Source organism: Cetorhinus maximus, chromosome 3, assembly GCF_964194155.1.
Source record: "Cetorhinus maximus chromosome 3, sCetMax3.hap1.1, whole genome shotgun sequence".
In the NCBI taxonomy this organism is placed as follows: domain Eukaryota; kingdom Metazoa; phylum Chordata; class Chondrichthyes; order Lamniformes; family Cetorhinidae; genus Cetorhinus; species Cetorhinus maximus.
Genome location: NC_135881.1, coordinates 195,919,540 through 196,042,164, shown reverse-complemented (window position 1 = coordinate 196,042,164; position 122,625 = coordinate 195,919,540). Strand labels below are relative to the sequence as shown.

The 122,625-nt window shown below is 44.0% G+C and overlaps 2 protein-coding genes across 4 annotated transcripts in view; one reads left to right on the top strand and one right to left on the bottom strand.

Moving 5' to 3' along the window:
• Positions 1–1,063: 1,063 nt before the first annotated feature.
• Positions 1,064–97,414, top strand: slc22a23b (solute carrier family 22 member 23b). 3 transcript variants are annotated; one of them, XM_078539545.1, is made up of 9 exons: positions 1,064–1,907; positions 17,857–17,960; positions 18,367–18,521; positions 53,436–53,604; positions 57,084–57,211; positions 58,065–58,167; positions 62,546–62,772; positions 80,285–80,408; positions 95,835–97,414. In XM_078539545.1, exons 1-9 carry the CDS (start codon positions 1,476–1,478, stop codon positions 96,187–96,189), a joined length of 1,797 nt encoding a protein of 598 aa, XP_078395671.1. In that variant the 5' UTR covers positions 1,064–1,475; the 3' UTR covers positions 96,190–97,414. The 3 variants fall into 3 exon arrangements, with proteins under 3 accessions (XP_078395671.1, XP_078395672.1, XP_078395673.1); XM_078539546.1 differs by lacking the exon at positions 95,835–97,414 and adding an exon at positions 86,922–87,039; XM_078539547.1 differs by lacking the exon at positions 80,285–80,408.
• Positions 97,415–110,829: 13,415 nt separating this feature from the next.
• psmg4 (proteasome (prosome, macropain) assembly chaperone 4) overlaps positions 110,830–122,625 on the bottom strand; it is an 11,841-nt gene continuing 45 nt past the window's right edge. Inside the window, exons 1-3 of the mRNA XM_078539544.1 lie at positions 121,939–122,625; positions 112,589–112,664; positions 110,830–111,031 (exon numbers count right to left, since the gene is read on the bottom strand). The exon at positions 121,939–122,625 is cut by the window's right edge and continues 45 nt beyond it. Coding sequence (XP_078395670.1) covers positions 110,910–111,031; positions 112,589–112,664; positions 121,939–122,121 — 381 coding nt within the window. The 5' untranslated portion in view covers positions 122,122–122,625 and the 3' untranslated portion in view covers positions 110,830–110,909. The remainder of the gene's footprint in view (positions 111,032–112,588; positions 112,665–121,938) is intronic.

Here is a 122,625-nt window from a genome sequence, read left to right as displayed (position 1 = left end):
GCCTACGGAGTCGGTCTTGAGGGAGAACATATCACAGAGAAACAATAAGAACTATAAAAGTTCAAAACTTCTAACCAGACATACTAACCCTCTCGAGTGATTGGGGGCCTCCCAGAGTTGAGGATTGATCCCCAGAAATAGATCCAAAAATAGTTGGCAATCCTATTAAAATGTGTAGCTAGTAAACACTAGTCTTTAGATGGGTCATTTCGGTTCGTTAATTTGTTTTTTTTTGCTTTAGAAAAGAGTAAAACACTGGATATAAAAGATCAACACTCCCCAGGGATATCTATCTGGGTTCAGTGCCTTAAGCAGCTGTCTGTCAATAGTGGGAGGAAACTAAGTAAACCCTAAATTGGGCATCAAACACTCCACCAGTTGCACTTTGCACCAAATCTGTTATTTTAGCCTTAATCCAAAACAGCCTCCTCTTGCAAGTCATCAACGTTTTAAAAATACTTTTAAGTGAGATATCATTATCATACTTAAGGGTTCCGAGGAACATTATTCTGGGATGTCAAATTACTGCCGAGCCTAATCCCCAGTTGGGCTGTTAAAGCAAAAGATCGGTTTGATTTTCGGTTGCACAAGGCAAATTGCACATTTTTATTCAGGAAGCAGCCAAGAAGCAAGTGGGGGAGGTGGGAGGGAGTGGGAATGGTGGGATGCTTTACAGGAAAGCGGCCGCAGTTTAAAACCTCGGTGACAGTGCGGCTTTAAGGCTGGTTTCGGTGTGAATTACACTGGCAGGTATCAGCTGAGGCAGACTCTTCCCCCCACCACCGCCCCTCCTGATTGAGAACATCATCTGGGTTCATTGGGGAGGGGGAAATCGTCAAAGGAAAAAAAGACAAACAGAAAGCGCACAGATAGGGGGGTTTAATTCTGAAGTGGTCTTCCTGATTCTCCTGGGATGATAAGGGAGAGGGGGAGAGAGAGCAGGTGTGGTTACCTGTCGTTCGCTGTGTGAAGCATCATAAAAAGGGGGAAGAGGAGGAGCTGAAGGATCTTCCGGGAAAGGCGGCTTCAATCCTCTCTCTCTCTCTCTGCTCTGCCCTCCTGTCATTTGGAAGGACGGAGCTGGTGTAGTCAGCGTGTTGCTGACTGACTCTCACTCACTCACTCACACTCCCTCCCTCTCTATGTGTGTGTGTGTGTGTTTTAGCGCCTGGATCATCCCCCAACCCAAACCCACTGGGAAATCTCTTGCTTTTTTTTAAATTATAAAAAAAAAACCCCAAATGATTAAACAGATGTATTTGCAACTGGAACTAAGGAGGAGAACACACCAGCCTTTATTTTAATCTGCACAGGGGGTTCTGTTTGTCCCCCTCTCTCCTCTGCACTGGAATAATTTGAACCTATTGGAAATTCCACTAGCCTCGCAAAAAGGAATTTATTGATTTAGGTTTAAAAAAAGGGGGTGGGATTTTTTAAAGAATAATAATTTTTTTTTTAAAAAAAGTGTTAAATCAATGGCTGTGGAAAGGGATGAGCAGCAACCAGCCGCCGAGTGTAGAGCGCCGGAGCCCCGCTGCAGGGATTTGGACGGGACGGTGTTGCCTCTCCTGGGAGGTCTGGGCAGCTACCAGAAGAAAATCCTCCTCCTGACCTGGGTGCCCGCCGTCCTGATCGGCCTGAGCCGCAGCTCCGACTGCTTCTTCACCGCCGAGCCCCAGGTCCTGTGCCGGGGGATCAACAGCAGCCGCCTGGCGCCGGCAGCGGCACCGGCAGCGGCGGCGGAGCATGTCGCCCACGCCCAGGTGGCCGCCAACCGGAGCGCCGCGGCTCCGCAGGGGGCCAGGGACCGCGGCGCCCAGGGCATCAACACCACCCACCAGGAGTGCCAGTGCAAGGAGCGGGACTACAGGATCCACGCCGCCCTCACTCAGAACATAGTCACCAAGGTAAGAAGATTGGGGGGGGATATGGATGTGGTGGTGGGGGGGGGATATGGATGTGGTGGTGGGGGGGGGATATGGATGTGGTGGGGGGGGGGATATGGATGTGGTGGGAGGGGGGGGGGATATGGATGTGGTGGGGGGGGGGGATATGGATGTGGTGGGGGGGGGATATGGATGTGGTGGGGGGGGGATATGGATGTGGTGGGGGGGGGGATATGGATGTGGTGGGGGGGGGATATGGATGTGGTGGGAGGGGGGGGGGGATATGGATGTGGTGGGGGGGGGATATGGATGTGGGGGGGGGATATGGATGTGGTGGGGGGGGGGATATGGATGTGGGGGGGGGATATGGATGTGGTGGGGGGGGGATATGGATGTGGGGGGGGATATGGATGTGGTGGGGGGGGATATGGATGTGGTGGGGGGGGGGATATGGATGTGGTGGGGGGGGGGGATATGGATGTGGTGGGGGGGGGGATATGGATGTGGTGGGGGGGGATATGGATGTGGTGGGGGGGGTGGGATATGGATGTGGTGGGGGGGGGGGATATGGATGTGGTGGGGGGCGGGATATGGATGTGGTGGGGGGGGGGATATGGATGTGGTGGGGGGGGGATATGGATGTGGTGGGGGGGGGATATGGATGTGGTGGGGGGCGGGATATGGATGTGGTGGGGGGCGGGATATGGATGTGGTGGGGGGGGGATATGGATGTGGTGGGGGGGGGATATGGATGTGGTGGGGGGGGGATATGGATGTGGTGGGGGGGGTGGGATATGGATGTGGTGGGGGGGGTGGGATATGGATGTGGTGGGGGGGGGATATAGATGGGGGGGTGGGATATGGATTGGGTGGGGGGGGATATTGATTGGGTGGGGGGGATATGGATGGATGGATGGATGGATGGATGGATTGGCGGGGGGGGGGGGGGGGGGGGCTACGGGTACAATTCACTAACCTCCCATCCTCATAACACCTGCAAAACATGTGAAAAAGCAAGTTGTTGTTGGGGGGGGGGGGTACAATTCACCAACCTCCCATCCCCATAACACCTGCAAAACGTGTGAAATAGCAAGTTGTTGTTGGGGGGGGGGATGGGGGGGGTACAATTCACCAACTTCCCATCCCCATAACACCTGCAAAACGTGTGAAATAGCAAGTAGTAGTTGTTGTTGGGGTGGGGGTGGGTGTTGGGGGGTGGTATATTTTGCTGGCTGTACTCAGTTTTGCACAATGCTCGGTTGACCTTTCCTGCGTGCCCGCTTTGACTGTGGGATTAAAAATTAATCTTATCCAAAACAGTTTGCTTCAACAACAGGACGTGAACATTAAATCCGCTTGCAATTCCTCTGGGGTAATTTTTAAAGCAGGCTCAGAGAGTGACCAGCCACTTGGCAGATTGATCAGCCAACCCCATGAAAGCAGGTGCAATCTGCTTTCTCTGCCCTCGAGGTAACTTAAGGTGGTTTTACAGTTGTCTGATTTTTTTAAATGATCATTTTCTGTCCCTCTTTCTCCCCCAGCCCACCAATTTTCTTGTTATTTGGTGCAGGGACTGGGTCATGTCAAGATGCAGTGCCACAAGGTGGTGGAATCTATGTGACTTTTTTAACAAGTATCCATTTCCCCAATCTCTTAGGTTGGACATTGAGGGATAGGTAGGGTGATAGGCCACTTATCCCATGTGGGGTGCTTAAGCTTTACACTACACGACAATGCAGTGCAACTGAAGCCAAACCAAATCAGATTTTGGGCGTGGGACCACCTTGAGGGGTCATCTTCGGCTGGGCTTTCAGGGTACAATTTTAACAACTACAAAATGTGTTTCAAAAGACATTTCGGACAGTTCGCTGGAACCCTTTTTATTTGTGGTAAAGAGCTGGCTGTTTTAGCAGCTTTTGACTAAACGTATTGGAATGATGATTTACGTTTTTCATGGTAGGTGGGACTTGATATGTTTTGTTATTCTCGGCTGATTTACTCATCACCTGTTCCAATTTCAACAACCAATGGGCACTGCAAGATATAAACTGCATAAATGACCACAAAAGGATCCTGATTTAGGCTTTATGCTGACCTTCCTTTAGATTAGCTGGAACTCATGTTAGATTGAGGGGGCAGTTGTTCTGGTTTCTGTCCTGTTTACACTGGGGTCCAGTGTCGCCCTTACTAATCCATCCAAAATAGACCAGTTCGGAAGGAGTTGTCTCTCCGCTGGGGTAGGTACCAGGCCCATTATACATGCATGGACAGTATGACTTGTAGACAAGTTCTTTGTCACAGGGCACCCTTTACTGCTAAACCTGATCTGGACCCCATCCAAAAAGCTGCAGCAGGTGTTGGTGTTGATCAGGAACAGAAATGCTGATTTGCCTCCCCTCGGCCAGGACACTGAGGCCAATTAGAACAGCCATACTAACCTGACGTGGCTGGGGATTGAACGTGGAATTTTACCCACCTGCATTAACTATTCACTTGACAAACTCAGCCAGTGGGGGAAACGGCACCATTTCTGTGTATGTTTGCATAGAAGACTACTACTTATCCTTCCCCCTTCCATTTGAGAGTAGTGCAGAGTTTGCAGTTTAATTTGATCCTGCTCAAAAAGCTATTGCAGCTCTGGAATGACACCTATTGTAAAGCAACATGAAGGGCCCATCTGCCTGGAAGTAATCCACATTATGTCTATCCTACTGTCCTATCCAATAAGCAAAACATTTCCCATATTCACACACTGCCCAACCCTCTTATTTTGGGAGGGGAAAGAAACCAGAGAAGAGAAGGTAACTTAGTGGTAGTGACCTTCTGTTACCCTAGTTATTCCCACATTCTGTAAAGACAATGTACAGATCACAATCCAGGTATCAAGATTGGGTGAGAAATTGTCAGAGTTAAAAAATGGAGAGAGAGAAACAGAGTTAACGTTTTGAGTCTGTATGACCCTTCTTCAGAGCCACTTATCCCTGTTGGGGTGCTTTGAAGGCTCTGAAGAAGGGTCATACAGACTCGAAACGTTAACCCTGTTTCTCTTTCCACGGATGCTGCTTGACCTGCTGAGTTTTTGCAGCATTTTCTGTTTTTGTTTCAGATTTCCAGCATCCACAGTATTTTGCTTTTATCAGAATTAAAAAATGTTTCTCTTGGTTGTGGTTTAGAATCGGTGCGTTTAGATAAAGCACTTGTCTTTTCCGAACGTCCCTGATTTAGGTAGTTTTTTTTTTCAAGAAAATGTTCTTGGATGTGTATGACAGCAGTAAGGCAGTATTTAGTGCTCATCCTTAGTTACCTAGAGCACATTTGAGTCCACCACATGTTCTGTGACCAGAGTCACATCTCAGCCAGAGTGAGGAAGGGCAGTCCTTTCCCTAAAAGGACATTAGGAGCCAGTTGGGTTTTGTCACAATTATGTTTATGGTTATTTTTAAGTTTATTTGCCATGTTTAACTTTATTTCATATTTTAATGTTGCCTTCTATTTGATTTCCATTCTAACCAAGTTTCTGTTTTCCTTCCTAACCCTGCTACCTGGGAGGGGGTCAAAGTTTAATATTTGATTGGAAAACAAACATTTCACCTGAAATATTTCCTTGCCTCTAATCTGTCAGCCCATGTTCTGATATTTGTTTGAATCCTATGGAATAATAGATTAGATAATTTGAATCTCGTTTTAAAGGAAGAAGAAAATGTCTGAAGTATACTGCCACAGAGTAAATAGAGAAGAGAGCAACGTATAGTGTCCAGGTCTCCCCTTCCCTGGACATCCAGAATAACATGGAGATCTGAAACCCTGCCAAAAGGCTGGTATAACCACAACTAAAAGCTCAGATAAAAGCAAAATACTGCGGATGCTGTAAATCTGAAGCAAAAACAAAAAATGCTGGAAATATATACTGTTTAAGGGGGGGTGGAATAGATGAAGCTGGATAGAAGGCCAGCGATAGGCGGAGGCAAAGGAGAGATTGCAAAAGATGTCACAAACAAAAGGCCAAAGGGCGTTAATGGTAGTGGTGCTGGCTAAAGGAGGCGCTAATGGCGACATTAAGAGTAGAAAGCAGAGTGAGCAAGTGGCAGATGGAGCAAGTGGCAGATGGCCCTAGTGGGGGGTTGGGTGGGGGGAGGGGAGGGTGGTAGGAAAAAAAGATTGAAAATGGGCTAAAAGCTGGGGATAAAACAATGAATGAAAACAGAAATAAATTTATTTTAAAATGAAAATAAGTGGAAAAATAAACAAATAAAAATTTGAGAAATAAAAATGAATATTGAAAAGAGAGGATCAAGAAGGGGTGAGGATGGAGGAGGGAGTTCGTGGTCTGATATCGGGAAGGATGACCATTGCTTTGAATAGGCTTTATCTCTATTCCCACGTGGATCTTTGCTCTAAAGTCAGTGACGTCAGGTTAATCTGGTGCACTAACGTGAACTGTAGGATGGTTCTGTTAGAGCTGGGATTTTTCGAGCTGTTCAATGTCCTGTCGTATCAGACTACCCACAAAGGAGCAACGCTCCTCATGGTTGGGTATTCTGCATCACAGGTTGCGTAGCCCAGGGCTACCAGTTGCCCAATGGAGCAATAACTCAAAACCAGGGAATTCACGTAATATTGCTATATTGCTTCCCCCTCAAAAGATGCAAGACAGCGCTTCTGGGATCTGAATGTTATGGAATGAAAGCTACTATATTGTATATTCATCCTCTTAAGTAATATGTTCCAATGCAGTGCATGTTCATGAAAGATTCGGGAAGTGGTCTGCAAATGGTTAATTTACCCTCTTGAAAGTTTAGTCCAGTTAAAGCAGACAGTCCAACAAGCTGTTATTCTTTGTATTTCTGTGAAAGCCCCCCCCTTTGTGGGAATAATGTAACATAAGCTTTTGTTATGGGGTTTCTTACTTCTGACATGTTCAGAATGAGAAAGAGCTGCAGCAGACTGGGTCCAATTGTTTTTTTTTCCCCCTTGATTGTTTTTATTTTCCCTTGACGGTAGGGTTGCTCAGAGCAATGATGTTACTTCCTGAAATGCAGACTAATATTTTCCTTCTAAATAAAATACAACATTAGAGACCAATTGCAGCAGCTGATTAAAAGCAACTTTAAAAGTGTTACAATTCACAGTGGAGCTATCAATGTTGTCGACTGCTCCATTACTGTCCTTAAATTGCATTTTAAACAGGCAGTCCCAGTTGCAGTGAGTGTTTAGCTAATGAATTTAACTAATTTAACTAGTTCCTAATTTAGAAATATTACACATCCTCAAAGAGAATCCATTTCTATCTCTGTTATCTCCTTTTAAAGTTGGAGAAAGAATAGCTGTTACCACCACTGCTGTTTTACATTTTGTTTTTATGCATTCATGTGATGTGGTGAGCATTTATTGTCAGCATTTATTATCCATCCCTAATTGCCCTTGAGAAGGTGATAGTGAGCTGCCTTCTTGAACCTTGATCTATATAAGCCTTTTAAGGTGAAAAAAATCCTATTTTTTGTCAATAGTTCGATCAGAAGTCACAAATCCTGGAAATAAGCTCTTTTTTGAAAATGTGACAATTCTGTTAACCGAGTAGAATCATTTACACGTTGCTTCTGTACAAATAATTAAACAACATTCAGCTTTCTTGTTGTTGACCAAAGTTGTTGACCTTTCCATCTAGAATTTGTGTTAAAATAGGTAGATACATTTTTAACAGAACTTTGCTTGCTGGGGGGTTTAGACAAGTAATGTGTGTGCCGAGGTCAAGGGATGCCGGAGAATTTTGCTGGATCTTGAGGCTGAGATGTTGCATGTTGGACAAGAGAATTAGATATTTATCTGAAAGGGATAAGTTTGCCAGGCAATGAGGAAAGAGCAGAAGAGCAGGACTAATCGGAGGTGGCCCTTTGAAAGAGCTGACACAGGCACAATGGGTCAAGTGGCCCCCTTTTGGCTCCACGATTCTACGATAATACAAGATGCAGTCATGCATGGAGTCTAAGTGCTACTGGGTCAGACCTAAAGCTAAGCAGCCAGGGCTACTGTATGTAGGGGATCAAAAACAATGTGCTGAAACTACAAAGCAGACCTGTCAGCGTCTGTAAAGAAAAACAGTGAGTTTATCTTCTGGGTAGAAACCTTTTGTTAGAACCACAGCGAAATATGTCATGGAAGGGGGGGACCCTTCATGTTGCATTTCCTTGAAGTACGTCAAGTTGAAAGGGAGTTGCTAAGGTATGGTTTGGCTCCCTGATGGATTCTATTTATGGTTCAATATTCAGATAGATTCGGATAGCCAATACACTGTTCCTCAACCCACCTACTACATTTCAATTAAGATTTTCTAGTCACTAAAGCAAATGTGACTTAACTGTTTTCTGTACGCTTTCCCATAGATTCATGCCTTCAATCTTCTATTCTAATTCCTGGAGTGGGAGGACAGCTTCTATTTTAACTCTAGCTATTCGAAAAACTCTCTGAAATTAAGACAGAAATGTTCTAATTATGGAAATGGGGGCAGCCCATTTGCTTCTGAAGCAATGTCATAGGGAGATTACAGGCACTGGATCCCATATCCAGAAAGATTGTATGCCGGATTTGGGGATTTCATGGATTTTGGGTCTTATGCCTAGCATACACTTACAATGCTTAAAACAAAGTATGAAAAGGAAAGACTAAAAAGATTTTATTCAAATTGCTACCCAGGGCACCAGCTTCGAACGTAGCTGTTTTTGGATCCTTGCGAAGTTTGGGATGCTGGATAAGGGGTCCGGGACCTGTACTAGAATCCATTATTAAGTAGGATACTTAGAAAATCACAATGGGATCAGGCAGAGTCAGCGTGGTTTTGTGAAAGGGAAATTACGTTTAATTTAACAAGCAAGGTATAAAGGGGAACCTGTACATCTGGTGTACTTGTATGGGAATTTGGTAAGCTGTTACATCAAAGGTTATTTCACAAGATAAAAGGTCACATGGGGCAGAATTTTACGACAGGGGGTTTTACGTTCCCACTGAAGTCAATGGGGTTTAGAATGTCTCGCCGCATTTTACGGCCCCTTCCCCACCAAAACAGGGCCGTAAAATTCTGCCCATGGTGTAGGGAATAACACATTAGCATGGATAAAGGTTAGTTAACAGGGAGCAGAGAGTAGGGATGAATGGGTCATTTTTGGGTTGGCGAGCTGTGACGAGTAGAGTGCCACAGGGATCAGGTCTGGGGCCTCGACTATTTACAATCCACATCAATGACTTTGATGAAGGGACCAAATGTAAGTTGGCTAAATTTGCCTATGACACCAAGGTAGGTAGGAAATAAGTTGTCAAGAGGGGATAGAGAGTCTGCAAAGGGATATAGACAGGTTAAGTGAGTGGGGAAAAAAATGACAGATGGAGTATAATGTGGAAGAATGTGAACTATGGCAGGAAGTATTAAAAAGCAGGATCCTATTCAAATGGAGAGAGAGATTGCAGAACTTAGTGGTACAGAGGGACCTGGGTGTCCTGGTACATGAATCACAAAAAGTTAGTATGCAGGTACAGCAAGTGACTAGGAAAGCAAATGGAATGTGGCATTTATTGTAAGGGGAAATGGAATATAAAGTAGTGAAGTTTTACTACGGCTGTACAGAGTATTGGTGAAACCACATCTGGAGTAGTGTGTGCAGTTTTGAACTCCTTATTTGAAGAAGGATATAATTGCATTAGAAGCAGTACAGAGAAGGTTTGCTTGACTCATTTCCTGGGACGAAGGGCTTATCTTATGAAGAAAGATTGAATAGGTTGGGCCTTTACCCATTAGCGTTTAGAAGAATGAAAAGTGATCTTATTGAGCATATCCTGAGGGAACTTGATAGGGTGAATACCAGGAGGATGTTTCCACTTGTGGGGGAGACTAGAACTAGAGACCATAGTTTAAGAATAATGAGTCTCCCTTTTAAGAGGGAGGTGAGAAACTTTTTCTCTCTGAGGGTCCTTAGTCTGTGGAATTCTCTTCCCCAGAAAGCAGTGGAAGCTGGGCCATTGAATTTATTCAAGGCTGGGTTAGATAGATTTTTGATAGACAAGGGAGTCCAGGGTTATGGGGTGCAGACAGGAAAGTGGAGTTGATACCACAGTCAGATCAACCATGATCTTTTCGAGCCTGCTCTGCCATTCGATGGACCGAATGGCCTACTCATGCTCCTAAGCTCTACCTTCTAAGGCCACATGTCTATGAGATCATGACCAGATCATCTGATATTTAATGATGTTGTTTGAGGGATACATATTGGCTGGAACCACTTCTCATTAGGCAGAACTCACCTGTTACAGACTTAATATTAATATTAAAGGTCTAGTTCCATGTGAAACACTTTGATAATTGGCAGCTTTTGATTTTCTTCTCAATGTTTAAAGCTTCCTCCACACCCCCCCACCCTGCCCTAGTCACGTACCACCTGCAATAAACAGAGAATGGAACCAGCTACTCAAAATGTTATGCAGTACAGAGGAAGTGTCTTTCACTTGAGGCATTAAACAGAGGCCTTGTTTACTCTCATGAGCAGATGTTAAAAATCCTCCGACGTTATTTGAAGAAGAGCAGGTGAGTTCTCCATAAAGGGAGATGTCCTGGCCAATAGGTATCCCTCAAACAACATGGCTAATATTCGGATGATCCGGTTGTGTTCTTATTATTGGTTGTGTGACCTTGGTGTGTGCAAACTGGCTGCACCCCCCCTCTCCACCCCACCAATTCGTTAGATTAGAACATAGATCCAAATAAAAGTACTTTGTTGGCTATAAAGCACTTTGTGACGCACTGAGATCAGGAAAGTTGCCAAGTAAATCCAAATTCTTTCTTGTTCTTGTTTTTTTTTCTCCCTTTTCTTCCTCGTTCTCTTTCTCGTGCTACCTCACCTGCTCCCTCTTTCTCACTGAGACCAGGGAGTGGTGAGCTGGAGCTTGGAAGCTGTGTGGCGCTAATCACCACGGTGAATTGATGGGCCAACACCCTGCCACCACAGCACCCAAGTTTTAACTATTTTTTGTTTTAGCTGGTTGAGTAGCTGGCTCTGTGAGCAGGCGGCTTGGTATGTTCCAGTGAAGCTGCTGCATGATGGTGACGTGGCTCCTGTCGATACTGGTTTTTTTTTTAACACTGCAAAGGAGTAGCTGCAGAGAGCTGAAGGCCAGGAAACATGAGGCCTCTGTCCCCGTTCCTGCCTTTTGACACCTGTAAAGGATGTAAGCCCTTTATCCTGAGAGATTGTTAGAGTTTTGCAGGAGTACGAAAGTAAAATATTTAATCCGTCATAATGCCTTAATGATAAATGTGCACTTCCACAAGTTTCATAGCCATCAAAGCTCAGATCTGGTTACTTGGTGGGAAAAAGTACTGACTTGGAAACTTTTCTTCAGCAACGCGCCTTCTAGTAATTAAACAACTTCGAAACGATTGCGGGATAAGAGGGTAAATGTTTCAAATTCTCCTCAGCGGTGAGGTGTCTGGCCTGTTGTCGAGGCAAATTGGAAAACTACAGCCTTGCAGCCGGCACTCAGATTGGGCCAAGTCTCTTGCCTAAATTGTGAGCTCATAAAATGCACCTTAAGCGTCTGTTGGTGGTAAAATTAATTGGGAAAATTAATGTAACCTCACTGTGCTCTCAAGACAATAAGGGGGGCTGGTGTAACACTGAGCGTTAGTTTCCAGGTTCAATTCCCAGTCAGTGCTTTGTGTGTTGATCTTAACTGGTGTGCTGCCATCATCCTCAGTGTCCCTGGGGCTGCCCTGGGAAAATTTCAGTCAGGGTTTCTGCGCAGTAACTTCCACTAGATAGGTGTGCACACAGGGATGTTGCGTGAAGATAGGATCAGGCTCAACTGTGATGCTTTTTTATGGTCAAATTGTCCCCAAGCGCTAGCTGTTGAAACACACGCATTGGAACGTTGCAAAAATAAAGGAGGGGGGAAAAGCAACAATCAGCCCCTGTTCATCACCCCCGTGATGGGCTAGAGGCTTGATGGGGCGTAAATGTGGAGCACATGCCCACTGCCCTGTAGACAGCGGTGGATACCGAAGCATCTGCCCATCACACTGTGGAGGGGGCAGAGTGCTCTCTCTATTTAAATCGGGTCTCACAGACCAGTTGCAAACCCAATTTCAACATTGCTCAGCGGTTTCCAAAAAGTTGGAAAGCCCAACAGCGAGGGGGGCAGGCGAGAGCTACTGGAATGCACAAAATCAGTACCTTTCCCGGCACTCCTGGGGAGCATGTGGCCTCTCGCTCTCTCCCTCCAGCAGCGATTTCTTCACCTTTTTCTCTCCCCGCCTCCCAGCTGTGGTCGATCTCTCTCTTTCCCCCAACCCTCGAGCCCCTTCCCCGGTTGCTGCGGACGAAGGGTCCCGGGCAATGGTTTCCTGATGCTGGATTTTCCTCTCAGCTGCCAGGCGGGGGATAGGAACAAGAAAACGACAACGAAGTCCCTGACATTAAGTTTGAAAAGAATCTTCGCATCCCCCACCTTCTGCCACTCCGGCTGACAAGTTATTCTAGACAAAAACAAAAATAACTGGGAAAAACTCAGCAGGTCTGACAGCATCTGCGGAGAGGAACACAGTTCGAGTCCCTATGACTCTTCATCAGACCTTATTCGGGACATCTGTTAACCTTTGGCATGAAGAAGTTCATTCAGTTATCTCTTCTATGTTTATACCTACGACCTCTAACCCTACCATCTTGTCTAATTTTTAATTAATGTTCAGGATTTTGGCTATCAAAGGTAGTTTATATACCTCGATGAGGTCCCTCCATTTGGTGCCTCAATTATTCTCTGTGGCTCTACAGTCTAGATTGATTCCATGCCTTGCCCACCCGATGTTGATTGCTGCTCACAGTGGTTACTGGCCAAGGGATATTAGGCCTGCGTTGCGTGACTTCCTATCCTTCTAATTTAAATGGAAAGTGCCTGCAATTTGCAGACAAGCCCTGCACCCAATGCTATTTGACAGTGGGAGTGCCTGACGGCAGAAACAGTCCTATGCAGAATGGATACTTGGCTGAGATACCAGTGGGACCATATCCAAGCTAAGCAGGTTGTTTTTAATTCTTTCACTGGGTGTGGGCCTCACTAGCTCGGCCAGCATTTATTGTCATCCCTGATTGCCCTCGAGAAGGTGATTACAAGATCCCTTGTTCCCAACTTGCAGTCTGCACTTACGGGGAGCATGGTTTGGAGATGGGTTACAATATTGAAATGAAGAATGAGAGTTTCTATTTATATAACACTTTTAATGTCCCAAAGTACTTTATGATCAATGGATTACTTTTGAAACGTAGTCCCTGTTATACAGGCAAATGTACTGTAACTAATTTGTGCACAGCAAAGTCCACAGACAGTAAATGACCGAGGGATCCGGGTCAGAGGACACTAGTTTAAAAAGTATTTCAAGCAAATGTCTGGTGGCTCATTATGCTAAGTGAAGGAATAGGTTGGACCAGAAGACACAGAGTTAAGGGTTTGGATAACATATACAAGGGGGGAATGAGGAAGAACGTTTTCACGCAGTGAATGGGAATGACCTGGAACTCGCTGCCTCTGAGAAAAATGGAAGCCGAGATGGTCAATGATTTCAAAAGGGAATTGGATAGGTACTTCAGAGAAATAAACTTGCAGGGCTGCGGATAGAGTGGGGGAATGGGATTGATTGCATTGCTCCACAGAGAGCTGGTATGGACCAGATGGGCTGAATGGCCTCTTTCAGTGCTGTATTGACTCTATGGGCTGGTAGTAAGGCGGGGGAAGGTGTCAGGGGAAAGCCCAATGTTTTCCTGCCACCATGGTGTATTACCAGCAGTGGGAGGCATGGGTGGCCAATTGAGCTGATTAAGGGCCCAATGAAGGGTCACTTCTGGATAATCTATTTTAATGGGATTGATAGAAGGAGCAACGTTGAGCAAGAAAAGCCCCTTGGTCTTTTAAAAATAAATTGAGATCTTCAGTGTCCACCTGAGCAGGCAAAGGGACGCTCAGTTTAACATCCCTGCTGAATGACAGTGCAGTGCTCCCTCAGTACCACAGTGAAATGTTAGCCTTGATTATATGCTGCAGACCTGGAGTGGGGCTTGAACTGATGACCTTCTGATTCGGAGGCAAGTGCTACCACCAAGCCAAGGCTGACGTTGTTGCTCAGATTGTTCAAAGCCTGGCCCCTCGAGAGTTTCCGCTTGGATGCGACATTGCAGAACTTCATCTTAGGAGTCAACGTCTTGAAGAGAAAGAGGGTGCGGGGACATGTTTAAATGTTGAGGCGGTAATGTGAAACGGAAGGCAGATAATCCTATGTGGATCAGCCGTTAATGGGTCTCTTGCCATTCTGCCCAGTGCTTGGTGCGAACATGGAAACCAGGGACTGAATCTTTGACTCTCTGGATGGTGTTTAGTGGAGGAGCTAATTTACTGTCTGAATCTTCAAGTCTGTGTGAGAAGACACTAATTATACTATAAATTCAAGCAAATGCCTGATGGTTGATCATGGTAAATGAGGAAATAAGATGTCAAGAAATGGGTTATTTTAAGTTATTCAGATGGTTACTTTTCAATGCACTGACTGGACTTGCTATGTACAGCTGGAAAGCACTTTTACAATTTGCTCTTAAAATATGATTGACTTAAAATAAAGAATTAGGAATGCGAAACTAAATGCCAAGTTATTCCTGAGAAACTGTCCAACTCTAAATAGCCCTGTTAAAAATATCTAATTTGCCACCATCTCCGAGCTAGTTTGGTGCTGCATTAAGCTTCTCTGAAATCCAGCAAGTTGGTACTTCACCATAACTCTGTTCTACTTGTGATCCCTGAACAGCCGATTCTGATAAAGGCTCCAACATCACGAAGAGGATCTGAGAGGAGACCAGCTGCTTCAGCAAGGAGACTGACATAAATTCGGTGCCACTCAAAACTGCGCTCGTTCACAATCTGACAGAAATGGAGCCCCCCTGGGGATCCAGGTTACACATCGGGCTTCTTTCAGGTCAGGCTTAAAAGTGTGTGTCTCTGTGCATGGTCCAGGCCCCAAATCTCAGGGGTGCTCAGTAAATTGTGACGTATTTTAGAACTGCGGCACCACAGGAGTTGCTGAAGGCCAGCCTAACCACATCGCCGTGTCTGCAGCAGAAGGGGAAGAGCTGCTGCAGTTGTACCTCAGCGTTTTATAACACATTATGGAACCCGCACACAATGCCAGCCTGGAGGCCTCATGATGTAGCACCTTTTACCCTGTGAGAAAATTTGTCACCTGTTCCTACCCAAGCTCCAGCAAACATCAGTATGATTTTGGGAGCCTTCTGTACTTGGTACAGTTCTCTCTGACTACATGCTGATTTGATATAGCTAGACTAATTTTTTTAAATGATTTAGATCAATGTCCTTGTATACCCCCCCGCTGAGTACAGAACACTTTTAGTTGGCGTTCATTGTTTCCCTAAGTGAATTTGCATTTGACCAGTTTGTCAGGAAGCTTTTGATACTGTGAAATATTGTGCCAGCATAATCTAATTGTAAAAGCCTTCTGTGTAGAAATTTAATCTCGCCTTCACTTTATAAAGCTTAAAAGAAGAGAGGGCCATGAATCTGGATTGTGGTCGTACGGCATATTCCTACTTTGTATCTTGGGTGGGGAACACCTCGTGTTGGTATGATCATAAATGTCATCACGCTGCTGGGAGCATTTGCCAATGCTTTAATTTAGTTTTCAGTAGGAGCAAGGTCTCCTTTTATTTTAACCCTTTGTGCCGTAGAATCATAACTGTTTTTCTGTTGGTCCTGTGCTGCTTAATCCTGTAAGTGCAGAGCTCAACACAGCTACAACATACAGGATTTTTTTTAAAGTCAGAGGTCAGGGAGACCCTTATTTTTCTTTTGGTGCCTTTCTACCCAGCACCAGCCTTTTTGGGAGCAGTGAATGTGCAGCTCCAACAACAGCATTGGTAACAAGCTGACGTAACATCATGATGCAAAATCATATCGTCACACAAACCATTCCTTTTTCATGATGATGCTGTGATTTTATAGCACAATATCAATGTTCAGCATGTGCGTAGCCTCAAATACATAGAACCCGCAGGCACTGCACAGTTCAGTCTGTTTAAAGAAGGTTGGCAGGGTATTGAGTAAACGTAGGAGAATGGAGTGGTTTGTTCTCCTCTGTCCTCTCCCAAGACCTGGGCTATAGGATAAAAGAAGTTTTGAAATATGTTGTTCCAAGTTCTTCCTGCCTGTAAACACCTTTTTAGTAATCTTTTTAATTTTTGTACCTCCAGTGTAACCTGCATTTTTCAGGGTCAGAGTGAGACATCAGTGAGGTTTATAATACGGTATTCAAAGTTCCCGAAACCTTTCGTCTTGCACTCATCAGGACAAACACAAGAACGCCAAATTTCAAACAATTACAACAATTTACACTGCAGGAGAAAAGGGCGCTGATTGGTTGGCAAGTTGACTTTGATTGGCTGAGGCATTGCCATGGAGAAAGCAGTGGGGAACTAAAGGGTCCCCAAGTTCCCAGGTAATTCAAAAAAAGGGCGCAAGGCTTGAACATATTCCTTTTGTCTGCACGGAATTGGCCCCTGCATATGAAGTTATGTCACTTCTTGCAAGTGTAAATGAAACGTTTAATGAGCACTTACAAAACCCAAAATAAATATCTACTGTTAGATGTGTTTCTGTGATTGGGCAGCACTTGCTGAACAATCCTGAGTGCACTCAGCTACACCAACAACCCATTTAAGATAACCAGTCAAGCTCGTAATGTAGATCATTTACGCTCGCTAGAAGTGATGTACACTCGTACGCAGGGACCAGTTCTCTGCAAACAAAAAGAATATGTTCAAGCCTTGCATCTTTTCTTTTGAATTAGCCAGGAGCTTGGGAAGTCTATAGTTCACTACTGTTTTCTCCATGGCAACACCTCTGCCAATCAGCACCCTTTTCTCCTGCGGTATAAATTGTTGTGATATTTGAAATTTGGTTTTCTTGTGTTTGCTCTGATGAGTGCAAGAGGAAATGCTTCAGCAACATGTCTCTTTTTTTTTTCAGCAATGTTCAAATTTTGTACTACCAAGCAACTATTAGTATTCAAAAGAGTTGCACCTTGACATAGTTGTCTGAGAAGATCTGGACTTTAAAGATGTATTCTGTGTTGAAGTAATTATGCTGGTAGTATATTTTACCTGACATTTGTGTTAATACAGTCCTTTTGTACATTTTTGGGGGATTATCAACTATCAACATGTACTTATGATAAGTAGATGCATGCAGAGCAGTGAGCTACACTTGTTATCCAATGAGTGGATAAATCATGAATGAGCATGTCAAGTGAGTTGTATTTAGAACAAGTACAAAACACCAAGCTATTCATTGTGTACTCTCATTGTATCATAACAATGAACATCCGTGCACCTAATTTTCACTTCTTTAAAGATGTGCTGTGTTGCTGGCTCTAGAGTCAGAGTTCATTATTCTGAATGTTTGTTTCTTTCCTCTCATCAGGCTGATTTGTTATCAGTAATATTTATAATACATGCAGTGTCTACCCAAAAAAACGTTACTAATTCAGGGTAAAGATGACTAAATTACTACCCTTTAGAGGAATGGGGGGGGAGGGACAGGAATTTTGCAATATTAGAAAATTGAGACCATGTAAACCAGGGTGGGAAAAGTCCCGTGTCACAATCCAGCTCTAAAAATTGTTTTTGGGAGGTATTGGGAAAGGTAGAGTCACAAGGGAAAGTGACTTATATGTAGTACGTCACAGTGGGTGAGTGGCAGGGTGTGGAGGGAAAGCTGCACTTACCTTATTTCCAGCATTGTACATTAAAAGGCCCCAATTAGCTCAAACAAACTGCAGGAAAAATGTATTACCAATCAGCACGATTATTTTGACACTGGAATTGTGCTTGCTATCAACAATGTTCTAAGTGTGTTACTATTTCTTCACCCTCTCCAGTGGAACCTGGTTTGCAAGTCTGCATGGAAAGTCCATATTGCCAAGTTTTCATTACTGGTTGGATTGATTATTGGGTATTTGGTAACAGGAAGCTTAGCAGATTGGTAAGTTCAACATTTTCTATTTTTTTCTTTTTGCACATGCTTGTGTGGCTGAATGTCAATTATATTTGGGCAATTCCACATTTAAGAGTGGGGTAAGAGGGCGAATTCCTCATTTAAACGGGGGTCTTGTACCCGAGTGAGATTTATTTTCCCTCGTGTAGGTGGTTGCGTACACTTCTTGATAGATGAAAACCTTGAGGCTTGTGCATTCAGTGAGCAAGTGTCCAAATATTTGGGGAAGACCCAACTGGAGATTGATCCAGTTTCTGTCTGTGGGTGAAGCTGCCTTAAAATTAAAAGTTAGCGTTGGGTTTTATTTGACTGTTTATAAAATAGAAGAGCGTCTTAATAATATTGCTGTTGAGAGCCTGTCTTCTAATGATCTAATTCCCATTTAATTCTTTAGGATTGGCCGACAGCTGGTGCTGGTGCTCTCGGTCATGTTCATGTTGGTCTTTGGATTGACAGTGGCGCTTTCAGTGAATGTGACAATGTTCAGCACATTAAGGTTTTTTGAGGGATTCTGCCTGGCAGGAATATTTCTCACACTCTATGTAACACGTGAGTAGCATTTAATAAAGCGGCTATGTTAGACGTGCAAAATTCTTGGCAGCCTCAATCAGAAGCCTTCAGTGTAAATACTTACCCACTCCTTATTCTCTCTTGCCCTCCTGCCCCCCCGATGTAATTGACCGCAATGTTAAATTGATTTGCTATTTTAACCCGCAAACCAAGTGGCAGAGATGTGATGGCTTCTCTCGCCAGGCCAAACCTGCTGGGAGCAGATGCCAGGGCCAGAAGAGGTCCAGTATGCTACATTTTCAATTATTTTTTTTACTTTCCTTGTGGGCCAGGAAGAGACTCCTCTGACCATTTGTCGCTCCTCGTGCACTTATCTTATGGCAGCCTCTTGCCACCTAATTTTAACAGCAGGGGTTTAGTTTGGGAAGTTGGCAAATGGCGTGTTAATGAGACCTGGCTGTTTAAAATCGGTGGAGCCTCGCTGCCTCCATCCCTGGACTTGCAGGTGGCTCACCTTTTTGAGATGTTCCTGTCCATGAGTTGAAATCAAGCCTCTTGCTGATCTTCAGGAAACTAACCTCCTGTGGTTACGTTCCTTCTTTTATCATATGCCTGAATTTTTCGAACACCTTATCAAACACTTTCTTAAAATCCATACAGACCACATCTGGATTCACTTTGCAGTTCTTCTGTCTATCTGATTGGTCACTTCACCACAGGAAAAACTCCACTAAATTAGTTAAACATGACTTACCTTTTAACAAATGAATTCCGGCTGTCTTTGATTTAACCCACACATCTCTAAATGCTTACAAGTTTGATCTTAAGCGATGAGCAATGAGTTTTCTCACGGATGATGTTAGGTCAATAGGTCTGTAGTTACTTAGTTATCTTTCTCTCCCTCAAATGTATGCCACACTCTCTGCTCAGCAGCCCCACAGCACAATTTGCACGTTTAAGGAATATTGAATAATTGTGGCTACAACTTCCAGTTCCTCTTTGACTTCTTTCAAGACCTTAAGGTGCATGCTATCAGACTCCAGTGACTAATTCACAGCCACTCCAGAACAATTTTCCACATCCTCATCAAGTACAGTGTTGCCCATGAGAAATTGCTCACTCGCTCCTAGCAACACAGTTTCAGCCACATACCACTAATTTCAATAGAAGATGCCTTGCGTGCACTCGCACAATATAAGTAAATATACTTTGTGTGTATATTTACGTAACAAATGTTTTCCCCAATTCACTAACCATTGAATAAAGGACAATTTGTACACCCTGCTTTTCATTTTACCAAGTTATCTACAAACCCACAAAGGTTAAAGTGCACATACGTATAGCTTCTGGCTGAGTACTGAGATAACATGCCCAAAAACAATATGTTTTACTGGTTTATTTTATTTGCCAATCATAATTGCAATTTATTACACCCGGATTCCCAATTAGCTACGTATGTGGTATCCTATTGCTCAATGTTGATCTAATACACACGCATTCTTGCATCCATTATTATTAGTAAAAATGTATGCAAAATATTTATTCAACATTTCCACCATTTCCTCCTTTCATTCCTGAGATATTCTAAACTTTCTTTAACTATTTATTTACTTATAAAAACATTATCATTTTTTTTTTTTGAAACCTCTCCTAAATCTCCCTTGTCACCTCCCTACTGCACTTTCTATGTTCCTGATCTTTTGGTATTGTTAGCTCAGGGTTTATTATATGAGCACTTTTTAAGTTTCAGTTTCGTCATAATCCCTCATGGTTCAACGGGGTGTGAAAAGATCGAATTGGCACTGTTTGAAGGAGAGCCAGGAGTTGTGGTATCCTAGCCAACATTCCTCTCTCTCTTTCTTTCTCTCTCAACAATACTTGTCTTTCACCTTGTGCAAGTTTGTGGGATCTTGTGCAAATTGACCGCCCCGCTTGCCAACGTAGCAATGACTGCACATCGAAAATGAATTCCTTGGATGTGAAGGCGCCTAGCGTTGTGCTGAGAGATGTGATTATTTGTGGAATAAATTCAAGTTCCCTAATGTACAGAACATGCACACAATAGGCTGGATTTTGCACTCAAAATGCAGCACTCAGCCTGTCCCCCCGCCCCTGACCTGTCTCAGATTTTATGGGGGTCAGTGGAGACGTCGGGCCTTTAGGCCTATTGAAGCCCGTAGTGGCCATTTTCTGGCCACTTAAGGGTCTCCATTCTACCATCACTACTATTAGCCTATCTGTGGAATTCTTTACCGCAGAGGGCTGTAGAGGCTGGGTCGTTAAGTATATTCAAGGCTGAGATAGACAGATTTTTAATCAGTAAGGGAATCAAGGGTTATGGGGAAAAGGCCGGGAAGTGGAGTTGAGGATTATCAGATCAGCCATGATCTCATTGAATGGCGGAGCAGATTCAATGGGCCGAATGGCCTACTTCTGCTCCCTCGTCTTATGGTCTCATTTTTCTGCAGTGGGGAAGACCCACGTTAAGAGGGTAGCCCGGCAGCTTTAGCTGCGTAGGGTGGGGGAGGACCTCTTTATTTTTGGGGGGGTCTCCCTGTGCCCTTCAGAGTCAACCTCCTCCTCAAGATCATCATACCCTCCCCCCCCCACCCCCACCCCCTCAACCAACCCCCAACCCTTCCCCCGGCCCATCAAACACAGTCCCCCTCACCTATCACCCCTCTTGCCGGGGCCTACCAGCTTGGCTTGGATACCCTCTAAGGCAGGACTCCCTCCCGATGTAGGGGTGGAAGACTCACAAGCCAATTGAGCTGCTCCCAGCATTACTGCTGGCTGCGCTGCAGCCAGTAATTGTGTGTGGGCTCCCCCTTGGCTTTTTAAGCTGGTTTGGGGGAGTCAGGGATCACAATTCCATGTATATCCTTTAAACTGCTCTAGTACGAAACTTAAACCTGTTGTTAATGGGACCCAGTCGCTTTTCTTAAAAGGCAAACAAATTTATTAACGAAATGGTTACTGATTTATACAATGTTAAACATGAAGTATAATGTGTACATAAATACGACTAGGCATCGGTACAGCTAGACCTCGAGTTGAATATAATAAAATGCATGTACTTTATTTATCTGTAATTCCTGCTCGTTAACAGTGGCCATGTCACCGGTCCATGTCCAATATCATGGTGAGGAGGGGAATGGTTTATTTTATGCTACCTGAAGACCTGCCTGTTTGGGTTAGGGGAAAGGCCTAATCTTAACAGACCTAGATGTAGAGTCAAGCCTTGTGGTGCAGGGCAGGGCCAAGTCTGCAAAGAGCAAATAGGAGGCAAAATAAACCCGGTAGTGGTGCCCCCAGACTTGCTTTTCAAAACACTGAAAGCTGTAGGAAGATGGGAGCGTTGAAGGAAATAAGGAGTTCCACAGTTTCAAGATTTGAAAGACTGCCTATTTCCACCTCAGTAACATCGCCTGAGGCTGCTCCTGTTTCAGCTCATCTCATTGGTGCGTCTGTCCCCTCTGGACCCGACTATTTAAAAGACTGAATTGGAACATTTGGCTTTATCATGGGTGTATATTCTTCTTTCCTGTACAACGGACCTTTCGCTCTACAATATTTTAGAATGACTTTGTTTTTTTAGAAAGCCATCACCGTCTCCCAACATAAAGTGGCTCTTCCATTACCAGTGGAAATTGCTTTGGGCCTGACAGTCCACAGGATTGCCACCAGTCTGCTGCCTTGACCAGCAAAAAAACCCCCAGACTGTTCTGAATTTGGGATTCTCTGGGGACCCCACCAAAGCTTTGACAGAAGGTTAGTGTTAGTCCCACAAAATGTGAGGGCCCTTTAACTGGCTGCTGCTACATGGTGGAATGGAAAATTATGCGACCGTATAAATCAGCTGAGCGTGCCCTGAAATTAGGTAAAATCTGATTTGACTCGAGAACGAAGATATAATTGTTCGTATTTACTGTATCGTGAATTCGCAAGTACTTTTCCAGCAAAGCATTGTCACCTTCCGCTCATGTGAAGCATGTGACTTGCTTTGTAGCTGTGATGTTACTGGACGTGAAAGATTTTCAGATATCATCAGAAAGTTGCCTGTAACATAAGCAGGAACGGTGTTGTTTTTTCTTTCACTGTAAAACTTTGGAGATACCTGAATGAATGTGGACTAGGGCTGATGATCGTGCTGTATCGATGACCTGTCTCCCACACTTGCAGCAGCACTTGAGGTCGGGGCGCTGTACAGCTGCTGTTGCCTCAACAGATAATCTTAAAAAAATTGTTTACAAAACAAATGGTTTCAGATACCATCGTGGGTGGAGATTTTAGATATGTTTACTTTGCGCTCCAGCGCTATGTTCTGTTGGGAGCTTGTATTTGTAGTTCTTCCGGCTCTGCTATTAATCCAGACACGCACGATATGGTCTACGCATTTGCTTTCCTCCAGCTGGTAGCCTATCATTTTGCAGTTAGGTTGAGGCTGCAGTTTTGTGGGTCTGTGAACGCTGTTCATTCCCAGAACCTCAGGTTGTGCGGATGATGAAGGGAGGCATGTGCATTGACAGTCAGTCTTTCGGTTGTATTGTTATCCTTTGCATGAACAAACATCCCACTGACAAAGCACCACTGTTAACACAGTGTGTGGTTAGGATCACCTCTCACCAATGTGTAGACTTGAGACCAGTGGACTCCTATGTGAAGCTCTACTGTTTATCGATGATTCAGTATTTCTTCATTTCTCTTGACCATCTCTAAGGCCGCCTATTTCCATCTCTGTAAGATCACCTGACTCTGCTCCTGTCTTAGCTCATCTGCTGCTGAAAATCATTCATGCATTTGTTACCTCTAGACTTGACAATTCCAATTCACTCCTGCTTGACTGCCTGTCCTCCACCCTCCATAACCTTGAGGTCAACCAAAATGCTCTGAAGGCTGTGTCCTGACTCTCACCAAGTCCTGCTCCCCTATCATGCCAGTCCTCACTGACCTACCTTAGCTCCCAGTTAAGCACCATCCCACTTTTAAAATTTTCATCTTGTTTTAAAATCTCTCTGTGGATTTACCCCTCCCTAACTCTGCAGTCTCCTCCAGTCCTGTAAATCTCCGCTATTTGTGCTCCTCCAATTCTGGCCTCTTGAGCATCCCCAGTTTTAATCACTCCTCCATTGGTGTCTGTGCCTTCAGCTGCTTAGGCCCTAATCTCTGGAATTCCATCCTTAAACCTCCCTCCCTCCTTTTTAAGATGCTCCTTAAAACCCACTTCTGACTGGTTTTCAGTGTCAAATATTGTTTTATGATGTTGCCAAGAAGCACCTTGGGATGTTTTATTTTGTTAAAGGTGCTATATAAATACAAGTTGTTGGCTGCTTTGCTACTATATAGAACAAGAGAATACATTTTATTGGGCTCTTTCATTATGCGTAGATTTTCTCTGTACTCATCTTCTGAGGGTCCCAAATCGTTGACGTTTCCATGGCTTCTGTTGATTGATTAATTAATTCCTCATCTACATTGGAACCCATCTTGCATAGATTATCACGGGACTGACCGTAGTCATGGGTCCTCGCTGACTTATGGGAAACTATTGTTTATTGTTTAAGTTATGTTAGATAAACAGTATGGTAGAGACACTGAAGCACACATGTTTGTAGTATGGAGGCAGCTTGATAACTTACTGGCTGAAGATAGAATGAACCATCTGCTCCATTTATTTAATGGCCCTTTACCTGAACTTCTACTGCTGTGTTGTTTTGTGTTTCTCTACCCCTGTTCTAAATATGGTGGCTCCTGCTGAGGTGCCATTTGATGGAGAACCTCGGGTATCTTAATCAATGGCCATATTTCATTTGTGTCTACACGGTGATGGCAGGAGCCTATTCGGCTGTATGGTGCATCACTGTCAAGCCTCATCTTGTCTTGGCACCTTCGCATGATTTTCTACTGCCAGTGGGTGGGATCCCCACCACCCACCCAATCCGCCCCCCCCCCCCACCCCCCAAACCACCCACCCACCACCAGGATCATCCGGTCAGTGGGCTTTTGACTGGGCTGCCGAATGACCCATGGCAGGTCCTGCCAAGACTGGGCTGGAAAATACCGTCCAGTATTTGGATAGTAGTCAGGACTGGAAATGTTGGGCGATTTTTCATTTCATCTTGCTAGCCTGCTGGATACTGAGGCCAATTGCAGGACTCTTGCACTCGGTGTGATGAATGCCATACCACGTTGCAGGGATTGAACTTGGGGTGGATATAGTCCAGTACCACACCAGCTGACACACCTACTTCTGAACCTTTGGTAAACTTCCGTCTCTTCATACGTCATCTGAACTGCTTGTTAACAAGACGCACCCACCACCAGGAACATCCAGTCCCGCTTCAAGTCAGTGGACTTCTCGAGCTGCTTCACTTGTGCGCCTGTGGAGTGGCTGGATCGCCGCTGGTGGCTGCTCATAATTAGTCCCAGCGCCTGGTGGTTGGCGTTCCTTTTGGTTTCTGCCCACACCTCCAGCAGCTCCCGAAGGCACTACCGATCGTTACTGAATGGCACACACTGTTTGCACAGCTCATTCCTTCTCTTAATGACGGGCGTTATAGCTCCTGCAGGAAGGGGAGAACCGTAGAAAATAAAACTTTGCAAGTGAACCAAAGTTATGCCCTGGAAAGCGGGTGGCGTGGCTTTAGAGAACACTGGCAGCTGGTGTCCCAGCTGCTTCTGCTTTCCCTGTTGCTTGTTGATAATGCAATCTCAAAAAGGGATTGAAATGGTATGAGCAAACCTGTGATGGGCATGTGATCCAAAAAGTACAGCACGTTCCGTTTGTTCCACAGTTAAACACAACTGTTGCATGCCAGGGATCGTTGTGGTCTTTGCCAATCGGTAATAACTGCTTAATGTAGCGAGAGAGTGTTTGATTTGCCTGATAATTAGACCAGAATAACATGTACACTTAAGGAAATGGACCTCTAACCTCCTATAGGTTGGGGAGGAGAGGTACATCTTAGGTTGATCTTGTTGGATTGATCTAAACTGTCATTTGTTCTAACTGCTTTCAGTTTTTAAACTAAAAGTTGAAATTGCTTTTCAACTTGTTGTGAAACACCCTTCCCTAGAAAGAGCTGTTTGTTAATATCTTGTATGCCAGAAACAATTGAAGCAACGAGAGGGAGCGTTCGATAAATCACAATATTTGCGCCTCTGCGCAGCTCTAACATTTTTCTTCAACTCGTTTGCCAGAGGGACTTCTGGAAAAAATAAATTTGATTTTTTTTTTTTCCCTGCAGACCTTTCACAGCAACCTGAGAAATAGCCTTTTTCTTTATTCTTTCATGGGGTGTGGGCATCGCTGGCAAGGCCAGCATTTATAGCCCATCCCTAATTGACCTAGAACCGAGTGGCTTGCTCAGCCATTTCAGAGGGTGGTTAAGAGTCAACCACATTGCTGTGGGTCTGGAATCACATGTAGGCCAGACCAGATAAGGCCACCAGATTTCCTTCCCTAAATAACATTAATGAACCAGCTGGGATCATGGTCATCATTACCCAGACTAGCTTTCGATTCCAGATTTTTATCAATTGAATTTAAATTCCGGCAGTTGCTATAGTGGGACTTGAACCTGTGTCCCCAAAGTATTAACCGGGGCCTCTACGCATTATCACTACTCCACCAGCTTCCCTCTAAAGTTCGAGAGGGAAGGAGGATAGTTCAAAAATAATGCAGTGCTTTATTTTCGGAGCATGAGGAAAAAGCCCACTGGCTGAGATTAGCAAGTTGTACGTTAGATTTCTCTATCTTTGACTCCGCTGCCTTGCCTGGTAAATTTGTTCCCAATGTTTATCTCAGCTTTTTCTTTGAGTATCTGTCTGTGTTAAAATTGACGTTTTGTCAGTTTTACACCTCTTGGCGCCATCAATCCGACTTTCTTCTGACAGAATATTTTGGGTCTAACCTTATCTAAATCGCTTAAAACTTTCACTTCCCCGTAACATTTTACTGACTCTTGATGCTTGTCTGGTCATCCTCTCTTTCTTCTTGGGTCACCCTTCTACATTTTATATTCGTCCCTGTTGTTATTTTCCCTGCATCCTTTCCATTACCTACACGTCTGTTTTAAGAGGTGGTGACCAGAATGGTGCACACTACTCCCAAGTCAGGTCTGACCAGAGCATTTAAATCTTTGACATCACATGTCTTCCGCTGTTCTGACTATGGTCTCAACATTCCCTCTGCTTTTTTAAAATTGCTTCTCCATGTTTGCCTCTGCAAGAAACTACCATGACTACTGCCGTTCCCCAGTCCCTCTCAAAGTGTTAATTTCAGCTTGCGCCTCATAGGTAGGCCTGTTTTCAAAAAGATCCATTTTGCCGTATTGGCCTGTACAAAGCTTGAAACTTTGTGACTTGAAAAGAAATTCATCTGCCTATCACAGGAGTAAATAAACCTCAGAGTTTTAATCCATTTGGAATGTGGAGAGGGACCTGCTGGGACTGGTTATTATAATTGCAGCAAGATTTGCCATGTCAGCTGTGGCTCACTGGGTGGTACTTGTGCCTCTGAGTCGGAAGGTTATGGGTAGTTCCACTCCAGACGGATGTTCCCCCTCATTTCTCTTTGCCTGTTTTTGTTGCACAGCGCCGTCCCCTTAAGATTGCTGCACCATCTCGCATGTGGACATCTTAAAGGGGCTGTTGTTTGTACGCTGCCTGTTTGCTCCTTGCATGGTACGTTCTGGGTCGCTACACAGCTGTGTACTCACAAAACATTTACCTGCAGCACAAAAATCTAGGCTATCGTTCCAGTGCAGTATTGAGGGAATGCAGCACTGTCAAAGGTGCTGTCTTTTGAATGAGATGTTAAACTGAGGCCCCATCTACACTCTCAGGCGGACTTAAGATATTCCATTGCACTATTTTGAAGAGGAGGAGCAGGGAAGTCATCTCCAGTGTTCTCAGCCAATGTTTATTCTTCAATTAGCATTACTAGAACAGTTTACCTGGCCATTTTTACTTTGCTAACTGTGGGAGCTTGCTGTGCATAAATTAGCTGCCACATTTTCTACAGTACAATAGTGACTACACTTTGAAACTACTTCTTTAGCTGAAGAGCACTTTAGGGCTTCCTGAGGTCATGAAAGGCATTCTATAAATACAAGTCTTTAAGTTTTTTAAACTGTTGTTTGTGGGTTGCTACATGCATTAGAGATATTTGCATAGTTACATAGGTACTTGTATGAGTGAGGCAGCTGACTAGATCTGTCTGTACAAGAGGGAGTTGCTCACTTACCCGCAGTATGTTTTCTATTGATTCTTTTTGTATTCCATTTCCTGCGCACAGCCTTTATTATCCAGGTATTAATTTCAACAGTGCTGTCTGTGTTTTTCTTTTAGTCGAAAACCAAATAGATGCAGTGAAAAACCTCTTGGTGAAGTTAAAGAAAGGTGTGTTTCACCAATACGAGCTATTGTAATGAAATAAAAATTGTTACTTGGCCTGGCCAAGTATCTCCCTCTGGCAGCAACCTGGACACTTTCCATATTACAAGTAGCTTCATGGAGAATGAGAATTTGTCTGTGACATCTTTTGATTATCTGCTCCTATCACTGCTTGCTTGTCCCTACAACCACCCCACCCTCAACTTCTCTCCCCCCGCTCCCCCCCCCCCCCACCTTAAACCAGCTTATATTTCACCTCTCTCCTAACTATACTTCAGTTCTGTTGAAGGGTCATGTGGACCCGAAACGTCGACTCTTTTCTTCTCCACCGATGCTGCCAGACCTGCTGAGTTTTTCCAGGTAATTCTGTTTTTGTTCATGGAGAATGACATCATTTCAGTTAGAATCACAGAGAAAGCCACAGCTTTGGAATTGCAGTTTAATGCTTTTTTTTATTTTGGGAGCAAAATCAGTCCGCGTTCCTGCTCCTGATTGCTGTTTCCTGATCCCTGTTGGAGTGTATGTGTGTGGACATCTGTTGAGGACAGAATCATTGTGTCCATGGTCAAGCAGCCTGCCACCACTCAATATCAAGCCATGAGTAATGGTGATGGTGGTGAGGAACTGGAGGATTGCTGGCACCTGTTGCACTAGTGTGAGCCCACACCCCGTCGTTGTTGGGCTGGGCTCATTCTTGACCCACTACGGTTGAGTCTTCAGGGCTGGTTCGCCGGTGGTGTAAAATGTGACTCTATTCTTCAGCCACTCGTTATCGAGAAAATAGCGAGAGGCGTAAAATGGAGGGCTGATCCGATATCACGAGCAAAATTCAAATTAGCCCCTCTGCATTCACCTCTTTTCTGATCATAATATTTCCAAATTTTAGGGGTCATTTGTAATTTTATTCTGCAAGTGTTCTAGGCATGTTAGTGTGTTAAATAACAGCCTTATCAGTCAGTGACAAAGTAATGGCACTCACCGCTGACCTCGGAGAAAGCTGCCCTGAAATATCTGGTGATCTCTACAGCAAGGACTTTCCTTTTCCCGATGTCATTGTCAAGGATACTGATGTCAAGTCAAGGAATCTCCAGGCAATTCGCAACAATGATGTCATCAAGCAGTGTAGGCAGCCAATCATATAGAAGTAATCTCACTGATTGCAAATAAACAGGAAGTAAAATCACTTAAGCCCTTCACTTTTAATTTTGGATTTTACAAATCAAGAAATAAAGGTAGGGATGTAAACGTGAGATTAAAATAGGAGCTAAAATATTAGGAACTTTAAAAAAAATTATCTTAAATGTGGAATTTCTTATAATAGAGAAATTTGACATTCAGCAAATATAAAATTACTCATTCAGGACCAGAGGGACTGTTTAGCAGTAATTATGAAATTAGTACATTGTTAAAAACGCAGTTACATCTCATTCAACAGATATACCTTTTTATTCCCCAAGGGCTTTTATAGCATGACCAAGAGTGAATGTTCTTGCTTGTTCACCGGTTTCCGGGCTGATCTCAACAGTGCATCCTGTGGGGAAGCATTGAATCAGTGAGAAAAACTTGTGGAGCTCTGTGTTTAACTGCGCATGTGCAGACTCCAGAAAGTGCCACAGCTTCAGAGGAGTAATGATGGTGAATGTTGACAGGTTTGTAATCATTGCTACAGCAAAATCCAGGGCAATATATACATAAAACATTGTATTATATTGATACACAATCAGTGACAAGTGGGAAAATAGATAATCTCGACAACTTGTACCTGTGATGATTGTGTTAGCCTATAGTGAAGAGTCCTGCTTCAACATCATGAAGTAGGCTTCCAGTCTGGAGTATGTTAACAGCAAGTCTTTATTAACAACTCCAATATGCCACAGCAACGCTGCTTTTACACTGTAGTGTTGGTTTTGAACCAATGCCACAGTTTTATTGTAAACGCAGCTTCAAATTGGAGTCGAGGCCCCACCTGGAATTGGAATGGAGTGAAGTTAGAGAGTTCCTGGTGGAATGACTTCCCCTCCCCTTAGCTTTGGAGTCAAGTTGAGCTTTCCAGTCTGATTTAGTGAATGCACTCCTTCAATTCTACAACAGTTTCACCTAAAGGAAGGCTGGGTACTTAAGTCAAAAAAGAAGGGTGAGAGGAAGGTGGTGTTGTAAATATTTGCCTTAAATTCATTGGCTAAACCTTTGCCAAAGTTGATGACAGTATATACTCATGTGAAAGTCGACCCCATCATTTTTAGCCTAAAAGCCCATAAACCCTCATATAGCTCTTGTAAAAGTTGACCCTTTAGTTTTTCAGGGATCAAAGCTCAAATTTCAGAACCAAGTTATAATCCTGGAGATGTTAATGATTTGATTTAATTGAAAATACTAAGAAAAATGAGCACTGGTAAATAAATACTTAAAACATTTCTACGTTTTAAGTTTTCTTCTTGTTTTTATTTATTGAAATTATTAACGTGACCATATTATGAATAATAATTAATATGGATTCTTTTAGTGTTGTCGGTTTTTACTTTGTTCCATTGCAATGGTCTTTTTTTTCGGGGGGGGAGGCAAAACTAAACGCGCATGTCAAGCCCCAAACTTTACCCGTGTAAAAGTTGACCCCTAACAACTTTGGCCTAAAATGATTGGTCTCCAGAGTTTGATTTTGACGTGTGTATATATACGGTAATACATCTTTCAAAAGCCGCAGAAGCTACTTGAGGGGAGCTAAATGTATCATTTTACGCCACAGGACAAAGCTTTGTGCCCACAAGTGCATTCTTTGTTAATAATTCACACAGATAAACAGCTCTGGAATTTTTAATTTGAAGCATGGTGTGGAGTTTATTCGCACATTCCTAGGTGTGTCAAGAGGCTAGAAAATGTGAGAGAATGGTTGGGGTATTTGAAAGTTTAGTGGGTGATATTAATGGCAGCTGATTCATTTGCATCTTACTTTGAATTACTGAACAACTTCTGTTGTCCCTGGACCACGTTTCAGAAGCCTGCCAGGCCCTTGAGAGAAAGAGGCACCTATAAACCTGTGGACTTTTCTGAGCAGAACCAATGAATGGAATGAGTTTTAGCACTGTAAATGGTTGGTTGTTTTAATGTGGCAAATCATTTTATTTTTTCAGCGTGGTGGGGGGTGCCTTGGATTCAGCTTTTGCTACTGCCTTTTGATAAATCATTTTTAATAATTTAACATAACGCCTTTTTATTGAACTAGCCTGTGGAGCAAGCCAGCACAATAAAACAACTATTCAAGGAGACCCAGGCTGTAAAGCTCCTTGTTTGCAGTTGCTGAGGAAGTCAAATTCTTGTTTTTATTGTAAGGTTTTTTTTTAATTTACTCCTTTTGGGTTCTTTTCTGTGATTTCATCTGTTTATAATTGGGCCATCAAATTTGTGCAGGCTGAATAAATCCAATTTTATTACACGGATGAACTGGGATTTTTACTGTTGTTTTAGGGATACACAATCGTGGGAATCCACAATTCAGTTATTTTTAATGAAGGCAATAGTGTCTGCCCTTGGTTACACTTACTCTCTAGTAAGTTTAGCTAGGGCAGTGAAAAAAGCTATCCACAAAGTTCTAGGGATCTCTTGGCATGGACTTCCCCTTTGCCTGGCATCTGTTTGAATCTGATTTTAAGTCCAAGTGTCCCAACAACTGTGATGTCATGGAGCAGGATAAGTAACCAATCACGTTGAAGTATTCTCACAGCCAGCAAGCCAGGATGTAAAAGCCGCTGAATCCCTTCACTTTTAATTTTACAGATAGTGAAAGATATGGCTGTGACATGCACATGGGATTAAGTTAGAAGCTAAAATATCACTGACATTAAAAAAAATTAAAAATATGTAAATTTTTTCATCACAATGGAGAAACTTGACTATCAGTAAATGTCAAATTACTTTTGCAGAGCCAATGAGGTTGTGTAGCCGTAATTATGAGCTTATTATGCAGTCAAAAACTCAAGTTACACATTATTCAACAAAGTATAACTATTTTTCAAGGAATATTACAGCAAGTCTGCATTTGAAAATGGAAATACTTCTCAGTTCAGAGATGGCATTGCAGTAGAAGATCAGCCATGATCTAACTGAATGGCAGAGCAGGCTCGAGGGGCCGAATGGCCTACTTGTGCTCTTATTTCTGCTTGGTTGCAGTCTGAGGCGACTTCAGCAGATCATCCTCTGGAGAAGTACCGAATCACTGACAGCAACTCCTGGATTTGCTCGTTCAACTGGAAGTGTACAGACTCCAGAACATGCAGTCAATTTCAGAGGTGTATTAACAGCTGTAAGATGCAAGGGTTCCTTTATAGCTCACTCTGACTGTCAGTGAGTCACCAGCAGAATGCTGCTGATTAGATTTGGGCAGATTGCACAGCTAAATTATTTTTATCCAATTCTTGGAGTATTGTTTAATTAACCACGGAGGAGGAGTTGGTGAGAAATTTAAGGTCATTTATGTTTGTCTATATTGGAAATCGATAGAGGACTGAGTAATTTGTATAGAATGCTGCAGCAAATCGTACAATGCTTGTAGACATAACGGGCCAATAATTCTTGCGTTATGTTTTCAACATTTTGGGATCGCATTCCAATTAACCTATCCCAAGATTAATTATATGTAGGATTATGATAACCTATTTGAAGGTGTAAGCCGTGGTAGCACTTGTGTTGGAAAATTGAGCTCAATCCACTGCAGAGACTCGAGCAGGCCGACACTCACTCCTGTGCAGTACTGACGGAGTGCAGCACTGTCAGAGGCGCCATCATTTGGATAAGGTTAAAACGCTGCCCCACCTGCCATCACTGACATCACTAAAGGAAATTTTATCTAGCCTTTATCTCATGGCTATTTTGTGGGAGCTTGCTGTGCGCAAATTAGATGCCATGTTTCTTACATTACAACAGTGACTCTCAATAAAAAGTATTTAATTGGCTGTAGAGCATTTTGGAACATCCTGAGGTCATAAAAGGTGCTATATAAATGCAAGTTTTTTTTCTTAGTCGTTTTTTTTAGAAGTTTGTAACAAAGTTTGGTTTTGCCGATGAACAGTGATAAGTACAAGCATTTAAATTATCCCTTCTGCTTTTCGAAGCCTTTATTAGACCAGAATTTAAAATACCATGCTCCTTTTAAGGAATTTCTATCTTGAACAACGCTGAGCACAAAAATTGCGGCAATCATTAAGCAAAGGTTGTCAATCCTTTTTGTGTCAGTCCCTGAGCATTGTTGTGGAGCACACGATGGTTAGTCTGCACGGAGAACTCAAACAGTTCGGAATAAAGCACCATGTAAAACTGAAACTCTAGACGAGGGATGCGGTGCAAGTGAAATTCGGGGATTGGATAATGAATACAAAGAGGTGTTGGTTTTAAGATATCATCGAAAGCTTTTGATTGTAGACTAATTTGTAATTGTTTTCACTTATCAACTATTGTAAACAGGTTTTTTTTTGTAATACCATTGCATTTTCCGAAATTTCACCTTCTGTATTTGTAAATGGAGGAGGGTGGGAGCTGCACATTATGGGCTAAATTTTACCAGCCCCCCAGGTGCCAGGAATGGAGACGGGAGGTGGAGTGCTGCAAGGCGGATTGACCGCCCGCTCCATGGAGATGTCATGGTGACGGCCTCCTTCAGATGAGCCAGAGGCTCCTTGACCCATGGAGGAGGATCATGGGCGCAAAAGGCAGCTCTCCAGCCCCAGTGATTTTTCCCCTGAAGCCCTACGATTGGCGTGGTCTACCACCCTCGACCATCCTGAATTTTCTGTTTTATTTACCTGTCTGAGGGTTGCTCCCTTCTGAGTTTTCCCCGAGGTCCCTTACCTCCCCTCAGCCGCACCCACCTCTCCCACTGGGGCTGCTGAGTCTTCAGAGCTGCCTGTCTTCCACAGCCTGCCTGCTCTCCTTCATTGGATGGCGGCCCACAGGCAGTAAATTAGGAGATTTCCTCCTGCAAAACGGCCGAGCTGGTCCTAACTGTCAGCAAGTGTGGGCTCAGGACCTGCTTTTGGCTCTGAAGTCGGAGTCCCAAAGCCTGTGGTAAAACTCAGCCTGATAGGTTTCCCTGTAAATGGTCCACTTATAACACAATTTCTAAGGCAGGCAAAGAAGTGTTCCTAATTTACAAGTGCAATGATGATGATACAAATGATAAATCTATATTTAGTTTAAGTTTCTGACCCCTTCCCTCCCTTATTTCGCTCTGGCATGTCAAAGGAAGAGAAAGATCTATGGATAGCTAAGCAGTGAAACCTAGAGCTTAGGGCTTCGATGCAGAGGGCCCAGCTGCCAGTGATGGGTTTTCAGACAACTGGTGAAACCTTGAAAAGCTTAAAATAAGACAGTGGGAATTTTACACACAAAGCATTGGGATGTGGGAGCCAATGCCAGTCATCAAGCACAATTGAGTGGGACTTGGCACAGGATGGGATGAGGGCAGCAGAATTTCGGATGAGCTGAACTTTATAGAACGTGGAGGATCAGAGCCCAGCCAGAGGGTTTTAGAACAGACAAGTGTAAAGGTGACCAAATCCTGGATGAGGGTTGGCCAGCAGATGGGTTGAGGCAGGCAGTGTTATGGAGATGTCAATAGGCAGCAGTCTTTGTGATGGGGAGGATATGGGGCTGGAAGCTCAGATCAAGGTCACTGAACACTGAAATTGTGAACTCACCTTGAGACTGTGGTTGTGGAGGGGACGAGTGCACTGGGTTTTGTGATGGGGGCTGAAAATAATGGCTTCAGTTTTCCTAACATTTAACTGGACAGAATATGTCGGACATAGAAGCAGTGATAGCATGTAGAGAGATGGTGGAGAGAGAGACCTGAGTTTCATCAGTGTGTCTTCGGATGGTTGCCATGAGGCAGCAAATAGATGAAGGGGAGGAGGTGGATATTGATATATGCTTGGGGTACTACAGTGGGATGGTGCAGGGTTGGGAAGAGAAACCATTGTTGGCAATGTTTTGGCCACATTTGAAAAGGCAAGAGTGGAACCAAAATGGAAGCAGTAACACTGAGCTGGACAACAGAGGAGAAACATTGGTGTAGTCAACTACATCAAAGGCTTTGGAGGAGGAGTTGAGCTATAATGCACCACGGTCACAGTCACAACATGTCGTCATTTGGTCAGTGCTGTTTCAGTTCTGTGGGATAGGCAGAAACCTATTTGGGGAGATTCAAAGTTGGCGATAAGCATGGATCTGAGGAGTGACAACACATTCAAGGATTTCAAGAGAGAGAAAAAGAAGATTAGCAATTCAATGGGCAGCTTTCACAGCATGGTTTCAGCAGAGCAGCTCACATTAGCAGCGACAGGGGCTCCATTTTATATGTGCTCCTGCACTGTTGAGCAAAATGCATTCTGACTATTGCCTCACTCACCAATCTTGATAGTGCTAACCATTGTGGGCATTACAGGTAATCCTTATATATTATACAGTGTGTGTGTGTTTTATGCATTACATACGCCAATGAGTAATGATCAAGGTTAGGAAAAGAGCTAAATTTCTCCCAGCACCTTTATTATTGCCTGAGCAATGCTGAGCAAATTTATCACAGATCTGGAATCGAGCTAGAATTCTCCTGGTCAATATAATTTAATATTACAGTATACCAGGCAGTGCCCGCTCCCACTAAGACATTAGGAGAACTGTATGCTTTTGCCTTTAAAGATGCTTAAATTGACAATCTGTCATTTTTTAAAAATACACTTCCAGCTTTTTTTTTTGTGCTGTTGTGCGAGTTCCATTTTAATGAGTCGAATGTCAGTACAGCACTTGCAGATCCTTGGGCAAGTAAAATAAATTTCAGATGTTCCCATTGTGTTCACTAGCTAGAAGTCCCCAGCTTCACAGGTGCTTCTTCAGCTAATTTGGTTCACTCCACGTGACATCAAGAAACAGCTGAAGGCACCGGATTCTGCTGGAAGGATATGGATCCTGACAATATTCCAGAAATAGTACTGAAGACTTGTGCTCCAGAACGTGCCATGCCCCTAACCAAGCTACAACATTGACATCTACCCAGCAACATGGAAAATTGTCCAGGTATGTCCTGTCTACAAAAAGCAGGACAAATCAAACCCGGCCAGTTATCGCCCCATCTGTCTACTCTCGATCATCAGTAAAGTGATGGAAGGGGTCATCGACAGCGCTATCAAGCAGCAATTGCTTAGCAATAACCTGTTCACTGATGCTCAGTTTGGGTTCTGCCAGGGTCACTCCGCTCCTGACCTCATTACAGCCTTGGTTCAAACATGAACAAAAGAACTGAACTCCAGAGGTGAGGTGAGAGTGTCTACCCTTGACATCAAGGCATCATTTGACCGAGTGTGGCATCAAAGAGCCCTAGCAAAACTGGGGTCAATGGAAATCGGTGAGAAAACTCTCTGCTGGTTGGAGTCATACCTAGCACAAAAGGAGATGCTTGTGGTTGTTGGAGGCCAATTATCTCAGTTCCAGGACATCACTGCAGGAGTTCCTCAGGGTAGTGTCCTAGGCTCAACCATCTTCAGCTGCCTCATCAATTACCTTCCTTCCATCATAAGGTCAGAAGTGGGATGTTTGCTGATGATTGCACAATGTTCAGCACCATTCCTGCTCACTAAAGCAGCCCATGTCCGAATGTAGCAAGATCTGGACTTAGGCCAGCAAGGAGCAAATAACATTCGTGCCACACAAGTGCCAGGCAATGAACATCTCCAACGAGAGAGAATCTAACCATCACCCCTCGACATTCAATGGCATTGCCATCGCTGAATCCCCCACTATCAACATCCTGTGGGTTACCATTGACCAGAAACTGAACTGGACTGCAAGAGCAGGTCAGAGGCAAGTAATCCTGTGAAGGGTAAATCACCTCCTGACTCCCCAAAGCTTGTCCACCATCAACAAGGCACGAGTCAGGAGTGTGATGGAATACTCTCCACTTGCCTGGATGAGTGCAGCTCCCACAACACTCAAGAAGCTTGACACCGTTCAGGACAAAGCAGCCTGCTTGATTGGCACCACATCCACAAACATTCATTCCCTCCACCATCAATGCACAGTGGCAGCAGTGTGTATCATCTACAAGAAACACTGCAGGAACTCACCAAGGCTCCTTAGACAGCACCTTCAAAACCCACTACCATTTCCTTCTAGAAGGACAAGAGCAGCAGACACATGGGAACACCGCTACCTGGAAGACCCCCTCCAAGTCACTTACCATCCTGATTTGGAAATATATCGCCATTCCTTCACTGTCGCTGGGTCAAAATCCTGGAACTCCCTCCTTAACAGCACTGTGGGTGTACCGGCATCACAGGGACTGCAGCGGTTCAAGAAGGCAGCTCACCACCACCTTCTCAAGGGCGATTAGGGATGGGCAATAAATGCTGGCCCAGCCAGCGAAGCCCACATCCTGTGACTGAGTTAAAAAAGCAAGCGTTAACTGCAGCAGAATCCCCAAAGTAGTGTTATCTTACAATCTGGGCAAGACTCGGGTGCTTGTATCCTTAGACTACCTAAAGGGATTTACTTCCCAATCTAATGTGCTTTGCGCTTACTTTAGCAGAGTGTTCCATTCCTTTGTGGAGTAACTTGAGCAAAAGAAATTGAAGTGAAAATGTTGAGTGTTGTGCTAGGAAATGGCTGTCGTCTGAAATGAACGCATTTCAAATGAGAATACGATTACAATAATTGGTGTCAATGAAGGGTTTTTCAATATGATGCTCAAACGCAGTTATAATATTGTATATGCCCCATTGCCATTAGCTTGAGAGGATAGATCTGATTTCTGATGTCTATCCTACTGAACTATTCGCAAAGGATGTTACCATCTGGTTAATTGTCTTGTCAGAGGATCTCTCTTGGCGAGTAAAGGTGACGTGGGGCATGACCACGTTATGAGGCCATGTCTCTTTACCTCCTCATTTAAACTGAGCAGTAATGGGACAAAAATTGCAACAGAATTGCCACTGGAGTCCATTCCAATTTACAGCCAGGCCTCAATCTTGATGGCCATTGAATATGCCTGAAATGGCTTAGGAATTAAAGGATGCAGTCAGGTCCACATATTGACTTCTATGTCAGCCCCTGTGCTGCCTCCACCCTTCCACAAACCATGATTAGATCATGGAGGCGGCCATTTCCAGCTCAAACTAAAAGAATCTATAGCTGCTGTGAGGAAAAGCTGGAAGCTGGGCTGGCATTTTATTTCTCTATGATGGTAGCATGGGAGTTTTGATCACTTGAGACTACATTCACTTCAACGTGCTCTTTAAATCATTTTGGTGCTAAAATAAGCTGCTCAGATACCTGCAGCACCACCCCCCCCACCCTGCAACCAATATTTTCAGCCCTCCCCTTTAAGGTGCTGCTACAGGCCTGTGATCAGCCTGTGTCCCACTCGATTCCCTGCCCTCCTAAACGACGAGTTTCCTATAAAGCAGTTCGACTTAACAGTGACACCTCACCTATCCGATGTCAATGAGAAAATCTATTGCATGCCCTTCCAACATCAGGGGCTGGTCAGCACAGAGACGTGGGTGGAGGCCATTCGGCCCATTGAGTTCATGCCGGCATATGGTTGTGTTGTTCACTGCCTGCCTGTTGTATGCAACACAGAAAAAAAAGTCAACACCGATTAATTATGTATTTCTTATCATGAATTGCAAGAAACTCTGATGCCAACCTGCTATATTTAATATGGAGACTTTAATATGGAAATAAGTAAAACGTCCGTGTCCAGATTCCCCTTCTGAGTTTTCAGTTGGGATATATTTTACTGAGCTGATACAGCAATTTATTACCTCTGAAAACTGTAAATGTTTATGGTCTAGTAAATGTGGCGGCATCTTGCCTGATTTGCCAGTGCTCATGGCAGGGTTTCTGGGCGAGGCTTTTCCTGTCCCTGTTGTTACTCAATATTTCCCAATCAGACTAGAATAAAACATACTCCAAAGCTATTTCTTTTCTGCTGGAGAAGCTCTGCTTGCATTCGGTAACTGGGAGGATGCTGCCAGTGATGATGACCTGAGTTTCAGTTTTATGGTCTTTAATGGAGCCTGCAGTTTCTCGGCTAATGATTTTAAAAGTCGCTGGTGGGCAAGACCAGGAGTAGGACCATAAACCAAAAGATGGGTCACTAATAAATCCAATAGGGAACTCAGGAGAAACTTCTCTAATCAGTGAGTGCTTAGAACGTGGAACTGGCTACACAAGGAGTGGTGGAGACGAGTATTATAGATGCGTTCATGCAGTAGCCAGATAAGCACTTAAGGGAGAGAGGAATAGACAGATATATTGATGGGGTTACAAGGAGGAAGGTGGGAAAAGGCTGGTATGGAACTTAAAACACCAGCATGTTTGTTGCGTCCAATATCCTGTTTTTGTGTTATAAATGCTTCAGACTATAGATTTAAAGTAAACATGCTTTTATCTTTTTTTAAAATTTGTTCAAAACTGAGAGCATGAAATTTAAAACCCTCCTACGTTTTGAGGTGTTGCTCAAGAGGTGAATGTGTGTGTCGGACTGTGTCGACATTATTTTCACTGACAATTGAGTTCAAAATAAAAAGTAGCAATTATATTGTGCCTTCCAAATATCCCAGAAGTGCTTGACATAGCAATGCGTGCAAGTTTGCAATATGAAGAGAGGCCATTTGCTTTGTGTTCATATTTACCCACCTCAAAAGCAAATAGTTCTAATCGCATGGACTCACCCTTACTGCATATCTCTCCACACCCTTTTCCTTCATCCACCTCTCCAACTGAGTTTGAAATATTGACACAGTTTCTGGCTAAACCACTAACCCTAGAAGTGAAGTCCACAGCCTTTGACTCTCATCATAAAGAAGCTCCTCCGCTCTCAGTTCTAAATGTTTTGCCATTTAATTGGGACTGCCCCTCAACTACTGGAAATTTCCCAGTTTCTCGTGCTCTGGTGCTGTAACTCCAGTCGAAGTTCAGTGACGACCTTGTTTACACACATCCCAATGATGATTTTAAACATTCCTGATGTATTGTTCCATAACTCTGCAATGTTGCGGCAAAACCCTTGAGAGAGAGAGACCACCTTCTACTCCTCTCGTCCCCAGCCAGCGAGGAGCCCTGCTTGCGCGACCAAATGATGATTTTAAATATTCCTGGCGTATTGTTCCATAAACCTGCAATGGTATAACAAGAAAAAGAACCCAAACGTTTGTGAAGTCTGAGATTTACCGTGACTAAACCGTGACAGTTGGACGTGGCCACTCTGGTTCAAGCTAGTAGATGGCAAGCCAAGAGCTAATGTTTGAAAGCTATAACAAGTAGGCAAGTGGAAGGGACCTTCATTCAGAGTGACAGGGGGCAAAATCCTCCGATCATTCAACAACCAAAAAAAATCCTGTTTTGAAATCGGAGAACTGAAGGGCCTATCTGGAAGGGTGGGATTACCATCGAGAACTAAGCTGGGCTTTTTGTGCCCTTGCTTTTTCATATTTAACTTATGAGGGAACTTTGTTGGGTCAGAACTGGAACCTGGTGTCGCCTGGATGGATGAGCATTACATCCCCCTCCCCGAGCAGCAGGCAATCCCCAACCGGCTTTCATTTTCACAGGGCTTGGTAAGTTTGCCAGAGTGAAACCTCCGTGTTGGGACAGTCGTGGGGCTGCTACCCCTGAGCAAAGTGAGAACACTCACAAAGAAACAAAAAAAATCGGCAAGGCTTTCAAAAGCCCCGAAGCCTCGAGCAGCAGTTGCTGGCAGGATGTGGAGAGGAGGGAAGGGGAGATCCCCTTCAACACAGGATGACTGAACTTTAAAATTCCCTGAAGCCACGTTTTTGGCCTTGTTTGCCGGTGACTTGAGAATGTAACGTTCGGTTTTGTGGCGGAGGTTCTCACCTGGCTCCATTCCAAGTGTGTCACCAAATGGGGTGGATGGCCGCACAGCTGCACTAAGATAATTATAAGTCTGTTATCGCTTAACAATCAGCTTGAATGACTTCAACAGTCATCTGGAAGAGAGTAGAGACTTTATGCTGCAAGTATTTTTAAACCCCTCTCCCTCGAGGAATAAACATATTGGAGTGAGGGATGGGTCCAGACCCAGGTTCAAATTATCAGTGCCTGCATGTTATTGAAACTTATGGCATTTGCAAGGTTTACATTTGCAGAATAATCTACTGAAATATTAAATTAATCACATCGCATTTTAAAATTGACTTAAATGCGGGTATGTAAATTACATTTGACTATTTTTGCTTACAAATACGGGTGTTTCATAATCTTGCTCAAGGCAGTGATCTTTAGTTAGTGAAGTATTGACATCAGCCATTCACGACATCTGTATTTAGTGTACAGGGAATCACCAAACTACATCTGATTACACATACTGAAATATCGGGGAGGAGGGAACGGGCTGTTGCAACAATAAGGAATGCTCCCAGCTCAGCTTTCGATTGCAAATAGTTAACATGTAAAAGACTCTCACGTGGATTGTGTCCTGGCTGTAACATCCCTACCTTGGCAATACCAATCCAGTGAATCGCTTGTGAATTCTCAGTGTGTTTGTGTCTCTGTCAGAGGCAATTGTGTCATAGGTCTGGGGGTGTTTTCCTCGAGGGACCAACAGACTAATTCATCTTTATCCTGAAGCAACATGAGGTCCCTGGCAGCACTAACAAAGTGATAATTCACTTAGCTTGCTCTATTAAACTGGGAACTTTGTATATTCTACCCAGCGTGGACGATGGATTGTCTCCTTTTTATCTGACTACTTCCTTAAATAAATAATCGTGACCGCCTACTCTGTTAAAATCGCATAGCATTTCTGCTGAGCAGACTCCTCCATACCCCTGTGACTCACGATCTGCCTACTTCTCAAACTGAATCTCCCAGGTACAAACTCATTTGTTTATCACTTATTATCATCATAGGTTTCTCAGGGGTACTGGCTGTGAAACCGGCCATCACCACTTAGAAAATACTGTTTATATATTTTAATAATGGATCTATACAAGACAAGTGTGGGAAACTTGGAAGAATTACATTAAAGATCTGTTTATAAATGGCTTAATACACCTACTCCTCTCAGGTTAGCACAGACCTAGACCTGTTGTCCCGACTTCTTGTCTACGATGAAATATTTGTATCGGTTCCCACCTGTAATGCGTCAGCAATTCCTGTGAATTGACCGTGTGCATACAGTGAGTCACCAGTAAACTCTAAGGAGTCAGTTCTGCTTAATCTGACCTTGTACTTTTGAATGATGAGCCTGGATAAATGGAGTGTGAGAAATCATGTGCGACACACAGTTATTGGTTGAATGGGATGCAAAACCACAAGGTTTCCACTGATGGTTAATGCACCACCTTGGGTGATGTTGAGCCATTAATGATATTGAGGTACAATAGCACAGCGGTTATGTTATTGGATTAGTAATTCGGAGGCCTGGACTAAATGACCTGGAGTTCAAATCTCACCACGCTAGCTGGGGAACTTGTTAAAATAAATAAATCTGGAATAAAAACCATGAAAGTGGCAGACTGTTGCAAAAACCCACCTGATTCATGAATGTGTTTTAGGGAAGGAAATTTGCTGTCTTTATCTCAGTCTAGCCAATATGAGTTTCCAGACCCACAGCAAAGTGGTTGACTCTTAACTACCCTCTGAAATGGCCTAGCAATTAGCCACTCACTTGTATCCAAGAACTTGGCTCACCACCACCATCTCAAAGACAATTGGGGATGGGCAACAAATGCTGGCCCTGCCAATGAGACTCATATCCTGTGAACAAATATATTAAAAAAAAAGTTTGAACCAATAAGCTGCTGGGTATGACCCAGTGGTCTATACGGAGTTAGGCAGATCTTGGATGTAGAGAGGATCTCAGATGTAGGTCAGAAACAAATGAATCTTTGTTCCTAGGCTAGGGAAAGGAAAATCCAGCCAGGATTTCTGCTTTCTGTTGTGCAAAACGACTCCCTTCTCTCCTCACTAGGGTTGCCAACTGTGATTAAATGTATTCCTGGAGGTTTCATCACATGACTTGCCCCCAAGTTCTTGCCATTAGTCGGCCAACACATCCATCCTTGTGATGCACTGCCTCCCTACCCCAATTGGAAAGCAAAACGACTCATTACCCAATTGGATGATGCTTGACTCAGCCAAACAGCTTTTTTCCATTTTCAATATTTTTACATCTGGTAAAGAGAAATATTCAAAGAAAATGACAAACAAACTTTTTTTTAATGTCCTGATGATTTTTCTGCAGGGTACACAGCACTGTCCTGGAGATTGATCTTCCATTCCTGGGAGGCTCTAGGCCAATCCTGGAGGATTGGCAAACCTACTCCTCACTCAAACTGTAGTTGTTTGCATGAGAGAGGCTCACCTGTAATGCCACCGACATACTAACTGCAAGGGAGGTCTGCGTCAGTCAACCTGGGACAATATTTGCTTTTGAATAAAATTGAATAGAGTATATTTAACAAGTGAGTAAAAATTCCTCAGTTTGATTGAGGAAATAAATGAATCTTCCTGGAAAGACACCATCATCATCTGCACCAAGTTTTCATTGATTGGCAGGTTTAATTACTATTATTGAGGTTGGACGCAACACAAGCTGCAGGTTAAGATAAGGGTTATGCAATATTGAAGCACAAGCTAAAGGTCAGCATGGAAAGCGCAGAAACTTACTGCAGGCTGATTTGACTAATATTTGGTATCGTTTTACATTGTATTTGTCTGATTTCTAACACGTGCACTGTATGCTGTGACTGCAGATATGGGCCTGTGCAAACGGTGCCTAGCATGCCCCACCAAGTGAACTTGAATTTTGGGTGCCTGTGAACACCAGGGAGTGGGTGTCATGCTGTGGAGTAGTTGCTGTGCTTGCTAAATCGTGCTAGTGTTTTAAAGGCAGCCAGCGCTTTAGATACAATAGCCCAATTTGAGTCCCACACACTTATGAATAGTGTGATGTCACCATTGTGCTAACAGGCCAGGAAGAACACCAGGGGCTGAATTTTTAGGCCCCACGGAGGGCAGGTAGTGAGGCAGGTGGGGGCGTTAAAGGCACTGGCACCGGCCGGCGAGCTGGTATCCTAGCGCCAGCCATTTTGGTGAAGGCAGGTTTAGGGCTGGCAGGGCGGGTAGCTGATTAGGCTCATGAAGGGCCTTCTTAATGGCGACAAAAGGAGGCCGATTGGAATTTTCCAGTTGGCCTCCCAGCTTCCAGAACCAACAGGGAGAGGGGTTTTGGGTGCAGTTCAACTGCCTGGAAAGGGAGGACCCAGCATCACTCCAGGCAGGCCTAGAGGCTCTCCCTGCTTGCCTGGGTGTGGGTGCAGCCACTGGCTGCCCAGTAAAGGGATTCCCAGCACTCCCCCTACCTGGGTAGCCTGGCTGTTGTATTGGGTTTTTTTAAAAATTAAACTTTTAAAAACGTTGCTTGGAGGCTATCTCCATCTTGAATCACCCTCGCGCTACCTGCCATCATGGCCTGCTGCTCCTCTCAAGCCGGAAGGCCCATGATTGGTCCTCCAGTTCTGAGAGCCCACCCACTGACCCTATTTGGGCAGGGGACCCCTCTCCACCTCAGTTAAGGAAGCGCATCTGTGAAAACACCAAAGAGTGAGTGTTCCCACACGCTCCCCACCGTGGGTGGGCTCAAGACCCGAATGCAGTCCTGACTCCTGTTTCCTGCCCCCACAGGGGGAAAATTACCCCTAGGCTTCTTAAATTTTCCTCCTGCCTCATCCTTCAGGGTGTTCAGCTCCTCAGATTGAACTCTTGTTCCACAGATCGTCAATTAACTTTGAGTGGGTGGGGAGAACCTTATTGGGTTGCAGTAGAGAAAAGCTCAGGTGGCTCTTGTTTGAGTTTGGATTGGGAGTTCAGGTTGGATTGAGGGGGCTTTTGTGCAGCTGGGAGGCAGAGCGCCAAATAGGTATTTTTTTTTAAGATTGGGTTTTATTTTCTATTTGTTTTTGAATATAATTTCCATACAACATTGTCTGCTAGGCAGCCTCCATATTAAACCTAAAAGGGGACTTTACAACTTGCTCTCCCTATAGGCCACCTTATTTGTGGGGAGCAAAATTCAAGCAATTATCTTTATGATTACCATAGCGTGCATCTGAATTTCTGCTGTGCTGTTCTGGCACGCGAGGTGGGAGATATAGTTGGAAAATAGCTTCTGCTGTTAGCTTTATTGATAAATCTTTATTTAAGTTAACCTAAGGCGGGGTATGTTAAAGCATAATGTTATTAGGCTTTACAGGTTGTTTACTGTTGGTGCTAAGGACAGCAGAATTTAGCATGTCAGACCACAGGAAAACAAAGTTTAGTGCTGAGTGAGGGATGAGAAAAGATTAATTGAGAAAAATTGCTTTTGTTTTAGAGAGATTGCCAGAGCTTCTAAAATGCACAGCATTGAGAGGAATTTATAACAATCATTTCCACCTCTTATCTCTGTAATAAAAGCAAAAAACTGCGGATGCTGGAAATCCAAAATAAAAATACCTGGAAAAACTCAGCAGGTCTGACAGCATCTGCGGAGATGAACACAGTTAACGTTTCGAGTCCGAATGACTCTTCAACAGAACTGTTGAAGAGTCATACGGACTCGAAACGTTAACTGTGTTCCTCTCCGCAGATGCTGTCAGACCTGCTGAGTTTTTCCAGGTATTTTTATTTATTTAGTTTTCGTATCTCTATAAGCTTTGTTGATCCCTGTCTTAAGCCAAAAGAATTTAAATAGTGCAGGTACTATTGTTCTGTGCTATGCTGTATTGATGCACCAGAAATCGATGTGGCAGTGCACTCAGCATTGATTTCCTGATCTTCACTGTTAGCTAGAGGCTTGGCCTCCTCCACACAGAGTGGAGAGAGAATGGAGGGGGTGTTGCCAGTTGCCGAACAGCAATGGAAAATGGAAAAGACCATTTTTTCTGCAAAATTGACGTTACCTTCTGAGGGGGAAAAATTGTGAAATTGGACTTGTTAGCGGCCATTTGGGCACAAGTGCCCTTACAACTCCAAAGTAGTGTCCATGGTGCATGCACACACTTGGGCGCACTATGCCAGATGCCGTATTGGTGAGGGAGCTAACGCACAGACTGAACGATTGTGGGAAGTATGCAGAGCAGTCAGATCCTGCTTGTCTGTCAGTGTGCAATGCTTATTTGATGCCAGGCGTGCCATTTCGGAACCCAACACTCCAACTACTGCCTTCTCTTAACCCTGTACTTACAATCGAGAGGAAGGAGGTGTTGGAAAGGCTACCTTTACTTAAATTAGATAAGGTACCAGGACCGGATGAGATGCATCCAAGGGTACTGAGGGAAGTGAGAGAGGAAGTTGCAGAGACATTAGTGATAATCCTCCAGTTTTCCTTAGACACAGGGGAGGCACCAGAGGACTGGAGAACTGCAAATGTTAAACCCTTGTTCAAAAAGGGATGCAAGGATAAAGCTGGCAACTGCAGACCAGTCAGTTTAACTTCAGTGGTAGGGAAGCTTCTGGAAACTATAGTAAAATCAATAGTCACTTAGATAAGTGCAGGATAATTAAGGAAGGAAAGCATGGATTTATTAAGGGAAAATCACGTTTAACTGACTTGCTGAGTTTTTTTGAGGCAGTAACAGTGAAGGTTAATAAGGGATTTTCAAAAGGCATTTGATACAGTGCCACACAACAGACTTGTGAGCAAAATTCTAGCTCATGGAATAAAAGGGAAAGTAGGCACTTGGATAAGAATTTGGCCGAGTGACAGGAAACAGAGAGTAGTGAGAAATGGTCGTTTTTCAGATTGGAGGAAGGTTTGTAGTGGAGTTCCCCAGGGGTCAGTGTTGGGGCCCTTGCTGCTCTGATATATTAATGACCTAGACTGTGGTGTGCAGGGCATGATTTCAAAATTTGCAGATGATATGAAGATAGGAAATATTGTCAACTGTGATGGGGATGGTCTTGAACTTCAAAAGGACATAGACGTGTTGATGGATGAGTAGACAAGTGGCACATGAAGTTCAATGCAGAAAAATGTGAGGTGATTCATTTTTGCAGGAAAAACATGGTAAGACAGAATGAAATGAAGAAAGAGCCTCTAAAGGAGGTGCAGGAACAGAGGGACTTTGGTGTATCAGTACATAAGTCATTGAAGGTGGCAGGGTATGTTGAGAGAGCAGTTAATAAAGCTTATAGTATCTTAGGTTTTATTAATAGGGACATTGAGTACAGGAGGAAGGAGTCATGTTGAACTTGTATAAGACACTAGTTAGGCCTCATCTGGAGCACTGTGTCCAATTCTGGGCGCCATACTTGAAGAAGGATGTGAAAGCTTTGGAGAGAATGCAGAGGAGATTCACAAGAGTGATTCCCGGGATAAAGAACTGTAGCTATGAGGATAGGTTGGAGAGGTTGGGACTCTTCCTTGGAGAAAAGAAGGCTGAGAGGAGACTTGATAGAGGTATTCAAGATCCTGAGGGGTATGGACAGGGTAAATAGTGTTCCCACTCAACAGAAGATCAAGATCTAGAAGGCACAGATGCAAAGTAATTGGCAAAAGGAGTAAATGTGATGTGAGGAAAAATGTTTTCAACCGGAGGGTGGTTGGAGCCTGGAACAAACTTCCTGAAAGGGTGGTGGAGGCAGGTTCGATCGAGGTATTCAAAAGGGTTGCTACCTGGAATGAGATGTTGTGGTCACTTTGACAGTAGGACCACAGGAGTCTCAGGTACAGGTTGCGATCGTTTATTCAAGCAATTGCAAGGGGAGAACCATCTCAATGCAGCTTGAGATAGCACTCTACTAAATTACAAATGTTCAACATATTTATACATTATTGGTCACGTACAAGAACAGTTTCCAGATTCCGATCTCGTCAACATATAGGTTTACATTAAACAGACATCTCGTAACAGGTACATGCATCGTATGTCCCTATTTTTCACCCAGGCAGAGACCTTCTTTTCCATCTAAACTAGGACCATCTGTTCTTCCAATGTCTGTTGAAGAGCACACTTAATCTTAGTTATTATTGTCAATGCTCTGACTGCAGTCCGGCCCCCAAGGCCTTTCTGTTGTTTGCAGGCCCTAAGGATGTGCAAGGTTCATTTGGTAACCTTTAACTGCCAATGTGCTTGGTAGCCCTGGTCACCTTGAGATTTTAAGTAATTCATTCCTTTTCAATAAATTCTCCCTTACCATAAATTCTTTCTAACTTCCTTCCCCCTAGCAGAGAGAATGTGCAAGGTTACGGGGATAAGGCGGGGGAGTGGGACTAGGTGGAATGCTCTTTCAGAGAGCCAGTGCAGAATCAATGGGCCAAATGGCCTCCTCCTGTACTGTAAAGATACTGTGATACTATGTACAGCTGAACACTCATTCGGCAGAAGGAAGAACCTTCCCACCAACAGTGCTACTAAAGTGATTGTCAACTACTTGCGGGTTAGTTGCTGGTTGGTTTCTTATGCCCGTTGCTGTAATTCTGCAAGTGTGTTGTGCTGTCTTTAGTCGTTTCAAGTTGCACAAAGCTAGAGGGACCGGTGTGGGAGGTGCTGAAGGACTTGATGCTGACTTCAAGGCTTTTGCACAAACCAGTTGCTCCCAGACATGGGTGCATTAGTAGGCATTCCCCTTGGAATACAGCATGACTTGAGAATTGCACAGAGAGCACACAGAGCAAGATAAGTTGCTGAAAGAGAGAGGAGGAGAAGGGAGGGGAAGGGCTCTCAGCAGTAGGCCATAACCGCCTAAGATATCCAGGGAGCAGTTCTCTTACAGGAATGTCAGTGAGGAGCAATGGGTGGAATTTACTGGCCCCCACACTCCTGGGGATGGGGGCATTTAATTGGGTGGAAGGATGTGGGATGGGGACTCTGCCACCTACCCACCTCTGTCCAATTAATCCAGGGCAGGAAGACTCATGGTTGGCCTTCTCACTCTGAAGCTAATTGGGCAGTTAGTAGTTACTCAGATCGTCATCCTGCTGCTGCTGGTATTTAGCCAGCTGTGGGCGGAGGAGTCACCCATGCTGGAAGCCCAAGAAGCAAACCCCACTGGGTTTACTTGTGGGCTTCCTGATGGGATCCCTTGTTCAAAAGCATTCAATGCCTAATCGAGGGACCTGGCATTGGGAAAGAGGTGGCATGCTAAGTCACTCCCTCCCTGCCCTTTTTTCTGGTCTCTCCTGCCAGAGGTCCTCACCCCACGACCCTCATCCCTCCCTCCCTCACCCGTGACCTGGGTCCCTCAGCAATCCTAGGCCTCCAGCGGGGGCATTATTGGCGGGGGCATTATTGGCGGCTGCCACTGCTGGCCTCAGACCGGCCGGCAGCTCTTGGGAGGCGGGATTTATGCCCCTGGGGTCCTAAATCCCAGGCAAGGCCTGCTGCTGGCCAGTTAATTGCCTGAGAGGCACTTAATACTACAGGTCTTCCCCCACAGAGACAATGTGAGGCTCTCGTTGGCACTCCAGCCCATGGGGGTGACCCATGTCACCTGGATTAAATTCCGCCCAATGTGTGAGGTGTCCTCGCTGAAATCTGACATCTGCTAGACCTGCATCTGCAACCTTGGAGCAGGGCAAGGACTGCATTGCCCTGACTGTGACCATGAATGTTTACGCACCTGGCTCCTTCTACTGGAGATATTTGCAACATCGTGCAGTTTGCCATCCGCTGTTTAGTAAGGGAGATCACCTGAGGCTTAACGTGGCCTAATTCAGAGGGCTAACTACAAAACTGCACTTTATTCCCTCTCGTCAGAGACAAGTAGGTGGAGGGAGCACATAGCTTCACTAGACTTGCAGGCATTCCCATGGTGCAGGGTGCCATTGACTGCACACACATTGCTCTGCAGGAATGGCAAGTCAACTCTGCCCTATACTAGAACCGAGGCGTCCAGCTGATGTGTAATCATTGGCAGCGAACCACACTAGTCAATGCCTGCTTTCCTGGCAGCAGTCATGATGCCTTTATTCTGTTCGTTACTGTTTATTCCGGTTAGCTCCAGCTGCCTCCAGTTGTGGGCACCTTGTACAATGCGAGAGAGATAAGTGTGCATGTGAGTGTTGTGCAGTCTGTTTGGCTGATTTGGTTGTCATGGATGAATAGCTGATGCTACGCAAGCTGAAAAGGTGTGGGTGTGAGGCTTGCAACAGTGACAAATGTGTGAGGGTGAGGTGAAGCTATGAATGTTAGGTATGAGCCCTGATTGGTAAGTGGGAGATGGTGGTGTGGTGAATGGGACAGTGTCTGAGGTTAGTGGTGGAGTTGGTAGGATATGGCATTTGAAGATGCATTTACTGACCTTGACCACTCGTGTGAGGCTATTGGATTTCTTGTGGCACTGAATCCAGATTCTTGGGGCTTGAATCCTGGCATTGTGCTCTCTGGCTTGCTGTTCCCACTGCCTTCTGAATACATAGCACTTCTACTCCTTGCAGATATGGGACATCTCTCCTCCTTCCACCTCCTCCACCAAGGCCTCCGAGAAGCTTGGAGCCCACTGTTTCCTATGTTGTACCGCTCTTCACTGTTCCCCAGGGCAGATTCACCTCCTGCGTGACTGCCAGTACCTGTTCCAGCTGCAGTTTTGCCTCCCTTTGAGGAGCTGCAGGATAGCTTTAACTGGGGCTAGCTATCTTATGATTTTCGGCCTCATGCTGATTGGTGTAGCCAATGAACAGCGTGGTTACTGGTGGCGATCGAGCAGGCAGAACAAAGTTGGTGTGCTGACTGCATAACACTGAACAGGCAAGGGTTAACCATACATCACAATCCCCTCGCCTATTTTCAGGGACTATGCAACTTAACCCCCATCTTGTGTCTATGTTGGTCAGACCTAAACCATTCTTTCAACTTGGGTCTGTCGTGAAACTTGTGAATAGATGGGCGATTTGTAGTGATTATAGGAAGTAAAATAACAAAAGGGAGGGACTTTATTGTGAGCTAGTGGTGTGCTTCCATTTCACAGAGAGAGTCAAATGGTTATAGCTGGATGGGGCAACACTCCACATCAAGCGTGGCTGACCGGGTCCTTTCTAATCAGCCGGGCAGGGCCAAGAGCCAATGGATTTGTCCGCAGGAAGTTCGGGACCCCAGCATCTCATGGGCTTTTAGCTGGTGAAGAAGTGGAAATTGAGAGTGTGTGACCACTGGAAGAGGTGGAGCGAGAGTTTGATACTGGCAGCAGTAAAAGGTGAAGCATCAGGAAAGAACAGGCCAGGTTGGAGAAGGACTGGGTGGGTGGACAACATCAGAAACTAGGCGTTAGAGGAATGACGGTGACATGCAGAGTTGCAGTGAACACAGAGAGAGATAGCCAAGACAAAAACAGAATTACCTGGAAAAACTCAGCAGGTCTGGCAGCATCGGCGGAGAAGAAATCAGTTAACGTTTCGAGCCTTCATGGCCCTTCGGCAGAACTGAAGCATAGTTAGAAGAAGGGAGAAATATAAATTGGTTTAAGGTGGGTGGGGGGGGGGGGGGGGCGGGGGGGAGAGACATTGAGGGTGTGGTGATTGTGGAGATGAGCAGATAGTCAAAAGATGTCACAGACAAAAGGGTCAAAGAGGTGTCGAAGGTGGTGACATTTGTCTGAGAAAAGTGCTAATTAAGAATGGAAGACAGGATTTAGCCAAGCCTCTCGTGGGCTATGGCCAATTGTGGTTGTGTGGAGCGGTGATGATTCAATTCTAATGCTGTGATCAGGAGCTCTAGAATTACGATGGAAAATGATCTGGTGCCTAGCAGAATCCAGTGTTTGAACAGATGCCCTTTTTAGTTTGAGTCAGTTGTGACTCCAGCACGAAATACCAACGATTTACCGTACTGATCTGTAAAATGAGGCTTAAAGCAATTTTCTTTTCTACTCCTTTTCTTCTCCACCCCCTCCAACCTCCCCACACTCGGTGGGAACTGTCAGGCCTCAGTTTGGATCCATTGCTCTTCTCTTTTTAAGGATTCATTTCAAACCTGCCAACTTCCTCTATTATGCCAGAATGATTCCACATCACAGTGCGTCTGAGAGCTCTCAAAACAGACAGAGACCTCCAGCCACAAGGATCTTAAAATATTCAGTGTGCTGAAGGCATGTGAACGTGATGACAAACCTTCTCCCAAACCAAATGCACTAGTCATATGACAAGCGGTTTAATATTTAACCAGCATCTAGTTGGACCCAGTTAGGCTGAATCTAGCTCGACTTTGAATCTTATCTCCACCCCCATCTCCATTACAATGTCGGATCACTAAACCTGACCTCTGACTGAGATTTCTTCAAACTTCAAAGCATAAATGCAAAGGAATGTTTAAAATTCTGCTTCCCCCCACCCCACCCCCCCATGTTTTCAATTTTCAGCATGTTGAATATTATCCAACTGTTGCCTGAGGAAGACAGAGATTGGATAAAGTGCTTAAGAAGCATTAATCTGCCATTATTACTTAACTTTTATTTTTAAAACACTGCCCTTCAGACTGGATAACTGGAAGTAACCCCCATGTATATTCCGAGAACACGTTTATAGCTGAGATGTGTGATAAGTTCGGCTACTGACTTATGGGGGAGGGTTTGCCCCTATTGTCAGGCGGGGGCAGCAGGCAAGCCGGGAGTGGTCGGACAACAGCCTGCCTCCTGAGAACGGGCCCCGGCGGCAATTTCAAGCTGGCTGGCCAATCAACGTCCAGCCGGCGGGAAACGCCTGCTGCTAGTCTCAGGGCTGCCTTGGGGCGGGTGGGGGGGCGGGCAAGAGGGGAGCGCGAGTGCTGAAGTGTGCCCTCGGTGAAAGCTCCCTCCTGAAGGCACATGGGCTGCCTCAGGGAGTTGAAGATTTTTAACATGAGAAATAAAGATTTTAAAGATAAGGAAAACATGTCCCCCACCTGTGGCTCTGTCACAGGGACATTGTGAAATATGAGTTTAAAAAATTTTTAGTGTTTTTTTTTAGTCACTGTTCAAAACCTCATCCCGCCCATGGATGAGATTTCGCAAAAAAACGCGAAGGCCACCCGGTCTATTCGCCCACCTGCCAACCGTAAGGTTGGATGAGCAGCGAAAAATTCAATTTCATTAACTGGCCGAGGGGGTTTAACAGCCCTCTTAATTGTCGGCGGGCGCGCTGCCCACTCTCGTGCACGCCTGCCGACCCAAAATGTCGCGCGAGTGGGCGATGACATCGGGACGCTCCCCCGACATCATCGCGCGCTGTTTCACGTTTGTGTGTGTCGGGCGTGCACTAGCACGCTGAGCTGAAAACCCTGCCCGTGGTTTTCGTTGGAAAATGGATTGACCTCCAAAGCCTGAACACAGGATCCAATGTGCTAACAACAATAGTTGATTTGTTCGGTTGCTGTAAACCAGTGGCTCCACTTGTAAACAGGTGGCGCCGATGCATTCATTTCCCCCCCAAAAAAATGCTGGAATCCGATGTATTCTATTTATTTAACCTTTTGTAAATCATTGGTGATGATCCGCGATTTGCAGAGTTTTGATTTCGGCAAGCGGTCACTTTTCGATTGCACCTGGTGTAAACGTGAATTGTTCCAGCTAATCCCGATTTCCTTTCTCTGATAGGTATTGAGATTTCTCTGCCTCGACACAGATTCATGGTAACCATGGTAGCAAACTTCATTGCAATGGGAGGTCAGCTGCTTATGCCAGGCCTCGCTGCCCTTTGTCGGGATTGGCAGGTTTTGCAAGCTATCATCATTTGTCCATTTATTTTCATGATCCCTTACTGGTGGTAAGTATCCTGATTTTACAAAATGTGCACATTTTAATTTCTGATCGATTAATTTATATTTAATTGGTCTGATTTGGAGCATTAGCCATTTGTAATGATCATCACTTCAATTAATATTTGCTGAAGTGCTTTCACTTTTGTGATGCCTTTGGAGAGCTGCTTCATCTTTTAAGGTTCCTCCTTTAAACGTTGATACAGTTCTGGGGTCCTCCCTGGCAACTGTCTGAGTCTGAAACAGATTGTTTGCAAACTTGGTGTCATGTTTTGACATTGAGATGTCCTTCCTAATACAAGTATGTTCCATCAGCAAAACCATCTACTTCCACTCCCGTAACATTGCCCAACTCTACTCCCACCTCAGCTCATCTTCTATTGAAACTCTCATCCAAGTGCCAATGTCTCCTGGCCATCCCATCTATTAATTTTATAGCTGGGCATTGACTGGGGATTTACTTGTTCCCCAATTAATAGACACGCCGAAAAGTGTTTTTTGGTTTAAACGGTTCATGTTTGTTATGTGTAAATAAATGCTTGTAAAAGATTAGCCTCAGTTCTATCCTTCACCAACTGGCTTTCTGGAATATAGCGACATCTACCACCCTTTGTAAAAAAAATTAAACTCATCCAAAGCTCTGCTGTTGGAATCCTAACCAGCACCATCCCATTCATCCATCATTCCTGTTCTCACTGACTTGCGTTGGCTCCCAGTCCGGCAATGCCTTGATTTTACAATTCTCATCCTTGTTTGCAACACCCCCAAGGCCTCATTCCACTCCCTGTCTCGTTAATCTCCTCCAGCCCTACAAGCTTCCTTACAATCTCTCTCTGCTCGTCCAATTCTGGCGTCTTGAGCATCCCCCAGTTTTAATTGCTGCTGCATTTGGCATTCGAGCAAACTCTGAGATTCCCTCCCTAAGCTTCTCTGCCCCTCATCCTTTAAAATACTCCTGGAAACCTACATCTTTGACAATCTGTACTTTATCTCTTTTTTTTTATGTAGTCCAGAGTTCAATTTTGTCTAATAATGTTCCTGTGAAGCACCTTGGAGCATTTTACTACATTAAAGGCACCATATAAATGCAAGATGTTTTTGTAGTTTGCTGTGGTCACAGAGATTGTAATTGGGATAGCCAGGCTACATCGATGTAGCCTCGTTTCTAAGGCACATGCTTTCTATGAGCACCCCCCCCACTGTTGAGACTACAATGGCTTCTTCTGCCCCAACTTCTGATGGTATAAGCTGCCCAAAGGGCAACAGTTTTACTCTTGGAGTAAAGGTTTTTTTATTGAGTATACCACCAGAGAAGTAAGGTCCTTGTAAGTCAAAAGATACAGTAAAGAGCCACCAACATAGAATCCTTTAGACACTGGGCTTGTTGCTTATGATTTGAACAGGCCTCAACTGATAGAAATCTGGCCTTGCTGATAGGTTGAAACCCTTTACTTTAAAGGCTGAGTGCTGGGTTTTTTTTTGGGGTGATTAACCTATTGCTGACAGAGAGTGCGGAAGGCCTGTGGGTATTGCAATGTCGTCAAGATGTGAGGGATATTACGCCAGGTACTTGCTAACGAGGATGAGGTTCGTTTGCACTGGGCTCAACCAGCTAAGCTAATTGCCCGCTGTAAAATAAACGGTGTAATCTAAAACCGTAACATTTCTGGTGACGCGTTTGACTGTGTTTCTCACATTTTAAATTTAAAATGACCCCGAGTCAATTCTGTGCGATTCTTCACACTAATGTTTCCTGAACTGCGGTATCTTTTTCTTCTAAGAATGAGTTTCGTTAGGAAAAGCAAAAACGCGCCCCCCCCAAAACAAAACTCTATCAGCTTGCCTTGAGGATGTTAGAGCAAAGCGACAGTGTTGCCATATTGAACTGACATTTCCCGTGCCTTCTGCTCACCGACTTGTGTCACTGTTTGAGACCCCTTTGCTTATTAACTGTTGAGTTTCTTTTTCTGATTTTCATTTTCTTTCCTCCTCCTCTACCTCTTCAAGGGCAGCTGTGGTGAGAATGTTATTGTAGCTAGCAATTAATATTTCCAAGTGCCCGTCAAAGTCTAGACAGCTAATGTTGGCAGCTGGCTACATCCAATCCACGGTGAGCGCAATTTCTGGGAAGCGGCATTCATGGAAAGCGTGCACTTTGGCAATGAGGCTACAACATTGTAGTCTGACTATCCCCATCACGATATCTGTGACCACAACAAACAACAAAAGTAACAGTGTTGGATACCGATCAACAGTGAAAACCCTTTTTCATTTTATTTTTCTGCCCTTGTTGCCTGGGGACAGAGGCTATTGTGGCGTGACAGCTTGACTATTCTTTAGGTTGTGCCAATTCACAGAATTCTTTAGTCTGGTGGATACAAATGCAGCTATTGATTGCAAGAAAGAAAGCCTTAAGCCCCCACCAGTAATGATCGCACAGCGGGTTGAGTGCATCTGAAATGCATTCATTTCTGCTCATCCATTGAGGTGAAAAATCTCTGGCCCCGATTTTAACCCTGTGTGCAGGCACCGGGGTGAATGGCAAGTTCAAATCCCAGGAGCAGTTACCGCCCCTGAGAGATTTTAACTCCTGGGCCTTATTTTAATGTTGGAGGTGAGTCTTCCACACAAACTTGGCTGGAGTCATCTGCACAGTTGGGGCTGGAGAAGTGGGATAACGCATAGTCGGAGGATTAGCTGATGGCAGAAAGACTAAGGGTCATGGATTTAAGGTCTTGGTCAGGAAGAAGACCTTTGTTACACAGCGAATGGTGATGACCTGAAACCCGCTGCTTACGAGGGTGGCGGAAGCAGAGACAATGATTTCAAAAGGAAACTGAATGGGCTCTTGAAGGAAATAAACTTGCAGGGCTACAGGGACAAGTGAGGGAATGAGACTGACTGGATTTCTCTCCAGAGGGCTGGCACGAGCGTGAACCTGATGGGCTGAATGTGCGCTGTAATGATTTTATGACTCTACAACCCATGGTGACGGTCACCAGTGCTAAGGTAGTTGTTTGGTAGGGTGCGTGGGATTGGGCAGGCACCATGGCTTGGGTTGATGTCAGGAGTGCGGGAGGGGCCCGAGGTTTTATTGTGGGGGGTGGAAGGGCCTCTCTTGCTTCTCCTGGCCCACAAGCTGACCAATTCAAAGAACTTGCATTCCAGGCCCCCCTGCTGGTCAAGATCACATTTGACATCAGGTTGCTCTGCGAGATCAAGGTTCGTGGCGTTGTTAACTAAAACGATGTTGAGGTCCTATTGGCATCAAGGGGACATGACTTTTTCCCAATTATGAGGCCCTCGCAGGGTGTCTATATATAAAAAAATATAAGAAGCCATAATTGTCTTCAAGTTTAATCCCTGAAACTTCTGACAATTTGTTATTGCCTAACTAAGAAACATTTGAACCTTGCTCAAGGGGTATTTACACGACGGATTACTGTAATGATGCTTCTAATTACCGTAATTACCTTTTTTTTCCCAGTGTTTTCCCAGAATCACTCAGATGGCTGCTGGCTACACACCAGCTCCAAGCTGCCAAAGAGTTATTTCTGGATTTTCTACACAATAATAGAATAGACATGGAAGATAATGTCAAAGAGTTTGTTTCAGGTGAGTCGACATGGGGGCGAAATGTTTACCTCGGCGGGTGGGTGCGCGCCCGATGCGCTCGAGCGTAAGATGACGCGCGTTGACATCGGGCGAGCGTCCTGATGTCAACGCGCAGCCGCGTGATATCTCGTTTGGCTGGCGTCGGCCACTCACCCGCCGACAATCAAAAAGCCCGTTAAAGCCATTAAAGGATCAGTTCAATGGAATTTTTCCACCTAACGGTTGGCGGGCAGACAAAAAGGCCAAGAGGCCTTTGCACTTTTTTTTGGGAAACATCATCCACAGGCGGGGCGAGGTTTCCAACATCAAATAAAAATTAAATAAAATTTTCAGATTTCACTTATAACATGTCCGTATGTCCGTACTCGCGCGGCAGAGTCACAGTGAAGGGACCTGTTTTATAACATTTTCCTAGCCTTTGTTTTTATTTTTTTTAAACTCTCCATCTCCCGGAGACAGCTCTGTGCCTTAGGGAGATTCTCAAGCGCGTGCGCGAAGTTCACAGTCACCCTGATCGCACTTCCCCCCCCACCCACCCACCCCGCACAGACAGCGCTGAGCGCTGCTGCTCCTCACACTGGGCAGGTCCTAATTGGCCCGCCAGCCGTGAAATCACCTTCCGGCCTCGATCGCGGGCGGCAGTCGGCTTCCCGCCTGCCCCCACCGTGCCCGCCGGGCAAGGGCTAAATTCTGCCCATGAAGCGCTATTGGATAATAGAGGTGCTCCAATAGGCTAATGAGACGGCCAAGTTCATGAATGAGAGAAGTTCCAATTTGACTTTAGGTGTGGCCTCTTTAGGAAAGCAACGTGATTGAACTAGTCATTTATATATTTTTTTTATTCCCTTTTTAGAACTTGATAAAGAGCCAAAAATAAGGCCCAAAAAAACTTTCATCATCAAACTGCTTTATACAAGGATCCTATGGAAGCACGTCTTAGTACTTTGTGTGAATTCGTAAGTATGAGTCTTGTAAAGCACTGTTGAAAAATGTGTTCATCTTTATCAGCCTGTATTTTGCAAGCTCACTGAGATGATGGTTTAGAAACCAATTATTTCTTTTTTTCCTCACTAATTTTCTGCTCTGGCCATCTCTCCCAGCAGCTTGACTCCATGCTGCAATATAGTTGGGTAAACACTAGATGCCATTTGTCACCTTGGGGCAACAAGTCATTGTTGATGCATGACTCTTGTTAGTGAGTCTTGGCAAACCACATTTGCCACAGGGATGATTGGAGAGTGATGAGGAGCTGAAATCCTGACATTTATTCTCTCGCACTCCCTTACCCTGGCTGCTGACCCAATTGTAGCAGCTTGGCTACAGCCTTCATTGAGATCACCACACAGATCATGGGTCAAACCTGGGGTTTTCATGGTCTTTGTGGCCCGGCTCCTCATTCGTTAGGTATGCTAAGCCATTGTAGGATCTACATTGTTCCTGAAGTTTGTGTGTGCTTGGTTGTAGGAGTATAGGAGGCCAAAGGTGAAAGATTGAGAATGGGGGTGGGGGGAGTGTTAGTGGTGAGCCATAAGGGAGTCAAGGTCACACTTGCTGATCTGGCAAAGGCTGATGAGATGAAAGGTGAGGGGCCATTTAGCTATTGGGAGAGGTGAAAGCAGAGGAAATGGTACAATAAATGGTGGGAAGATATCTAATCCAAGTAATTTTGGGGGGTGTGTGGTTTGTACCATATATTTCAGGAAACCCCACGGTTAGAGATGGAGATGGAGGGAGGGAGAAAGAAAAAATATTGGCCACATAAAAGTGAGGGACAGATGGAAATAGGAAGTAAAACACAAGAACCTTGAAGGTCTGTTTGAAATCAGGAAACACCATAAATCACCAATGTAATGGAAGAAATCGGCAAAGAGTGGGCCTAAGTAAGATTCAAACAAGGTTGAGAAGTTTGCCTGATTTATTATTTGTAGCAAAAGTGTAGATGTATGTGTAAAGAATGCGTTTTAAATTTACCAACAGATAACAAAGGAGAGCTTCCCCCAGTTAGTGCTCCATATATTCTAAAAAAGTCAAGAACTCTGAGACCCACCTGGGTTGCCTTATTAATACCTTTTGAGTTTGATTTATTTTGCATAAACTCGTTGCCTACACCAAAAAGCTCATAAAGTGAGAAGCTAATGGCTGTCATCTGCCATCTGTGAAGCTTTACCCCTTTTGAAACTATCTTGATTATGCCTTTTACATTTTAAAAAGAAACTAGCAGAATCGCTTGTGTAGATCTTTTACTCCTCTAACCTGGATACTGTTTGACAGATGTTGCTGTTTAAAGAGTGAGGCGGCACAAACCCTTGTAAGGAACAACCACCAAATTACGAATCATTTCCAAGCGCTAGAGGCATTTGATGAATTAGATTGACAAAGCTACGAAAGCGGGACAATTTGACAGGGCTGAATCAACAGGTATAGCTGTAGTTGAAGCAGCCTTGGATTAAAGACTGCATCCACTACCGATGAGTTCAGTTCACTGATGGTATCAAAACTCATCCCAGTCACTCAAAAAAGCTTGGGGATTCAGATGGTGATTATAACTGTGTTGAGATTTGCTCTTTAATATTAGATGTCCTTCTGAAGTCATTAATTAGATGGCAGGCTGATGATTCACTCACCAGCATTGAACATCATTTTTGATACAGACAATGGGATCAAATAGCCTTTTAACTTTTCTTCCCAGCTGTAATATCATTTTCTAATTTTATACTGCTATGAGTAATGCAGTAATAATACTGTGCAGCTACCACAATAACTTATCTTGATTAATTGTTGGACTGATTTTATAATTAATTTTCTTCCATTGGTTAGTTTAAAAAATAATAGGTCATAAGGAGTGAGTGAAAGGCTGTAATTTAATTTGGGAGATCTAAGGGCATTGAGATATCACATGAGCCTTACACTTGTGGTTTAAGAATGTGACAAGAATAGACATGTTAGACCCAATTTTAACCTCACCCACCTAATGGGTGTGGAGTAGATTCAGGTTGATGGAGAGTGAAATTGGGTAGAGTTTTAAAAAATCATCGCTCCAAACCCCTGCCTTTCCGGCTAGGCTGGTAAGGTTAAAAGGCTATTTTTTTTTTTCAAATTTAGCCCAGTCTTAAAAGTAAAAGCAGCACGATCTTTCACAATGGAAGCTCGCTCTTGCCCATACTACAGAATGAGAGATGCTGCCATAGGAACACAAGAGGCGTAGACCATTCAAGCTCTCAAGCCCGCGCTGCTGTTCAATAAGATCATGGCTGATCATCTACATTCAATCCATCTTCCCCATGCTATCCCCATATTCTTTACATTTTCTTAATATCCAAAAATCTATCAATCCCTTGTCCTTGAATATACTTGATGACTGAGAATCCAAAAATCTTTGTGGGAGAAAATTCTGAAGATTCACATCCTTTTGAGTGAGGAAATTTCTCCTCATCTCAGTTCAAAATGGCCAAATCCTGAGACAGCGACGCCTAGTTCTAGACATCCCTGCCAGGAGAAGTGTCCTCTCAGCATCTACCCTGTCCAGTTCCTTAAGAATTTTAAGGGTGGAATTTTATGGTTTCCCCCACCGGTGGGTTTGAAGGCAAGGGAGTCATAAAATGCAGCCTGTGGCATGCCCGCCACCTACCCACATGTCCCCGACGTCTCATTTTATGGAGGGCGGTGGAGGCGTCGGGTATCCTGCCCGCCCCTTGGGCTCATTGAGGACTCCCAGAGTGGCCACCGCTTAAAATTGGCACTGCTAGGACTACAGAGCCCATCTCCCCAGATAGGGGAAGAAGCCTCGCCCTTAGCCAATTAGTGCCCTGCAGAACATAAAATGGCTGCAAGACAGCCAGTGTTGACAGGGATGCGTTCCCCACCGACCCTTGGGTGACAGGACCCTGTCATACGAAAAATCCTACTCTAAGTGTCTCAATAAGATGAACCCTCATTCTTTAAAATCTAGGGAGTATAGGCCCAGCCTACTGAATCTCTCCTCATAGGACAATCCCCTCATCCCAGGAATCTTTGTAGTGAACCCTTGTTGTATTTTCTCTCAGGCAACTACATCATTCCTAAGGTAAGGAAATCAACTCAGTTGTTGGAACAAGACCGCTTGCCTTTTTTTTTGAAAAACCAATGAATTGAAGGTGTGTTGAACCAAGTGTGAAATTAATATATCTAATGTAGACTAAGAGATGACTTCTATTGAATGACCAAACCCAGGGAATATTTTTGGTCCTCATCAACACCCTATGTGGCCGCTTTCTCATAATCTTATATTTAAAGGTCCTACTGATGATATGGTTTGGCTATTCACCGTTGCTTGACTGAATTTCAATGCAAATGCCAGTTCAAAGAAATTATCAGTATATATATATATATATATATATATATATATATATTTAGAAAGGACTTTTGAGTGTTTGTTTGGTCGTCTTGCATGGAGTATACCAAACTCCAGAAGCTCCTGCTCATGTAATTCTTCCAAACTATATTGGAATTTATTCTGAGAATTGCAGTTATTTCTAAGAATAATATTGTCTTCATATCTACCCGAAGGAGTTACAGGAAGCTACTCTGAATGCTGTATGTGCTTAACCCTTGTAGACCCCAATTTATTATCTCCCTTTTATTGCTTGCTTCTGTAAGTCATGTTTTTGTAAATAATCTGATTTAAGTGGATTAGCCTGTTAAGAAAAATGTATTATGCAGTTGATACCCATCTTCTGAAAGAGATTGTGTGAAGTAGTTTAATCCCATATGCTTTCCAATAACAATTTTACCATAACAGTCGATCCTGTTAATGCTAAAGCAAGCTCTCACCTGTCTGTTTTAAAAATTGTAGGTTTCCATTGCATAGGGAACACAGGCTCATCTATAGCTCCCTGTGAATGCAATTAACGATTGGAGAAAGGGTTTGATTTATAATCATGAATTCACAATATGTACCAAACATCTTTATTAAAGCCGTTTGTTTGCTTCTGACCACCCAGAAATGTAGGTGTTTGTTGTCCATTAGCCCAATGCTTAATTCACCAGAAAGATCTTATCTTCTCATTCAATGAAGGTGCCAACTAGTTCAGGGATGGGGTTGCACATATGCTATCAGCCTTGGATAATTTCCCCCAAGTGACAATTGTCGATATGTCCACCTGTTTGACTGTGGTGCTGGGAAATGGAGGCCAGTTGCATTGTTCCTGCCAAGGTGGGCCTGTAACTGCCTGCTCCTATTATTCATCTGGAAGAGTATTGGAGTTCAGTTTGCCATCCAGACTGGTCTCGAAATTGGCAATTTGTCAATGTCTGTTGATTCTCTTCCTCCTTCTTTACCTATTTTTTTTTTTGCAGACTTACAGGATTTGGGATCCATAACTGTTTTGCAAAGAGTCTGATGGACCACAAAGTGAAAAGTCTAAGCAATTTCTACACCCACTACTATCTCATGGAAGTGATTGGCATTCTCTCCTGTGCAATCATGTGCGTTCTTGTAGGACTAATGGGACGAAGAGGCACACTGCTGCTCTTCACCATCCTTACTGCACTGGCTTCTCTCCTTCAGTTGGGCCTCATAAGCTGTAAGTTCTGGTTTTGCTTGTTCTCCCACTAACCCCTACTCCCCTCTTTTTTTTTTGAGCTTGGGGGTGGGGGGGGGATGGTATTTAAGGTTGTATTCTACCCAGGAGCAACATTCTTTCACATGCCGCATGAAGATGGACAGGTTCACTGGAGAGTTTTAGGTGGATGGGGGAGGGCAGGGTGATGGTGATCAACATTTTATTAAGCTCCAACTCCCAGATAAGCAACCTTTTTAAACCATAATCTACCTCAGAAAATAAACTCAAAAGACCACAATCTATTGTAGCATGTTATCTAATGCCATCTGCCATTGATAATGTAAGAACTTGCACTTTAAGGTTTTTTTTGTGTGACGAATTGCGGAAAGTGAGAGTTGATAGCGGAATAGCAAGGGGAACAGGGTATCCAGGACCTGAGTGAACAGGGCAACAAACAGTGTATCTCCGTAACCAATCAGATTGAAGAATTCTGCAATTAACAGCGCAAGGATTGAGAAGGTAGAGAGTGGGTGAATTTTATGTCAAATCAGGCACATGAAGAGAAATAGAGGGAAAGAAAGATTGGATTAAAAGAGGAAGAAGAAACAAAAAAAATTTTTAACTTCTTAAAATCTCCAACAACAATTCAAATCTGAAGGAATGAGACTTGTAATAGTTGATTTTCAATGTCTGAGAAGTTGACGGGTAGTAATTAACACTTATCACATTCTTAAAGGAATAATTAGACTTGAAATTACTTGATTTAACTTTAATTGGTGAGTTTAGTTTGAATATACCGTACAAATGCAGGAACTTCGTGCCATTCAATATATTTTAGTGGTGAGTCAAACAGCGAAATGCTGTTTTTAGTGAGGCTAACGTCCAAGTGGTGCACCTCCGACAGCAACTTTTAGATATTTGAGTTTAACCTCATCTGTCCCTTGCGAGTTCCAGTAGCCTCAATGCTCTTTTTACAAATGTTTGTTTCTAAGTATTAACAGATTTTGAGCAGTATAAATATTTGGTTCTACATCGCATATGCTTTATTTGGAAATTATGTCCGTATGTACCTTTGTCCCACAGTCACCTTCAGATTAAAAACATTTTTATTTTGGCTGGTCAATGGTATCATGTATGAGTCCATAAACCTTGCAATCTTTATATTATCCGGATAAACATTTCTTAGGGGCCTTTATTACACTTCTTTGAAAGTGAATAAATCGCCAGGCCGGGATGAATTGTATCAAAGGCTGCTAAGGGAAGCAAGGGAGGAAGTAGCGGAGGTTCTGACCATCATTTTCCAGTCCTCACTGGGTACTGGAGGACTGCTAATGTGGTGCTGTTGTTTAAAAAGGGAGGAAGGGGTAGACTGAGTAATTACAGGCCTGTCAGCCTAACCTTGATGGTGGGTAAATGATTGGAAAAACTTCTGAATGATAGTATAAATCGTTATTTAGAAAGGTGTAGATTCATCAAAAACAGCATGGATTTGTTTAGTAAAGGTCAGGGCTGGCAAACTGAATTTTTTGAAGATTGTGAAGTGAAGCTCGTTTGATGGAGCTGATGGGGATTTTAGCAAGGCTTTTGATGAGGTCCCGTGTGATGGATTGATCAGCAAGTAAAGAACCCATGGGATTCAAGGTCACACACCAAGTTGAATCCAAAATTGGCTCAGGCAGGACGCAAACGGTAATGGTCAATGGGTGTTTGGTGCTGGTTCCATTGGGGTTACACAGGACTCCGTATTGGTCCCTTGCTTTTCATGATGCGTATCAATGATTTAGACTTCAATGTAGGGGACATGATTAAGAAGTTTGCAGATGATCCAAAAATTGGTAGTTTGGTTGATGGTTAAAGAAGCTGTAAACTGAATGAAGCCAGCAATGACTGGTCAGGTGGGCAGAAAAGTGGCAAATGGAGTTTGCTCCAGAAAAGTGAGAGGTATTTTATTTAGGGAGGACAAATACAGCAAAGGAATGCACAGTAAATGGTAGGATTCTGAGAAATATTGAGGAACAGGGGACCTTAGAGTGTGTTTTACAGATCCCTGAAGGTAGCAGGACAGGTAGGTAAGATGGGTAAGAAGGCATATGGGATGCCTTCCTTTAGCCAAGGCATAGAGCAGGGACACCCATGGACCCCAGAACAGAGAGGTTATTCTAGAACTGTGTAAAATACTAGTTAGACCATAGCTGGAGTACTGCGCACAGTTCTACTTACTGCATTACAGAAGGATGTGATCACATCAAAGAGGGCAAAGAAGAGATTCATGAGAATGTTGCCAGGAATGGGGAATTATGGCTATAAGGAAAGATTGGATAGGTAGGTTTGTTTTCTTTGGAACAGAGGAGGCTGAGGGGAGATTTAATTGAGTTATAAAATTACGAGAGGCTCAGATACATTGAATAGGATGGACCTATTTCCATCAGCATAGAGATCAATAACCAGGGGGCATTGTTTTAAAGTAATTGGTGGAAGCATTAGAGGGGGGCTGAAAATTTATTTTCATCCAGCAGGTGCTGGGGGGTCTGGAACTTGGCCTAAACGATTGGCAGAAGCTGAAACCCACATGGCGTTTTTAAAAAAAAAAAGGACTTGACCATGTATTTGAGGACTATGGCCCAAGAGGTGAAAAGTGAGATTAGGGTTGATAGCCCTTTTGGCTGGCACAGAGATGATGGGTCAAATGGCCTGCTTATTTGCCATAAGTTTTTATACATACAAACATACGAATTAGGAGCAGGAGTAGGCCTTTTGGGCCCTTTGAGTCTGCTCCACCATTCAATAAGATCATGGCTGATCTGATTGCAACCTCAGCCCCGCATCCCTGCCCACCCCCCGATAACCTTTGACCCCCTTGTAAAGAATCTATCTACCTCTGCCTTAAAAATATTCATTGACCCTGCCTCCACTGCTCTCTGGGAAAGAGTTCCAAAGGCTTGTGACCCCCTGAGAGAAAAAAATTCTTCTCACCTCTGCCTTAAATGGGAGACCCCTTATTTTTAAGCTGTGTCCCCTGGCTCTTGTCTCTCCCACAAGGGGAAACGTCCTTTCAGCATCCACCCTGTTCTTATATTTCTATGTTACACGCACTCATCCATTCATAATCCTGTGGGTTTGGCCTCATGACTTTCTTGGAGTTTTCTAAAAGTCTCAATGAAATGTCTCAAATCTCTCATTTCTGAAGTTTTGGTTTTGTTTTCAGTAGTAAATGTGAATCTTTGGATAAAAGGCACCACTCCGCAGCAATTTCACTTCAGAAATAATGGCAGCTATAAATATTGCTGAAGTTAATTTCTGGAATGGTTAAATTGTACATTGTGTATGCATGAAAGATGCCTGAAAGTCATTCCATGCTGTAACTTGCAGTTGGGCGGGCCTGTTGCTTAGATTTTTATATAGATAGTTTAACTGGGATTTCCAGTGTTCTTGGAAATTACTTTTGAATGTTGGCCAGAGAGATTGTCATTTTTGTGTGTTTGTTTATCAGGTTCTGGTAGACATGGCAACACTATGCAAATATTACATGAAGTGTTGTAACACAAAAATTAGTGGCTTTATGTTCAAGCACTAATACATGAATAATTTTGTGTGTACGCACACACTCTCTCTCTCTCTCTCACACACACACACACACACACACACACACTCTCTCTCTCACACACACACTCTCACTCTCACACACTCTCTCACACACACTCTCTCACACACACACTCTCTCACACACTCTCTCACACACACACTCTCACACACACACACTCTCACACACACACTCTCACACACACACTCTCTCTCACACACACTCTCTCTCTCACACACTCTCTCTCTCACACACTCTCTCTCTCACACACTCTCTCTCTCACACACACACACACTCGCTCACACACACACTCGCTCTCACACACACACTCGCTCTCACACACACACTCGCTCTCACACACTCTCTCTCTTTAATTAAACTGCATTTCCATTTTAAACAAGATAGCAAACTTTTTTGTGTTTAGAGATAATGAGCAATGTGAAGCGTGTCACATCCAGGCATCACTATTATGATGAAAATGACATAAAGCTCATGTCCCCCTCAATCAGGCTGTTTCTTTTTTCCAGCATTAAGACCATGCCCCTTTCAATAGCAAACAGTATCGGTGCAGACTCGATGGGCCGAAGGGCCTCTTCTGCACTGTGTGATTCTGTATATCAGCAGCTTTAAGAACCGTCATCCTCACTATTTAAAGTTATCGTAATTGTCCAGTGATGCTTTTGATGATGCAATCTATTCTAAAATCAGAGTCACTAAATTCAAACTATATATAAATTTTGACGTTAAATTCCTGCTTTCCTGTGTTATTTGTGTTACTAAATTTGAATTTCTGGATGATTCATTTTATTGTGTGCAAAGAGCGACTTGGATTTATTTGGAGCAGATCGTATGTATGAATTACTAGCGACAGTAATCAGGTGTATTGTTGGCATTTTAGTTCATTTTTGTTAAAGATATCCCCATACCCTTCCACTTCCTCCCATCTCCTGTTGAAGCTGCTGCTTTCTATTACAGTGCAGTCCCATATGGAACAGCAACCCTTCAGCATCTCACCGACTGGTGATTCATCTCGCGCCTGGATCGCAATAGGAAGTGTTGGTCGGGAATTTAACTGGGGCACCAAAGATGAGCCCAATCCTATTCTGTTCCAAAAGCCCCAGAGATGTCAAGTTGAAGCATCAGTCACTATGTAACGGTCAATTCTCTCTGGCTTTTTCTCCCACCCCTGCCTTAGCTAAAGGAAACGGAGGTCAGGGTCCTCCCCTCCCCCCAACCCCCGCCACCATAAGAGATGGGCTACCTTGGCACAACCTAGAGTCATCTTGATTTGCATGGCACTGCTCCACACTGGGCAGTCCTTTAACAAAATAGAAAATTGGGGAAATTTGTACAAGAGAGGTAAATGGTACATGAATCCCATGTGACAGTTTCAACCCTGTAGGACTCCGTACTGTCTAAAGTGCAGCAACTATTGCAGCTGAAACTATTTCTCTGTGGCGCAATGCTGCAACTGGATGTTCTAGGAGCTGAGGTGGTCTGGAAGCTTCCTTGCTTTATCCCCCTGCCCAGTCTGCCGCTGAGTATGTGCACTCCTCCTGTTGGGCACCGGATAACCATTTTATTGGGAAGTGCCAACCTGCAAACTAAGACAATTCAGTCAGAACGTGAGTCTAGCTTTGTTAATCTTTCTTGTGCGTCCACTGATCAAATTGAGCTGGGTAAGTGCCCAGCTACTAAAGTATCAGTAATTCTTTAATATCATATCCACAATAAGCTGCCTCTCTGCTTTTCGCATCATTAACTGCTCTAGCTGCTTTACCCTAGGAGCAGTCACTCTGATCCACCAGTTTCTACCAGTGTAGGCAAAGGGAGGCAAACTGATGGGCTGATTATTTAAAAATAACCACTATATGCTTCAGCAAAGGGCGAGGTGTGAGAGCTTACGAACTGATGTGTAAACATTTACAGGGAACTGTCTGAATTTGATGCCCCGGGGGTTTTGTGAGCCTTTGATTGCCTAACCTTGCTCTAAGAAATCTCTCCTGCATAGAATGGTGTGCAGTGTGTATACGACAATCAAACTGAATGGGCTAAATTCAGAGCTGTCAGTCCTGTAAGCTTCCAAACCAGTTTAGCAATAAGCTAGCATCACCTGGTTGAGGTTTACAAGTAGGATTGTCTACCACACCCCGTTTAGAGAAGGAGAGAAAATTGGAGGCTTAGTCGTTCCAACTTCTTGACTTGCAGCCCTGAATGACTAATCACTGCCTCTTGGTGAAACTCATTTTTATCAACCTTGAGGACATGCTGTACCCTGGGCCTTGGCCATTTTCTTGCATTACAACATTAACTACAATAAAAAGTACTTAATTGGCTGTAAAGCACTTTAGGATATGCTGTGGTCATGAAAGGCACTATCTAAAAATGCAAGTCTTTCTCGTGTCTAAAGACGTGCAAACGCCTTGCGTGCAAAGGCCTTATACCTGCTCGACCCTGGTGTGGCACCCGGCAGAGGATTCCTTATACTGGTCACTGCGCAGAAGTCCAAGGGCCAGCTAGAATATACAGCAAGTAGGCAGACAGCCAAGGTGGAAATTGTTCAGCCTTTACCCCTACCCAGCATATGTTGTCCAGATCTGGCCACTGCAGAGGAGTGCGCTGAGGACTCAGGCTTGGGGAGGCGGGGTGGCAGGGTGGTATTGTCACTGGACTAGTAATCCAGAGACTTGGGTTCGAACCCCACCACCTCAGATGGTCAAATTTGAATTCAATAAAAAAAAAAATCTGGAATTAAAAGCCTAATGATGACCATGAAACCATTGTTGATTGTCCCAAAAACCCATCTGGTTCACTAATGTCCTTTAGGGAAGGAAATCTGTTGTCCTTACCTGGTCTGGCCTACATGTGACTCCAGACCCACAGCAATGTAGTTAACTCTTAAATGCCCTCTGAAATGGCCTAGCAAGCCATTCAGCTCTCGAGGGCAATTAGGGATGGGCAGGAAATGCTGGCCTAGCCAGTGAAGCCCCATCCTGAGTGAATACAAAAAAAAATTATTCACAGTTTGGTGTTTTCAGTCAGGCTGCTAATGTTCTTCACTCTTTTACTCAGCTTGGACATAACAGCTACAGCTTTTGCAATACGTGTGTCCATTTCAGCATAAAGTGACAGATTGCTGGTGATTGTGGAGCCGCAATATGAAAAGCTATCAACAAACTCCAGTATCACGTTATCAATGCTGATAGATGGCAGTGTGGCAACATCCTCGGCCATGACATTTGTCTTCCTGATGCTGATGCTCAAACCAAACTCCAGGCATCTCTTGGCAGGACAAGGTCACCAACACTGAGATCCTGGAGTGTGCTAATTCCATCAGCATACACTCATTGCTAAGCCAATGATGTTTGTGCTGGTTTGGCCACGTTCACCAGATGGATGATGACTGTCTACCCAAACACCTTCTGTACAGTGGATTGGCCACTGGGTCATGACTTCATGGGTGTCCATACCTCCACCACAAGGGCACTTGCAAGCGAGATATGAAGGTGGCGGACATCGACACTGACAACTGGGAGATGGTCACTGACGGTCATGACCTCTGGAGGGTGACTGTTTGGAAGGGCATTGGAAGAGGCGAGCATAAACGACAAGCTTAGATAGCCGAGAAGAGAGCTCGGAGAAAGCAAAGGCCAGCGAATCCTGCACCTTCTCAGCCCACTGTCTTACTGTAGAGCAAATGCGGCAGAGACTGCAGTGCCATTAGGGAGGGAGTTCCAGGTTTTTGACCCAGTGACAGTGAAGGAATAATAATATAGTGCCAAGTTAGTGGCTTGGAGCGGAACTTGCCAGTGGTGGTGGTGGTGTACTCATGCATCTGCTGCCCTTGTCCTTCTAGGTCAGGCTTGTCCAGTCTGCGGGGTCCGCAAAGACCCTCTCTGTGGCCCCCTAACGATTGTTGGAAATTCCGGTAAGAGATGTCAGTGAGTTTGAAGATTTCTGCAGGGGACTGCTCCTCCAATCACGGTTTGTTTCTCTCCCGCGTTTGCTGCTGATAGGCTCGCTATTAAGCTTATCAGCAGCAAACGTGGGAGAGAAACAGGCTGTGATTGGAGGGGCAGCGAACACTGGCGACTGTGAGCTTGTGAAGATAGAGAGACTCGAGCAGGCGAGGCCTCCGCTCACCACGTTTTCCCGTGGTTTCAGCAGCTTTCCCCCAGCTCTGTGTTCTGGCCCTGCTGCGGCTGCCTTCCTCCGGTTGTGCCCGGTTTTCTCCGCGTTCCCCCTGGCTGCCCCCCACATTGCTCCGGCTGTTCTCTGCGTTCCCCCAGTTCTCGGCCCTCCCCTTGTTCGGACGCCGGTAGGCCTCAGGCCTTGCTCCGGGTCTCTTCTCCCACGCTCACCGCACCTGCTCTTCTCCCCCTCAAATGATTTAGTGAGGGCCGGTGAGTAAATGGGTGAGAGTGAGGGTGGCTGGCTGGCTGGCTGGTTGAGTGAGGGTGGGAGGGTGGGTGGTGCGAGGGAGGGGAGTGTGCGTTTAGCTGACTCTCAGTCTCAGGATTCTCAGTCACCCTCACCTCCAGACATCAACAGCCACTCTCACCCACCCTCACAATGGGTGAGTGAGTGAGCGAGCGCCCTAAGACTGGAAGTGAGCTGGACACACACACTCTCACCCTTTCACACACTAATAATCGTTATCATTTATTACTCATTTCAATAAATTTATCAGTTTGTTGTTGTGACAGTTTTGTTTTGCTCAGCAAGTTGCTTCTTTTCATACGTCGGCTTTTTTGTTGTTGAAATTCACATTTAATGCCACGTCAAACCTTATCTTTGCAAAATTTGGTCGTTGCCCCCCCCCCCCACCCCCACCGAGTGTGGGGAAACATTGATATGTGTCCCCCCCCCACCCCCAACGCAAAGAGGTTGGACAAGCCTGTTCTAGGCGGTGGAGTTGCAGGTTTGAAAGGTGTTGTCAAAGGAGCTTTGGCAAGTTGCTGCAGTCCATCTAGCAGACGTACTCACTGCTGCCACCACGAGTCGGTGGTGGAGGGGAGTGGGTGTTTAACACAGTGAATGCCCAGATTTCCAGCATCCGTAGTTGTTCAGTTTTGTGTTCATAAATTGTTCTTCTTTGACTCGGGGGCCTCCAGGAATCAGGGAAGGCAGTTATGTCATTGTTAGGAGGGGGTGGGTGGAGATACTAGTTTATGTGAGAAAAAAACCTTCGTCGTCCATCAAAAGCTATTACACAATTATTGGAACAAGTTGTTCCAGTGACTTTGCCCTGAAACTGTCAGGCTGCTCCGACTATCGTTACAGAAGGTGGGGCTCTCGGAAGCGAAATTGCTTAAACATTCTGGGCTTCGTGACTTACAGGCCTTTGTTTGACATCCGTGGGGACATTAAGCCCTCATTTATTGGCCAATCATTCGATGTGCATTATTGCCTAAAGAGGGTGGAATTGCTAATGTTGAGTATCAGAACCAAGCAAAAGGACTTTGGCAAAAAAAAACAAAAACCTTCCTTGTATGAAATAATTTTGAACTTTTATCATCAATCCAAACAAAAAATGTAATAGTTTTAAGTGCAGGTGGGAAAAAGCAGTCCGGTTTTGTTAACTTTCCTGTACTCTGTCTGGATACTGACCGACCTGTTGAGTCTCTTGTCTGTTTTCTGTTACTGTTTCAGATTTCCACTGCTTTCAGTTGTCTTGTGTTTATATAAATTGTACCACTGGTTGGAGTGAAGTTCCATCAGCCTATTCTGGGCATGTTCATTCTCTCCTGTACTGGAGGAGGGATTCCGATATCAAGATGGATCATAACAATTGCCTCCCTCGTGATGGGGTTGCTGCTAGTTTCCCAGATGCACCGCCCGTGTGGATTTCATCAATCTTATTTCACTGCAGAGCAATATTGAAATGCTAAGTAATGTTCTTCCAGGGATAATCTTCAGTAATCCAAAAGCTTTAATGGGCATTCAGTTGAAAGAGTCTCGCGTTTTTTGTTTTTTTTCCCCAATGGTATATAGAGCGTGCACAAAAATAAGGCCTAGTCCATGCAGAGAAGGTATTCTGCATATAGAAAATATATGTATTTTCAAATACGCACCCTATTTATTTATTTATTTATTATGCTTGATTTTAACCACTGCACACCCCCACCCCACCCCCCACCCCACCTTCAATGGAAGGAGTTAAAGTTTTGAAAATCACGATCCCATCGTATTCGCAGCCGCCATAATATTAACGCTGGCGATTCGCGTCATCAACTAGATTCCTGCTAAAAGCAGACAAGGGTCTAATTAACATGCGAGGGTCATAACCCGATGACATCGTCGGCACTGTGACGTGATATTCAAAGCAGGGGCAGTTCTGCCTTGCCTGCAGCCCAGCAGCAGAATCATAGCTGGAGGGGCTGATCGGATAAGGCCCAGATCAGCTTAAGACGTGTGTTTTCCCCTAACTCATTGTGAGCCAGGAGAGCTTTCCCCAGGCTCTTCAAGGGGACCTGAGGCCTCCTCAGCCCCCAACCCCGACCTTTCACCCCTGCCTCCCCCCACCATTCCCCACCCCCCCCAAAAAAAACCTATTATGAGCAAAACTCCAACCTTGGCCTTAACCGCTCCCCCTCACCCCACCTGGTGCTGAGTACCTCCATCACAACTGCTCAGGAAAGCTTCCTCTCGTCGTTTGCTGGGGACAGTTCCCATGGGCCCCTGGCTGTGGCAGAATGCCAGTTCCCCACCGGTGAGTTGGTGAATCTGGACCGGCGTTGAGCAAGACTCTGGGAGGTTTTATTTAAATGAGGCTCCTACTGTTTTAAAGTGATTCTTTCATGGGATGTAGACATCGATGTAGACAAGGCCAGCGTTTGTCACCCATCCTTATTGCTCTTGAATTGAGTGGCTTACTAGGCTATTTACGAGGACGATTAAGAGTCAGCCATTTGGATTTGCATGTAGGCCAGACCTTCCGGCCTACCCAAAAGGCAGATTTCCTTCCCAAAAGGATATTAGTGAGCCAGATGGGCTTATACAACAATCATGGTCAACATTACTGAGACGGGCCTTACATTCCAGATTTCTTTTTTTAGAAATTGAATTTAAATTTCACCCACTGCCGTGGTAGCCTGAGCCTCTAGATTACTAGCCCAGTGACGTTACCACGACAGCACTGTTTCCCCTCAAGGTCAGCAGGGCCCCCATATCCCCAAACCGTGTGCACGGGTCCCTGCACCTCCCCCTCCCCACCTAATGAAAATCGAGGGCAAAAAAAGGCTGGAGTAGCTTCGCTGTGGATCAAAAATAAAACCATAGGGACAGGAGGAGGCTATTCGTCCCCTCAAGCCTGATTGCCATTAAGTTAGATCGTGGCTGATTTATATCTTAACTCCATTTATCAGCCGTGGTTCCATAACCTTAATATGCTTGCCAAACAAAAATCCATTGATCTCTGTTTTGAAATTTGAAACAACTATTTGACAGGGGGTGGGGGGTAGGGAAAGAAGAGTTTCAAATTTCCACTACCTTTTGTGTGAAGAAATGTTTCCTGACATTATACCTGAACAGCCTAGTTCTAATTTTATGGTTATGTCCCTTTCTTCTGGACTCTCCCACTGAAGGAAAATGTTTCTCTTTATCTACCCTATCAGTGTCATTAATTATCTCTCACACCACAATTATATAACCCTTATCTTCTATACTCAAGGACATACAAGCCTTTGACTATGCAAGATGCCCTCATAAAGGCCTGAATTTTGGCTCCGGAGGCCTGCTTCAGGAAGTCCTGCCCCCAAACACGGCACCTACCATTTTCTTGGCAGGGGAGGGTTCCAGTTTGCACATTTGTGGTTCAGGGAGACAGCTGCTTCAGGCCAATCTGATTTTCTCTGGTGGATGTCCAAAACACGACTGGTGCACTTTAGACCTGGTGGTAGAAGGCCTAAAGCTGCCGGAGTCCTTTGGAGAGGTGGGGTACCCCTTTGGAGAGATAAGGCACCTTTTTGGATATGGTCCCAGGACATCTTTGGGGGAGATCAGGTGCCCTTTGGGATTGTTAAGAGTAGACATGAAAGTGTGTAAACTCAGTGCTACTGTCAAGTTCTTTGGGGCTGTTGAGGCATGTAAAACCCCTGCCCTTTAAAGATTTGAAAAAACACTGCAGTGTTTTTAAAATAAAAATCAGTGCTTGCTATTTCACCATGTGTGTTTACATAAGCCTGAGAGTTATCATTACAGGATTAATGTTGCATGACTGATTTTTCAGCCTTTTATTATCACAGTGGGGTGCCTGTCATTTCAGTTTGACATCTCCAAGTGGTTATAAACTCTTTGAAGTGGAACTATGAAGTCCAGTGCTCGTTTTTGTAAGGATTAAAGGAAATTAAATGTAATGAATAGGTTTTTTTTAATCAGAGTTATTTTTAAATAGTGAATTTTTCCAAAGAAATTTAACGTGCCTGAGGTCTGTTCATGGTGGATACTGGGTAAGTTGGCATGGTAGGTGTAAGGGCAAAGGGTGGTGGGTAGGGGGCAATGGCTGGCACTAAGTTTGCATAGGGTCTATAAAACCCCATGAGTGGGGGGTAGAGGGCATAGATTGGCATGGAAGGTATGAGGGGGCATGAGATGGCCTAGGGAGTGTGTGGGGCTTTGGGTTGGGGGGGGGAAGGTGAGGGCTGGAGGGCTGTTTTATAAACCTTTGACACAGCACTGGTGCACTAAGGCGGGCCTTCCGCCCAAGCCCGCCTCTGCACCCGGCAGCCTCTGCACTCTGTCCGGGATCGCCCACCACAATTCCCAATTTCAGCCTACCCAGACTGAAAATCCAGGTTCCAGGGTACTTTCTCCCAGGTCTGATTTGTGGAGCTGGGATTGTGCCAACTCTGTGCTCCTGATTCAGGGGCAAAACTTCAGGCCATTGTAGCCCTTTTAGCCACAGTATGATTCTGGTGAATCTGCCCCTGCACCCCCTCCAAGGCCAAACATCTATGCTGAGTTACAGTACCCAGAACTGAATGCAGTAGTCCAGGTGACATCTAACCTGAGCTTTATGCAACCACAGCATATCTTCCATCCCTCTGTACTCCCTTGAGGTGAAGGCTAATATCCCATTGGCTTTTTAAATTACCTTTTGTACCTGTCCACTAGTTTTTAATCTTTATTTTCTATAAATGGATTCCACAAGTCTCTCTACTCCTCCAAGTTCCTGGCTTATCAATGTTCTGAAAATGTTCTCACCCATCTATCTTAGGTTCAAAGTGGATGACCTCCCCATACTGAACACCATCTGCCACAGTTTTTCCCATTTATTTAACCTGTTGTTTCCCTTTGCAACTTTTCGTTCATCTACACTGCCACTGCTCATCTGTAGTTTTATCCATTCTGCTGTGCTCAAATTCTGATCCCTTCAAAATAAGCCTCGCCTAAATTTAAAATGTTGAATCATGACTCAACCTCTCTCAAATCTAATACCTGATTCAGTCATGCTATGGTAGCTGAGTAATTCTGGCTCTTGACTCATCACTGAATCTAATATGGCCTGTCCCCTTGTTCGTTCTGTTCCAGAAAACTGTTGCAAACGCATGCAAAGGATGCGCTGCCTTTGGGACTCAAACTGTTCTACTGCCTTTATGGGGTTGGGGGGGGCGTGGGGGGATGGCAGTGGGATGTGGGATCTGTGCAGCCCTTTCATTTTGTTTGATGGTGTTTTATTTCAATCATTTCCATGAAGATTGAAGCACTTTTCCTCGCGCTTTCCCCCCCGAGAGAAGCAATTCTTTTGTGCCTCCAATTTTTCCTCCTATCTTAAAGGTAGCAAGCTACCATTTCATGTGCATCTATGATTTTGCAATAATGCATGCAAGTGACTCGTGTGCAAGTCCAGAGACTGAAGGGACAGTGTGTGTTCCCGAAGAAAGACCCCAGTGGGAAAATTGGTGCTATAATTGGGGCAATGAGGAAAGTAGCGTAGGAACCAAGGAAGAAGATTTCCATAGGGGGGAGTTGATTGAGTTGTACATCATGAATAAATGACTGGAGGCAGGATGGAGCCAAAGCAATATAGCAGAGAGTGGACAATAGATGTACAAGGGCAAGGAGAGTCAAGAGAACTGGGGGAACATGGAGAGAAGCCCCAGTTTAAGATGTGTGTTAACTAACAATTGCAAAAGGAAGCAGAAGGAGTTGTTTTTTTTTGTCCAGTGCTGTTTTTAAATGCTTTCTTATTTTTTTTAAAAACTCACCCGTAACAACAGGTGTGGGACTGGAATGAAGAGTCAGTAAGACTGGGTTGGAATCCCTTATTTGCTCCTGCATATTTTTTTTTTGAAAAGGAGAAAATGAATTGAAACTTTTTTTTTCCAGCAATAGGTTATTTGCTGCTACAAAGTTTTAAAGTGTAAATAAAAATAATTAATTATTAAATTGCAAATAAAGTAGTTTCCCATCAAAATTGCCCCTTTATCTTTTGATTTGAAAAAAAAGTTCATTGCTGATGCTCAATCCAAACTCCAAGATGTTAGATTATGTACTAAAGCATTGAAAAGCACAATTTTCTAATTGTTGTGCATGACCCCAGACATCCCCCTGGCACCTCCATAAGATGTAGGAGCAGAAGTAGGCCATTTGGCCCATCGAGTCTGCTCTGCTATTCAATGTGATCATGGCTGATCTGATAATCCTCAACTCCACTTTCCTGCCTTTTCCCCATAACCCTTGAATCCCTTACTGATTAAAAATCTGTCTATCTCAGCCTTGAATATACTTAACAATCCAGCCTCTAAGCCCTCTGCGGTAAAGAATTCCACAGATTCACTACACTCAGAGAGAAGAAATTGCTCCTCATCTCTGTCTTAAATGAGCACCCCCTTACTCTGAGATTATGTCCTCTGGTCCTAGACTCTCCCACAAGGGGAAACAACCTCTCAGCATCTACCCTGTCAAGCCCCCTAAGAATCTTGTATGTTTCAATAAGGTCACCTCTCATTCTTCTAAACTCCAATGAGTACAGGCCCAACCTACTCAACCTCTCCTCATAAGAAAATCCCTCCACACCCGGGATCAACCTAGTGAACCTTCTCTGGACTGCCTCCAGTGCCAGTATATCTTTCCTTACATAAGGGGACCGAAACTGTTCACAGTGTTCTAGGTGTGACCTAACTAGTGCCTTGTATTATTTTAACAAGACTTCTCTATTTTTATACTCCACTCCCTTTGAAATAAAGGCCAACATTCCATTTGCCTTCCCTATTACCTGCTGAACTTGTATGCTAGCTTTTTGGGATTCATGCACGAGAACCTCTAAATCCCTCTGTGCTGCAGCTTTCTGCAGTCTTTCTCCATTTAAATAATATTCAGCTCCTCTATTCTTCCTGCCAAAGTGCATAACCTCACATTTTCCCACATTATATTCCATTTGCCAAGTTTTTGCCCACTCACTTAACCTGACTATATAAAGCACATGTGTTTTCACCTGTATCCCCACCCAGGCATTCGTAGAGTTGTGGTTTATTTCCCCAGTGTAGGTGAAGGGATGTTGGGTATATTAACAAGGCCACAAAACCTGTCCCATTTGAACTTTCAGTGTAAGTACTTGTTTTCATGTCACACGTTTGTATTCAGGACCCACTTTAAGTTGTTAGCTTTTTTGGGGGTTCGGTCTGCTTTCTTAAGGGTTGTTGAACAGTTTGTGAGGTATTTATGTATGTATGTAACTTTTTTTTTTAGAAGCTGTTACTATTAGCACATCTGTCAGGAAAATGAAACTTTACAAAAAGGGTCCTTCCTAGCTCATGATGGATGGATAATGCAAAGATCGTGAAATTCTGGGATGGCTCCCCAATATCAATGGGTAACAACAGTATCAACAATAGGAAGCTGCAGAAAGCAGATGCCTGGGTGTGAATTCTGCTGGACTGCTGTCAAATGAACTCTGCTTAAAGTGTTCACTTGGCTGGGTGACCGGTCAGAATAAGGTTTGGCGCAGATGTACTCCCCTCTGTCATTGAATGACCTGCCAAAACCTGATCTAGTAGGCTTGCCTATGAAGAATAGCCACGCGGACATGTACCAGAGAGGTGCCACCATCAGTGGAGATGCAGCCACAGTAAGAGGCAGGAAGTTAGAAGATTGTATCCCGAGAGTGCGGGGGAGATAAATCACGAAATTATGTTTGCAATATTCAGTGACTTAAGGCCTCCTAATGCTCCACGCGTAATTACGTTACCCAGTGTTGTACTGAGCCACTGATACTAGGCAGATTGCCGCTTCAGTTCCCGGTCTGCCTTGGTCTTGGGTGAGGTGGCAGCTCCCTGCTATAACTGCATTAATCGTACTAGGCACATTCTTCAAAACAGCCACAGCAATGGATCTGGGAAACCACAGTTAACCACACTCAGCTAATGGCACTCTAAAGTGGTCAGCCTCATTCCTACACTTGTTTTGGGGACATATGTGAAGGCACAAAATTTAATTTCTGCCGCATCTGCAGGCAAGTCCCCTCCTGTGGAATATTTTGAATTTTGACCCTTGCTTTGTTTCACTTTTACACATTTTGCCTTTTTGTCTGGCTCTTTCCTGTTGAGATGAAACGCATTTGCTCAATTTTTTTGAAAGCCGTTCTCCATATGTCACTAATAATATTTCCTTTTTGGATCCTGCAGCAATAGATATATTACGAGGAGAAAATGTTTCAATTGGCCAGTAGCACAAAGGAGAATCTGAAACCCTGTCTCATTGAGATATTCCAGTTAGTGCTATGGGGAGTGACTGTAGAATTGTAGACTCTCTTTTTCAAATGCTGCCTATTCCCTCACACAGTGTATTCCACTAAAGGCATTAAACACTTCATTAATGACTTAGATTCTTAAAGTAAAATTAAGAAAAGTGACATTTGTGTTTTCAATAGAATAGCCAGCTCCTGCCCCAAAATCTTTTCAACTTGACTCAGCGATAGTTTTCTCACCTTTTTGAGTCAGGAAGTCCTGGGTTCAGAGACACATGAACTAGGCTGATACTTCCAGTACATTACTGAGCGTGCGGCCCTGTGAGAGGGGCCAACTTTCAGATGAGACATTAAACCAAAGGCCCCATCTGTCAAGTGGGTGTAATAGATCCCATGGCACTTATAGAAGAAGGGCAAGGAATTCTCCTGATGTCCTGGCCCACATTTATCCCTGAACCAGTATCACTATTAGGTCATTAATCTCGTTTGTCACTCCTTGCTGTGTTCAAAACTGGCTGCTTCCAATTAAAACAGTGACTTCATTTCAAAAGTGCTTAATTAAATTATGCAGTGTTTTGAGGCATCCTGACGTTGGAAAAGATAGCATTTAAAGGCAAGTTCTTTCTTTGTCTCAGCAGTCATTTTCCCATATCCAGTCTTTGTCCCTGCCCGTCTTCCTCAGCTAATGGACACTGTCTCCTCCAACCACATTCCCAGCTTTCTGCTCTCTTCCCAACCTTCCCAATGGCACTCTTTCCTGAGTCTTGCCGTTTAAGGGATTCTGGACACCGAATGCTGTGGTCGGGAATTTCTATCTTGTGAGCATGCCCACCAAGGTATGCAGTGCCAGACTTGGGAGGGGATGACATCGATGAGGAGGGAACCAGTCCTTACTGGGTTTCAGCTTGATTGACCAGAGCCCCCAAAACACTGTCAAACACAGAAGGTTGGCACATATGGCAGCGTGCTTACCTTGAATGCTCTGTAATTTGAGATTGGGCAGCCTCCAATCACCTTAGCTGATTTGCCTTGTTTCAGTTTTGTTAAAGTCATTCTCGTTTTCATATCTCTCAGAAAATTGAAGAATTGGATACGATTCTTTTAAGTGTCTGATTTTCTTTTTTGCGACTTTATTGCTGTATCTTACAAGAATCTTGAAAGTTTCCTTGGGTTCTACGTTTCTTTTAGTAATTTGAAATATTAAATATGTAGCGTTTTTAGTGTCAAATAGACTTTGCTCAATGAAACCTTCTTCTGCATTGTAGATATGGCCAATCGTTTGCAGGTCCCGTTTTCTATAGTGTTCTCCATTGTGGGCATGTTTGCATCCCATTCAGTAGGAAATCTCAGTATCTTCTTCTGTGCTGAACTCATACCCACTGTTATCAGGTAAGACTTTAGTCAAACAGACATAATCTTTTTGTGTTCCATTTGCGAGATGAATATTTTGTTTGAACGGGATGTATACAAAGGTCATTGTGTCTGAAGGCGGGTGGACTGTGAACAAAAAATACAGAGGGAGAACTTTAAAATCTTGAGAAAGTAAAAAAAAAATATGCCAGGAGCAGAAGGGAATTGTGATGTGCTCTGGGGTCCGATATCAAATCCCATTCGATTGATGGAAATCGTTTCCAATCACTGCCAGCTGTAAATAAATTAGAATGTATTTAGGTAGTCACGTTCTAGTTGCTAATCGACAGGAATCTACAGCCCAAAATGCCCCAATTTGGCACCAATTTTTCAACTTAATGAAGTCATAATCATTGTGCGAAGCTTGAAGAAGCAGTGCTGGTGCACTTGGGGTGAGCTGTTCTAAAGTTGAGGTCGAAGTCCATATCCGAGCTGTGTAGAGAGACTTTTATTGTGGATCTGTGGCTTTGTTGTAACTAGCTTAACTTAACTTTACCTGACTGGCTATTGTGAAAAGCAGGAAAGGTTTTCATCTCTGATATCTTTCACTTTGATCAGTGTAAAAATTAAAGTACGTCAGTTGTGATGTTAGATTATCTACTCCTCTACAGTTAAATGTTTGTCTGTCTGATTGTAATACTGTGGTAGTGCACAACTTTGCACTCTGGCTCATTGCGAGCGTCAGCTTGATCCACTTACCTTTAAGCCAGAAAGTGTGAGTTCGAGTCCCATTCCAGGATTTGAACATATAACCTAGTCTGGCACTTAACTGCACTGCTGCATTGGCCTCCTTTGGATGGGATGTTAAACCAACACCTGGTCTACTTATTCAGTTGGACATAAACATGCTAATCTCATCTGCTGCTTTTGGGACCTTTGAATAAAGTGCTTCTCACATTTGCCTACGGAAGAACCCCACTTGGAACGTAATTTGCTGGCTGTGAAACACTTTTTAGAGAAATCCTCTGAGAATGTGAAAAGTGTTAAATGCAATTTGAATTTTGCTGAAAAAAGAGACATGCTGTCAAAGCTTTTTGTCTTGCACTCATCAGGACAGTTCCAGAACACCGACAGTAAAGGGAACAACGATTTATCCTGCATGAGAAGAGAGTCCTAATTGGTTGGCAATTGGACTCTGGTCCTTTACCAATCAGAGTCCACTTGTCAACCAATCAGGACTCTCTTCCCATGCAGTATAAATTGTTGTTCCCTTTACTGTTGGTATTCTTGTGGTCTGTCCTGATGAGTGCAAGATGAAAAGCTTTGACTGCATGTCTCTTTTCTCAGCCATACTCAAGTTCTGCACTACCAAACGACCATTTAAGTGCAAGTTCTTTTTATTTCATCAATTCTCAGATTTTTATTTTTGGATTTCAGTTAAAACAGTTGTGGCATTCTTGAACTTTAATAATTTCTTATCACACGTGTCTTGACCCATTCAGCCTCTGCTGAATTTCTGCTCCTCTTGGAACATCAACTATACACTAAGGTTCCCTGTCCTCCCCTCCCACCACACTTGAAACAGAAACAGGATTAACAAAAGTAGAGAATGTGGATTTGCAGCACAAGAACTGTAGCAGAAAAAGATTTTTAAAAAAAAAGAAAACTCGAAAGCTTTTCTTTAAATAAAAAAACGTGCACGGAATGAGGGAAGAATGAAGAAAGAGTGTGGCAGACATAGACCAACCCTGTGATAGCCACAAGTATGACAGGCTTACAGGAAGTGTGGGAGGCAAAGACATACAGACAGAAACTGGTGCAATCAGAATCAATAGCAAGTCAGGTAAAGTTAAGTTAAGCTAGTTACAACAAAGCCACAGATCCACAATAAAAGTCTGAGAAAAGAGACATGCAGTCAAAGCTTTTCATCTTGCACTCATCAGGACAGACCACAGGTATACAAAGAGAAAAGAGACAGGGCGACGGACAGATCTACGACAAATGGAGAGACGGTCAAGCTTTTCAGGCAAGACGATTTGTGTCTGAGAGAAATGGACCAAGTGAAGGACATGTAACACTTGTATACATTTGTGCTGAGGGTGGAGGAAACTTGCAGCTCATAAGAGCGGAAATGTCAACTTTTGTTTGTAATTGGGGCCATAGAAGATGAACTGGTATAATCATGGAATAGTACGGCACATTTGGCCCATCGAGTCTGTTAAAAGTGTTAAGTTTGTACTTGCCTCTCTTTGAAACTCTGTGTGAAGAAAAATACAAAATCAATCAAAACTGCTGAAAAATTTGATTATTTAACTTAAAACCTCTCTCAAAAATACTCAGTCCAGTTGCAGGCGTGTGACAATTAAAACCAATTTAATGCATTCCATGCAGTGAAAGGACAGGTGCAGGGGAAAATATCACTTTTCTTTTCAAGAAGGTTACAATTTTGCACTGATCTTAAACGACTAAAGAAACAGAAGTGCCCACAGTTTCATTTATATATTTTTATCCCTTGGCAGTTGCTTGTAGATGATTCTCGCACCATTTTTGTCACTTTTTTGCCTTCCATACATTTATATTTACACAATAATCGTGAAACTGGTTTTACTGCCAAAGATGAAACTGTAAATGCAAGTCAACAGCTAATTATTAAAATGGAGCCCCAGGCATCCCTCAACTAAGGTCGTAAAGCCATCTACACGTTGAAACGACCTGTGTACAGTTTAGCTAGCTCCTATTTACCAGATAATGATTCCTAGCCGCTGGCTTGACTCTGCACCCAACTTTGTGTGTTTGTGTACGTGAATATATATTTATATATTTAGAATTCTGCAAGTTATTTCATAGGTTGTGGGAAATCAATCCTCATTTCAGATATCAAACTCTATTCAAAATATGTATTCAAAATATTCTTTAAACACTTGTCAAAAAATGCAGGCTGTAAAAAAAGACTGGCTGCTGGATGCTTTATGAGACAGCAACTCTTTCAGCCTCTTGAGGATAATCTTCAGAGAGTGTGTTATTTCACTTTTCCAATACTCTATCCGTAACCCTTTAAATACTGACCTGGGGAGCCTGCCGCTGGGTGTTTTGGCACACTATCCTTTTCACTTCCAAGGGTCTTAGATTGAATCCAGTCCAGACTGATGGTCCCACGTAAAATGAAGTTGGGTATTTTTAAACCTAGTTCATAATGGTGATCGGTCTGTGACTTTACACTGCCACAAACCTGGAAATGTAACACAACATGGACCTTTGAGACTAGAATTGAGGGAGCTTTGTTTTGGACTGGACTTGCACGGTACCTGACATGGAAAGTTCTGATACTTACAAAGTATAAAGTGTCCATATCTACAAGAGCAAATATTCCTCTTCTCCATGACCACAACAATACGCCAGAATATATTTTCTTTGATCTCCCTGACCAAGCAGGTGAACGGTACTGAGAAAGTGCTGCACTGTCAGATGTGTTGTTCTCCAGATGAGAGTCTAAACCGAGGCTCCATCTGCCTCCTCGAGTGGATACAAGAGATGTAGCACTATATCGAAGAAGAGCAGGGGAGAGACACCTGGTGTCCTGGCCAATATTTATCCCTCAGCTAACATCACAAAAGAAACGGATTATCTGGTCATTATCACATTGCTGTCTGTGGGAGTTTGCTGCGCACAAATTGGCTGCCGTGTTTCCAAATTACAGCAGTGACTGCACTTTAAAAAGTATTTCTTTGGCTGTAAAGCACATTGAGACATCCATTTCTTTACCTAACCAGACAAAGTGATACATTTTTAGCCGTGGCTTCTCAGCCTTCCCCTGCACATTGATCTCCAGAGTTGTCGTCCTCCTTCTTTATCTCCATGCTGCACGCTGGCCAGATCACCTCCCCATTACTTCAGGAGTCCTTCTGTTGGGCTTCCATCCTCCATAAACTCCTCCATTTCAAAATGGATCTGCCATGTATGCTGATCCACCTGCACTTCATCCTGCATGCCCTTGTCACCACTGACTTAAGCCAACTCTCCATCTCCCAATACATTAAATTTAAATCCTGGTCTTCATCTTAATATATACCTGCGCCCAATCTCTGCAACTTCCATCAGTCTTGCATCTACCCCTGCATCCTTTTCAATATTCTACATTGGCTTCCTGTGCTTGTCCTCCTTCCTTTCTCTGAGTTTGTAGTAGAGCTGCACCAGGAAGAGATGGTAATGTCACTGGATAATAATCCAGAGGCCCAGGCTAATGCTCTGGGGCCATGGGTTCAAATCTCACCACCGCAGCTGCTGGAATTTAAATTCAGTTAATAAATCTGGGATGTAAAGCTCTAGTCTCGGGAATGGTGACCATGACACTGAAATCAATTGTTTTAATGCCCTCCGGAAAAGAAATCTGCTGGCCTACTGTCCACATCTACAGCAATGTGGTTGACTCTTAACTGCCCTCTGAAATGGCTGAGGAAGCCACTCAGTTCAAGGGCAATTGGGGATGATAACAAATGCTGGCCTTGCCAGCGATGCCCACATCCCATGAAAGAGTGGAAAAAAACCTAAGACTGAAGGACCAAATTTAAATGGGACATTTGCATACTAATTTCTTAAACCTCTACCACCCACCATGCTAAAAGAGCACCCTTGACCATCCCTCCACTTAGCCCCATCTGTGAGCTGCTTTCCTTCCTGAGCTCCGAGTCTGTGGTTGCTTCTTGGCTTGTTGCCTGTAACTATCTGTTCAAATCCCTTCAGTCTGGTTTCTGTCCATTTTGCAGAGTAAAATTGCCTGAATCAAAGTCACAAATGACACCCTCTGCGATTGTGGTGCATTATTTCTCCTGGTCCTTTTTTGATCTTGGCACAGTGTTTGATGCTGTTGATCATGCCGTATTCCTCTACTGTCTCTCCATGGTCATCTAGCTCCATGAAACTGCTCTTGCATGTTTCTACCATGACTCAGTTGGAAGCACTCTTGCAAGGTCACCTCAACCCAACTGCAAGGTACATCTGCCCTAAACCCTTCTGTTTTTCTACCTCTCCGTCCTCCTTCAATAAACCTTTGCAAAAGCTGTCCTTCCAACCCAGTGTTTGGTCTTGCTATACTCTCCTCCATGGTTCATCATCTCTTTGTAAAAAGACCCTAAGATGTTTATCCATTAATGGTACAATGTTGTCTTTACTGGAATGAACATGGGAACACCAGTAGCCCACTCAGCCCTCTGAGTATGTTCCACCTTTCAGTTAGGTTACGGCTGACCTGTGTCTTAACTCAGTTTACCTGCCTTCATGCTCTAACTCTTATTTTAGGTATGGTTATCATCGGCCTCCCCTTTTGATATTTTTAATTTACTATTCTCAGTAGTTTTTTGCTGAGAGTTTAAAATTCCCACGATCCTTTAGGTGAAGAAGTGCTTCCTGAGATCATCCTGTAATGGCCAACTCTCATTTTAAGGACTGTCCCACCAGAGGAATTAGATTATCTACTTTATCAAATCCTCTAATCATCATAAATACCTCCATTAGATTACCTCTTAATCTCCTATACTCAACGGATTACAAAGCCTGCCCTCCTCATTTAACCCTTTCAGCATTCTGCAGCTGAGGAGATGATATTAGCAGGGTGTATCATTCTGGTGAATCTACATTGCATCCATTTCAAGTTCAGTCTTTTCTTATTTAGGTGTGGTGCCCATAACTGAACACAGTACGTTAGATGAGTCTAACCCGAACTTTATATAAGTGGAACATAACTTCCAGCCCTTTGTATTCCAGCCCTGTTGAGATAAAGGCCAACATTCCATTAGCTTTTCGAATTCCATTAGAACCCCTGACCTCATTGACCTGCGTTGCTCCTGTCCTGGCAACGCCTTAACATTAAAATCCTCGTGCTTGCTTTCTAATCTCTGCATGACTTCGCCACTCCCTATCTCTGTAACTTCCTCCCAGATCTCTGCATTCCTCCAAACCTGATCTGTTGCGCATCCCCAATTTTAATCGCTGCATCATTGCCGTCCGTGCCTTCAGTCGCCTAGGGCCTAGCTGTGGAATTCCTTCCCACACCCCTCTGCCTCTCTAGCTCTTGCACTTCCTTTAAGACACTCCTTAAAACCTACATCTTCACCTGTCCTAATAGCTCTTTTATATGCTTCATGTTAAATTTTGTTTGATATTGCTCCAGTGAAGTGCCTTGTGACGTTTTACTATGTTGAAGGTGCGATATAAATGTGCGTGGGTATTGTATTTTTTTTTTAACCTATTCACTTGGACCCCTAAATCTCTCGGCTCTTCCACAGTTCTGAGCTTCCCTTCATTTAGAAAATATTCCAATCGAAGGTCCAACGTGGATGATCTCTCGCTTCACCTCGTTGAGCCATACATGCCACAGTTTTGCCTTTTACTAGTCCTCTTTTCTGGTTTGCTTTCATTGTTTGTAGATTTCATGGCCAGTTCGCAAGTAATTTTTCCAGCAGTTTTTGGATATCTCCATTTTGGTTACTTTTTGTTGATAGGGAGGGCAGTGGTGGTGGACAGTGATGGGTGATCAGTTTCCATTGTGCGCCATAGGTGAGAAGTGGCTGAATATCCAATGACCGGTGGAATTCATTCTACAAGTTGACAGAGCAGAGATTTTCCCAATTGCAATGGAAGCCGCACTGAGAGCTCATGAATGTGGAACGCAGCTCAAACAATCCGGTTGAACGCTCAGCCAGCACTGAAGCTGTTCAGTGCAGCTTCCGAGCTCAATGTGGGTTCGGTATCAGACGGTGTTTCAGATGGCGTCAGAATGTCATGAGGAACAACAACATGTCGAGCTGATATTTTCACAGGCAGGACATACATTGGTTGGTGGCCCACTTGAAGAAATGAATCACATTTCAGGGTGATTGAATACAGTACTGTCATTGTCCTTGTATTGCAGAAAACATAGCAGAAAATGAGGGCAACGTTCAGCAGCTCGGTAGAGGGGACAGGCGGGTTAACATTTCGGGCCCAGACCTGTCATCAGAACTAGGAAAAATGACAGGCAAACGGCCTTTAGAAACGGATAGAAGGAATGGTAAGGGGGGAAACACACAGATCCAGACACGCACACACGTACATGCTTGCAGACATGTAACGTACATAAAGAAACGCACTAAAATGCTTAAATGGAAGAAGGGAATGTTTCAGCGGTTGAGCAGCTGAGTGGCTACGGACGAGGAAATGGAAATGGGGAATCTGGCCCAGGAGCCTAGAAGGTGACAAAGCAGCACGAACGCAGAGCACTTCACCTGCAAGGTGTTCTGACACAGGGGCCCAGATTTTTTTTGCTGCCGGTTCAGGTGCACAGAGACGGGAGAATTCCCGGCCTACCCACCCTGAAATGACACTCGCTGAGTGTCTGTACAAGATTCACCATCTTTAGTTGGACGGGTCATTCACCCGGAGGCTGGCCGGGTGTGGAAGGTGGGCTGGGCGGAATGCCTGTCGCTGTGTTCCAGCACTTTGTTGAATTAAATTAAGAAAAAGATTAAAATAAAAAGCAACACCCCCCCACCCCCACACATTCGCCATGCCAACCATTTCCACCCCATGGCTCCTTATATCTCCTATGCCAACCCACATCCCAATGCCCTTTAAAGCCCCATGCCAACTTAGTGCCAACCCATGCCCCTCACCGACCACCTCTTGCCCTTACCCCCTAGATGCCAACTAGCCTAGGATCCTTTGACATCCCTTTGGAGCTTTGCCAGTTTCAGTGAGTTTATGTGGTTTTTACGCACAATCATGATTACTTTTAACAATCCTAAATGGTGCCTCACCTCTCCAAAAGGTATCCCGGGAACTTATCCAAACAGGCACTTTACCTCCCCAAAGGGCTATCCAAATGAATCCACCAAGTTCAAACCAGCTCTTACCTGGTCTCATCTGCACACCAGGTTTCTCACACACTGCCTATCAAAATCACACTTCAGTGGAGGCAGCTGGCGATTTAAGTGGCTCCGTAAACCACGCACACACGAACCCCAGCCCGACTCCAGTCCCACCCCCGCGAAAATAGGAGATGCCATGTTTGGGGGGGCGCGGGACTTGGGGTTTCTGGGCTCGTCCACCATTTTCGCCACGACTGAGGTGCTCTCCGTCGTGGCAAGAATCTGGGCTGGGGTTTCCTCTCCACTCCAAAGAACTAACCAGTCTCTTACCTTTATCCACTCACCAACCCCAAAACACCGGCACATCCCCATCACCTCAGCAGTGTCTCTTCCTACAGAGAAAGTGGGAGCTAAATGTAAAGTCAGAAGTGAGATCGATCTTTAGATGAAGGGGCTGGAAAATACCGTTCTTTGAGGTGTTATACACTCAGCCAACACTGAAACTGTTTAGTGCAGCTTCTGAGTTCAATGTGGGTTCAGTATCAAGTCGCATTCCAGAGCTTGGCACACAAGGGTGTTGCTTCTGGACTTTTGGGTTAGACCGCTGAGTGTTTGTACAAGATTCACCATCTTTAGTTGGACTGGTCATTCACCAATCCATGTGGCACTAACATAATCTGCGTCCCTTTGGGCCCTTCTTGAAAAAGAGCAAAAGCATTCTCCTGCTGACCAACATTTGTCCCTCAAAATCAGTGCCAACAATGGAAATAAAATCCAAGAGAGATGTGGAATGATTGGAATGGTTCGCCAGTGTACATATACACATTACACATATTACACTATTACATATCAGAATTGTCCTGATATCTTCAACTTGCAATCAAGTTTGATGTGGCCCTTCACCAGAGTCAGAAGGACTCAAACATACCAAGGGGAGAATGGATCTTGCATAATGATGCTCAGCACCACCAACTTATCTACAGCTACCTCTTTTGAAGCTGGCAAATAGGATTCAGTTTGGGCTGCACATGCCCTCAGTATTCCAGGACATTATTCTGGTTTCTGCTCACACGGAGAATAGCTGTCTGTAATTTCATTGATAAAGATGGCTCTTAACATTATAGGACTTGGCAAAATTACTTGCATTGTTCTCACCTGGCATGGTTGTCATGCCTTACGAATGGGCTGGAAGTTGTGGGGAATATCTGCTAAATCAAGATTTTATCCACTATGCGTGTTTGAGGTCCAAGATCCACATATAGTTAGGTAGAAGACTCATTGAATCTGGTTATCTTAAAAGATGAGAATGGCATGGTCGGCCCGCTGTCGGTTGGTTCACGGTTGGTCCACTGTCGGTCAGTTCGTGGTTGGTCCACTGTCGGTCAGTTCGTGGTTGGTCCACTGTCGGTCAGTTCGTGGTTGGTTCACTGTCGGTCAGTTCGTGGTTGGTCCACTGTCGGCCGGTTCGTGGTTGGTCCACTGTCGGTCAGTTCGTGGTTGGTCCACTGTCGGCCAGTTCGTGGTTGGTCCACTGTCGGTCAGTTTGTGGTTGGTCCACTGTCGGTCAGTTCGTGGTTGGTCCACTGTCGGCTTGTTCGTGGTTGGTCCACTGTCGGCCTGTTCGTGGTTGGTCCACTGTCGGTCAGTTCGTGGTTGGTCCACTGTCGGACTGCTCGTGGTTGGTCCACTGTCGGCCTGTTCGTGGTTGGTCCACTGTCGGTCAGTTTGTGGTTGGTCCACTGTCGGCCTGTTCGTGGTTGGTCAACTGTCGGTCAGTTCGTGGTTGGTCCACTGTCGGCCTGTTCGTGGTTGGTCCACTGTCGACCTGTTCGTGGTTGGTCCACTGTCGGTCAGTTTGAGGGTGGTCCACTGTCGGTCGGTTCAGTGGGTGGTCCACTGTCGGCCTGTTCGTGGTTGGTCCATTGTCAGTCAGTTTGAGGTTGGTCCACTGTCGGTCGGTTCAGTGGTTGGTCCACTGTCGGCCTGTTCGTGGTTGGTCCACTGTCGGTCGGTTCAGTGGTTGGTCCACTGTCAGTCAGTTTGTGGCTTTCATTAATAATGTATCAAATAATATTGCAAGGAATGTCTGTTCTGAGCATTTGTGCTGAATTGCCGTACTCCCCCTCTCAGATGCCGTTCTGCTGATTGCCTTGCCACTGTGTTCCCCATATTCTCATGTTTTAGCTTTAAAGTTACTGTAGGTGCCAAAGTGCTGGAAAATATGCTAAACAATGTCAGAAATAAAAATATCAGGCTTATGGGGATATCCAAATCTACCCTTGCCCGTCCACCCACGCCAACAAATAAATTTTGTACCTTGGATACTCACTTCTGCCTTCAGCGAAATTCTAGGCAGGAGAAATTTGTTTGCGTAAGGCCGCTGGCTTCTAGCGATGCTACACAGACTTGCATCAATTCCTTTGGGGAAAGGTAGAGCCACAGGCTGCAGCCTGCATGGCCCGGACAACATTCCTCATCGATCTCGATGAACCTTGTGGCACGTCCATCCATGGGGAATCGATGCAGGTTTGTCAAAAACGAATTTCTCCCCCTTCAGATCTGCCACTTGCTGTGGTGGGGTGGGGGGTGGGGGTGGGAGAAGAAATGCATTTTGTGCCCTTTTTGCTTTTGCCCGACACCAAGGTTGATGAAACTTTGGGCAACAGGTTAACTGGCAACAAGGATGTGGCCACTGCATTCCAATTCTAGTGACATTTCACGGCCGTGATGGGCATTGGGTTTTGGTTTTCATAGAAAACAAAATTACTTGTGGAAGACGATCTATAAGAATATAGGAATTACTAGACAAAAAAACAAGTCCAGCTAGTTCAACTCCCATCATCCCCACAGTCGTGTGCGGTAGTGATAATGGGGTCGTTCATTAATCATCATAATCAGTATGTATCAGTTCATCTACAAGAGGTCCAGATGGGAAGTGAGGAAAACTCCAACGTTGGAAAGTTTTTTTCCTTAAACAAAAGGACCAAAGTCAGCTACTTCCCCCAAGAACGCTACACATATCATGTCTCGAATTACTCAGACTGTACCCCAAAATATAATTCTCTGTACAAAACCCAGCTAATTCAAATCTGAGTGAATCAATACTATCCGTTTCAACTGTCTCCTGAGGAAGCCTATTCCAAAAACCAATCACGCTCTTCATGAAACAGCCTTAGTTTCTACCTGGGGGGGCGGTCAGGAGTTTGCTCATGAGCCTGGTAGATGATGGTGGACCTTGTCAAATCTGGGACGTGGAGGCCCTCCCCGCTGTAACGGCAGGGCCTCGTTTAAATAAAACTATCATCCAACCAGCCGGCCAGATTCACTACCCGACCATCGATCAGGAGCGGGAAAGTTGCCACAGGAGATCCACAGCCAGACGCCTATAGGAATGGTCCTCGGCAGTCAATGGGCTGACAAGTTCCTTTGACTAGACCTAAGCATCAGGGGAGCTGGGGTTATTCCCTCCTCAGGATCACGTGGATTTCCGGAAGATCCAGGGAATGCTGGGGTTGGGGAGGCTTAAGGACTCCTTATAGGCCTGGGGGCGGGGGCGAGGGCGGGGTGGGGGGGGGGGTTACACTTTGGCTCCTCGTTCATAAGGAGTTCGGAGCAGGGCAAAGGTTTTAAAACTTATCTAGGCCTCTTTTGGCCAGTCAGTTCCTCCTGCCATGTTAGTGTTGGGAAGCAGACAGTGAGGTACTCATTTACCTGTGGAGACCAAAACACAACTCTGCAGCCCCAATTACATCCTGGTGCTGCGACTTTTGAATCTTAAATAGGACCCTACCTGCTTTTAGTGGGAACCTCCTTGATGGCCCGAGCTGACATCTTTAATGTTGTTGTTATCCGGAATGTGGCAGGATTTTTGAAAACTTTAACCCCTTTCCTGTCTGGGGTGGGAGGAGTGGGGAGGTGGGGGTGCGGTGAGGCAGGGATTGAAATCCAAGGACATGTTTTCACAATTTGGTTTTAACTTGCCCTGCTTCAAGTGCAGCCTGTGTCCCCTGGACAAGGTAAGATGGCTCGGCGTGGTCTACGATTTCCAGTCCTCTGAGGATCATTTAAAAACAACACTTGTATCGCCTCTCATATTCCAGAATGTGCCCAACCTCTCCTCAATCCAACCCCTCCGTCCCCGCGATCATTCTGCTTGTTGTCTTCTGGTTGTAACACTGGTTAAAAAAATATGGAATTCCTTTATAATGTAAAAAGAGCTTCATGGGTGCAGCCACTTTAAAAGCTGTGCACAGGGCTGTATTTCACCCCCACCCCACCCCCTGAGTTGTAGGTTGTTTTCTGAGTGGTCAGCATTTTTTTTTTGAAGCCCTCTTTCAGCTGTTTTGAATTTGCTAGGTTGTTGTGTACAGCAACATTTCCAGTGCCATACAATGGCAAACAATCCTGTTTAGATGTAACCAGACAGCTGACTGGGTCCCTATAAGCATTAATCTAGTAAAATCTTATTTACCCGTTAGTATTTGCTCTTAATCCCCTGAAGGTTGAGTTGATAGTGTAGTGCAAGCCACTTATAGCAGAATAATCTGTGCTGATGTGATTTATCCAATTTCGTTGAAGCTGTTTTGTTAGGTCGCATATATTAATATTAAAAAACCCAATATGTACATAGTTATATTCCATTAGCATGTGCTTCTTTCCATTAGCCATGTACTTTGTTGTATACAAATTCAAATGGATTAATCTCCAGCCAGCGCCAGAGGGAGAGAGTCAGCTCTGTATATTTTTAATGCTCCCACAATGTGACTAATTTCTTCCATTCATGACATCCTGAAAACTGTTGTCGACAGTGCATACCACAATGGTTCACTCTCCCTGCCCTGTGGTTCCTCTCCTCACATGAAACCATGGTCAGCAATTCCAACGGTAATCCTGGAACAGCTTCAAAATTTTATTTTGTCGCACCTTTTTTAAAAAATGCACGTAATCCAGGCAGCTTTGTGTTTGATTTTGGACAGCAACTCCCTGGGCAAACCAGTTATCTTGCCTGTGCAGAGCTGAAACACGCACTGTGTTCAACGCGCACCTGACTGGGGGCTGCCTGGTCTATCGGATTTGTTTGGACAAATCACATCCCCCATAAGTGCAGCAACTTCCTGCTTGCTAGCTTTCAGCTGGTGCATACAAACGTAGTTGGGAGTGAGGGGGGTGCGGTAAGGCCTGTAAATAGCTGACTTTATATCTAGCCACAGGAACAGGAGGAGGCCGTTGAGCCCCTCGAGCCTATTCGGTCATTCAATGAAGCTGTGGCTCAACTGCGACCTGTATCTATAAACCTGCCTTTGCCGCCCCGTACCTTTTACATACGGACAGACGAATATATGAAACAGGAGCAGATATAGGCCATTCGGCCCCTCAAGCCTGTTTAAAATTTTTAAATTAACAATTGACAGGGGCATCAATTGCCATTTGTGGATGAGAGTTCCGAACTTAAACCATCCTCTGCATGAGAAAGTGCTTCCTAATTTCACTCCTGAGTGGCCTGACTCTAATTATTAGGCTGTGCACCTTAGTTATAGATTCCCTAACTCGCGGTAAAAAAATACAACCCTGGTGTGTGTAATTTCCCCCCCCCCACCACCCGGCCCAGTAATTTAACCCTTAATGTCCAGGTATCATCCTGGTAACTCTACACTTCACTCCCTCCAAGACCAATATATCTCACTAAGGTGTAGTGCCCAAAATTGCTCAGTACTCCAGGTGTGGTCTAACCATGGTTTTGTATAACTGAAGCATGACTTCTAACCCCTTGCATTCTCATCTTCATTCCATTAATCTATTTGATTATTTTCTATACCAGTTGATGACATTTTTATGAGCTACGGACCTGAAATCATGTTGAAAATCCACTATTTCTACCTTCTCACCGCTGGTCCGAAATTTCCCCCCGTTGAGGGGTGGGGGGTGGTTATGTGGAGGTGGGCGTGAGCCCGATCGGGGCCGCGCCGCCATTTTACATGGGCGGGCAATTAAGGCCCACCCAGCGTGACACGCACCTGGAAATGCTTAGCGGGCTGGGGATAGGGGGTGGAATTCCCTGAGTCAGGGCCTGTGCTCCTTTGCACATGTGCATGGAAGAGCACAGAAATCCCCCTGAGACACAGTCTTGCCCATTCACTTTAATCTATCAATTTCTTTGTAATTTTACACTTTGATCGACAATTCTTAGAATGCCGCCATTTCTTTGTGTCATCAGCAAATCTAGATTATGGCTTTCTATCCCGTCAACCAAGTTATTAATAATTACATTGAATAGCTGAGGCCCCAACACAGATCCTTGCAGGACGCCACTTGTCACATCTTGCCAATGAGAGTACCTGCCCATTATTCTTATTTTCTGTCTCCTTCACAGCCAATTTCCTAACGAGGGTAAGAATTTCCTTTCAATTCCATGAACTTCAACTTTGGCTCACAGCCTCTTATCAGAGACTATAAACTGCTTTCTGCAAGTCTATATAGATGCCATCCACACGTTCCCATGTGTTAATTATAATTTAATGGTATGCAGATGATGGGCATTAACTGAGCAATCACTTTTGCCCCTTTTAAAAAGAAACAGACAAACTGTGGGTTAAGATGTGCATGTTTGTAATGTGGAACTCTGCAAATATATGCTTATAAAACTGTACAAAGATTGGCGCCAGCTCTCCTGTTCACCACATTGGCTCTCTGGAATATAGCACCCCATCCACTTTAGTCACCTCTTCAACAAAAAAAAATGACCCACCCTTTACAAATCCATACTGGCTTTCTCTGATTAGCCAATGATTTTCAAGGTATACAGTGACCCTATCCTTAATTAAATGCTCGAGCAATTTCCTGACAACCAATGTTAGGCAAACTGGTCTATCATTCCCTGTTTTCCCTCTGCCGCCTTTCTTGAGGAACGGAGTGAGATACACAATTTTCCAATCTAAAGCAATGGTTCCAGTATTGAGATAACTTTGCAGATACCCTAACTATAGTCTTCCAAATGGTTCTCACCTACTTTAAAACCCTGGGATAGAAACTGTCTGGTCCTCGGAACTTGTCACCCTTTTTAGTGCAATTATTTTCTCCGTCGCTGTTAATTCCTAAGAACTTTGGTGTCAAACGTTTGAACTGATCCACCATATAAATGTCCCATGCATCCAGCCTTCCACAGTGGGCAAACAGGGTATTGCTGCTGTGGCAGCTGGTGACTGCAGGTCTCCTGTTAAAATGAGGGGAAAATAATGACACAATATAAGAAAACAGTTAAAATACTAGCAGTACCAAACTGAGACAAGTCTATTGGCTGCAGTATATTCTGGTCCTGAATGGTGAATTTTTTTCTGGCTAAACACCACTCTGATGAAATGAGAACTGTGCTGGTAGCTTTGTACCATTCGCGATTTATTGGATGATTTATTCTGTTTTACAAAGTGAGAGGTAGTCATTGAGTACATAACTAATAAGCTTGCGGATTGGGTTTTAGGTTAATGTGTCCTGAACTCTCTGGCTCGCTTGGCTTGAACTGTTTCTGCCATAGATCTGTTGACTAGACCCAGTAAGGAAGGCCATAGAGAAGACGAATGTGAATTTACAGAGCGTCCTGGGTTAACCTGACCTTCCTTTTGTCTCTCAGGGGCGGAGGATTGGGCCTGGTTTTGGCTAGCGCCGGATTTGGTCAGCTGACAGCACCGATCATGGAGCTTCACAACCAGAAAGGTTACTTCTTGCATCATGTGATCTTTGCCTGCTGCACTGTGATCTGCATCATTTGTATTCTGCTCCTGCCTGAAAGCAAAGGACAGAACCTGCCTGAAAGTATAGACGATGGGGATAACTACACCAGGCAGCCGTTCATCCCTCCCAAAAAGGTTGAGCAGCCGCTACTCTCAAACAATACTGAACTCAAGGATTACTCCGGCCTTACGGAAAACCCAACCTCTGAGCTGACAGCTGAGGGCACCACAGCCAATGGCACTAGGTCTAAATGATTTTATTTAATGTTTACAGTTAAGTGTTTTGCACAAGTATCATCCAACAAATGGGTTTTCTTTTGTGAAAGGATAATTAATGAAGTGGCTGCTTTTGCAGAGATGTTTTAGTTATGGACAGGGCACCTTTTCAAGACTATAACAGAGTTTGCTCTCCCTGACACCAATGGAATAGCAGTTTAACGATTGTCAAATCACGCGAAGAGAGATTAGGAACCTCTCGAGCACTTTCGGTTGCCTGGAAAAACTGGGTCAGCACAGAGCGGAAGATGATGCACTACACCCGAGGGAAGAATAAAACGTCGGAAGGGACAGTGCTGAGCGAGCTGCTGTGCCACTGAAGAAGGTCGAAGGTTTGTGTCCAAAGTACTGAGTGGGACATCAGGATGAACTATAGCTCGACCTGGCTGGGTGGGGGTTTTCTCCCCCATCCCCCTTCGCATCCTCTCCTTTTCCCCACTGCCGCACCCTCCCCCTGCCCCCACACACCCCACGCTATTGGCCGAGTCAATAACCTATTGTGCTGTGATTTTAAACGTAGGGCTCAAAATTACTCCCTATTTGACAAACTAATCTGAGGCCATTTTTTTCTGCTGAAAAATCAAACAAAGCGTTGTGCAAACCCCCTGTTAACAGCTTCTTTTGCCAGCTGTTAATCTGATTAAGGAACTGATGGACTGTGCTAATATTTGTGGTTTTAATGCCAGTATTTCCCCTCTCCTTTCTCCCATTTTTATCAGGTCTTTAATTGTAAATTACCGTGGTGTTTTGTTTTGTAACTTCTAGGCTGTGGTATACTGTTAATCACATTTTACAAAAATATGTACAGTTATAATTTATACGTAAGTGTTAAAAGCATGAATTGAGTTTTTAAATGGTTTCTCCCCCTGTTTTTCTCCTCCCTCCTCCCCGACACTATTTCTATTTTGTTTGCTAGTGGCTTAAAGTGTCACTAGTTACACCATCACTACCAATATAATTTTTCACTAACCGTAAATCACCAGGATGACCCATGTATTTTTCACCTGTTTCTGTTCACTTAGATCAAGGTTAAACACCGAGGCACCCAAGTTGCCCTGAAACTGTGACATTGGCTACCGCTGCATTTTTAAGTCAACCAACGTCATGTCTGAACCCTATACACATATCCTTGAAGTGCCGCATACTACATCTACCTAGTGAATATTTTAAAATGGAAATAAAGTAATTTTCATTGTTCACTTTACATCTGCTTTATATACCTCCTTCAATAGAAGAGGGCAGCTAAGGGTTAAGTAAGTACCTCGGACTTGCCAATATTGCACACCTTTTTATATATGGGGAAAGAAACCCCGAGAGGAGATGACAGTGGGCTAGTAGATGATAAATGGGAATGGGCAGAGATAGAGTTCTTCACATTTGTGCTGAGCAAAGAGAAGAATGTTGAGGAAGAGGCAAAACCTTAATTGCTTAAAAAGTAAGATGAGGAAACTGCAGTGAAGAACAGGAAAGTATTAGAGAGGTTAATTAAGCTAGTGGAGGACAAGGTCCCCTGACCTGATTGGACGAATCCAAGGATCCTGTGGCGGGGGGAAATGGGTAGTGGATGCCCTAGAAATGATATTGTAAGATTCTATTCTAAGTAAGTGTGTGCTGGAAAACCAGAGTGTGGCCGATGGAATACCAATTTTCAAAAAGAAAGACACAGCAGGCCAGGGTAATTAGAGGTAAGTTTCAAACCATAACCTCTGCCTCAGTGTTTATTTTGGACGGCAGTTGTTTTTTTGATTCTGCTTGGCATTTACACCACCTCTCAACACACCTTTTTGTTCTTTCATTACTTATCCCATTTCCCATCTCCTTTTGCCTTGCGCCATCATCTCTCTCTTTTCTGTCATTTAATCTTTCCTGCCTTCGACCACATAATGGACCTTCCTCTTCGTTCTCTCTTCCCCACCCCACCAACCCCCTACATCACCACCACCACTTCTGCCTAGCTGAAAAAACTCGTACATCTCTAAGCACTTCCAGTTAACTCTGTCTGTCTCTCTCTCTCTCTCTCCACGGATGCTGCCAGAATTGCTGAGAATTTCCAGCCTCATTATTCCAAATTTCCAGCATCTGCAGTATTTTGCTTTTGTAATTACAGGCCAGTTACTTTAACATCTGTGATGGGAACAGTTTTGGAATCGTTGATTAAAGGTGAAATCACTAAATACCTAGGTGACGAGAAAATGATTAGAAGCAGCCCAAACTGGATTTCAGAAAGGAAGATGGGGCTTGACAAACCTGGTAGAGTTCTTTTGAGGAGCTAACCCATGAAGTAGATGGGTGTACATGGACGTTCGGAAAGCCTTTATCAACCACACAGGAGATTTTTCCAGAAGATTGAAGCATATGGAATCGGGGGCGGCTGGTTTAAAAACGGTTAGAATGGAGGAAGTGGAGAGAAGGAGTTGAGAGCAATTTATCAATGGTTGAAAGTGGGTGATGGTGTCCCATCAGGTTCTGTTCTGGGGCCATTTCACTGTGTATATCATTCTGAGACTCCTACTCTCCGTCCCCACTGAAGGTGCTGCCTGGCGTGAGGAGATAACAAAGCTTTGAAGAATTGTAGCCGTTCACATTAGACGAGAGGAGATTTGTTAGAGGTCTCTGAAATAATGAAGTTATTGGGGCAGGGTAGCTAGAGACAGACAGACAGCTTCCAGTGGGTGAGCAGCATAGAACAAGGGGAATTAGACAGGGGATTAGATCTGAGAAATTTAGAATGGGGGAGAAGATGTTTTATTACGCAGAGGGTTGCGGAATGCAATGCTGGAGTTGGTGACTGAAGCAGAAACCATGTCACTATTGAAGAAGATGTTAAATAGGTGGTGAAGGTGAGGTGAATAAAGAGTTTTGGGAACAAGTTGGGTTCGTGGGTTTTTGTATTACGACAGGTGGGGAGATAAACACTGAAACAGACTACCAAAAGGAAAAAAACCAGTAGAACTTGGAAATGAAGGGAACCAGTTAAGCTTGTTCAGTCTTGTATACCTTAGAATGGAACTCTAGTATTCCTGTCTTTTTATAACTGGAATTTGAAATTTTTGAACTGTTTTTTTTTCCTTGCTGAGTGGACTGTTTCCATGGTGTGGAATTTTACACCAGCGGGAATTTATGGTCCCGCCGAAGTCAATGGAATTTTACAGCCCCGTCCCCACCCCATGTTATAATTTCTGTGTAACCTGCAAACTATTTGTGCTGCATTTGGAAAGTGATGCCCTCTGAAGTATGAAGATGGTACTGCAGCATTTAATTCACTTTAAAAAAGTGTGTGTAGAACTACAGATGCATTATAGCCCAAGTGCTTAATTTGGTGGGGGGGGGGAGGTAACAAGGAGCGTGTTCCATTTAGTGATATACAGGAGTGTCACTGCTCAAAACCCCCATCCAAAAGAATATTCTTTCCTATTCCAAATTTTGTTTCTCTTGGAAATAATTGGTTTATACTGGGATACAGCTCTCTTCACACTAACCTATGCACCAACAACGAAAACAGTTATTGTCAAAGAAGCTGTAATTATAGCTTAAAGCTTGGGATATGGCTTTTGCTATGTGGAATATTGTGTTTTTGCTTTATAACGTTCCAGTGAGGTGCCTTGGGTTGTTTTATTATGCTAAAGGCGCTATATAAGTACAGGTTGTTGTTGTTTTTCCTTCTGAAGTAGCGCTTGGCGACACCTTTTCTCGTTTGTAAATTCTCTGGTCCTGAGCAGGCAGAAATTTAGGGTTCATTTGGATTTTGACCATGCGCTGTGTCTCCCGCTGTGTAAAACTGGCCAAATTTGTTTTCCCCTGTGGTTGCTATGCAATCTGCTAATTGAGTCATTGCTCTGTGCAGATTCACTCAACTTTGCCCTCGCCTTGTGTAACAGTAAATTGGCCTCTCGCCTCGATTGCAAAATCGAAACCAAATGCAGCAGGTTTATGAAGAGCAGCAGAAAACCTAGTTAACACAATGTCATTCAAAATACAGCATATTACACAATGTTCAATGTCTATCAGATATAATGGCAGAGTTAATTTGTTTGATGTCCCAGGTTAATCATGTACATTCTTAGTAATATTGCATAACATAGAGTAAAAAAAGAACCTAGCAACTTCAAATTAGCAACATAATAAAATGCAACAACAACTTGCATTTACACATTGCTTGACTGTAGAAAAACATCCCAAGGGTTTTCACAGAGGTTTAAACACACAAAAATAGATGCCGAGCCAAATTAGCTGAAGTGACCAAAATCTTGGTAAAAAGAGTTGGGATGCAAGGAGACTCTTAAAGGAGGAGAGGGGGACCAAGGGGTCAAGCTAAGGAATTCCAGAGCCTGGGACCTAGTTGACTGTAGGCGCAGCCACTAAAGGTGGGGCAAAGGGAAGGGGAGATGCGTAAGAGGTCAGGGTAGAAAAAAATGGAGCTCTGAGCAAGTTGGAAATGGTTACAAAGATGGGGAGGGGCCATGAAGGGATTTAAAGGCTAGGTTGGGAACTTTAAATTTGAGGCTTTGGGGGACCGGGAGCTATGATAGGCCATTGAGAACAGATGGTGGGTAAGTGGGACATGGTATACTTTAGGATATGAGGTTTTGGATGTGTTAAAGTTTACAGAGCACAGAGAATTTGGAGGATGGGGGAGAACATTGGAACGGGCAAGTCCGGAAGTAACAAAGGCACGGTGAATGTGAGCATTGTACATCCTGAAATTCTTTAGCTGTCTAGACCTTAAGCTCTGGAATTTCATCTCTCCATCTTGCTTTCCTCCTTTAAAGACCTTCATTTAAAAAATCATCTCTTGAACTAAGCCTCCTCACAGCCCTCTTTTAATAACTTTTGCTTTATTGAATTTTTTTTTTCGTCTGATTATGCTTCTGTGAAGCTCCCTGGGACATTTTGTGGTGTTAAAGGTACTACTTATAAATGCAGTTTGTTGTAATGGTGGGGGGGAGGTGATGAGCAGGAAGAGAAGCCATTGTTGGAGATTTGATGACCATGATTGGATAGGTAAAAATGGAACAAAGCAAGGGTAGTCCTACTGAACTGGACAACAGATCGGAGGCATTGGTATTCCATGTCAAAGGTTAGAGAGAGGTCAAGAAGGGAGAATGCACCTCCAGTACTGCAAAACTACAGTAATACTAAATCCCAAGACTCACTCCCAGCACTGCTAACCTACAAAACAATTCTTCTGCTAAAATGTTGGCTAGCATTGCTGGACTTTTTTTTAAAAAAGATGCAAAATTTGGGTTCCTAGATAAGGGAACATTGTGACATACTTTAGACTGCTACAGGAGTGACTGACCAGTATTATCATACAAGAGAGAACATCCAAAGTCTCCTAAATTTTGAGGTGTGCCCTTACTGCCCAATATCTAATTATCCAGGAGCATAACCCAGGGATATATCAAAGGATTGCCTCGAGATCCAAAGTCAATAGTATGCCTTTCGCACACGCCTTTGTATGCTTCCCCAATCTTTTTGAAGGCAGACTGAGAGATATTTAGTGAGATGAGATGAAGCCAGGTACAAATTCTGCAGCTGTTTCATTTTGCAAAGTGTACGAATGGGGTAGTCACCAAAGCAAGTCCTATTTATTAACATCATCTCATTACTTGAAAAAATAATAAACCAGGTACCTTTTGTAGACTTGGTTCAATATAACTTTTAACAGGAGTAGGTCATTCGGCCCTTCGAGCCTGCTTTGCAATTCAATATGATCATGGTTGATCCTCTATCTCAACGCCACACTCCCGCTCTCTCCCCATAGCTCTTGATGTCTTTAGAGTCTAGAAATCTATCTATTTCTTTCTTAAATATATTCAGTGAGTTGGCCTCCACAGCCCTCTGTGGTAGAGACTTCCACTGGTTCATCACCCTCTGAGTGAAGAAGTTTCTCCCCATCTCAGTCCTAAATGGCCTACCCCGTATCCTGAGATTGTGACCCCTTGTTCTAGACCCCCCCAGCTAGAGGAAACATCATCCCTGCATCCAGTCTGTCCAGCCCTGTCAGAACTTTGCACATTTTAATGAGATCCCCTCTCATTCTTCTAAACTCCAGTGAATACGGCCTAGTCAGCCCAATCTCTCCTCAAACAACCAATCCTGCCATCCCAGGGATCAGTCTGGTGAACCTTCGCTGCGCTCCCTCTATGGCAAGTATATCCTTTCTTGGGTAAGGAGACCAAAACTGTAATCAGTACTATAGATGTGGTCTCACTAAGGCCTGGTACAGCTGTAGCAACACTTCCCCACTTTTATACTTGATTCCCCTTGCAATAAACACCAACATAACATTTTCCTAATCACTTGCTGCAGCTGCAGACTAATCTTTTGTGATTCATGTACCATAAATACAATTGGTACCATAAATACCATAGGTACCATAAATACCTTAAAATGTACCATAGCATAAGTCTAATGTTTAAACTCAACAAACAGGTCCCAACTATGAAAAAGCGCCATAAGAGATCTATTAGTAACATGCTAAAAATATTTGCAATACACATTTCTTTTCTCGCATGTTACTTTGCTGTCTTGGCGTCATTCTGTAATTTTGATACTTTTGGGTCTGTAATGACATAATCAGAGAACAATAGATAGCAACTGAAAATGTAGCAAATTAAATGTGAGGAAACTGGGTAAATAACTACCAAGGATGCATGCTAGAAGCAATGCATGAACAATTGATAAACATGCAAGAAAGAGAAATGTTAAGCCGATCCAACCCAGTCACATTTCTGAAAATCCTTTCATCCTTTAGATATTTCAGTTGCCGAGAAAATAATCTGTCACGTAGCTTTCCAATAAATATGTGGGAAATTGCATATCTGACAATAACACACTTAAAATTGCCTAGTTTTCTTCTATCTTATCTCACATGCATGGCCATGAAATATGCTCATGACAAAATGTCAAGAGTTAACTTGATTTTGGCTTTTTATTCTGTCATGGTACATAAGTGATTAAGACGGAAATCATGTCCAATCTAACTCAACATTTGTGACAATAATTCACTTAGCCCTTGAGCAGTTTGTTTAAGGGGGAAGTCAGGCCACTCAATTCAAATACAAATATACTGTGCCAGTTGTTCCAATGTGTGGCCTGGCAACCATTTGAAGTTAACTAATAGTTGTCCAAATTCACACTGCTTGGGGTGCATTAAGTTTTAGGTCTACACTAGGCCTGATATTGTGCAACAAGATAGGATTAACTAATGACCTCACAGTGATGGCACCCCTAGGTAGCTGCAATCATAATATGAATGCATCTCAGTTTGAGGGAGAGAAGAATGGGTCCAAGACTTGTATTTTAAACTTAAATGAGGGCATGAAAGCAGAAGTAGCAAGGGAAGTGGTTCTGAGCAAACTGTTGGAGCTGCGGGTTGACAAGTCCAGAGGTCCTGATGGACTTCAACCTCGGGTCTCAAAAGAAGTGGCAAGGGTGATGGTTGATGCATTGGTTTTAATTTTCTAAAGTTGCCTAGATTCAAGGAAGGTTCCATTAGATTGTAACTCCTTTATTCAAAAAGGAAGACGGAAAGCAAAAAAAACTACAGGCCAGTTATCCTAACATCTCTAACATCTGTCATAGGGAAAATGTTAGAAGCTATTAATAAAGACATTATAGCGGGTCACTTAGAAAATTTCAAGGTAATCAGGCAGAGTCAACATAGTTTTGTGAGAGGGAAATCATGTTTAACCCATTTATTGGAGTTCTCTGAAGAAGTAACATGGTGTGGATGAAGGAGAACTGGTGGATGTACTGTAGTTAGATTTCCAGAAGGCATTTGATAAGGTGCCACATCAAAGGCTCTTGCAGGAAATAAAAGCTGATGGTGTAGGGGGTAACATATTGTCATGGATAGAAAACTGGCTAGTGATGGAAAACAGAGTAGGCATACATGGGTCATTTTCTGGTTGGAAAGATGTAACAAGTGGTGTGCCACAGGGATTAGTGCTGCGGTCGCAACTTTTTACAATTTATATAAGTTAATTGGATGAAAGGACCAAAGGTATGGTTGCTAAATTTGCTGATGATGCAAAGGTGGGTAGGAAAGTAAGTTGTGAGGAGGACATAAGGAGGCTACAAAGAGGCATAGATAGGTTAAGTGAGTGAGCAAAGATCTGGCAAATGGTGTATAATTGTCCATTTTGGCAGGAAGAATAAAAAGGAAGCTTATTACCTAAATGGTGAGAGATTGCAGAGCTCTGAGATGCAGAGGGATCTGGGTGTCCTAGTGCATGAATCGCAAAAGGTTAGTGTGCAGGTACAGGAAGTAGTTAGGAAAACTAATGGAATGTTATTGTTTATTGTGAGGGGAACTGATTACAAAAGTAGAGAGCTTAAGCTTCAGTTACACAGGGCATTGGTGAGGCCACATCTGGAGTATTGTGTACAGTATTGGTCACCTTATTTAAGGAAGGATGTAAATGCATTGGAAGAAGTTCAGAGAAGGTTTACCAGACTAATACCTGGAATGGCAGGGTTGTCTTATGAGGAAAGGTTGGACAGGCTAAACTTGTATCCGCTGGAGTTTAGAAGAGTAATAGGCAACTTGATTGAAATATATAAGATTCTGAGGGGTCTTGACAGGCTGGATGTGGAGAGGATGTTTCCTCTTGTGGGAGAATCGAGAACTAGGGGTCACTGTTTAAAAATAAGAGTTCACCCATTTAAGACACACGAGGAGAAATTTTTTCTGAGGGTCGTGAGCCTTTGGAACTCTGTTCCTCAAAAGGCAGTGAAAGCAGAGTCTTTGAATATTTTTAAGGCAGAGGTAGATAGATTCTTGATAAGCAAGGGGGTGAAAGGTTATTGGGGATAGGTGGGAGTGCAGAGTTGAGGTTACAATCAGATTAGTCATCATCTTACTGAATGGCGGAGCAGGCTCAAGGGGCCTGATGGAGTAAATAAGGAGAAACAATTTTCACTGACCAGTCCATATAACCAGAGGGCAGAGTTAAGGTAATTAGCAAAGAACCAGAGAGAAGATGTGCTGACCTGAAGATGTAATGCACAGCCTGAAAGGATGGTGGAAGCAGATTCAGTCGTAATTTTCACAAGGGAATTGGATATATTCTTGAAAAGGAAAGTTTTGCAGGGCCATGGGGACAAAGGCAGGGGAATGAGACTAATTGGTTAACTTTATCGAAGAGCCAGCACAAGCACAAGGGGAAGAATGGCCTCCTTCTGTACTGTAAGATTCTGCAATTGCTGTGTTTTATATCTGGTTCTGTACTGTATTGGACATCAGCCAATCGCCACTACAGACATCCTCTCCCACCCCATTCCCAGTAAGCCAGTCTGCACAGTATAGTGAGGAACTGATGACACCCAAGGTATGCAACACATTGACAAGAAAAGCAAGCTACAGGTCCAATGTGATTTTTGTCTGTATTTATATTGTCCAACCCACTAAAGCTATAATATGCAGGGACATCAATAACATTTAGCCTCTGATATATTTGTCTGTGATGGTCATTATAAATCACCCCTGGAACGGGTTAGATAAGCTTCACTGAGATGCAATGTATATTGACATTGCCTCTCACCAGCTGCTTGTAAGTTCAAGTGTTTGTTCCCCACAAGGGCTCTTGTTGTGCTCCTTTTATCTCCTTGTTAATCAAGAATCTATCTACCTCTGCCTTAAAAATATTCAAAGACTCTGCTTCCACCACCTTTTGAGGAAGAGTTCCAAAGACACTCAACCGTCTGAGAGAAAAAAATTCTCCTCACCGCTGTCTTAAATGAACGACCCCTTATCTTTAAACAGTGACCCCTGGTTCTAAATTCTCATACAAGAAGAAACGTCCGCTCCATATCCACCCTGTCAAGATCCCTCAGGATCTTAAAGGGGACCAGTACAGGTCAGTGAGTAAAAAGCAACTATATAATCAAAATAGGACAGAACCACTCCATTGTGGGACAGTTGCACTGGAAGTTCCTACTTTCACTACTTTTCTGAGGTGAATGTGCTTTTTCTTTTTATTGACTAGGTTGCAGACAGTGACATAATCTACCCAAAGGTAAAAATGACCGTTGAATCCTGATAGGGTACGTGACCGGGTAAAATTAATGAAAGGCCAAGAAGCCGATTTGAATAGGATGAGAATCATGGGAGCAAGCCCAGCAAAATCATCTCGACCCCTGCAGCAGGAGGTCCGAGAGATTCTAACTCGGGCACCCTGTCCATTCCTGGTTGGAGTGGCTGGTGTGAATAAGGGGAAACGGTGGGCAACGGGTGGACAGCTCAACGTGGGGGCAAAAAAAACCCACAGGCAGTCTCCCACGTTCCATAGGTAGGTATCACCCCACCCTCAGGTGTCAAAATATTTGCGGCCTTATGCTTTCTCCACATGTCGAAGACAGATCTATCTTCAGAGACTGCCCTGGAACAGCCAGGTGGTTACTGATTTTGTTGTTGGAGCATTACATGTTGAATGTCACATTTAACAGGCAACTGCCAAATGGAAAAGAAGCCTTCAGAGGTCAGGACGTGAATTCGGTTATCACCTAATCCCTCCAATGTAATTTTTATACCACAGTTTGTGTGTGGTTCCCGATATCGCAAGTTCAATGATGATAATTAATTAGATCAGCACTGGTCTATAATCAACATTAGTGATCAGCGCACTGATTATATTCGTTAATATTTTTGTTATTTTACAAGAAACCTTCACCTTTATTTTAAACAAGTCAACACTTGCTTTAAAAGCTAAACCATGTTTGGTAATATTGCAAACTAGGGCCTCTGTACTATTATTATGAGAAATCATATTCGAGTGCATTTGGAATAAGAACAGTTGCGCTAATTTCTATCCAGTCCATCTGCTGCCATATAATAAATATCCATTTCTAAAACAATTCGGGACCTTAGTAAGCAAGATTCTACTTGGACATCGGGTGCACAGCTTTATTAGCTTCATCTTAATCTTCCCTACAAAAGAGCTGAACTCCGGTGGTGAGGTGAGATTGACCGCCTTGGACATCAAGGCAGCATTTGACCGACTGTGGTATCAAGGAGCCCTAGCAAAACTGGAGTCAATGGGAATCAGAGGGAAAACTCTCCACTGCTTGGAGTCATACCTAGCACAAAGGAAGATGGTTGTGGTTGTTGAAGGTCAGTCATCTTAGCTCCTGGACATATTGTGGCAAGTGAGGCCTCACACACAGCAGGAAGATAGTCAGAAAATCGTACGTGTAATATAATTTCATGATTTTCTGTCCATTAATACTAAGGCTCTACTGGGGGGCACATAGCCTTCAAGTTCCAACTTGAATTATAGGAATTATAGTGCAGGAGGCTATTTGACTCATTGCACCTATGCCCTTCAGTTGGAGTTCTATTCCAATCCACTTCCCCATCTGCTTTTACTTGCCAACCAGTCTTTCACTCTTGACACACTCATAACCTATAATCTTGAAAATCTCTATTAGCTTCATCTTAATCTTCCCTACAAAAGAGCCAAACTCCGGTGGTGGGGTGAGTGTGACTGCCCTGGACATCAAGGCAGCATTTGACCGACTGTGGCATCAAGGAGCCCTAGCAAAACTGGAGTCAATGGGAATCAGGGGGAAAACTCTCCACTGGTTGGAGTCACACCTAGCACAAAGGAAGATGGTTGTGGTTGCTGAAGGTCAGTCATCCTAGCTCCTGGACGTCACTGCAGGAGTTCCTCAGGGTAGTGTCCTCGGCCCAACCATCTTCAGCTGCTTCATCAATGACCTTCCTTCCATCATAAGGTCAGAAGTGGGGATGTTCGCTGATGATTGTGCAATGTTCAGCACAATTTGCGACAACTCAGATACTGAAGTGTCAAGTAACATTCGCCCCACCCAAGTGCCAGGCAATGAACATCTCCGACAAGAGATAATCTAACCAGTGTCCCTTCTTGTTCAATGGCATTAGCATCACTGAATCCCCTACTATCAACATCCTGGGGGGTACCATTGACCAGAAACTGAACTGGACTAGCCATATAAATACTGTGGCTGCAAGAGCAGGTCAGAGGCTAGAAATCCTGCGATGAGTAACCCACCTCCTGACTTCCCAAAGCCTGTCCACAACCTACAAAGCACAAGTCAGGAGTGTGATGAAATAATCCCCACTTGCCTGGAAAAGTGCAGCTCCCACAACACTCAAGAACCTTGACATTGTCCAGGACAAAACAGCCCACTTGTTTGGCACCACATGCACAAACATTCACTCCCTCCACCACTGACACACAGTGGCAGCAGTGTGTACCATCTACAAGGTGCATTGCAGAAACTCACCAAGGCTCCTTAGGCAGCACCTTCCAAACTCACGACCGCTTCCATCTAGAAGGACAGGGGCAGCAGATACATGGGAACACCACCACCTGGAATTTTCCCTCCAAAGTACACACTATCCTGACTTGGAAATATATTCCTTCACTTTCGCTGGGTCAAAATCCTGGAACTCCCTCCCTAACATGTACCTACACCACATGGACAGCAGTGATTCAAGAAGGCAGCTCACCACCACCACCTCCAGGACAACTGAGGATGGGCAAGAAATGCAAAGCCCACATCCCGTGAATGAATAAAGAAATAACGTCAGTGAAAAGGGTACAAATTTTAAAGCCTATCTTGACAATTTTGAACTTCTCCTTCCTGCTATTTTAGTGATACTTTGCAGGTCCAATCCATGGCTCAAATTATCTTTCCACTAATGGGAGTTTTCTAAACTGCACTCTTAAACTTCAACCATAGCCTTGCTCATACCCTATCCCAATTCAATATCAGTTCCTCACTTTTATACTCAATGCCACCATATATAAAGCATCCACTCATCCACCTTTCTAGCTGTACTCCAAACATCAAAAGATCTATTCCTCCACTCACTTTGACTGTTCTTTTTCCCCTAAAATGTACCATCTCATATTTCTCTGCATCAGTCAGCATCTGTCACCTGTCTACACACTCTTCCAATCTCTTTACCATGTTCCTTCATTTCCGCAAGTTCAGATATCAAGCACAAAATGAATATGGCCAAATCATTTCTATAAAATAGAAAAAGATAGGCGCCAGCATTCTCACCCATCTGAAGACCATCCATTTATCCTGACTCTGCTTTCTATCCTCTCGTCATCTCTTCCTATTCATGAGTCCAGCAATGCGTAGACTGAATTTGGTTCAATCAAGTTAATATGGCTGCAGTGGCAGATATGGGCAAGTAGCCTAATGGATGATCCTCTGGGTTAACCAAAGTAACTTGCTATATGTCAGCTTATGTAAATATTGTGTGGACTTCAGGGCAAAAAGTGGATTTGGTCCATATCATCAGGCCAAGTATTCTTCTCTTCCCCCATGCCCCCAGTTATACTCAAGCATTTTTATGCTGGTGCTACAGCAATTTATAAGTTTCCAGGGCCTGAATTTTTCAGGCAGTGAATGGGCTCAGCGGGAGCGGGCATGGGCGGTCATAATGCCTGTACGGGCGGGGGGGGAGGAGAGAGAGTCGGGGCCAGTGCTCTTTCACGCACATGCACGAAAGAGTGCTTCAATCTCCCTGAGGCAGCTCCGTGCCTCAGAGAGATTGAATCGCTATTGAAATCATTAAATAAATGCACAAAAAATGTATTTAAACATGTTCCCTCATGTGACTGTGTCACATGAGATGGGACATACTTTTATATTTTGGAAAAAAATTTTTACTTAATGAATAAAAGCTTTCAGAAACCTCATCCCGCTCATGGATGAGGTTTCCTAAAAAACGTGAAGGCCGCTTGGCCTTTTCGCCTGCCCGTTAACGATTCCATTAATTACTTCCTTAATGGCCTTAATAGGTCGTTTAAATATCGGCGGGCGCGCAGCCGACTCCGGCGCACGCCCGCTGAATGAAACATCGGGAGGCAGCGCGATATCATCGTGTGTCATTTTACTCATCAGCGTGTTGGGCCCGGCCCCCCTCACGCCAACTGAAAAATCCTGCCCCGGGTCTTGATTTTTGTTTTCAAAAAAAAAGAGGAAACTCCTGCAGTTTGGCAGAGCACTCACCTTTGCTTGGAGCACAGGGCTAACCAGCCTTTCAGCCTTCTAACACCTCGTTCAGTGTTGAGGCAGGGGGGTGCCATGCAGACTTGGGAAAATCCCCGTTTTGTTCTGCAGCCCATGTTGAGTTAGCCCAAAACAAAAAACAGAAACAGAAATACCTGGAAAAACTCAGCAGGTCTGGCAGCATCGGCGGAGAAGAGCACAGTTGACGTTTCGAGTCCTCATTGACCCTTCAGTTCTGTTGAAGGGTCACGAGGACTCGAAACGTCAACTGTGCTCTTCTCCGCCGATGCTGCCAGACCTGCTGAGTTTTTCCAGGTATTTCTGTTTCTGTTTTTGTTTTGGATTTCCAACATCCGCAGTTCTTTGCTTTTATCTTTGAGTTAGCCCATTTCAGCTGGTGTGGGCAGTCCGATGCTACCTCAATGACAAACAGCTCTCACACACGTCATAGAAAATGCAAACGTGAAGGCAAAACGTTTTGCCCATCACTGAGACCAAACCCCCACACAACAACCCTCACTACAGTACTTGACTCCCCCCTCCCCTCCCGCACCCGCCCCCCCCCCCAACAATTTATAAATGCGCAACAAGAAAAAAGGCAGCAACTTTTATAACATTTTATTAAACAAGCCAACATAATATCATTTTTTTTAAAAAAAGTGTTAAAAAATAGAAAACCACAATTAAAACTTGTCTGGATGAGCGACCATTTCTTGTTTGATTCGGTTTTCCACCTGTAGGGATAAGCTGGCGTTGCTGCTGGGCAGGTTATAACTGATGAAAACCTGTTTTCCTGTCTTCTTCGCTGGATGGGGGATTTAAAGGGATGAATGAAAGTAAAGTTAAAACCTATTGTGGAACACAGGTTCTCAGTACATTTCAATCGCTCGACATTTGGCACTTACATGTAACTGGGACAACTCGCTTCCGGAAGCAATCTTGATGTACAAAGCACTGCAGTGCACACATTTAAAAATGAGGAGCAGATAGACACCCTGCCTACTTACCACTAACGTAACCAAAAGTACTTTCCGTTCTTTTCACGATATTACTTGTGTGCAAAAGCAACATACTTTAAATATGCGGATTTGCTGCTTAATTTGCATCTCTGTCACCTTCATTGTGCTACAAACCCCGTGATGCTGCTCTTCAATTTGGTCATCGTCACTAGTGAAACCTATTCTTCTCAATGCAACACATACTGTTGCTCATGAAGGAAGTATCTTGTATGGCTTTTTCAATCTATGACTACACTACGGAGGGCCAGTTAAGTGGGTGGGAATTCTCACATTGATTTGGGATGAGCACACATCTGAAAATCATCCTATTCAAACAGATGACACATTAGCCTCTTCACATCCTTTTCGGTGTTAATCACCCATTGTAACGTCAAGGGTAAGAATATGGGAAATTGATTATATCAGCTATAAGGTTTTTTAACAATTAAAAAAAGCTAATATGAAATGAAAGGATTAAAATTCCACAATACTGATGGGTTGCTGTCATTATCCCTCTTCGCATCGCAGCCCTAGTTCCAACAATTCCCTGCATTAAAAAAAATGGGCAGAGTGACGGGTAAATTGACCCTCTAATTTTCCCAACCCAAAGAATGGTCTTATCTCTCTCTCTCAATCACCACGGGATTACTCTTTAATTTGTTTTGTGGTATAATGAGAATGGGTGAGAAAGACAGAGAATAAACTTGTACTTTATAATGGAGAAGTCTAGGTGAAGAGCCCAGGCTTATAGTGAGTTCAAACTTGGTTTTAAAAGCTCAAAGGGGAGGCGGAACAAACACAGGGAGATGAGTCGTTGCATGGTTTTGAGCTAGAATAGGAGACAATCCCATAAACTCTAGTTGCAACATTGTGGAAATTCAGGAAGACCAAGTGTAAACAAGAGAGCGTAATTGAAGCTTAACAGGAAGCAGAGAACATTCTCTGGACACAAGGAGTGTCGACCTTGATGGTGTTGCCAAACTAGAGAGGGACAAGAAAGCACTAAGAGAGATAAGAGGCTGGGAGCTTAAGGCGTGAAGTGATTATCTTTCAAATGTCAAATTTTAATGCCATCCGGGCCTGGGGTGTTGTAAAGGACGACTCTAAAATGTATAGCACTAATGTAACATGTTTTCTGTCTCAACCCAGTAGACATGAAGGTTCTTTTTAACTTGGCAACAAAACCTATAGCTTTGAACAATGCAATCTGACATTCAGTCATTCTGTTAAGGGTTTTTTTTGGGGGGGGGGGGAGAGAGTAGTAGAGTGGTTGCGCCAGAACTGGAATGATGATCTCATGAAGGGAACAAGTTAAAAAAAAATTAAAACAAGTTGCATTTTTTTCAATTAAAAAACAATCTTACCTAGTCTTTGTGCTACAGAGTTGGGCGTGGTATCAGAGGCATCTCCAAGGATTAATGTAGACACTGGCATTGAGTCCTGTAAATCAGTAGCAAGTTATATTAAACCCAAATATTGCTGTACTCCATCATAATTTCCTATTACATCAAACATATAGCTATTGCACCTTAAAACTGCAAATGCTTAAAATAGCCACATTCTTAATATTTGTTCTTGGGATTGGGCATTGCTGGTGAGGCCAACATTTATTGCCCATCCCTAATTGTCCTTGAGAAGGTGGTGGTGAGCCGTCTTCTTGAATCACTGCAGTCCACAGTGCTTTCAACCTGAATTGAGTGGCTTGCTAGGCCATTTCGGAGGGAGGGCAGTTAAGAGTCAACCACAGTGTTGTCTGCAGTCGTCTGTCGGCCAGACCAGGATGGCAGGTTTCCTCTCCTGAAGAACGTAATTGAATCTGATAGACAATCTGGTAGTTTCATTAGCAATATTAACGAGGCTAGCACTTTATTCTAGATTTATTAATTGTATTTAAATTCCCCCAGCTGCCATGGTGGGGTTTGAACTCATGTCTCCAGAGTCTCTGGATTACTAGTGCATAAACATTGTCACTTTGCTTCAATCCCCCTAATGCGCCCATACTTTATTCTGGCTTCCACTAATATTTGACTTAATACTTGGTTTTCTGCTTCCGTCAAAACCATTACATTCAGAGGCATGGCATTGCAAGCCAACAACCAATTACACAAAACTGCAGATGCAGCACGTCAGGATTAGCTGGAACTGACTGCAGCACAAAGAATCAGCCCTAACTGGATGCTGCACTGACCCAGCAATCTGTACAGTAATGGGACTGGTCGCCTGAAGGTTAAACACATTGGAAACTCCCCATGGTCAGCCCACAAGCACAAGTTTCCCACTGGACAATTGAGAATTTACTGTTGAAAAGTGGACGGGATATTGTAGGATCAGGCTACACAGAATTCCTATTTTTCTAAGGAAATGCTAACAGAAAATGTAGTCATGGTGACTGGAATGAGAATGTCTTACCTGAGCAACAACACACGCATGCACGCACATACACACACACACACACGCGCACGCACACATTCTGGAAACTGATCTCGGCTGACTTAGCAATGGAGGCACTGTGCTGAATTTGTTGTCCCTGAATATAGGAAAGGAAAAACGTCGGCCAAAATTCCCAATCCTGAAAACTATGCAGTGGTTCCTGTTAAAGTGGGCATGTCAGGTAAGCAGATCACTCAGTTGGGCTTTAAAACTGCTAACACTTGACAGGCTCTCTTCATTATATCCCAGATACAAACAAGTACAACAGGCCCTCATCTCTAACCCTCCCAACCAGAATCTGACCTTGGACGCAGCAAATATTGGCCAATGACTCCCACCATAACCACATAGATTAGCAGCGACTATTTTATACAGAATTCTTTTTGGAATACAGGAACAGATTCATTTATATGGAGTGTATGCGCACATGTATGAGAAGAAGAGCTGTCTGCACAGCATATTTTGCACTATGTTTGTGTACTATTGAACAACACTGACAGCAAATAACGCATGACAGAAACTGGGGTCCAACTTGTTCCAAATCATAACAATTTCCACACTACCTCCTGATCTTTTCATAATCGCCCAGATTTTGCAGGAGTGGGTGGGGCTGATACTCTTTCGAGTTATCAACAGTCACAGATTGCAACTCTTTTCCAGTACAATCACAGTTCTTGGTTTCCGGGAGTGGGACATGAACCCACAACCCTCTGATTCAAAGGCGAGGGTGCTATGAACTGAGCCACAGCGGCGAACTGTCAATACACCCCTGAAAACGACCACAACGTCAGGACAAAAGCAAAAATACCGCAGATGCTGGAAGTTTGAAATAAAAACAGAAAATGCTGGACAAACTCAGCAGGTCTGGCAGCAAATGTGGAGAGAGAGAAATAGAATTAACGTTTCAAGTCTGTATGACCCTTTGGAACTTCAGGACTTCAGGATGTTGGGCATGAGCAGATTAGCGTGGAGATCCTGGACTTGCGGTTTGTCACTGAGCGCTCCAACAGGCTGCACTATGGACCTTCCAGAGCCAGTAGTCATTTAAAATCAGCAAGAGTAAAAGTGCTTTTAAATTACTCGCTCATATTTTTTAAGCATGCAAAAATTACAGCCCAACTAAACCGATTTCAATACTAATGTAACAAAAACCTTCCCAAGACGCCTCACAAGAGAGATCGAACAGAATTCGAAACCGAATCTCATAAGGAGATATTAAGGCAGGTGACCAAAAGGAGAGGTAAGTTTTAAGGAGCATCCTAAACGAGGTGAGAGAGGTCAGGAAATGGCGAGCTCAAGGGTTGTGGCAGCTGAAGGTACAGCCAACAATGGTGTAGCAAACAAAATCAGGACGTGCAAGAGGCCAGAATTACAGAGCAGATATCTCGGAAGGTCGTAGGGCTGGAGTAGGTTACAGATAGAGAGAGGGGAAAAGGCCTGGAGGAGTTTGAAAACAAGTATGGGAACTTTAAAATTGAGACATTGCCAACGCCATTTAAATGCAAACATAGGTCAGCGAGCAAAGGACTTGGTGAGAGGTAGGATTTGGACAGCAGAGTTTTGGGTGGGCTCAGGGTTATGGAGGGTGGGATGCCAGCCAGGAAAGCAATGAAATAGTTGGTTCTAGGACTTTCAGCAGGTGGGTTGAGGCAGCGGCAGAGACGGGTGATGTTACAGAAATGGAAGTAGGCGGTCTTGGTGATGGAGAGGATATAGAGCTGAAAACTCCACTCAGGATTGCATAGGCCTGCCAAGATTGTGAATTGTCTGGAGTGAACATGATGGCTGGAGAAAAAAGATTGAGGACAAAGGCTTCAGTCTTCCCGATACTTAAGAGGAAATTTCTCCTCATCCAATGTTGGATGTTGGATAAGTCACATGATGCACAAGAGGCAGTCCCCGACTTGGTTCTGCATCCCTTAATACACGATCCTCGCAAAAATCTATCCATACAAGTTTTGAAATTTTCAACTGACCCAGCCTCAACAGTTTTCTTTTTAGGGAGGGAGTTTCAGATGACCCTTTGTATGAAGAAGTGCTGGTCGACATCCACCCTCCCTGCACCCAGGCTGCCTAGCTCCAATTTTAAGGTGGCGCTCCCTTGCTCTGGCATTCCCAGAAATATATTTGGAAGAGGAAGGATAGGAACTCCACCTTAAATGGCAAGGTTTTAAATGGAGCTGAGAGGCGGTGAAATCTTCAAATGCAGGTACACAGGTTATTAAAGGTGGCAGTACAAGTTGATAAGGCCGTAATAAAGAAAGGGAAAAGAAATCCTTAGTTTTGTAGCCAAAGGTTATGATGCAAACTCAAGGTAATTTGAACTTGTACAATGCTTTAGCTAAGAGTGCAGTTGAGAACACTCTGTACCATTTAGCAAACCCCATTACAAAAGGAGAGAGTGGTGTAGTGGTAATGTCACTGGATTAGTAATCCAGAGGCCCAGGCTGATGCTCTGGGGAAAAATAGAAAATGCTGGAAACACTCAGCAGGTTTGGCAACATCTGTGGAGAGAGAAACAAAGTTAACATTTCACGTCCAACATGACTCCTCCGGAACTGGAGAGAGGTACGAACATACGAATAAGGAGGAGTAGGCCACTCGGCCCCTCGAGCCTGCTCCACCATTCAATAAGATCATGGCTGATCCGATTTTAATCTCAATTCCACATTCCTACCTGGCCCGACAACCTTTCAACCCCCTTGCTTGTCAAAAATCTACCTACCTTTGCCTTAAAAATATTCAAAGACTCTGCTCTACCACCTTTTGAGGAAGAGAGTTCCAAAGACTCATGACCCTCAGAGAAAAAAATTCCCCTCATCTCTGTCTTAAATGGGCAGCCCCTTATTTTTAAATGGTGACCTCTAGTTCTAGATTCTCCCACAAGAGGAAACATCCTTTCCATATCCACCTTGTCAAGACTCCTCAGGATCTTATATGTTTCAATCAAGTCGCCTCTTACTCTTCCAAACTCCAGCAGAAACCTTGTCCAACCTTTCCTCATAAGAAATCCTGCCCATTCCAGCTATTAATCTAGTAAACCTTCTCTGAACTGCTTCCAATGCATTTACACCCTTTCTTAAATAAGAACCCTAATACTATACACAGCACGCCAAATGTGGTCTCACTAGTGCCCTGTATAACTGAAGCATAACCTCCCTACTTTTGTATTCAATACCCCTCGTAATAAATGATAACATTCTATTAGCTTTCCTAATTACTTGCTGTACCTGCATACCGACCTTTTACGATTCATGCACTGGGACATCCAGATCCCTCTGCACCTCAGAACTCCACAATCTCTCAACTTTTAGATAATATGCTTCTTTTTTTATTCTTCCTGCCAAAATGGACGATTTCACACCTTCCCACATTTTACTCCATTTGCCAGGTCTTTTCCCACTCACTTAACCTGCCTCTATCCCTTTGTAGCCTTCTTATGTCCTCTTTACGACTTACTTTCCTACCCATCTTTGTGTCATCAGCAAATTTAGCAACCATTCCATCCATCCCTTCATCCAAGTCATTTGTATAAGTTGTAAAAAGTTGACGCCTCAGCACTGATCCCTGTTGCATGCCACTTGTTACATCTTTCCAACCAGAAAATGACCCATTTAAGCCTACTCTCTGCTTCCTGTTAGCTAGCCAATCTTCTATCCATGCCAATATGGTACCCCCACACCATGAGTCTTTATTTTCCACAATAACCTTTCATGTGGAACCTTATCAAATGTCTTCTGGAAACCTAAGTACAGTATACCAACTGGTTCCCCTTCATCCACAGCATATGTTACTTGTTCAAAGAACTCCAATAAATTGGTTAAACATGATTTCCCTCTCATGTCAACTCTGCCTGATTACCTTGAATTTATCTAATTGCCCTGCTACAACATATTTAATAGTAGCTTCTACTATTTTCCCTATGACAGATGATAGGCCGATTAAAATCAACGCATCAACTATCTCACCTGCCACTTCTTTTAAAACCCTAGGATGAAGTCCATCAGGACCCGGGGATTTGTCAGCCCACACGTCTAACAATTTGCTCAGTACCACCTCCCTGGTGATTGTAATTTTCTTGAGTTCCCCCCTCCCTTCCATTTTCTGATTCACAGCTATTTCTGGGATGTTACTTGTATCCTTTATAGTGAAGACCAATGCAAAATACCTGTTCAATTCATCTGCCATCTCCTTATTGTCCATTATTAATTCCCCAGACTCACTTCCTATGGGACCAACGCTCACTCAGTTAACTCTTTTCTTTTTTAAATATCTTTAGGAGCTCTTACTATCTGCCTTTATATTTCTGGCTGGCTTTCTCCCGTACTCTAATTTTGTCCTCCTTATTAATCCTTTAGTCATTCTTTGCTGTTTTTTTATATTCTGTCCAAACTTCTGACCTGCCATCCATTTTTGCGCAATTATATGCTTTTTCTTTAAGTTTGATGCTGTCTTTAACTTTTTTAGTTAACCATGGATGGTGGGTCCTCCCCTTGCAGTTTTTCTTTCTCGTTGGAATGTATCTATTGTGTATTCTGAAATATTCCCTTAAAATGTTTGCCACTACATTTCTATTGACCTATTCCTCAACCTCATTTGCCAGTTCACTTTAGCCAGCTCTGCTTTCATGCTTTCATAATTGCCCTTAGTTAAGTTTAAAATACTTAAACCCCACTCTTCTCTTTCTCAAACGGAATGTAAAATTCTATCATGTTATGATCACTGCTCCCTAGGGGTGCCTTCACTATGGGTTCATTAATTAATCCTATCTTGTTGCACAATTCCAGATCTAGGATAGCCTGCTCTCCAGTTGGCGCCGGAACAAGCTTTTCTAAGAAACTATCCCGAAAACGTTCTACAAAATTTCTACCTCTCTCCAGTTCAGGATTTGAAACATTAACTCTGTTTCTCGCTCCACAGATACTGTCAGACCCGCTGAGTTTTTCCAGCATTTTCTGTTTTAATTTCAGAATTCCAGCATCTGCCGTATTTTTGCTTTTATTTTAATGCTCTGGGGATATGGGTTCAAATCTCACCACGGCGGCTGGTAGAATTTGAATTCAATTAATAAATTTGGAATTGAAAGCCAGACTCAGCAATGGTGACCATGGAACTATCATCGATTGCCGTAAAAACCCATTCGGTTCACAAACGTTCTTCTGGGAAGGAAATCTGCCACCCTCACCTGATCTGGCCTACCTGTGGCGCCAGACCCACAGCAATGTCACTGACTCCTAATTGCCCTCTGAAATGGCCTAGGAAGCCACTCAGTTCAAGGGCAATTAGGGACGGACAACAAACGCTGACCTTGTCGGTGATTCCCCCCATCTCATGAAGGAATAAACTAAAAGGGACAAAAGCAACGGAGAAGGTGCAGAGAAGATTCACCAACATGTTACCAGCAGTGAAAGGTTGCAGATATGACAGATTTGAGAAGATAAAGAGCTTTTCTCACTCATCTGACAGTTATTGGGTGATCCAATAGTGGCCACAAGACTATAGAGGTTTATGAGAGGTCAACTAATGATAGATCTCTCACTTCCACTGGCTGATGTCATGGTAACACGAGGGTGCAAATCAAAGACAATCAGAAGAAAGATTTAAAGGGATTAAACATTTGTACGGAGGGTAGTTAAAATGTGGAATTCTCAGACAAACAGGGCCATAAATTTTTTAATGAGGTAATTAGACTTGTAAAAGGTAATGATTAAAGGATAGGGCAGAGTGGGAATAGATGAAGTTACTCATGTCGAGAGAAGGGGCTGAGTGGGCCATTTCTGCACTCTAACATTTTATGAAGACATTAACTCCATTCAAAACCATGTTTATTCTTCATCTCTTAGGCTGTCCCTCAGGGTCGAGGATTACTTGTTTCCACACTAAAAATGAGTTCTCAGGTGACTGAAGGGTTCAATGCACAACCTACAGTCTACGTCACCGGTGGGGCTGATGGTGATAGGGGGAAACGGGGGGTGGGGGCGAGGGGGTGCCTGGGTTGCCACTGTCAACATTTGGCTTCAGCTAGCCCTTGGCGATAAGACTCGAGGTGTTCAGCTCCTTCCCTGATGCCTTGCCCCCACTTTGGGCGGTCCTGGGCCAGGGGTTCCCAAGTGCCGGTGGTTGCAATTTTTCAAGGAGGCTTTGAGGGTGTCCTTCACTTATTCTTCATACATTTGTACCGACTACAATACTGAAGAATCTTGGGGGCAACGCAGCGAGATGTTTTGGTTCTTTGAGAGAAGTGTTGAAAATAACAGAAGAGTTTTATCATTCGCGCAGGCTGCAAACACACAGCTCAGTGCAGCTCCCTGTCCTTGATCCTAGCTCAAACCCACTGCAACTATTAGCGGATTAATGTTCCTCAAGGAAATTAGGCCTTTTGAGTCAGCACAAAAAACAGCGTATTCACATTTTTCAAATTGTTTTGAATTTGATCTGTGAATCTAACCCAAGGGAGGTTTCCCTCACTCACTACACTGAAGTGTGCTGACTCAATCATTCCTGTATGTCTTCAGCACAAATTTGCCAACACGCAAATCACAAGAGAAAATTTACATTACCTTTCGCATTCCCCTCTCTCTCTCAGCCAACCAGGCAGATCAAATGGCTTCTGAACCATTTCTTCTTACCATTACCTAGCTAGAAAGAGTTAACACAGTACAGTCTAAGGATTAAACTGGAGGCCTATGTGCTGCAAGAATCAATACCATAAGGGAAGACTGCGGACTACATTATGACAATATCTCCAATCAACCCATAAGACCATCAGGATTTTGAACAGATGAATGTTTGGGGAGATTCAGGGCCGCTTGACAAAAAGGAAGCTCAGTTAATGCCTCCCCCAATAGGAAACCATTACCACGTGGATCGAAACTGAAATTTAGTGATGAATGAGCATCACAAACGCCAACGAGCAGAATGGAAAGAAATTTTCAACAGCTTTTACAGTCAGGTGACTCGAACAATAAAAATTAAAATGCCTCAGATTAATTTTCTTCCCTTCTCCTATCATAAAGGCTGTTGTTCTGTTGTCCTCTCACTTTGCACCTTTCAACCCAATGTGGTAAGTAGTTCAGTCTCTCCAAAGAAAGCCCAGAGCTCTGTTTTATGTAAGACCAATACAGTGATAACTACATTAAAGAAACAGATCAGACAATTTAATGTCAAATTTCACATTTTTTACAATGTCTGTCTGATTTTTGCAACTGAATCACTCTTGCACTTAAAATTCACTCTCATCCCTATCCGGTAACCTTCAGTTATTTCCTTGTAATCATCTACCAAATAAATCCACTCAAAAAAATTGTCATAAATTACAGCACAATAGTTGATTCCTCAGCAACGATAACTCCATAACACGTCTTGTTTGACACCATCACCCACCTCCACAAAGAAGCAGCAAAATCCATTAACTGCACAGTGTACATTATAAAATATAATTGTTCCAAGTTTATCCTTGAGGCATTCAGACAGCTGCAAATCATCTGAGCTTTACTCACAGTTTATTGTGCTATCTGAATCCTTGGATGAAACCATTGCTTAGCCTCCGCCCTATGAATAAATCATTTTCAAACTGCTAAGTTTGATGAGTGTGATGAGTATTTTAATTTTAAGAATTTCCTCTGATGAATTTTAAAACATTCATCCTTGTTTCCAAACCTCTGCAGGGCTCACTGCTCCTCTTCTCTTCTCTCTAACTTCCTCCAGCCCCAGCCCCACAACCCTTCAACGACTCCCACTCTTGACCTCTTGCGCTTTCCCCGGGTTTCATCACCCCACCATTGGCAAGCATCCCATCACGGCTGCCGAGGCCCTCAGCTCTGGAATTCCCTCCCCCAAATCTCTCTCCACCTCCCTCTTCTCCTTTAAGACGCTCCTCAAAACCTCTTTTCCACTGTGGGCGCTAATGTGGCGAGGTGCCAAACCCTTGGCTTGGTGGCCCTGCTTGTTTTGTTTCACTAGTTAAATGTGCTAGATGAATGCAAGTTGCAAGGGGAGGGACTGGTACCTCACTTATATTGCTTCTTAGCAATTGTAGCTTTTGGTCCAATCAGACTCTTTCAGGGGACATGTTTCTTTAAGTGAACTGCTCTCTCTCTCTCTCTCTCCCCCTCCAGCCAGACACAATTACTGAGAGTTTTAATCCTGACCACTCGGGGGAGTCCCAGAACCCACAACAGCCTCTGCAATCCTCATGGTTGTTTATAGAGCTAGGAATCAATCCAATTTCAGCATTCATTTTTTTGGGGGGGAGAGGGAGGGACTCAGGAAGTGAGGTACTTACAAATTTGGTGCACATGGCTACAGCAAGGTTGGAGAGATTCGGGGCGCTCCCGACCCACAAGAAGAAGCTGTCCTTCATTCTCAGGACGTGGAAATGCACCGTCTGCTCCGACAGCTTCTCGCTAAAGTTGTGGACAGACAGGGTCTGGACAGCAGCAGCAGCAGCCGCTGCAACCTGGGCCATCCTGCTCCGCGATTGCAGACAGGGCAAAACCGAGCGCTTCCCCGGGGGAACCGGCTCCGCCTGTCAATCACCGGCTACCCCGCCCGGGGACAATGGGGAACCGACTGTAACGTGCAAGGCTGTTCCCCACTTTCCTGATCCGCCTCTGACTCACTCTCTCCACCTCTTTCTTCTCAGCGAAGTTATTTGCTGCAGCCAGAGGGCGACGCCAGCTTAGGGCTGAAACATACAGAGTCATTGCGGAAACTGGGTCATTGCAGCCCTATCTGCTGCCCAGGACCAAACACACCCATCGAGATAGAAGCGTCTCCGCATGCAGCGAACATCAATTCGTTCACAGATTCTAGCTGTGTGCCTGCCTCTCCTATTCGTTTGGAAGTAAATCAAAAAAAAAATTGCATTGGAATGCATTGGAATTTCTGTGCACCCCACACAAAAAAAACCTAATTAACTCCTACACTGTTCTTCAACCCACATTGTCGCGTTTGGTTCCAACGAATCATA

Coding starts and splice junctions, on each gene's coding strand:
- slc22a23b (XM_078539545.1), top strand. CDS start 1,476: ATGGCTGTGGAAAGGGATGAGCAGCAACCAGCCGCCGAGTGTAGAGCG. Junction 17,961..18,366: donor ACAGGAAGCTTAGCAGATTG/GTAAGTTCAACA, acceptor TTAATTCTTTAG/GATTGGCCGACAGCTGGTGC. Junction 18,522..53,435: donor TCTCACACTCTATGTAACAC/GTGAGTAGCATT, acceptor TTTCTCTGATAG/GTATTGAGATTTCTCTGCCT.